The sequence below is a fragment of the Scyliorhinus torazame genome, chromosome 4 (genome assembly GCF_047496885.1).
Source record: "Scyliorhinus torazame isolate Kashiwa2021f chromosome 4, sScyTor2.1, whole genome shotgun sequence".
NCBI lineage: Eukaryota > Metazoa > Chordata > Chondrichthyes > Carcharhiniformes > Scyliorhinidae > Scyliorhinus > Scyliorhinus torazame.
The window spans coordinates 332,973,520-333,095,447 of record NC_092710.1 but is presented as its reverse complement, the minus strand read 5'-3'; the positions used below and the strand labels follow the sequence as shown (position 1 = coordinate 333,095,447).

Below are 121,928 nucleotides of genomic sequence, written 5' to 3'. Positions count from 1 at the left end.
CCACCTGTGTTGGCACTTTCAGTGACCTGTGGACCTGTATACCTAGATCTCTCTGCCTGTCAATACTCTTGAGGGTTCTACCATTCACTGTATATTCCCTATCTGCATTAGACCTTCCAAAAGCATTACCTCACATTTGTCCGGATTAAACTCCATCTGCCATCTCTCCGCCCAAGTCTCCAAACAATCTAAATCCTGCGACAGTATCCTCTGACAGTCCTCATCGCTATCCGCAATTCCACCAACCTTTGTGTCGTCTGCAAACTTACTAATCAGACCAGTTACATTTTCCTCCAAATCATTTATATATACTACGAACAGCAAAGGTCCCAGCACTGATCCCTGCGGAACACCACAAGTCACAGCCCTCCAATCAGAAAAGCACCCTTCCATTGCTACTCTCTGCCTTCTGTGACCTAGCCAGTTCTGTATCCACCTTGCCATCTTGTACTCATTGGAGTTTAGAAGGATGAGGGGAGATCTTATTAAAACTTACAGGATACTGTGAGGACTGGATAGAGTGGACGTGGAGAGGATATTTCCAGTAGTAGGAAAAAACAGAACCAGAGGGCACAACGTCAGACTGAAGGAACGATCCTTTAAAACAGAGATGAGGAGGAATTTCTTCAGCCAGAGGGTGATGAATCTGTGGAACTCTTTGCCGCAGAAGGCTGTGGAGGCCAAATCACTGAGTGTCTTTCAGACAGAGATAGATAGGTTCTTGATTAATAAGGCGATCAGGGGCTATGGGGAGAATGCAGGAGAATGGGGATGAGAAAAATATCAGCCATGATTGAATGGCGGAGCAGGCTCGATGGGCCGAATGGCCTAATTCTGCTCCTATGTTTTATAGTTTTCTGGGTTGATTGAGCCGAATAACCCGTTTCTGTGTTACAGCTGCTATGTATGTTTGTGTTTTCTTTCTCTTATCAAAGTCTCAGATAATATCCCCTGTAACAAAGGTGAACTAACCGTCCTCGTCCTTTTCTGCCGTCTATGACGTGTTTTTAAAAAATTCTTTCACAGGATCTGGGCATCAGCCTTTCCTAATTGCCCTTGGTCTGAGTGGTTTGCTAGGTCATTTTCAGAGTGTCAAACACATAGCTGTGCGTATGGAGTCACATGGAGGCCAGAGCAGGAAAGGATGGCAGATTTCCTTCCCTAAAGGGCATCAAGTGACTCAGATGGGTTTTTAATTCCAGATTTATTAATTGAATTCAAATTCCACCAGCTGCCAGGGTGGGATTTGGATTTGAACCCGTTGCCCAGAGCATTAGCCTGGGCCTCTGGATTACTAGTCCAGTGAGATTATCACCACACTACCGTCTCCAACAACACCATCCATCCAACACCTCTCCACCATCATCCAAACAGGTTGCACTGCTCTCCTGCTTCCGTTCTAATCCATCTAATCATAGACTATCACTTGCAATTGGTTCTCTTCCTTCTCCTGTAGCATTAGTTCCGGTGTCCCCTATGGGTCTATACTTCATCCCGCTCCCATTTCCCACGTGCTGCCCCTCAGCAACATCACCCAAAAACATAGTTTTCACGCCTACACTGATGACACCCAGCTCTACATGACCATTGCCTCACTTGACTCTCACTTTGTTGCTAAATTATCAGACCAAAACCATTGTCCTGCTACAAATTCCAGGCCCTAGCAACTGACCATAAGACATAGGAGCAGAATTAGGCCATTCGGCCCATCAAGACTGCTCCACCATTCAATCATGACTGATATGTGTCTCATCTCCATTCTCCTGCCTTCTCTCCATAACCCATGATCCCCTACATCCAGCAGAGGGCAGTAGAGCGGAGCTGCTGATTGGTGTTGCAAGGGTAATTTGCATACCTCCGTCCTGGTCACCCTAATTTGAAGGTAGTTTGTGGAGGAGCTGTTGGCAAGTGACACTTAAACCCGAAACACTTCTTCAGTGTTTCCCTCCCTACACCCTCCTCTAACCAAAAAAAACAACCGCTGTAAAGATCAAGAGGAAGGCCCGAGGTCAGGAAAAGGTTGAACCGTGACGTCACAGCCTGCAGGTAAGGCTGGTGACTGGTAAGTAGTTTTTCTTTTATATTCCCTCAGGTGTTATTTTGCGGGGCGCAGAGGTTGCTGAGTGAGTGCTTGCTGAGAATGGGAGTGAATAACAGGTAAGCTCTTTCTTTTTCTTTTTTTATCTAGGGGGATGGCAGGGAAGGTAGTGCAATGTTCCTCCTGCAGAATGTTTGAGGTGAGGGACGCCGTCAGTGTCCCTGCTGATTTCATCTGTGTGAAGTGCACCCATCTCCAGCTCCTCAGAAACCGCGTTAGGGAACTGGAGCTGGAGCTGGATGAACTTCGGATCATTCAGGAGGCAGAGGTGGTCATAGATAGAAGCTTCAGGGATGTAGTTACTCCGAAGAATAAAGATAGATGGGTGACGGTGAGAGGGGCTGGGAGGAAGCAGTCAGTACAGGGATTCCCTGTGGTCATTCCCCTTAGTAACAAGTATACCGCTTTGGATACTGATGGGTGGGGGGGTGCTAACCAGGGGTAAGCCATGGGGTGCAGGTCTCTGGCACAGAGTCTGTCCCTGTTGCTCAGAAGGGAAGGGGGGAGAGGAGTAGAGCATTAGTCATTGGAGACTCCATAGTTAGGGGGATAGATAGGAGATTCTGTGGGAACGAGAGAGACTCGCGGTTGGTGTGTTGCCTCCCAGGTGCCAGGGTGCGTGATGTCTCGGATCGTGTTTTCAGGATCCTTAAGGGGGAGGGGGAGCAGCCCCAAGTCGTGGTCCACATAGGTACCAATGACATAGGTAGGAAAAGGGATAGGGATGTAAGGCAGGAATTCAGGGAGCTAGGGTGGAAACTTAGATCTAGGACAAATAGAGTTATTATCTCTGGGTTGTTACCCATGCCACATGATAGCGAGATGAGGAATAGGGAAAGAGAGAAGTTGAACGCGTGGCTACAGGGATGGTGCAGGAGGGAGAGTTTCAGATTTCTGGATAACTGGGGCTCATTCTGGGGTCGGTGTGACCTCTACAAACAGGATGGTCTGCACCTGGACCAGAGGGGTACCAATATCCTGGGGGGGAAATTTGCTAATGTTCTTCGGGAGGGTTTAAACTAGTTCAGCAGGGGCTTGGGAACCTGAATTGTAGCTCCAGTATACAGGAGATTGAGAGTAGTGAGGTCATGAGTAAGGTTTTAAAGTTGCAGGAGTGTACCGGCAGGCAGGAAGGTGGTTTAAAGTGTGTCTTCTTCAATGCCAGGAGCATCCGGAATAAGGTGGGTGAACTTGCGGCATGGGTTGGTACCTGGGACTTCAATGTTGTGGCCATTTCGGAGACATGGATAGAGCAGGGACAGGAATGGTTGTTGCAGGTGCCGGGGTTTAGATATTTCAGTAAGCTCAGGGAAGGTGGTAAAAGAGGGGGAGGGGTGGCATTGTTAGTCAAGGACAGTATTACGGTGGCAGAAAGGACGTTTGATGAGGACTCGTCAATTGAGGTAGTATGGACTGAGGTTAGTAACAGGAAAGGAGAGGTCACCTTGTTAGGGGTTTTCTATAGGCCTCCGAAAAGTTTCCAGAGATGTAGAGGAAAGGATTGCAAAGATGATTCTGGATAGGAGCAAAAGCAACAGGGTAGTTGTTATGCGGGACTTTAACTTTCCAAATATTGACTGGAAACGCTATAGTTCGAGTACTTTAGATGGGTCCGTTTTTGTCCAATGTGTGCAGGAGGGTTTCCTGACACAGTATGTAGATAGGCCAACGAGAGGGGAGGCCATATTGGATTTGGTACTGGGTAATGAACCAGGACAGGTGTTAGATTTGGAGGTAGGTGAACACTTTGGTGATAGTGACCACAATTTGATTACGTTTACTTTAGTGATGGTAAGGGATAGATATATACCGCAAGGCAAGAGTTATATCTGGGGGAAAGGCAATTATGATGCGATAAGGCAAGGCTTAGGATGCATCGGATGGAGAGGAAAACTGCAGGGGATGGGCACAATGGAAATGTGGAGCTTGTTCAAGGAACAGCTACTGGGTGTCCTTGATAAGTATGTGCCTGTCAGGCAGGGAGGAAGTGTTCGAGCAAGAGAACCGTGGTTTACTAAGGCAGTCAAAACACTTGTCAAGAGGAAGAAGGAGGCTTATGTAAAGATGAGACATGAAGGTTCAGTAAGGGCGCTCGAGAGTTACAAGTTAGCTAGGAAGGACCTAAAGAGAGAGCTAAGAAGAGCCAGGAGGGGACATGAGAAGTCTTTGGCAGGTAGGATCAAGGATAACCCTAAAGCTTTCTATAGATATGTCAGGAATAAAAGAATGACTAGGGTAAGAGTAGGGCCAGTCAAGGACAGAAGTGGGAAGTTGTGCTTGGAGTCCGAGGAGATAGGAGAGGTGCTAAATGAATATTTTTCGTCAGTATTCACACAGGAAAAAGACAATGTTGTCGAGGAGAATACTGAGATTCAGGCTACTAGACTAGAAGGGCTTGAGGTTCATAAGGAGGAGGTGTTAACAATTCTGGAAAGGGTGAAAATAGATAAGTCCCCTGGGCCGGATGGGATTTATCCTAGGATTCTTTGGGAAGCTAGGGAGGAGATTGCTGAGCCTTTGGCCTTGATCTTTAAGTCATCTTTGTCAACAGGAATAGTGCCAGAAGACTGGAGGATAGCAAATGTTGTCCCCTTGTTCACGAAGGGGAGTAGAGACAACCCCGGTAACTATAGACCAGTGAGCCTTACTTCTGTTGTGGGCAAAATCTTGGAAAGGTTTATAAGAGATAGGGTGTATAATCATCTGGAAAGGAATAATTTGATTAGACATGGTCAACACGGTTTCGTGAAGGGTAGGTCGCGCCTCACAAACCTTATTGAGTTATTTGAGAAGGTGACCAAACAGGTCGATGAGGGTAAAGTAGTTGATGTGGTGTATATGGATTTCAGTAAAGCGTTTGATAAGGTTCCCCATGGTAGGCTACTGCAGAAAATACGGAAGCATGGGATTCAGGGAGATTTAGCAGTTTGGATCAGAAATTGGCTAGCTGGAAGAAGACAAAGGGTGGTGGTTGATGGGAAGTGTTCAGACTGGAGTCCAGTTACTAGTGGTGTACCACAAGGATCTGTTTTGGGGCCACTGCTGTTTGTCATTTTTATAAATGACCTGGAGGAGGGCGTAGAAGGATGGGTGAGTAAATTTGCAGATTACACTAAAGTCGGTGGAGTTGTGGACAGTGCGGAAGGATGTTACAAGTTACAGAGGGACATAGATAAGCTGCAGCGCTGGCTGAGAGGTGGCAAATGGAGTTTAATGCAGAAAAGTGTGAGGTGATTCATTTTGGAAGGAATAACAGGAAGACAGAGTACTGGGCTAATGGTAAGATTCTTGGCAGTGTGGATGAGCAGAGAGATCTCGGTGTCCATGTACATAGATCCCTGAAAGTTGCCACTCAGGTTGAGAGGGTTGTTAAGAAGGCGTACGGTGTGTTAGCTTTTATTGGTAGAGGGATTGAGTTTCGGAGCCATGAGGTCATGTTGCAGCTGTACAAAACTCTGGTACGGCCGCATTTAGAGTATTGCGTGCAATTCTGGTCACCGCATTATTGGAAGGATGTGGAAGCATTGGAAAGGGTGCAGAGGAGATTTACCAGAATGTTCCCTGGTATGGAGGGAAGATCTTATGAGGAAAGGCTGAGGGACTTGAGGCTGTTTTCGTTAGAGAGAAGAAGGTTAAGAGGTGACTTAATTAAGGCATACAAGATGATCAGAGGATTGGATAGGGTGGACAGTGAGAGCCTTTTTCCTCGGATGGTGATGTCTAGCACGAGAGGACATAGCTTTAAATTGAGGGGAGATAGATATAAGACAGACTTCAGAGGTAGGTTCTTTACTCAGCGAGTAGTAAGGGTGTGGAATGCACTGCCTGCAACAGTAGTGGACTCACCAACACTAAGGGTATTCAAATGGTCATTGGATAGACATATGGACGATAAGGGAATAGTGTAAATGGGCTTTAGATTGGTTTCACAGGTCGGCGCAACATCGAGGGCTGAAGGGCCTGCACTGCGCTGTAATGTTCTATATTCCTCAACCTGGAAGTTGACTGTTTGCACTCTTGTTGCTGTATTGACCCCGTGATGAGCTTCCAAACACTTATCTTTTTTCAAATAAATTTACAGTACCCAATTCTTTTTTTTTCAATTAAGGGGCAATTTAGTGTGGTCAATTCACCTATCCTACACATCTTTTTGGGTTGTGGGGGTTGTAGTGATATCATGGGTGTGTTGTAATTCGCCAACTGACCACCAGGAGTCTCATTGGTATGTAAGAGAATGTTAGAGTCAGGTGATCTCAGACTGACTATGAAGCTGGGAGAGAGGTTGCTTGTGCATGGTCATATCGTTATTCATCTGTTGTTTTGTATATATTTGATCCACAGTTAATGGTAATAAATCATTTATAACTTTAGCTACAAGTGTTCTTGCAATATAAATCAGGTCATCCGACAAGAACATTACTGGGGTGAAACCCAAGCAGACACAGGAAGAATGTGCAAACTCCACACAGACAGTGACCCAGGGCCGGTATCGAACCTGGGTCCTCGGTGCCGTGTGGCAGCAGTGCTAACCACTGCGCCACCCTCCAAACACATATCTGTCTAAGAGAGCCTATTTCCACCTCTGCAACATTGTTCATTGCAAACCCTGCCTCAGTTTATCTGTTGCTGCATCCTCATTGTGCTTTTTGTTACCTCTAGACTTGACTCTTCCAATGCACTCCTGGCCTGCTCTCCTATCCTCTGTAATTTTGCAGTTATCCAAAACTCTGCTGCTTGCACGCTACCATTCAAGGGCAATGAATCTTTTGTCCATGTTTGAACCAAGGCTGCAATGAGGTCAGGAGCTGAGTGACCCTGGCGGAACCCAAACCAAGCGTTAATGAGCAGGTTATTGCCGAGTAAGTGCCACTTGATAGAGCTGTTTCTTGATATCATGTGGAGTGAATCGTATTGGCTCAAGACTGACATCTGTGATGCTGGGGACCTTTGGAGGAGACCGAGATCGATCATCCACTTGGCACCTCTGGCTGAAGATTGTTGCGAATGCCTCAGCCTTGCCTATTGCACAGATGTGCTGGGCTCCTCCATCATTGAGGCTGGGGATATTTGTGGAATCTCCTCCTCCAGTGAGTTGTTTAATTGTCCACCACCATTCATGTCTGGATGTGGAAAGACTACAGACCTTTGATCTGATCCCTTGATTGTGGAATCGCTTAGCTTTGCTGCTTATTCTGTTTTGCACACAAGTAATCGTGTGTTGTAGCTTCACCAGTCGACACCTCATTTTTCGGTGTGCCCGATGATGCTCCTGGCATGCTCTCCTGCACTCTCCATTGAATCAGCTTTTTTTTTAAATTTAGAGTACCCAATTCCTTTTTTTCCAATTAAGGGGCAATTTAGCGTGGCCAATCCACCTACCCTGCACATCTGTTGGATTGTGGGGGCGAAACCCACGCAAACACAGGGAGAATGTGCAAACTCCACACGGACAGTGACCCAGAGCCGGGATCGAACCTGGGACCTCGGTGCCGTGAGGTAACCGCGTTAACCACTTGCACCACCGTGCTGCCCTTGAACCAGGGTTGACCCCTTGGCTTGGTGGTAATGGTAGTGAGGGATTTGCCGGGCCATGATGTTGCAGATTGGGGTTGAATATAAATTCTGCTGCTGCTGATGGCTCACAGCGCCTCATGGATCCCAGTCTGGAGTTGCTCGATCTGTTCACAGTCTACCCCATTTAGCACAGTGATAGTGCCACACAACATGATGGAGGGTATCCTCAACGTGAAGATGGGACTTTGTCTCCACAAGGACTGAGCAGTGGTCACTCTTACCAATACTGTCATGGACAGATGCATCTGTGGCAGATTGATGAGGAACATAGGAACAGGAGTAGGCCATTCGGCCCCTCGAGCCCCTCCTACCATTCAATGAGATAATGGCTGATCTGTGGCCTAGCTCCATACCCCTGCCTTTGACCCATATCCCTTAGTATCTTTGCTTAACACAAACTATCTATCGCAGATTTAAAATGAACAACTGATCTCGTTTAAACTTCAGTTTGTCGGAGAGAGTTCCCACCTTGAATGAAGAAATGCTTTCTAACATCCCTCCTGCACAGTCCAGCCCTATTTTTTCACCAATGAGGATGAGATCTAGAATATTTTTCCATCTTGTTGGTTCCCTCACCACCTGTCGCAGACCCTGTCTAGTAACTATGTCCTTTAGGACTCGCCCAGCTCGGGCAGTAGTGGAGTCACTCTTAGTGATGGACCCTTTGAAGTCGCCCACCCTGATTCATCAGCTGATGGTACATGGTAATCAGCAGGAGGTTTCTGATGTGTTATATCTGTTGGATTAACACGGACAGCAACTCGATGCAATATCACTTGAAAACAGGCTTCCAACGCTGTAGATGGTTCAACACTGCTTTATTGAACTTGCCGAGTAATGTACACAGTTCGCTGTGGGTCGACACTCTATTAATCTAAGCTTGCTAACCTTGGTCTGGCTTGCCCAGATTTGCTCTATGCCATGTGTAGTAGGTGCTGACTGTACATTGCACCCCGACTGTTGCTACAGCTATCACCAGTACGAAGAGGCCGAGCCTTCCTGCCTCGTGTGTTTTATACTGGTAATGTACCCTGTAGTGTCCTGCCTGGTGATTGGTAGTTCTGAATTCTGTGTGGTGATTGGTTCCTGTGTGTGTCCATCACTGCCTCTCTGTATCTCATTATGAACATGAGTGCATATTATGACTTCTCCCCTTTTTAAATACATTTCGGATGCTTGTGGCTATGTGCTTGTATTTACATGTGTGACGATGTGCAAAATGGTGAGTGAGTGAACATGTACATGGAGTCGATTTCAGCGGGAGCGGAGCAGGTTAGTCAATTTCAGCGGGAGCAGTGCGCAAGTGATTTCTGGGAGGTAAGTCTCTCCTTTAAAAACACTTGTCTTTGCAGGAGCAGGCCAGTCGATTTCAGCAGGAGCGGAGCAGGTTAGTCAATTTCAGCGGGAGCAGTGCGCAAGTGATTTCTGGGAGGTAAGTTTCTCCTTTAAAAACACTTGTCTTTGCAGGAGCAGGCCAGTCGATTTCAGCAGGAGCGGAGCAGGTTAGTCAATTTCAGCGGGAGCAGTGCGCAAGTGATTGCTGGGAGACCTTCACAGGAGCAGGCTAGTCAATTTCAGCGGTAAACACTTACCTGGTCCCGTTTTCGGTCCCTCTTTGCTGTTTTGTTAAAAATTTTAGTGTTTAAGGCGGGAACAGGAAGTTCGACCCGCGGACGTCTGGGAAGACCCTCACCAATAAATTCTGGTGGAGAGGAAACCCGAGACACTACACATGTAGTGTCTCCCACCCGCCCTCCTCCTCTAACCTAATAATAAAACCCATTGGTGTGAGGTAAGTACCATATTTTATTTTATTTTATTTTTTTTTTTAATTTAATTTAATTTAGTTGTTAGCCAGATCTTGGTAGAAAGTTAGAGGGATGGCAGGGAAGGGAGTGCAATGTTCCTCCTGCAGGATGTTTGAGGTGAGGGATGCCGTTAGTGTCCCTGCTGATTTTACCTGCAGGAAGTGCTGCCATCTCCAGCTCCTCCAAGACTGAGTTAGGGAACTGGAGCTGGAGTTGGAAGAACTTTGGATAATTCGGGAGGCAGAGGGGGTCATAGATAGCAGCTTCTGGGAATTAGTTACACCAAAGATTGGAGATAGATGGGTAACTGTAAGAGGGACTGGGAAGAAGCAGTCAGTGCAGGGATCCCCTGCGGTCGTTCCCCTGAGAAACAAGTATACCGCTTTGGATACTTGTGGGGGGGGGGGGACTTACCAGGGGTAAGCCATGGGGTACGGGCCTCTGGCACGGAGTCTGTCCCTGTTGCTCAGAAGGGAAGGGGGGAGAGGAGCAGAGCATTAGTAATTGGGGACTCGATAGTCAAGGGCACAGATAGGAGATTTTGTGGGAGCGTGAGAGACTCACGTTTGGTATGTTGCCTCCCAGGTGCAAGGGTACGTGATGTCTTGGATCGTGTTTTCCGGGTCCTTAGGGGGGAGGGGGAGCAGCCCCAAGTCGTGGTCCACATTGGCACTAACGACATAGGTAGGAAAGGGGACAAGGATGTCAGGCAGGCTTTCAGGGAGCTAGGATGGAAGCTCAGAACTAGAACAAACAGAGTTGTAATCTCTGGGTTGTTGCCCGTGCCACGTGATAGTGAGATGAGGAATAGGGAGAGAGAGCAATTAAACATGTGGCTACAGGGATGGTGCAGGCGGGAGGGATTCAGATTTCTGGATAACTGGGGCTCTTTCTGGGGAAGGTGGGACCTCTACAGACAGGATGGTCTACATCTGAACCTGAGGGGCACAAATATCCTGAGGGGGAGATTTGTTAGTGCTCTTTGGGGGGGGTTTGAAACTAATGCAGCAGGGGCATGGGAACCTGGATTGTAGTTTTAGGGTAAGGGAGAATGAGAGTATAGAGGTCAGGAGCACAGATTTGACGTCGCAGGAGGGGGCCAGTGTTCAGGTAGGTGGTTTGAAGTGTGTCTACTTCAATGCCAGGAGTATATGAAATAAGGTAGGGGAACTGGCAGCATGGGTTGGTACCTGGGACTTCGATGTTGTGGCCATTTCGGAGACATGGATAGAGCAGGGACGGGAATGGATGTTGCAGGTTCCGGGGTTTAGGTGTTTTAGTAAGCTCAGAGAAGGAGGCAAAAGAGGGGGAGGTGTGGCGCTGCTAGTCAAGAGCAGTATTACGGTGGCGGAGAGGATGCTAGATGGGGACTCATCTTCCGAGGTAGTATGGGCTGAGGTTAGAAACATGAAAGGAGAGGTCACCCTGTTGGGAGTCTTCTATAGGCCTCCAAATAGTTCTAGGGATGTAGAGGAAAGGATGGCGAGGATGATCCTGGATAAGAGCGAAAGTAACAGGGTAGTTATTATGGGAGACTTTAACTTTCCAAATATTGACTGGAAAAGATATAGTTCGAGTACATTAGATGGGTCGTTTTTTGTACAGTGTGTGCAGGAGGGTTTCCTGACACAATATGTTGACAGGCCAACAAGAGGCGAGGCCACGTTGGATTTGGTTTTGGGTAATGAACCAGGCCAGGTGTTGGATTTGGAGGTAGGAGAGCACTTTGGGGACAGTGACCACAATTCGGTGACGTTTACGTTAATGATGGAAAGGGATAAGTATACACTGCAGGGCAAGAGTTATAGCTGGGGGAAGGGCAATTATGATGCCATTAGACGTGACTTGGGGGGATAAGGTGGAGAAGTAGGCTACAAGTGTTGGGCACACTGGATAAGTGGAGCTTGTTCAAGGATCAGCTACTGCGTGTTCTTGATAAGTATGTACCGGTCAGGCAGGGAGGAAGGCGTCGAGCGAGGGAACCATGGTTTACCAAAGAAGTGGAATCTCTTGTTAAGAGGAAGAAGGAGGCCTATGTGAAGATGAGGTGTGAAGTTTCAGTTGGGGAGATGGATAGTTACAAGGTAGCGAGGAAGGATCTAAAGAGAGAGCTAAGACGAGCAAGGAGGGGACATGAGAAGTATTTGGCAGGTAGGATCAAGGAAAACCCAAAAGCTTTCTATAGGTATGTCAGGAATAAGCGAATGACTAGGGAAAGAGTAGGACCAGTCAAGGACAGGGATGGGAAGTTGTGTGTGGAGTCTAAAGAGATAGGCGAGATACTAAATGAATATTTTCCGTCAGTATTCACTCAGGAAAAAGATAATGTTGTGGAGGAGAATGATGAGCCGCAGGCTAATAGAATAGATGGCATTGAGGTGCGTAGGGAAGAGGTGTTGGCAATTCTGGACAGGCTGAAAATAGATAAGTCCCCGGATCCTGATGGGATTTATCCTAGGATTCTCTGGGAGGCCAGGGAAGAGATTGCTGGACCTTTGGCTTTGATTTTTATGTCATCATTGGCTACAGGAATAGTGCCAGAGGACTGGAGGATAGCAAATGTGGTCCCTTTGTTCAAAAAGGGGAGCAGAGACAACCCCGGCAACTATAGACCAGTGAGCCTCACGTCTGTAGTGGGTAAAGTCTTGGAGGGGATTATAGAACATAGAAAATACAGCGCAGTACAGGCCCTTCGGCCCACGATATTGCACCGAAACAAAAAGAGACAAGATTTATAATCATCTAGATAGGAATAATATAATCAGGGATAGTCAGCATGGCTTTGTGAAGGGTAGGTCATGCCTCACAAACCTTATCGAGTTCTTTGAGAAGGTGACTGAACAGGTAGACGAGGGTAGAGCAGTTGATGTGGTGTATATGGATTTCAGCAAAGCGTTTGATAAGGTTCCCCACGATAGGCTATTGCAGAAAATACGGAGGCTGGGGATTGAGGGTGATTTAGAGATGTGGATCAGAAATTGGCTAGCTGAAAGAAGACAGAGGGTGGTGGTTGATGGGAAATGTTCCGAATGGAGTTCAGTTACAAGTGGAGTACCACAAGGATCTGTTCTGGGGCCGTTGCTGTTTGTCATTTTTATCAATGACCTAGAGGAAGGCGCAGAAGGGTGGGTGAGTAAATTTGCAGACGATACTAAAGTCGGTGGTGTTGTCGATAGTGTGGAAGGATGTAGCAGGTTACAGAGGGATATAGATAAGCTGCAGAGCTGGGCTGAGAGGTGGCAAATGGAGTTTAATGTAGAGAAGCGTGAGGTGATTCACTTTGGAAGGAATAACAGGAATGCGGAATATTTGGCTCATGGTAAAGTTCTTGGAAGTGTGGATGAGCAGAGGGATCTAGGTGTCCATGTACATAGATCCCTGAAAGTTGCCACCCAGGTTGATAGGGTTGTGAAGAAGACCTATGGAGTGTTGGCCTTTATTGGTAGAGGGATTGAGTTCCTGAGTCAGGAGGTCATGTTGCAGCTGTACAGAACTCTGGTACGGCCGCATTTGGAGTATTGCGTACAGTTCTGGTCACCGCATTATAGGAAGGACGTGGAGGCTTTGGAGCGGGTGCAGAGGAGATTTACCAGGATGTTGCCTGGTATGGAGGGAAAATCTTATGAGGAAAGGCTGTTGGACTTGAGGTTGTTTTCGTTGGAGAGAAGAAGGTTAAGAGGAGACTTAATAGAGGCATACAAAATGATCAGTGGGTTAGATAGGGTGGACAGTGAGAGCCTTCTCCCGCGGATGGAAATGGCTGGCACGAGGGGACATAGCTTTAAACTGAGGGGTAATAGATATAGGACAGAGGTCAGAGGTAGGTTCTTTACGCAAAGAGTAGTGAGGCCGTGGAATGCCCTACCTGCTACAGTAGTGAACTCGCCAACACTGAGGGCATTTAAAAGTTTATTGGATAAACATATGGATGATAATGGCATAGTGTAGGTTAGATGGTGTTTGTTTCGGTGCAACATCGTGGGCCGAAGGGCCTGTACTGAGCTGTATCGTTCTATGTTCTATGGGAAGGTGTCTATCGCGCATATACAGGACAAGGTGAACAAAATTTACACCGTTTTTGTTGTTGTTTTTTTTTGAATTTTTTAAATTTAAAACAGATGTGTAACATTTACAGAGAAAAAAGGCCATATACAAAAGCCTTAACACATTGAAAACGAACAGTGGGAAAGAATAAACATATTAATAAGGCACTTCTTCGATCAGCTTTGTTTGCCCATGCCCCACGTGTTCAACTAAACTAATGTGGCTCTAACCCCCCCCCCCTCCCTCTCCCCCACCTCGGGTGCTGCTGCTGTCGGTTTCCTACGCTGTTCCCTGCAAGCGACTTTCTCCCCTGGGGGATCCCTGATCCCCCCCCCCCCCCCCCCCCCCGCCCACTTAAATCTTCTCTGCTCTCCTTCCCGGCTGCCCCCCCCCTCCTCCCCCCCCCCCCCCCCCCCCCCCCCCCCCCCCGAGACTTGACCTGCCAGGTCCGCCCTGCGTTTGGCCCTAGCCCGCCCCTTCTCCTACTCTCCCTGGTGCCCCCTGACCTACGCTAGCTACGCTGACCCCTGCCCTTGGCGCCTGACTGTCTCCCGCCCAAGTGCTCGGGCCCTCCCCCCCACACTCCAAGGGCCCATTAACCTGATTGTATCTCCCCGTGCCCTTTCAAGTCCCTTAACCAGCCCCGAGCCCATCCCCCCATCAGAGGCCCAGATCTCCCGCCAAAAGATACCAAGTGCAGGGCCCCCTCCCCTCCCCTCCCCCCCTCCCCACTCGTTGCAATCTCCCAAAATCACCCTACACAATGCGCCCTCCAGCCCCCGCTCTCTGTCCAGGCTGAAAACAATCTTAGATGAAACATTACAGTACAGGATAATTTAACAGACCGCCGCCACACAAAAGCTCTGAGAGCCCAGAGTCCTTTAGTTAAAGTCCAGCTTCTTCTTTTAATAAAAGTCCATTCCTAGTCAAAGCAAGTTAGGTTAACAGACCGCCGCCACTGTAGAGCACTGAAAAAACTAAGTGCCCGTTAGTTCAAGTCCAGCTTCTTCTCTTTAATGAAGGCCCAAACCTGTTCTGGTGTCTCGAAGTAGTGATGGAGCTCCTCAAACATAACCCAAAGCTTCGCAGGATACAGCATTCCAAACCTCACCTGCTTTTTGTAGAGGGCTGCCTTTACCTTGATGAATCCTGCACGCCTCTTGGCCAGCTCCACTCCCAAGTCCTGGTAAATGCGCACCTCGCAGTTCTCCCATCAGCTGCTCCTCTCCGCCTTGGCCCATCGCAGCACACGTTCCCTGTCAGCAAGCCGGTGAAAGCGGACCACCAAGGCCCTCGGTCGGTCGCCGTCCTGGGCTTCCTTGCGGGGGCTCTATGTGCCCCATCCAACTCCAGGGATCGAGGGAAGGCCTCCGGTCCCATCAGCGCCTCGAGCATACCCTTTACGTATGCACCCACATCCGATCCCTCACAGCCCTTGGGGAGGACCACGATCCTCAGGTTCTGCCTCCTGGCTCTATTCCCCAGCTCTTCAAGCTGCTCCTGCATCCTCCTCTGGCGGGCGTTCAGCTCTTCCACCTCATGCTTCAGCTCCGTTACCGTGTCCGCCTGGGTGGAGAGCTTCACCTCAACCTCCCTTAGTGCCTTCTCTTGGACCGCCTGCGCCTCGACCATTCGGTCCATCACCGCCCTCATCGGGTCCAACGTGCCCCTCCTCAGTTCGGTGAAGCAATTCCTGAAGAACTCCATCTGCTGCTCTCTTGGCCTCCGCTCCCTGGTCCCTGCCGTCCGCCATGCTTCACCGCCCGGTCTGGGGTCCCCGCTGCTCCTGCTTCGATCTTTGCCGCTCCACTCGACCACTTCTGGTCCAACTGTCCATACCCCGGGGGGGAAAACCTCTTCCTTTCGTCTCCTCCACCGATTCAGGTCGTCAGGTCCCGAAAAAAATCCTGTGAAACAGGTTTGTTTGCCCATCGCGGGCGGGAGCGATCCGACCTGCGACCTGCTTCCTCGAGGGCGCCACCGGAAGTCCCAAAATTTACACAGTTAAAGTCTATAAGTCCAGTCTTTGTGGTGTGCGACGGATTCTTGTCGACCGCCTCAGAGGTGGCGGGGGAGACGCCGGCATCTCGACAGGCGGAATTGCTGCCAGATTGGCAGGCTCGTGGTATGAAATGTCCGGAGGAGGCGTCTCGACATACGGAGGGGTGCGGTCAGGTGGTGGTGGGCAGACAACTTTGCGCAGTGCCCTTCTGTTGCGCCTGAGAATGGAGCCATCAGCCATGCGAACAACGAAAGACCTGGGTGCCGCCTGTCGTACAACAACAGCTGGGGCTGACCAACCTCCCTCAGGCAGCTTGATGCGAACAACATCTTCTGGAGCCAGCGCAGGCAAATCAGTGGCATGAGCATCATACGTGATCTTCTGCTGGTCCCTGAGTCGCTGCACCTTTCTTAGCACCGTGAGGTGATCAAGGTCTGGAACGTGGATGGCTGGAACAGTTGTCCGCTGGTTGCGATTCAAGAGTAGTTGAGCCGGAGACAGACCAGTCGACAGAGGGGTTGCCCTGTATGCCAACAGTGCAAGGTTAAAATCAGAGGCAGAGTCTGCAGCCTTGCAAAGCAGCTGCTTGACAATGTGGACCCCTTTTTCCACCTTCCCGTTTGACTGCGGGTAATGGGGACTGGATGTGACATGTTTGAAGTGGTCTGATTGTGCAAAGTTGGACCACTCTTGGCTGTGGAAACATGGACCGGTGTAGCTCATCACTGTGATTGATATACCGTGCCTGGCAAACGTCTCCTTGCAGGCCTTGATGACTGATTTTTTTCAATTTTTAAAAATAAATTTAGAGTACCCAATTCATTTTTTCCAATTCAGGGGCAAGTTAGCGTGACCAATCCACCTACCCTGCACATCTTTGGCTTCTGGGGGCGAAACCCACGCAAACACGGGGAGAATGTGCAAACTCCACACGGACAGTGACCCAGAGCCGGGATCGAACCTGGGACCTCGGCACCGTGAGGCAACAGGGCTAACCCACTGCGCCACCGTGCTGCCTTGGTGACTGATTTTGACGTGAGGTCCGACAGCTTCACAACTTCTGGGTAGTTCAAAAAGTAATCGATCAGAAGTACATAGTCACACCCGTTTGCGTGAAAGAGGTCTATTCCCACCTTGGACCACAGAGAGGTCACAAGCTCATGTTGTTGGAGCGTCTCCTTGGGCTGAGATGGTTGGAATCTCTGGCATGTGGTGCAATTGAGGACCATGTTGGAGATGTCCTGGCTGATCCCAGGCCATAAACTGCCCGGCGAGCTCTGCGTCTGCATTTCTCGACTCCAAGGTGACCCTCATGGATCGGCTTGAGCACCATGGCCTGCATGCTGTGGGGGATAACAATTCGATCCAGTTTCAGAATGATCCCTTCAACAACCGTCAAATCATCCTTGACATTAAAAAACTGGGGGCATTGCCCCTTGCGCCACCCATTTGCGAGGTGGTGCATTACCCTTTGCAGCAGAGGGCCTTTGGCAGTTTCTGCTCATATCTGGACGACACGTTCATCAGTGGCCGGGAGGTTGTTGCCGCACATCTGCACCTGTGCCTCGATTTGGCGAATTAAGTCTACATGTTCGCAGGGCGTGGTGATGGATCTGGATAGGGCATCTGCGATTATCAGCTCCTTGCCCGGTGTGTAGACGAGGTCGGAACAACGGCGGAGTCGCAGAAGAATGCGCTGTAGCCGGGGCGACATGTCATTTAAATCCTTCTGGATGATGTGGACTAAGGGCCTGTGGTCTGTTTCCACCGTGAACTTTGGCAGACCGTATACGTAATCGTGGAATGTAACGATTCCTGTTAGGAGACCCAGGCACTCCTTTCCAATCTGTGCGTACCTTTGCTCGGTCGGAGTCATGGACCTGGATGCGTATGCCACTGGAGCCCAGGACGAGGAGTCATCTTTCTGGAGGAGCACCGCACCAATGCCGTCCTGGCTTGCGTCTGTGGATATTTTTGTTTCCTTGGTCGAGTCAAAGAAAGCCAGAACTGGGGCCGTGGTGAGCTTTGCCTTGAGCTCCATCCACTCCACTTGATGTGTTGGTCCACATCGGGAGGGTCATAGGTTTGATTTTAAGTAGCTGCTCCCGCAGGGAGTCCTAATGGACCCCGAAAACGATCTGATCCCGGATCATGGAATCAGCAGTCGAGTCATAGTTACATGACTGCGCTAAGATGCGGAGATGGATCAAAAAGGAGTGAAAAGGTTCGTCCTTACCCTGAAGCCTCTGTTGGAAGATGTACTGGGAGCTTTGAAGCTCCCAGTCACCTCGACTTCACAGTGGCTGTCGAACTTTTGCAGAATGGTCTGGAACTTTGCTTTATCTTCTCCTTGGGCAAACGTGAGCGAGTTAAAGATGTGGATGGCGTGATCCCCCGCCGTCGACAGGAGCAGCGCGATTTTCCTGGCATCTGGAGCTTCCTCAAGGTCGGATGCCGTGAGGTGTAGGAGGAACTTCTGTCTGAAGACCCTCCAGTTGGAGCCGAGGTTGCCGGAGACCCGGAGCTGCGGAATCTTTTCCATTCCGCTGGCTGTTTGCTACTTGCTTTCCGGTCGTTTCAGATATACTTGAGGTAGGTCCGTTAGAGTTAATAGTTTCCTGGTACCATGATGTGTTATATATGCTGGATTAACACGGACTGCAACTCGATGCAGTATCACTTGAAAACAGGCTTCCAACGCTGTAGATGGTTCAACACTGCTTTATTGAACTTGCCGAGTAATGTACACAGTTCGCTGTGGGTCGACACTCTATTAATCTAAGCTTGCTGACCTTGGTCTGGCTTGCCCAGACTTGCTCTGTGCCATGTGTAGTAGGTGCTGACTGTACATTGCACCCTGACTGCTGCTACAGCTATCACCAGTACGAAGAGGCCGAGCCTTCCTGCCTCGTGTGTTTTATACTGGTAATGTACCCTGTAGTGTCCTGCCTGGTGATTTGGTGTTCTGTATTCTTTGTGGTGATTGGTTCCTGTGTGTGTCCATCACTGCCTGTCTGTATCTCGTTATGAACATGAGTGCATATTATGACAGTTTCCTTACACATGTTTGAACCTGGTGCCATGACACTCATGGAGTCCAGAGTTGATGTTGAGAACTCCTGACTGAATACCATCGTGCAGATGGGACAGGACACACCCAGGGATGGTGGTAGTGTTGTCTGGGATGTAACCTGTAAAGTATGATTCTGTGAGTTGCTTGACCAGTCTGTGAGGCAGCTCTCCCAATTTTGGCACATGCCCTCAGATGTTAGCCAGGGGGACTTTGCAGGGTCGGCAGGGATGGGTTTGCCATTGTTGTTTCCAGTGCCTGGGTGATGTTGGGTGGTACGTTTAATTACTTTTTATTGACTTTATAGCCATTTGATACAACTGAATGGCTTCCTCGGCCATTTCAGAGGGCATTTAATAATAATACTCTTTTATTTATTTTATTTGTTTAAATTTAGAGTACCCAATTATATTTTTCCAAATAAGGGGCAATTTAGCGTGGCCAATCCACCTAACCTGCACATCTTTGGATTGTGGGGGGCAAAACCCACGCCGACACGGGGAGAATGTGCAAACTCCACACGGACAGTGACCCAGGGCCGGGATACGAACCCATAATACTCTTTTATTGTCACAAGTATGAAGTTACTGTGAAAAGCCCCTCGTCGCCACATTCCGGCGCCTCTTCGGGGAGGCCGGCACGGGAATTGAATCCGCGCTGCTGGCCTTGTTCTGCATTACAAGCCAGCTATCTAGCCCACTGAGCTAAACCATTGCTGTAGATCTGGAGTCACATGTAGGCCAGTGATCACTGCAGATTTCCTTCTCTACAGGGCAAAACCAGCTGTTTTTTTTACACTAATTGCCAATGGTTTTGAGGTTATCGTTAGACTTTTAATTTCAGATATTTATTGGATCCAATTTCCACCATCTGCCTTAGCTGGATTCAAACCCGGTCCCCAGAGTATTACCCTGGTCTCCAGATCACCAGTCCAGTTACAATACCACTACGCCACTGCGTTCCACACGTGCCAGACAATGATCATCTCTAACAAGACAGAACCTGACCATCTGCCCTGGACATTCAATGGCATTACCATCGCTGAATCCCCCACTATCAACATCATTAACCGGAAATTAAACTGGACCAGTCAAACAAATACCATGGTTACAAGAACATGTCAGGAGACTGGGAATTCTACAGTGAGCAACTCACCTCTTGGCTCAGAAGCGGAGAATGTTACAGCACCGAAGAAGACCATTCAGCCCATCATGTCGACACCGGCTCTCCAAATGAGCATTAGGACTTAGTGCCTTTTCCTTGTCCCCAAAGTCTGTCCTCCATCTACAATGCACAAGTCGGGAGTGTGAAGGAACACTCTCTACTTTCCTAGATCAGTGCAATGCCCACAATACTCAAGAAGCTTGACATCATCCAGGACAAAGCAGCCCGTTTGATTGGCACCACAACGTTCAGCATTCACTCCCTCCACCGCCACCGGCCTACAGTGTTAGCGGTACCATCAAGATGCACTGCAGCCGCTTGCCAGGCTCTTTTGATAGCACCTTCCAAAGCCAATGCCTCCACCACCTAGTAGGACAAGGGCAGCAGATACATGAAAACAACACCACCAGCAAGTTCCCCTCCAGGCCACACACCATATTGAGGTGGAAATATATCGTCGACCCCTCATTTTCGCAGGACGAAAACCCTGGAACCTCCTCCCTAACAGCATTGTGCGTGTTGTGCGTAGCGGTGGAAGAGTTAAGAGATCTGTCCAAAGGTTTTGATTTTAAAGGTTGGGAGAGAGGTAGCAAGGGGGAAACAACAAAAGGATAGAGTGAAATCGCCAGTGGATAAAGGGCACACATTGGGTCAACAGAATGGCAGGATTGGAATGGACTTTAGAATCATAGAATCATAGAAGTTTACAGCATGGAAACAGGCCCTTCGGCCCAACCAGTCCATGCCGCCCAGTTTTTACCAGTTGCCCGCACTTGGCCCATAACCCTCTATACCCATCTTACCCATGTAACTATCTAAATGCTTTTTGAAAGACACAATTGTACCCGCCTCTACTACTACCTCTGGCAGCCCATTCCAGACACTCACTACCCTCTGAGTGAAGAAATTGCCCCTCTGGGCCCTTCTGAATCTCTCCCCTCTCACCTTAAACCCTCTAGTTTTAGACTCCCCTACCTTTGGGAAAAGATGTTGACTATCTACCTTATCTATGCCCCTCATTATTTTATAGACCTCTATAAGATCACCCCTAAGCCTCCTACGCTCCAGGGAAAAAAGTCCCAGTCTAACCAGCCTCTCCTTATAACTCAAACCATCAAGTCCCGGCAACATCCTAGTAAATCTTTTCTGCACTCTTTCTAGTTTAATAATATCCTTTCTATAATAGGGTGACCAGAACTGCACACAGTATTCCAAGTGTGGCCGTACCAATGTCTTGTACAACTTCAACAAGACGTCCCAACTCCTGTATTCAATGTTCTGACCAATGAAACCAAGCATGCCGAATGCCTTCTTCACCACCCTGTCCACCTGCGACTCCACCTTCAAGGAGCTATGAACCTGTACTCCTAGATCTCTTTGTTCTATAACTCTCCCCAACGCCATACCATTAACTGAGTAGGTCCTGGCCTGATTCGATCTGCCAAAATGCATCACCTCACATTTATCTAAATTAAACTCCATCTGCCATTCGTCGGCCCACTGGCCTAATTGATCAAGATCCCGTTGCAATCCTAGATAACCTTCTTCACTATCCACTGTGCCACCAATCTTGGTGTCATCTGCAAACTTACTAACCATGCCTCCTAAATTCTCATCCAAATCATTAATATAAATCACAAATAACAGTGGACCCAGCACCGATCCCTGAGGCACACCACTGGTCACAGGCCTCCAGTTTGAAAAACAACCCTCTACAACCACCCTCTGCCTTCTGTCGTCCAGCCAATTTTGAATCCAATTGGCAACCTCACCCTGAATCCCGTGAGCTTTAACCTTCTGCAACAACCTACCATGCGGTACCTTGTCAAAGGCTTTGCTAAAGTCCATGTAGACAACATCTACTGCACTGCCCTCATCTACCTTCTTGGTCACTCCCTCAAAAAACTCAATCAAATTTGTGAGACATGATTTTCCACGCACAAAGCCATGCTGACTGCCCCGAATTAGTCTTTGCCTCTCTAAATGCTTGTAGATCCTGTCTCTCAGAATACCTTCTAGCAACTTACCTACTACAGACGTTAGGCTCACCGGTCTGTAGTTCCCAGGCTTTTCCCTGCTGCCCTTCTTAAACAAGGGCACAACATTCGCCACTCTCCAATCTTCAGGCACCTCACCTGTGGCTGCCGATGATTCAAATATCTCGGTTAGGGGACCCGCAATTTCCTCCCTAGCCTCCCACAACATCCTGGGAAACATTTCATCAGGTCCCGGGGATTTATCTACCTTGATGCGCTTTAAGACTTCCAGCACCTCCTCCTCTGTAATATGCACACTTCTCAAGACATCACTATTTATTTCCCTTAGTTTCCTAACATCCATGCCTTTCTCCACCGTGAATACCGATGAGAAATATTCATTCAGGATCTCACCCAACTCTTGTGGCTCTGCACATAGATGTCCTTGTTGATCCTTAAGAGGCCCGACTCTGTCCCGAGTTACTCTTTTCCCCTTTATGTATCTGTAGAATCTCTTTGGATTCTCCCTTGCATTATTTGCCAAAGCAATTTCATGTCCCCTTTTTGCCCTCCTGATTTCCCTCTTAACTCTATTTCGACAATCTCTATACTCTTCAAGGGATCTACTTGATCCCAGTTGCTTTGAAAAATAATGCACTTTGAAAAAATTATTTCGTGTGGATGTCGCTGGCAAGGCCAGCATTTGTTGCCCATCCCTAATTGTCCTTGAACTGAGTGGCTTATTAGGCTAGTTAAGTGTCGACCACACTGCAATGGGTCTGGAGTCACATGTAGACCAGACCAGGCAAGGACAGCAGAGGTCATAGAATTCCTGCAGCGCAGAAGGAAGCCATTCGGCCCATCGAGTCTGCACTGACCCTCTGAAAGAGCACCCTCCCTAGGTCCACTGCCCCGCCTTATCCCCGTAACCTCACCTAACTTTTGGAAACGAAGGGGCAATCTAGCGTTGTCAATCCACCTCACCTGCACATCTTCGGTCACGAGACTTTTAATTCTAGAATTTAAAAAATATTGAATTTGAATTTCACCATCTGCCGTGATGGGATTCGAACCCGGAGTCCCAGACTATTACCCTGGGTCTTTGGATTACTAGTCCAGTGACAATACCACAATGCCATCAACTTTCCATGGATAAGGTGGGATAACACCATGAGACTTTTGACAAAAAGTGAAAGATTTTGAACTCCATGCACTGGGAGAAAAGTATCAGATAATTAATGGGTGGTGGTTAGAAAGATATTTTATGTGTAAAATGCCTTCTCAAATGATGTCTCATTTGTGCCATAGGGGGTCAGTGGTCACATTGGCTTTTTCAATCTCTGTAATGGTGGATGTACCCTGCACTAAGTCCCCGAAAATCAGCTGTGCTGATTACATGGCACTGCTAACACAAGCATGAACCTTAGAGGAAGCAAGTAAGATCTCACCAGAGACCTGGACCCATTGCAATGCTACTTTTGGACCTGGTCACAGTGCCTCAATCCTGAGAAGACAGTTGTGCCAGGGTTCCATCTGAACAACAAAACTACCAGGAAATAACTCAATTTTTCTCCCAGTAGATGACTTAACCATGACCTCCATCCGAAATAGTTGGGTGTCACCCTTGTTCGAACGCACATCGCTTCACCTCACATTGAAACATAGAACATAAGTGCAGGAGTACGCCATTCGGCCCTTCAATATTATCATGGCTGATCATGCGGCACGGTGACACAGTAGTTAGCACTATTGTCTGACAGTGTCCGGGATCCGAGTTCGATTCCCGACTTGGGTCACTGTCTGTGCGGAGTCTACACATTCTCCCCGTGTCTGTGTGGGTTTCCTCCGGGTGCTCCGGTTTCCTCCCACAAGTCCTGAAAGACGTACTGTTAGGTAAACTGGACATTCTGAATTCTCCCGCAGTGTACCCGAACAGGCGCCGGAATGTGGCGGCTAGGGGATTTTCACAGTAACTTCATTGCAGTGTTAATGTTAGCCTACTTGTGACAATAATAAAGATTATTAGAAATTCAGTATCCCACTCCCTCTCCATACTCATTGATCCCTTTAGCCGCACGGGCCACGTCCAGCTCTCTCTTGAATATATCCAAAAACTGGCCCCAACAGCTTTCTGTGGTCGAGAATTCCACAAGTCCAGAACTCTCTGAGAGAAGAGGTTCTTCCTCATCTCAGTCCTGAATGGCTTGTCCCATATTCTTATGCTGTGTCCCCTAGTCCTGGATGTTCCCAAGATCGGGAACATTCTTCCCGTATCTAGCCTGTCCAGTCCCATCAGGATTTTATGTTTCTATGAGATCCCCTCTCATTCCTCTAAACTCCAGTGAGTACAAGCCCAGTCGATCCAGTCTTTCTTCATATGTCAGTCCTGCCATCCCGGGAATTAGTCTGGTGAACCTTCGCTGGACACCCTCAATAGCAAGAATGTCTTTCCTCAAACTAGGAGACCAAAACTGCACACAATTCTCAAGGTGTGGCCTCACCAAGGCCCGGTGTAACTGCAGCAAGACATCCCTACTCCTATACTCAAATCCGCTCGCTATGAAGGCCAGCAGGCCATTCGCTTTCCTCATTGCCTGCTGTGCCTGCATGCCAACCTTCAGCGACTGTTCCACCATGACACCCAGGTCTCGTTGCACTTCCCCTTTTCTTAAACTGACACCATTCAGATAATAATCTGCCTTCCTGTTTTTGCTACCAAAGTGGATAACCTCACACTTACCCACATTATACTGCATTTGCCAAGTATTTTCCCACTCAGCCAGCCTGTCCAAGTCACCCTGCAGCCTCTTTGCATCCTCCTCGCAGCACACCTTCGTCAAATCATTAATGTATATTGTGAATAGCTGGGTCCCAGCACTGAACCCTGCGGTACCCCACTAGTCACTGCCTGCCACTCTGAAAAGGACCCGTTTATTCCCACCGGGGTTTGATCCCGGCCTAGGGTCACTGTCTGTGTGGAGTTTGCACATTCTCCCCACGTCTGCGTGGGTCTCACCCCACAATTCAAAATAAATATGTACAGGATAGGGGGTTTGGAGATGCTAAATTGCCCCTTCATTGGAAATAAATAAATAAATAATTGGGTACTGTAACATTTATTTTTAAAAACCTGTCCACCAGGATTTGTTGCCTGAGACAACTCAATTCTCCACGCGGCTCCTCAAGAAGCCAAATATGACTGCCCACGATACAATTAAAAAACATTTTTTTAAAAAAAATATTTTTTATTAAGGTTTTTTAACAACACAATATTTTTCCCCTTACAAACAATCACCCCCGTCCCCCCCCACCCCGTAACAAAATAACGCAAATTCTCCCTGAGCAAGATATATATACATGGCAAGATGGTATATTTACATAGCTTTATACACTGGCTCTTGGCCGCGCGTACCGTTTCCCCCCACCCTCCATGCTGTCTCCCGCTCGTCCATCCCCTCAAACAGTCTCTCGTTCCCCCCCCCAGGGTTGCTGCTGCTGCTGAACGACCTTCTTCTAACGCTCCGCGAGATATTCTAGGAACGGTTGCCACTGCCTGTAGAACCCCTGTGCAGACCCTCTCAAAGCGAACTTAATTCTCTCCAATTCCCTCCTTCCACAATAGCAAGACCCTTCGCCGGGCTACTAGGGACGCAAAGGCCACGATATAATTTGTTGATGATCAGATGGTCTGTTATCTTGATGGCAGTTGAGGGATATTGGTCACAACTTTCCAGATTTTATTAGCTGTTGACTAACCACCAATGTAAATAAAGCTCAACAGAAGCTTGATCAAAACGCCTCGTCCTTCAATCAGGCACTTTGCAGCTTCCCAGACTCAATATTGAGTTCAATATGAAAGAAAAATACCACACAGGGTGCAGATCATAAGTTAAAATAGAGAACCTCTGGAAATATTCTGGAAGTTAGGAGAGAAATTGAACTAATGTTTCACCTTGGAAATGACAATGCAATGCTGTTAACTTTGTTTTCAATGTCCCCAGATGCTGTCTTCCTTCCTTGCTGAGGTTTTTCAAAAGCAAGCCACGAATTTGGTCATAATCTTGTGAGATGTTTCAAGAACAAGAACAAAGAAAAGTACAGCACAGAAACAATTGGCCCTCCAAGCCTGTGCCAATCATGATGTCCTAACCCGGTGTTTCCCTCTATTTCCCCCCTATTCATGTGCCCATCCAGATGCCTCTTAAATGTTGCTAATGTGCCAGCTTCCACCACATCCTCTCAGTGTTCCAGGCACCCACCACTCTATGTGGAAAAATTTACTCCGCACATCTCCCTTAAACATTCCCCCTCTCACCTATGCCCCCTTGTAATTGACACTTCCTGCCTTGGAACAAACCCTGACTATCCATCCTGACTATGCCCCTCATAATTTCTCTATCAGGCCTCCCCTCAGCCTCCGCCTTTCCAGTGAAAACAATCCTAGTTTATTCAACCCCTCCTCATAGCCAACACCCCCCGAGACCAGGCAACATTCTGGTGAATCTTCTTTGCACTCTCTCCAAAGCTTCCATGTCCTTCTGATAATGTGGTGACCAGAACATAGAACATTACAGCGCAGTACAGGCCCTTCGGCCCTCGATGTTGCGCCGACCTTTGAAACTACTCTAAAGCCCATCTACACTATTCCCTTATCATCCATATGTTTATCTAATGACCATTTAGATGCCCTTAATGTTGGCGAGAACCTCACACAATACTCCAAATGCAGCCTAACCAAGGTTTTATATAGCTGCAACATAATTTCCCAACTCCTGTACTCAGTGCCCCGGCTGATGAAGGCAAGCATGCAATATGCCTTCTTAATCACCTTGGCCACCTGTGCTGTCACTTTTAGGGGACTTTGGACCTGCACGCCCAGATCCCTCTGTATGTTAATGTTCCTAAGGGTTCTGCTATTTACAGTATAATTCACACCTAGATTTGATCCTCCAAAATGCATCACCTCGCATTTGTCCGGATTAAACTGTAAATTCTATGATAATCTATGATAAACTCCATCTGCCATTTCTGTGCCCAAGGCTCCAATATATCCATATCCTGTTGTATCCTCCGACAATCCTCGGCACTATTAGCAACTCCACGAATCTTAATAATAATCTTTATTATGTCACAAGTAGGCTTACATTAACACTACAATGAAGTTATTGTGAAAATCCCCTAGTAGTCACACTCCGGCGCCTGTTCGGGCGCTGAAGGAGAATTTAGAATATCCAATTCACCTAACAAGCACGTCTTTCGGGGCTTGTGGGAGGAAACCGGGGCGCCCGGAAGAAACACACGGGGAGAACGTGCAGACTCTGCACAGACAGTGACCCAAGTGGGAATTGAACCTGGGACCCTGGCCTGTGAAGCAACAGTGCTAACCACTGTGCTACATCATTGTGTCATCCGCAAACTTACTAATCAGACCACCCACATTGCCTCCAGATCATTAATATATACTACAAACTACAGAGGTCCCTGTACTGAACCCTATGGAACAATTTCCATTCTGAAAAACACCCTTCCACCGCTACTCTTCCTTCTGTAACGAAGCCGGTCTGTATCCATCTAGCCAGCCCACTCCGAATCCCATGTAATTTTAGTTTTTGCACCAGTCTGCCATGTGGGACCTTGTCAAACGTCTTACTAAAGTCCATAGAAACTCCATACAAAGCCCTGCCCTCATCAGCTTTTCAAAAAACTCAATCAAGCTGGTGAGACATGACCTTCCCCATACAAAACCCTGCTGCCTGTCATTTACTAGTCTGTTTTCAAAGCCCCTCCCATCCTCTGCAGCATTATTTACATGTGCACAAGTGTAACATACTGCCAAGGCTGGAAAGCTTAAGTTATAAGAGCGAATGCTGCAAAATCTCAGCACCTGCCAGTTTTTTTTTTTACTATAAGACCATAAGACATAGGAGCAGAATTAGGCCATTCGGCCCATTGTGTCTGCTTTGCCATTCGATCATGGCTGATATATTCCTCATCCCCATTCTCCTGCCTTCTCCCCAGATTCAAGAACCTATCTATCTCTGTCTTAAAGAAACACTCAGTGACTTGGCTGAGAGAAACCAGATGAATCAGCCTCAGAATAAGGGGCACGCCATTGAAGACTGAGATGAGAAGGAATTTCTTCCCTCTATGGGCTGAGGGAGCTTAATCTTTGAGCATGTTGAAGACAGGAATTGCTGGACGGCATCAGTGGCTGCGGGGATAGTGTGGGAAAAATGGGGTGGAGGTAGTTGATCGGCCGCAGTCTGTTTGCATGGCGGAGCAGGCTCGATGGCCCGAATGGCCTACTCCTTTATCCCTAAATATTGTTGCAGTGATTGGTTGACGAGGGGACAGAGAGCAGAAAACATTGCTCATAATGATGATCAAATTCCTGGGTGTGTCCCACTAAAATAGCTAAGCGATGGAAGGAGGGAGGGTTTATAAATGCCACAAGTGCAGCCAGGTTGTTGCTCCCGCCCAGCAGCGCGGAATCGGCTCTCTTCCCGCGCCACTGACCTCACTCAGACCCCTCCCCCCACGTGACCGGAAGCGCTGGCGCTCCGAATGGACCCGTCACATGACCGGACATTCGGACGCTCCGAACGGCTCCGTCACGTGACCGGAAACAGGGCGCTCCGAGCAGCTTTGTCACGTGGCGGCGCGGCCCATGCGTCAGCGCGCCGGATGTGCTTTGAGACGTCAGCACGTAGTTGACTGGGCGCTGCGTGCCTCCTGCGCAGGCGTACTCCCTCTCCCCTCGCCTCCATGGAGATCTGGCTCCGCAGCTGCCTCCCCGCCTCCCGGCTTTCGCCCCTGACGCTGCCGCCCGGCTCCACCGGCCTGCAGCTGAAGCAGTGCCTCTGCCAGCAGGAGGTGAGCAAGCTCCCCGACTGCCACTCTGGGGTGGGGGGGCACCGACTGCCATTCTGGGGAGGGTGGGGGGGCACCGACTGCCATTCTGGGGAGGGTGGGGGGGCAACGACTGCCACTCTGGGGAGGGTGGGGGGCAACGACTGCCACTCTGGGGAGGGTGGGGGGCACCGACTGTCACTCTGGGGAGGGTGGGGGGGCACCGACTGCCATTCTGGGGAGGGTGGGGGGGCAACGACTGCCATTCTGGGGAGGGTGGGGGGGCAACGACTGCCACTCTGGGGAGGGTGGGGGGGCACCGACTGCCACTCGGGTGGGTGGAGGGCACTGACTGCCACTCTCGGGAGGGTGGGGGGGCACCGACTGTCACTCTGGGGTGGGTGGGGGGCACCGACTGTCACTCTGGGGTGGGTGGGGGGCACCGACTGCCATTCTGGGGAGGGTGGGGGGGCACCGACTGCCATTCTGGGGAGGGTGGGGAGGCACCGACTGCCACTCTGGGGTGGTGGGGGGGCACCGACTGCCACTCTGGGGTGATGGGGGAGCACCGACTGCCACTCTGGGGAGGGTGGGGGGGCACCGACTGCCACTCTGGGGTGGTGGGGGGGCACCGACTGCCACTCTGGGGTGGGTGGGTGGGGGGCACCGACTGCCACTCTGGGGTGGGTGGGTGGGGGGCACCGACTGCCACTCTGGGGTAGGTGGGTGGGGGGCACCGACTGCCACTCTGGGGTGGGTGGGTGGGGGGCACCGACTGCCACTCTGGGGTGGGTGGGTGGTGGCACCCACTGCCACTCTGGGGTGGGTGGGGGCACCGACTGCCACTCTGGGGTGGGTGGGTGGGGTGCACTGACTGCCACTCTGGAGTGGGGGGGCACTGACTGCCACTCTGGGGTGGGTGGGTGGGGAGCACCGACTGCCACTCGGGTGGGTGGGGGGCACCGACTGCCACTCTGGAGTGGGGGGGCACTGACTGCCACTCTGGGGTGGGTGGGTGGGGAGCACCGACTGCCACTCGGGTGGGTGGGGAGCACCGACTGCCACTCGGGTGGGTGGGGGGCACCGACTGCCACTCGGGTGGGTGGGGGGCACCGACTGCCACTCTGGGGAGGGTGGGGAGCACCGACTGCCACTCGGGTGGGTGGGCACCGACTGCCACTCTGGGGTGGGTGGGTGGGGGGCACCGACTGCCACTCTGGAGTGGGGGGGCACTGACTGCCACTCTGGGGTGGGTGGGTGGGGAGCACCGACTGCCACTCTTGGGTGGGTGGGGGGCACCGACTGCCATTCTGGGGTGGGTGGGGGGCACCGACTGCCATTCTGAGGAGGGTGGGGGGGCACCGACTGCTGCTCTGGGGAGGGTGGGGGGGCACCGACTGCCACTCTGGGGTGGTGGGGGGGCACCGACTGCCACTCTGGGGTGGTGGGGGGGCACCGACTGCCACTCTGGGGTGGTGGGGGGGCACCGACTGCCACTCTGGGGTGGTGGGGGGGCACCGACTGCCACTCTGGGGTGGTGGGGGGGCACCGACTGCCACTCTGGGGTGGTGGGGGGGCACCGACTGCCATTCTGGGATGGGTGCGGGGCACCGACTGCCACTCTGGGGTGGGTGGGGGGCACCGACTGCCACTCTGGAGTGGGTGGGGGGCACCGACTGCCACTCTGGGGTGGGTGGGTGGGGGGCACCGACTGCCACTCTGGGGTGGGTGGGGCACCGACTGCCACTCTGGGGTGGGTGGGGGGCACCGACTGCCACTCTGGGGTGGGTGGGCACCGACTGCCACTCTGGGGTGGGTGGGGGGGCACCGACTGCCACTCTGGGGTGGGTGGGTGGCACCGACTGCCACTCGTGGGTGGGTGGGTGGGGGCACCGACTGCCACTCTGGGGTGGGTGGGTGGGGGGCACCGACTGCCACTCGTGGGTGGGTGGGTGGGGGCACCGACTGCCACTCTGGGGTGTGTGGGTGAGGGGCACTGACTGCCACTCTGGGGTGGGTAGGTGGGGGGCACTGACTCCCACTCTGGGGAGGTTGGGGGCACCGACTCCCACTCTGGGGTGGGGGGGGCACTGACTGCCACTCTGGGGTAGGTGGGTGGGGAGCACCGACTGACACTCTTGGGTGGGTGGGGGGCACCGACTGCCACTCTTGGGTGGGTGGGTGGGGGGCACTGACTGCCACTCTGGGGAGGTTGGGGGCACCGACTCCCACTCTGGGTTGGGGGGGGCACTTACTGCCACTCTGGGGTGGGTGGGTGGGGAGCACCGACTGACACTCTTGGGTGGGTGGGGGGCACCGACTGCCACTCTTGGGTGGGTGGGGGGCACCGACTGCCACTCTGGGGAGGGTGGGTGGGGGGGCACCGACTGCCACTCTGGGGTGGGTGGGTGGGGGGCACCGACTGCCACTCTGGGGTGGGTGGGTGGGGGCACCGACTGCCACTCTGGGGTGGGTGGGTGGGAGCACCGACTGCCACTCTGGGGTGGGTGGGTGGGGGGCACTGACTGCCACTCTGAGGAGGTTGGGGGCACCGACTCCCACTCTGGGGTGGGGGGGGCACCGACTGCCACTCTGGGGTGGGTGGGTGAGGAGCACCGACTGCCACTCTTGGGTGGGTGGGGGGCACCGACTGCCACTCGGGTGGGTGGGGGGCGCCGACTGCCACTCTGGGGTGGGTGGGGGGCACCGACTGCCACTCTGAGGTGGGTGGGGAGCACCGACTGCCACTTGGGTGGGTGGAGGGCACCGACTGCCACTCGGGTGCGTGGAGGGCACCGACTGCCACTCGGGTGCGTGGAGGGCACCGACTGCCACTCGGGTGCGTGGAGGGCACCGACTGCCACTCGGGTGCGTGGAGGGCACCGACTGCCACTCGGGTGCGTGGAGGGCACCGACTGCCACTCGGGTGGGTGGGGGGCACCGACTGCCACTCGGGTGCGTGGAGGGCACCGACTGCCACTCGGGTGTGTGGAGGGCACCGACTGCCACTCGGGTGGGTGGAGGGCACTGACTGCCACTCTGGGAGGGTGGAGGGGCACCGACTGCCACTCGGGTGGGTGGAGGGCACTGACTGCCACTCGGGTGGGTGGAGGGCACTGACTGCCACTCTGGGAGGGTGGAGGGGCACCGACTGCCACTCTAGGGAGGGTGGGGGGGCATCGACTGTCACTCTGGGGAGGGTCGGGGGCACCAACTGCCATTCTGGGGTGGGTGGGGGGCACCGACTGCCATTCTGGGGTGGGTGGGGGGCACCGACTGCCATTCTGGGGAGGGTGGGGAGGCACCGACTGCCACTCTGGGGAGGGTGGGGGGGCACCGACTGCCACTCTGGGGTGGTGGGGGGGCACCGACTGCCACTCTGGGGTGGTGGGGGAGCACCGACTGCCACTCTGGGGAGGGTGGGGGGGCACCGACTGCCACTCTGGGGTGGTGGGGGGGCACCGACTGCCATTCTGGGATGGGTGGGTGGCACCGACCGCCACTCTGGGGTGGGTGGGTGGGGGGCACCGACTGCCACTCTGGGGTGGGTGGGTGGGGGGCACCGACTGCCACTCTGGGGTAGGTGGGTGGGGGGCACCGACTGCCACTCTGGGGTGGGTGGGTGGGGTGCACCGACTGCCACTCTGGGGTGGGTGGGTGGGGGCACCGACTGCCACTCTGGGGTGGGTGGGGGCACCGACTGCCACTCTGGGGTGGGTGGGTGGGGGGCACTGACTGCCACTCTGGGGAGGTTGGGGGCACCGACTGCCACTCTGGAGTGGGGGGGCACTGACTGCCACTCTGGGGTGGGTGGGTGGGGAGCACCGACTGCCACTCTTGGGTGGGTGGGGGGCACCGACTGCCACTCTTGGGTGGGTGCGGGGCACCAACTGCCACTCTGGGGAGGGTGGGGGGCTCCGACTGCCACTCGGGTGGGTGGGGGGCACCGACTGCCACTCGGGTGGGTGGGGGGCACCGACTGCCACTCTGGGGTGGGTGGGGAGCACCGACTGCCACTCGGGTGGGTGGGCACCGACTGCCACTCGGGTGGTTGGAGGGCACTGACTGCCACTCGGGTGGGTGGAGGGCACTGACTGCCACTCTGGGAGGGTGGAGGGGCACCGACTGCCACTCTAGGGAGGGTGGGGGGGGCACCGACTGTCACTCTGGGGAGGGTCGGGGGCACCGACTGCCACTCTGGGGAGGGTGGGGGGGGGCACCGACTGCCACTCTGGGGAGGGTACCGACTGCCACTCTGGGGAGGGTACCGACTGCCACTCTGGGGAGGGTACCGACTGCCACTCTGGGGAGGGCACCGACTGCCACTCTGGGGAGGGTACTGACTGCCACTCTGGGGAGGGTACCGACTGCCACTCTGGGGAGGGTGGGGGGGCACTGACTGTCACTCTAGGGTGGGTGGGGGGGCACCGACTGCCGCTCTGGGGGTGGGATGGGGATGCGGGGAATTGGGGAATAAAAATTGGGTCCTCCTAAAGTTATTAGTAAAAAATCCCATCTGGTCTAAATTTAAAAGAAAAAAAAATTTCATCTGCAATATTGTGTACAGTATTGGTCTCCTTATTTAAGGAAAGATGTAAATCCTTTGGAAGCAGTTCAGAGAAGGTTTACTAGACTTGTTTTTTTAAATTTAAGCTACCACATCTTTTTTTTCCAATTAAGGAGCAATTTAGTGTGGGGTCACTATCTGTGGAGTTTGCACATTCTCCCTGTGTCTGCGTGTGTCTCAGCCCCACAACCCAAAGATGTGCAGGTTAGGTGGCTTGGCCACGCTAAATTTCCCCGTAATTGGTGAAAACTCTTGTAATCAGTGCCCCTATTAATAAAGGCTAAGATACTAGAGGCTTTATTGACTTCTTTCTCAACACACACTGCCATCTTCAATGACTTACGTACCCATGTCCTTCTGATCCTGCAGCTCCTTTAGAGTTTCTCCCTTTATTTTATGTTGTCTCTCCATATTCATCCTGCTGAAATTGAATCACCTCCGCATTGAACTTCATCTGCCACTTGTCTGCCCAATCTACCAACATGTCTATGTCCATTTGAAGTTCAAGGCTATCCTCATCACAGCTGACAAACTTTCCAATCTTCACATCATCTGCAAATTTTGAAACCATGCCATGCACACCACACTCTTGGTCATGAATATGTATTAGGAAGAACAAGTGTCCCCGTGTCTGTGTGGTCTCACCCCCACAATTCAAAGATATTTAGGGTAGGTGGATTGGCCATGCTAAATTGGCCCTTTATTCGGGGAAAAATGAATTGGGTACTTTAAATTTATTTAAATAAAAGGAAGCACAAGGGTCCCAACATTGACTCCTGGGGAACTCCTCTGAAAACTGACCATTTAGTTTGGGCAGCACAGTGGATAGCATTGTGGCTTCACAGCGCCAGGGTCCCAGGTTCGATTCCCTGCTGGGTCTGTGCGGAGTCTGCATGTTCTCCCCATGGAGCCTCCGAGTGCTCCGGTTTCCTCCCACAGTCGAAAGACGTGCAGGTTGGGTGGTTTGGCCACGCTAAATTGCCCTTCGTATCCAAAACATTTAGGAAGGGTTATTGGGTTATGGGGATAGGATGGAAGTGAGGGTTTAAGTGGGTCGGTGCAGACTCGATGGGACGAATGGCCTCCTTCTGCACTCTTATGTTCTATGTAATTTATCACTACTTTCTGTTTTCTGTCACTCGGCCAATTTCTTATCCAAGAGCTTATTTTCTTTTTTATTCCAAGAACTGGAATTTTATTCACAAGTCTGTTGTGTGGCACTCTATCAATCGCCTTTTGAAAATCCACATACACCATATCAACAGCACTGCCCTTATCAATCTTCACTGTTAACTCCAGCAAGTCAGTCTATAAACACAATTTTCCTTTAATGTAACCCACTCCATGCTTACTTTCCTTATGAAAAAACAACTGATTGGTTACTCTAAATTTATTATAGAAATAGTAAAACTTCTTTACTCTTTCACTCTAATCACTTTGTAGAAAATGCTAGCACACTTTGTTTGTCTTCCTAATTGCTTGCTATATCTGCATGTCACCCCACTGTGACTCATGTACAAGGATACCCAAGTCCGCCTGAATGCACACATTTCCCAGTTTTTTTAAAATTTAGACCACCCAATTATTTTTTTTCCCAATTAAGGGGCAATTTAGCATGGCCAATCCACCTAACCTGCACATTTTTGGGTTGTTGGGGGGTGGGGGGGGGGGGGGGGGGGGGGGGTGGCAGGGTAACACACATAGACACTGGGAGAATATGCAAACTCAATACGGACAGTGACCTGGGGCCGCGATCGAACCCGGGTTCTCAGCTCTGTAGGCAGCATTGTTAAGCACTGCGCCACCGTGCCGCCCATTTCCCAGTTTCTTACTACTCAAAAATACTCTGCTTGTTTTCCTTATCAAAGTAAATAACTTCACCCCTCCCTTTATTTTATATTGTCTCTCCATATTCATCCTGCTGAAATTGAATCACCTCTGCATTGAACTTCATCTGCCACTTGTCTGCCCAATCTACCAACATGTCTATGTCCATTTGAAGTCCCATCTGCCATGTTCTTACTCACTTGTCCAACCCAGCTATATCCTTCTGAAGGCTCTTTGCATCCTCCTCACCACCTAACTTTGTATCATCAGCAAACTTGGATATGTTAAATACAGTCCCCCCATCTAAGTTATTAATATAGTTTGTAAATATTGGGGTCGGCACGTGGCACAGTGGTTAGCACTGCTGCCTCACGGTGCTGAGGACCCGGGTTCGATCCCGGCCTGGGTCACTGTCCGTGTGGAGTTTGCACATTCTCCCCGAGTCTGCGTGGGACTCACCCCCAAAACCCAAAGATGTGCAGGGTAGGTGGATTGGTCTCACTACTTTGCCCCTTAATTGGGGGAAAAAGATTTGGGTACTCTAAATTTATTTTTAAAAAGTAAATATTTGGGGCCCAAAAATTGGTCAATTACATCCTGCCAACCTGAAAATGTCCCATTTATTCCACTATGTATTACATCTGTCCTTGAACCAATCCTCAATCAATTATTAATATATTAAGTGCCCCCAATCTCATGAGTCCTAATTTGTGTAATAACCTTTGCCGTTCTATCTCTCTCCTCATTTAAGATAAACCTTCGACCTCGCTAGAGAAGGGGGGTCACAGACTCCGTGTTTAGGATTGAGATTAGGCAAAATTTATTTAAAAAAAAAAAAATCTTTTTATTGGCATTTCTATTGTATATATACACATCACATTTTTCTCACCCGCGCTAATTTCCTTTTTTATACAGAGAGGTTTATTTTGTCCTTCGTTTAACTGACCCTATGTGCATTTCATTGGCCTCTGGATCGGTCTATGGTTTCCCCCCCCCCCTTTCCCCGTTGTGTGTGTGTGCCTAAATGGAGCTCACCCTGTTCAGTGCTTCGCTCCAGAGTCCCCATCCACCTCTGTCCCCAGTTTGTCCTCCCATTTTTGTCTGGTCTCGTCCAGTGGAGTCCGGGCTCTGTCCAGTAGCTGTCCGTATATTTTCCCACATAGCTCCCTTCTCGTTCCTCCCTCCTAGGTTGCTGCTGCTGCTGACCGACCTTCCTCTAACGCTCCGCGAGATAGTCTAGGAACGGTTGCCACCACCTGTAGAACCCCTGCGCAGACCCTCTCAAGGCAAACTTAACCCTCTCCAGCTTTATGAACCCAGCCATGTCATTTATCCAGGCCACCACGCTGGGGGGGCTTCGCCTCCTTCCACATTAGAACATTGAACATAGAACAATACAGCGCAGTACAGGCCCTTTGGCCCACGATGTTGCACCGAAACAAAAGCCATCTAACCTACACTATACCATTATCATCCATATGTTTATCCAATAAACTTTTAAATGCCCTCAATGTTGGCGAGTTCACTACTGTAGCAGGTAGGGCATTCCACGGCCTCACTACTCTTTGCATAGAACATAGAACAATACAATTAGCAAGATCCTTCGCCGGGCTACTAGGGACGCAAAGGCCAGAATTCTGGCCTCTTTCGCCTCCTGCACTCCTGGCTCGTCCACTGCTCCAAATATTGCTAGCCCCCAGCTTGGCTTGACCCGGACTTTCACCACCTGAGATATTGCTCCCGCCACTCCTCTCCAGAACCCCTCCAGTGCCGGGCATGATCAAAACATATGGACATGGTTCGCCGGGTTCCCTGAGCACCTTCCACATCTGTCCTCCACCCCAAAAAACCTACTCAACCTCGCCCCCGTCAAGTGCGCTCTGTGAACTGTATCAGGCTGAGCCTGGCACACGAGGAGGAGGAATTAACCCTACCTAGGGCATCAGCCCACAGACCTTCCTCAATCTCCTCCCCAGCTCCTCCTCCCATTTACCCTTCAGCTCCTCTACCAGCGCTTCCCCCTCTACTTTCATCTCCTGGTGTATTGCCGACACCTTGCCCTCCCCGACCCATACACCCGAGATCACCCTGTCTTGAATTTCTTGTGCCGGGCGCAACGGGAATTCCCTCACCTGTCGCCTCACAAACGCCCTCACCTGCATATATCTAAAGGCATTTCCCGGGGGTATCTCGAACTTCTCCTCCAGTGCCCCTAGGCTCGCAAACGTCCCGTCAATGAACAGGTTCCCCCATTCTTCTAATCCCCGCCCGATGCCAGCTCTGGAACCCCCCGTCCATCTTCCCCGGGACAAACCGGTGGTTACTCCTGATCGGGGACCACACCGAGGCTCCCATCGCACCCCTGTGCCGTCTCCACTGGCCCCAGATCCTTAGCGTTGCCGCCACCACCGGGCTCGTGGTGTACCTTGTCGGGGAGAGCGGCAGCGGTGCGGTCACCAACGCCCCCAGGCTCGTTCCTTTACAGGACGCCATCTCCATCCTCTTCCATGCCGCCCCCTCTCCCTCCATCACCCACTTGCGGATCATCGCCACATTTGCTGCCCAGTAGTAGCTCCCTAGGTTTGGCAGCGCCAACCCTCCTCGGTCCCTACTGCGTTCCAGGAACCCTCTCCTTACCCTCGGGGTCCTATTCGCCCACACAAACCCCATTATACTCCTACCTACTCTCTTGAAAAAGGCCTTGGTGATCACGATGGGAAGGCACTGAAACACAAACAGAAACCTCGGAAGAACCACCATTTTGACCGACTGCACTCTACCCGCTAGCGAGAGAGGTAACATGTCCCATCTTTTGAAGTCCTCCTCCATTTGCTCCACCAACCTCGTCAGATTCAGTTAATGTAGGGCCCCCCAACCTCTGGCTATCTGGATCCAAAGGCTCCCCGCCGCCCTCCTCAACGGTAGGTCCCCTATCCCTCTTTCTTGGTCCCCTGCCTGTAATACAAAGAGCTCACTCTTCCCTACATTGAGCTTATAGCCCGAAAACTCCCCAAACTCCCTTAGAGTCTGCATGACCGCCACCATCCCCTCCATTGGGTCCGCCACGTACAGCAACAGGTCATCCGCATAAAGCGACACCCGATGCTCTTCTCCCCCTCGGAGCACACCCCTCCATTTATTAGACTCCCTCAATGACGTGGCCAAGGGTTCGATCGCCAATGCAAACAACAGGGGGGACAGGGGGCACCCCTGCCTCGTCCCTCAGTACAGCCGAAAGTACTCCGACCTCCGCCGGTTCGTCACTACACTCGCCACCGGGGCTCTGTAAAGGAGCTTAACCCAACTGATAAACCCTCCCCTGAACCCAAACCTACGCAGCACCTCCCAGAGGTACTCCCACTCTACTCGGTCAAAGGCCTTCTCCGCGTCCATAGCTGCCACTATCTCCGCCTCTCCCTCCTCCGATGGCATCATTATCACGTTTAAGAGCCGCCGCACATTAGTGTTTAATTGCCTGCCCTTTACGAATCCCGTCTGGTCCTCGTGGATCACCCCCGGGACACAGTCCTCGATCCTCGTGGCCAGCACTTTTGCCAGCAACTTAGCATCCACATTGAGGAGCGAGATCGGCCTGTACGATCCACATTGCAGTGGGACCTTGTCCCGCTTTAGGATCAAAGAAATTGTCACTTCAAACATTGTCGGGGGCAGGGTCCCCTCCTCTCTTGCCTCATTAAAGGTCCTCACTAGTAGCGGGGCCAACAGGTCTACGTACCTCCTGTAGAACTCCACTGGGAACCCGTCCGGTCCCGGGGCCTTCCCCACCTGCATACTCCCCAAACCCTTGCTCAGCTCCTCCAACCCAATTGGTGCCCCCAAACCAGCCACCTCTTGCTCCTCCACCCTCGGGAATCTCAGTTGGTCGAGGAATCGTCTCATCCCCTCTTCCCCTGCTGGGGGATGGGATCTGTACAGCACTTCATAGAAGGCCTTAAATACCTTGTTTATTTTCGTCGCACTCCGAACCGTGGCTCCCCTTCCATCTTTGACTCCCCCTATTTCCCTCGCTGCCATCCTTTTACGGAGCTGGTGTGCCAGCATCCGACTAGCCTTTTCCCCATGCTCGTATGTCGCCCCCTGCGCCTTCCTCCACTGTGCCTCCGCCTTCACTGTGGTCAACAGGTCAAACTCCATCTGGAGCCGTCGTCTTTCCCCAAGTAATCTCTCCTCCGGGGCCTCTGCGTATCTCCTGTCCACTCTCAATCTCCCCCACTAACCTCTCCCTTTCCATGCCCTCTGTCTTCTCCCTATGAGCCCTAATGGAGATTAACTCTCCCCTGATCACCGCCTTCAACGCCTCCCATACCACCCCCACCCGCACCTCCCCGTTGTCGTTGGCCTCCAAGTACCTTTCGATGCACCCCCTCACCTTCCCACACACCACCTCATCTGCCAGCAGCCCCACATCCAGCCGCCACAGCGGGCGTTGGTCCCTCTCTTCTCCCAGCTCCAGTTCCACCCAGTGCGGGGCGTGATCCAAAACGGCTATGGCCGAAAACTCTGTCCCCTCCACCCTCGGGATGAGCGCCCTGCCCAGAACAAAAAAAATTATCCGGGAGTAGGCTTTGTGCACATGGGAGAAAAAAGAAAATTCCCTGGCCTGAGGCCTTGCAAACCGCCATGGGTCCACTCTCCCCATCTGATCCATAAACCCCCTAGGCACCTTGGCCGCTGCCGGCCTCTTTCCAGTCCTTGATTTGGAGTGGTCTAGTGCTGGATCCGACACTGTATTGAAGTCGCCTCCCATTATCAGGCCTCCTATCTCCAGGTCTGGAATGCGCCCCAACATGCACTTCATGAATCCAGCATCATCCCAGTTCGGGGCCTATACATTTACCAACACCACCCACGTCCCTTGCAACCTACCGCTCACCATCACATATCGCCCTCCATTATCCACTACGATAGTCTTGGCCTCAAATGACACCCGCTTCCCCACCAATATTGCCACCTCTCTATTCTTCGCGTCCAGTCCCGAGTGGACCCCCCCCCCCCCCCCCCGGCCGACTAGCCATCTCCCTTTCTAGGCCAGTCCCGTGTCCGCGCCTCTCTCACCCTCAGGGACCCCTGCCTCGACCACCTCTTCTGTGTCCCATTCCCTTTCGGCCAGTGCAGCAGCAACCTTTCTCTCTCTCCCCCCCCCCCCCCCCCCCCCCCCCCGACCCCGGCTTCCCCCGCCGTCCCATTGACCTACCTCCCCGTGTGGGAGTGTCCCTATCAGTTTGCGTTCCTTCGTTCCCCTTCCCGCCCTTTCCAAAGCCTGCCCCGCCCCCTCTGGCGCAGCTCCTGTCGCGGCCTTGTCTCTCTCCCAGCCCATGTAACATTTTCTGCGCGTAATTGTCCCCCTATATACAAAAACCATCAGACATCAAACCTCAAACATCCCCCCCACCCTCACAAACCCTCAGTTAGAGTCCAACCTTTTGGTTTGTATGAAGGTCCACGCCTCTTCAGGCATTTCAAAATAATAGTGTTGGTCCTTGTATGTGACCCACAGTCGCGCTGGCTGCAGCATTCCGAATTTCACTCCTTTCCGGTGCAACACCGCTTTGGCCCGGTTGAAACCCGCTCTCCGCTTTGCAACCTCCGTACTCCAGTCCGGGTAAATTCGGATCTCTACATTGTCCCACTTGTTGCTCCGCTCCTTCTTGGCCCATATCAGGACCCTCTGTCCGTGAACCGGTGAAATCTCACCACCATCGCTCTTGTCGGCTCATTTGCCTTGGGCCTCCTCGCCAGCACCCGGTGTGCCCCGTCCAACTCCAGCGGCCTCGAAGGGGCCTCCGCCCATCAGCGCCCCGATCATCGTGCTCACGTATGCCCCGGCATCGGCCCCCTCCACTCCTTCAGGGAGACCCAGGATCCGCAGATTCTTTCTCCTCGACCTGTTCTCCAGGTCTTCGAGTCTTCCCGCCCACCTCTTGTGTAGCGCCTCGTGCTGCTCCACTCTCACCGCCAGGCCCAAGAGCTCGTCCTCATTCTCGCTGACTCTTTTCTGCACCTCCTGGATCTTTACCTCGAGGGCCTTCTGGGTCATCCCTAGTCCTTCAATTGCCGACAGCATAGGCGCCAGCATCTCCTTGCGCAGCTCCTCGAAGCAGCGCTTGATGAACTCCTGCAGCTCCGGCCCGCACTCCGCTTTGTCCCCGGCCGCCGCCATTTTGTTTTTTTTCCCTCGCTTCTCCCGCTGCTCCAATGCCGCTTTTCTGGCCGTTTCACTTCTGGTCCGGTCCATAAAAGTTGGAGGGGGACCTCTCTCTTCCCTTCCCCACGGGTTGTCTTTGAAAAAAATTCCGTTGGGGCTCCTCTAACGAGCCCGAACGTCTGTAATAGCGGGAGCTGCCGAATCGTGCGGCTTAGCTCCGCATAGCCGCAACCGGAAGTCCAGGAAGTGTTTTATTTGGAGGTGTCACATTTCCTATCCTTTTGCTAGTCTCCCATTCCTCGTCAGTTCGTCTAGTGTCGCCAGTCTGTGCCCTACGTAGAAGTCCCCGACCGTCAATGTGCCCCCGTCCCGCCTCCATCTTTTGAAGGTGGTATCCAGCATGGCTGGGGGGAAGAAGACCATAAGACATAGGAGTGGAAGTAAGGCCATTCGGCCCATCGAGTCCACTCCGCCATTCAATCATGGCTGATTTCAACTCCATTTACCCGCTCTCTCTCCATAGCCCTTAATTCCTCGAGAAATCAAGAATTTATCAACTTCTGTCTTAAAGACACTCAACGTCCCGGCCTCCACCGCCCTCTGTGGCAATGAATTCCACAGACCCACCACTCTCTGGCTGAAGAAATTTCTCCTCATCTCTGTTCTAAAGTGACTCCCTTTTATTCTAAGGCTGTGCCCCCGGGTCCTAGTCTCCCCTGCTAATGGAAACAACTTCCCTACATCCACCCTATCTAAGCCATTCATTATCTTGTAAGTTTCTATTAGATCTCCCCTCAACCTCCTAAACTCCAAAGAATATAATCCCAGGATCCTCAGACGTTCATCGTATGTTAGGCCTACCATTACTGGGATCATCCGTGTGAATCTTCGCTTGACCCGCTCCAGTGCCAGTATGTCCTTCCTGAGGTGTGGGGCCCAAAATTGCTCACAGTATTCTAAATGGGGCCTAACTAACGTTTTTGAAGCTTCAGAAGTATATCCCTGCTTTTATATTCCAAGCCTCTTGAGATAAATGACAACATTGCATTTGCTTTCTTAATTACGGACTCAACCTGCAAGTTTACCTTTAGAGAATCCTGGACTAGGACTCCCAAGTCCCTTTGCACTTCAGCATTATGAATTTTGTCACCGTTTAGAAAATAGTCCATGCCTCTATTCTTTTTTCCAAAGTGCAAGACCTCGCACTTGCCCACGTTGAATTTCATCAGCCATTTCTTGGACCACTCTCCTAAACTGTCTAACTCTTTCTGCAGCCTCCCCACCTCCTCAATACTACCTGCCCCTCCACCTATCTTTGTATCATCGGCAAACTTAGCCAGAATGCCCCCAGTCCCGTCATCTAGATCGTTAATATATAAAGAGAACAGCTGTGGCCCCAACACTGAACCCTGCGGGACACCACTCGTCACCGGTTGCCATTCCGAAAAAGAACCTTTTATCCCAACTCTCTGCCTTCTGCCTGACAGCCAATCGTCAATCCATGTTAGTACCTTGCCTCGAATACCATGGGCCCTTATTTTACTCAGCAGTCTCCCGTGAGGCACCTTATCAAAGGCCTTTTGGAAGTCAAGATAGATAACATCCATTGGCTCTCCTTGGTCTAACCTATTTGTTATCTCTTCAAAGAACTCTAACAGGTTTGTCAGGCACGACCTGCCCTTACTAAATCCATGCTGACTTGTCCTAATCTGACCCTGCACTTCCAAGAATTTAGAACTCTCATCCTTAACAATGGATTCTAGAATCTTGCCAACAACCGAGGTTAGGCTAATTGGCCTATAATTTTCCATCTTTTTCCTTGTTCCCTTCTTGAACAGGGGGGTTACAACAGCGATTTTCCAATCCTCTGGGTCTTTCCCGGACTCCAGTGACTTTTGAAAGATCATAACTAACGCCTCCACTATTTCTTCAGCTATCTCCTTTAGAACTCTAGGATGTAGTCCATCTGGGCCCGGAGATTTATCAAATTTTAGACCTCTTAGTTTCTCTAGCACTTTCTCCTTTGTGATGGCTACCATATTCAACTCTGCCCCCTGACTCTCCGGAATTGGTGGGATATTACTCATGTCTTCTACCGTGAAGACTGACGCAAAGTACTTATTTAGTTCCTCAGCTATTTCCTTGTCTCCCATCACAAAATTACCAGCGTCATTTTGGAGCGGCACAATGTCAACTTTTGCCTCCCGTTTGTTTTTAATGTATTTAAAGAAACTTTTCTTACCATTCCTAATGTTACTGGCTAGCCTACCTTCATATTTGATCCTCTCTTTCCTTATTTCTCTCTTTGTTATCCTCTGTTTGTTTTTGTAGCCTTCCCAATCTTCTGACTTCCCACTACTCTTTGCCACATTATAGGCTTTCTCTTTTGCTTTGATGCATTCCCTAACTTCCTTTGTCAGCCATGGCTGCCTAATCCCCCCTCTGATAACCTTTCTTTTCTTTGGGATGAACCTCTGCACTGTGTCCTCAATTACTCCCAGAAACTCCTGCCATTGCTGTTCTACTGTCTTTCCCACTAGGCTCTGCTCCCAGTCGATTTTCGTCAGTTCCTCCCTCATGCCCCTGTAGTTACCTTTATTTAACTGTAACACCTTTACATCTGATTCTACCTTCTTTCTTTCAAATTGGAGATTGAATTCTACCATATTATGATCACTGCCTCCTAAGTGCTCCCTTACTTTAAGATCTTTAATCAAGTCTGGCTCATTACATAACACTAAGTCCAGAATGGCCTGTTCCCTCGTGGGCTCCATCACAAGCTGTTCCAAAAAGCCCTCCTGTAAACATTCAATGAATTCCCTTTCCTTGGGTCCACTGGCAGCATTATTTACCCAGTCCACCTGCATATTGAAGTCTCCCATGATCACTGTGACCTTGCCTTTCTGACATGCACTTTCTATTTCGTGGTGCATTTTGTGCCCCCGGTCCTGACCACTGTTAGGAGGCCTGTGCATAACTCCTATTATGGTTTTTTTGCCTTTGTGGTTCCTCAACTCTACCCACACAGACTCCACATCATCTGACCCTATGTCATTTAGTGCTATTGATTTAATTTCATTCCTAATTAACAAGGCAACCCCGCCCCCTCTGCCCACCTCCCTGTCTTTTCGATAGGTTGTGAATCCCTGGATGTTTAAATGCCAGTCCTGAACCCCCTGCAACCATGTCTCTGTGATGCCTACCACATCATACCTGCCAGTCACAATCTGGGCCACAAGCTCATCTACCTTGTTCCGTACACTGCGCGCATTTAAATATAGCACCTTTAATTCTCTATTGACCGTCCCTTTTTGTTTTCTTAGTGTGGTGGACCTTGGTTTACTGAGCCTTTCCATACACTGTGTCATATTTTGTGGGATGGGGACTATCGTAACCTCTCCTGAGTTTTGTCTTTTCGTGCTTTTTTGTATTCCTAAGCAGCTACGCTTCCCGCTGATTACTTCACCTCTTGGTTCCCTGACTTTCCCTTCCCCCCCCAATCTTTAGTTTAAAGTCCTATTGACCACCCTATTTATTCTTTTCGCCAGAACACTGGTCCCAGCTCGGTTCAGGTGGAGACCATCCCAACGGTATAGGTCCCCCCTGTCCCAAAACTGATGCCAGTGTACCATGAAAAGGAACCCCTCTTTCCCACACCACTCTTTCAGCCACGTGTTAACTTCCCTTATTCTTGCCTCCCTATGCCAATTTGCACGTGGCTCGGGCAATAATCCGGAGATTATGACCCTTGAGGACCTGTTTTTTAAATTTGAATCCTCGCTCTTTATAATCTCTAAACAGGTCCTCTTTTCTAGACTTGCCTATGTTGTTGGTACCGACATGGACCACAACAACTGGATCCTCCCCCTCCCTCTCCAGTATCCTTTCAAGCCGGTCAGAGATGTCCCGCACCCTAGCACCGGGCAGGCAACATACCATGCGGGACTCTTTATCCTGCTCACAAAGGATACTATCTATCTCCCTGATAATAGAATCCCCTACAACTACAACTTGCCTATTTACTCCCTCCCCTTGAATGGCCTGCTGAACCATGGTGCCTTGGTCAGCAATCTGTGATTGCCGCATATGGGAGCCATGGGGGACATTTTTGCTATCCCGAAGTGCTGTCTCAACTGGGTCCACGTTCTCAGCGTGACCGCTACCACTGGGCTCGTTGTGTACCTTGTTGAGGAGGATGGGAGTGCTGCTGTGGCCAGGGTCCAGAGGGTCCTCCATTTGTACCCAATCTGTGTCGGGTTCTTGTCCCCACCCCCTCGCTCTTTCTGCCTTTGCTGCCCAGTGGTAATATTGTAGGTTTGGTAAGGCCAAGCCTCCTTTGATTTTCCTTCTTTGCAGTGTCTGTTTGGGAATTCTCGGGTTCTTACCCCCACCCCACACAAACACCATGATTAGACTGACTACGTTTTGGAAAAAGGCTTTGGGGATGAAGATCAGATTGGATCTAAACAGGAAGAGGAACCTTGGCAGTACGTTCATCTTGATCATCTGCACTCTACCCCCCCCCCCCCCCCCAGGGAGAGTGGGAGTGAGCCCCACCTTCGAAGGTCTCTTCTTACTTCCTCCACCAGGCTGGTCAGGTTCCACTTATGGATCTGTATCCAGTCTCTGGCTATCTGAATCCCCAGGTAGCAGAATCTCTTCTGGGCTGTTTTGCCTGCGCTATTTCCCTTGTGGCTGCCTGCTTTCTCAGCTGGTGAGCCAATAGGCAGCCAGCCTTGTCTCCGTGTTCGTAGAAGGTCCCCCATGTCTGGTGGAGTTGGTACACTGCTTTCCTAGTGGATAGCAGGTTAAAGTCCATTTGCAGCTTTTGTCTTTCCGCCAGCAGCTCTACGGTCGGGGCCTTGGAGTATTTTCTGTTGACTTCCAGGATGGAGTCCACCAGTTGTTGCCTGGCCACCCTCTCTTCCCTATCTCTGCTTGCCTTGTAGGCTATGATCTCTCCTCTAATCATGGCCTTCAGTGCCTCCCGGAACGTGGTGGGTGAGACCTCCCCGTTGTGATTGTTACTAACGTAGTCACCTATGGCCCGCAATGTTTTTTGACAGAAGGCCTTGTCGGCCAGGAGGTTCATGTTCAGCCTCCACATGGGGCTCTGGGCCAGGCCTGTCTCCAACCTCACATCCATACAGTGTGGAACGTGGTCAAGAGATAATGATCGCGGACTATTCCGTTCCTGTGATCCCTGGAAGCACCGATTTCCCCACTGCAAAGAAGTCGATACGGGTGTATACCTTGTGTACTTGTGAGAAGTATGAAAATTCCTTCTCTCCCGGGTGCAGGAACCTCCATGGGTCCACCGCCCCCATCTGCTCCATAAATGCTCCTAGTTCCCTGGCCATGCCAGTCTTTTCCCCTGCTCTGGGGTTTGATCGGTCAGTCAGTGGGTCCTGTACACAGTTGAAGTCGTCCCCCATGATGAGTCGGTGTGTGTCAAGGTCGGGGATTTCCACCTTGGTCTTCTTTATAAATTCTGTGTCGTCCCAGTTGGGAGCGTACACATTTACCAGTACGACAGGTGCCCCTTCCAGGACACCGCTGACCATGACGTACCGTCCCCCTGGGTCGGTAATTGTCTTGGTTCCTGTAAACCTCGCCCTTTTGCTAATTAATATTGCTACCCCCCTAGCCTTCGTCCCGTAGCATGAGTAGTATGTCTATCCCACCCGGCCGCTTCTTACCAACAGTCGGTTCTTCTCCCTCAGGTGTATCTCTTGTAGATAGATTATGTCTGCTTTTAGGCTTCTTAGTTGGGTGAACACTCTGGATCTTTTCACCAGGCCGTTGAGTCCCCTTACGTTCCAGGTAACAATCCTGGTGGGGGGGTTTCTGACCCCCCCGGTCCTGCAGGATCACCCATTCTGACTGGTGGATGCGCCCCTGCACTCCGGGGTTTCCCTTCGTTAGGGGGCCGTCCAAAATGGCCACGGTCGCTGCTCTCGCCATGAGGTCGGGCTCCGGGGTTTCCTTTTGTTCAGGGGGCACCCAACATGGCCGCCAGCTATGTGTACGCCAAGTGGCTGCGCCCCTGCACTCCAAGTTCTCCCTTCTCCCTGATGCCCACCCGAGTGGCTGTTTGTGGCGCCATCTTGGTTCCTCGCCTTGCTCCATGCCTGCCGAGGCCTGTGTTCGTGCTGCTTATCTACCTCACCCTTCTCTTTGCTTCTCTTTTGTTCTGCGCACTCCCCCTGACCCCTTCTCTCTCCCCCCCCCTCCCCCCCCGCCCAATAGTCCCTGTCCCTCTGTCCCCCCTGTGTTCTTCTGCCCTAATCTCCCCTCCCCCCCCTCTTGGTGCCAGGCGCTCCCTCTCTCCTGAGAGGCGTGCCGTGACCCTCCTTTTTTCCTGCCCTCCCGTGTTGGCCCTCCTCGCTAGCATGGTGACCCCCCTCCCAGTACTTGCCCTGCTCTGGGAGGCAAAATTTCTTAACTGTTTGTGAACGTTTGGATTTCAGGCCCTCAGAGAGCTAGGGACGCGCAGGTCATTGAGTGTAGTCAAGACAGGGGCTGATAGGGTTTTGGGTTCTAAGGGAATGAAGGATTATGTAGATAATGCAACAAGATGGTGTTGAGATAGAACCTCAGCTGTGGTCTTGTTGAATGGCCAAGCAGGTCCAAATGCCCTGCTGCACTTCCTCTCTCATGTTCTTGTGTATACGTTTATGTGGGGAATTCCAGTGATTAAGGAGGTTCTTTACTTCCCCATCGCCTGACCTGTGGCTGTGTAGATATACAATAAAGTTATATTGGATGAAATAGATACATGAAATCAGCATACCTGGCTTTTATATTTTATTTATTTCAACTTTATTCTCTTCATATAGGCCCTCCCCATTGCCGACGTGTACCTGAAATATAATGGAAAGCTGCTTGATGAAGATGGGGAGCTGCAACATGGAGGAATTTACAGTCTGGAGCAAAGGCTTGTTGGAGGGAAAGGAGGTAAAGTTTAAACATGGCCATGGCTTCATTCACTTGATCATTTATTAGGAATTGGGGCCTGCCTTAGATACCTTCTGGGTTACCGCGGTGTCTCTGTTCCCATGAGCAGGCTGACTGTACACAGCGCTGTATCTGTCAGTACCTGAACATGGTGGACAATAGTGCCCTGATCTGGTTAGACATGTTTTTGCGCATGTACGCTTTTCATCTACCTATAAATCGACTGACAATGGTGCTCAGCTGCGTTCTTGAACCGCTGCAGTCCCTGATGTGTAGGTACACCCAATGTGCTGTTAGGGAGGGAGTTCCAGGATGTTGCCCCAGCGTCAGTGAAGGAACAGCGATATATTTCCAAGTCAGGGTGGTGCGGGACTTGGAGGGAAACCTCCAGGTGGTGGGGTTCCCAGGTATCTGCAGCTCTTGTCCTTCTAGATGGTAGTGGTCATGGGTTTGGAATGTGCTGCCTAAGGAACCTTGGTGAGTTCCTGCAGTGCATCTTGTAGATCAGTGTTGCCCAACCTGTGGTATGTGAGAGTACTGTGGATGGCCACAGGAAAAAATTACAATTACATGTACTTCATATGTATCATATTTGATTTTACATTGTTATTTGTAAAGTAATTTGCTTCACAAACATCCATGTGTAATATAATGTGCAGTGTAGTTGTGAGTGTGCATCAGAAACTATTAGAAATAGCTGTGTTTTTAATCCCATTGATATATAAGTTTGACTCCTGTCAAACATAGGCTATGTAAAAAATAATGCTTAAAATGGCTTATGTTGTGGTCTGCAAAATCTTTAGAAGACAATCTATGGTCCACATAAGAGAAAAGGTTGGGAACTGCTGTTGTAGATGGTACATACAGCTGCTACTCTGTTGGTGGCGGAGGGAGCAAATGTTGTAGGTGGTGAATGGAGTGCCAGTCAAGCGGGCTGCTTTGTCCTGGATGGTGTCGAGCGTCTTGAGTGTTGCTGGAGCTGCACTCATCCAGGCAAGTGGAGAGTATTCCATTACACTCCTGACTTGTGCCTTGTAGATGTTTGGGAGTCAAGAGGTGAATTACTCGCTGCAGGATTCCCAGCCTCTGGCCTGCTCTTGTAGTCACAGTGTTTATATGACTAGTCCAGTTCAGTTTCTGGTCAATGGTAACCCTCCAGGATGTTGATAGTGGGGGTTTCAGCGATGATGCTTTCTCTCTAACAATCCTGTTACCATGCAGTCTTCCTGGTCTTGGGAGAAATAGAGATGAAGAATTATTGTCAATTTAGATGATGCGGGCAAAGATGTATTTGTAAACTTTCGGGTTTATGTCATTGCACAGGGTTTGGGTCGATGCTTCGAGCTCTCGGAGCGCAAATCGAGAAAACGACAAACAGAGAGGCCTGTCGGGATTTGAGCGGAAGAAGGCTACGAGATGTAAACCACGAGAAGGCGTAAGATATTTATTTCATCCCAGAAGAATTGTTTTAAAGATATGCCAGTATTTCACTGCTTTGATTTCCTATAAATATTTCAAGCAGGTACTAATGACGTGTAATATTAGACTGGGGTTAGGGAACACAACAGAATAGGTTTTAACTGTTCCTGTTCGCAGAAGGTCCGGAACCAGAGCACAGGCGAATGACCACCCGTGTTTTGCGTACCGTGGACATTGCCTTAGCGAAACCCTGCCAAAACCCTCTAAGCTTCGGGCATGCCCAAAACATGTGGACATGATTTGCTGGGCTTCCAGCGTACCTCGCACACCTCTCCTCTACCCTAAAAAACTTGCTCATCCGGGCCACCGTCATGTGTACCCGGTAGGATACAATTAGCCTGAATTGTATCAGGCTAAGCCTGGCACATGATGAGGATGTGCACATGCACACATCTTTTTTTTTTTATAAATGTTTTATTGAAATTTTTTTCCCAAACAACAATTTTTCCCCTCTTACAAAGCAAACGCAACAATAACAATACAGAAATTTTAAACAATACACAAGTAACAAAACCCCTTTATCTTTGACCTAAACTAAACCCCCCCTCCCCCCCCCTCCCCCTGGGTTGCTGCTGCTGGTCATCTGTCTTCCCTCTAACGTTCCCCTAGGTAGTCGAGAAATGGCTGCCACCGCCTGGTGAACCCTTGAGCCGATCCTCTCAGGGCAAACTTTATCTGCTCCAGTTTAATGAACCCCGCCATATCATTTACCCAGGCCTCCAGTCCGGGGGGTTTCGCCTCCTTCCACATGAGTAGGATCCTGCGCCGGGCTACTAGGGACGCAAAGGCCACAACGTCAGCCTCTTTCGCCTCCTGCACTCCCGGCTCTTCCGCAACTCCAAATAGAGCTAACCCCCAGCCTGGTTTGACCCGGGCCTTCACCACCCGCGAAATCACTCCCGTCACTCCCTTCCAATACCCTTCCAGTGCCGGGCATGCCCAAAACATATGTGCGTGGTTTGCCGGGCTCCCGCCACACCTCCCACATTTGTCCTCCACTCCAAAGAACCTGCTCAATCTTGCTCCCGTTATGTGTGCTCTATGTAGCACCTTAAATTGAATCAGGCTAAGCCTGGCGCATGAGGAAGAGGAATTTACCCTGCTTAGGGCATCAGCCCACATACCCTCCTCTATCTCCTCCCCTAGTTCTTCTTCCCACTTTCCTTTTAGTTCGCCCACCGACTCCTCCCCCTCTTCCCTCATCTCTCGGTAAATCTCTGACACCTTGCCCTCTCCGACCCACACCCCTGAAAGCACCCTGTCCTGTATCCCCTGTGTCGGGAGCAATGGAAATTCCCTCACCTGTTGTCTAGTAAATGCCCTCACCTGCATATATCTCAAGAAATTTCCCCGGGGCAACTTATACTTTTCCTCCAATGCTCCCAAGCTCGCAAAAGTCCCATCTATAAATAAATCTCCCACCCTCCTAATTCCCAACTGGAACCAGCTCTGAAATCCTCCATCCATTCTTCCTGGGGCGAACCTATGGTTGTTCCTGATTGGGGACCCCACCAGGGCTCCCCGCACCCCTCTCTGTCGCCTCCACTGTCCCCAGATATTTAATGTTGCCGCCACCACCGGGTTCGTGGTAAACTTTTTAGGTGAGATCGGTAGCGGCGCCGTCACCAGCGCCTCTAAACTCGTCCCTTTACAGGACTTTCTCTCCAGTCTTTCCCACGCCGCTCCCTCACCCTCCATCATCCATTTACGTATCATTGCCACATTGGCGGCCCAATAGTAATCGCCCAAGTTCGGTAGTGCCAATCCTCCTCTGTCCCTACTACGCTGAAGGAACCCCCTCCTTACTCTCGGAACTTTCCCTGCCCACACGAAGCTCGTGATGCTCCTGTCTATTTTATTAAAAAAGGTCTTAGTGATTAGGATAGGGAGACATTGAAATACAAATAAGAACCTCGGGAGGACCATCATCTTAATTGCTTGCACCCTGCCGGCCAGCGATAGAGGCTGCATGTCCCACCTCTTGAAGTCCTCCTCCATTTGTTCTACCAACCGTGTCAGATTAAGTCTGTGCAAGGTTCCCCAGCTCCTAGCGATCTGAATCCCCAGGTATCGGAAGTTTCTTTCCACTTTCCTTAGAGGCAAGCCTTCTATCTCTCTACTCTGGTCCCCTGGATGTATCACAAATAATTCACTCTTCCCCATGTTTAGCCTATACCCCGAGAAATCCCCGAACCCCCTCAAAATTCGCATAACCTCTATCATTCCCCCCGCTGGGTCCGACACGTATAACAATAGGTCATCCGCATATAACGAGACTCGGTGTTCTTCTCCCCCTCTAATCACCCCTCTCCATTTCCTGGAGTCTCTCAACGCCATGGCCAGAGGTTCAATTGCCAACGCGAACAACAATGGAGACAGCGGGCATCCCTGTCTTGTTCCCCTATATAGTCGGAAATACTCCGATCTATGTCGACCTGTAACTACGCTTGCCGTTGGAGCCCCATAAAGAAGTCTAACCCAGCTAATAAACCCGTTCCCAAACCCAAACCTCCTTAACACTTCCCATGAATACTCCCACTCCACCCTATCAAATGCCTTCTCTGCGTCCATTGCCGCCACTATCTCTGCCTCCCCCTCCACTGGGGGCATCATTATCACCCCTAATAGTCGTCGCACGTTAACATTCAGTTGTCTCCCTTTTACGAACCCTGTCTGGTCTTCGTGCACCACCCCCGGGACACAGTCCTCTATCCTCGATGCCAGTACCTTTGCCAACAATTTGGCGTCCACGTTCAACAATGAAATGGGTCTATAGGACCCGCACTGCAACGGATCTTTATCCCTCTTCAAAATTAACGATATCGTCGCCTCCGACATCGTCGGGGGTAGAGTCCCCCCTTTCCTGGCCTCATTGAACGTCCTCACCATCAACGGGGCCAACAAGTCCACATATTTTCTGTAATACTCCACCGGGAACCCGTCTGGTCCTGGGGCCTTCCCTGCTTGCATGCTTCCCAGTCCCTTAATAACCTCGTCCACCCCAATCGGTGCCCCCAGGCCTACCACCCCCCGCTCCTCCACTTTCGGGAACCTCAATTGGTCCAGGAACTGCCGCATCCCCTCCTCTCCCTCTGGGGGTTGAGACCTATACAGTTCCTCATAGAAGGTCTTGAACACCTCATTTATCTTTCCTGCCCTTCGCACCGTGTCTCCCCTTTCGTCTCTAATTCCTCCTATTTCCCTCGCTGCTGCCCTCTTTCGCAATTGATGAGCCAACAGGCGACTCGCCTTTTCCCCATATTCATACCTCCTCCCCTGTGCCTTCCTCCACAGTACCTCCGCCTTTCTGGTGGTCAGAAGGTCAAATTCCGTCTGGAGTCGTCTCCTCTCCCTGTACAATTCCTCCTCCGGGGTCTCTGCAAATTCCCTATCCACCCTTAAAATCTCCCCCAGTAATCTTTCCCTTTCCTTGGCCTCTGTTTTCCTTTTGTGGGCCCCAATGGAGATCAGCTCTCCTCTGACCACCGCTTTTAGTGCTTCCCATACCACTCCCACCGGGACCTCGCCGTCGTCATTGACCTCCAGGTATCTCTCAATACACCCCCGCACTCTTGCACACACTCCCTCATCCGCCATCAGTCCCACATCTAATCGCCAGAGTGTTCTCTGCTCCCTTTCCTCTCCTAATTCCAGGTCCACCCAATGTGGGGCATGATCCGAAACCGCTATGGCTGAGTACTCAGCTTCTTCCACCCTAGAGATCAACGACCTTCCCAAAACAAAAAAATCTATCCGGGAGTACACTTTATGGACATGGGAGAAGAAGGAATACTCCCTAGCCCTAGGTCTAAGAAATCGCCATGGATCCACTCCCCCCATTTGGTCCATAAACCCCTTAAGTACCTTGGCCGCTGCCGGCCTTCTTCCGGTCCTTGAGCTGGATCTATCTAGCCCCGGGTCCAGCACCGTATTAAAGTCCCCTCCTAAAATCAAGTTTCCTACCTCCAGGTCCGGTATACGCCCCAGCATCCGTCTCATAAATCCCGCATCGTCCCAGTTTGGGGCATACACGTTAACCAACACGACCTCCATTCCCTCCAGCCTGCCACTCACCATTACATATCTACCTCCGCTATCTGCTACGATGTTCTTTGCTTCAAATGCGACCTGTTTCCCCACCAAAATGGCCACCCCTCTATTCTTTGCGTCCAGTCCTGAGTGGAACACCTGTCCCACCCATCCTTTCCTTAGCCTAACTTGGTCCGCCACCTTTAGGTGCGTCTCTTGGAGCATAACTACGTCTGCCCTTAGTCCTTTCAAATGCGCGAGCACTCGGGCCCTTTTTATCGGTCCGTTCAGGCCTCTCACGTTCCACGTGATCAGCCTCACTAGGGGGCTACCTGCCCCCCTCCCGTGTCGACTAGCCATTACCTTCTCTAGGCCAGTCCCATATCCCGCCTCCGCGCTCCCGCTCGCTCCCCCAGCGTCGCACACCATCCCCGCCCACCCACTCTTTAGCCATTTCCTTTTGGATTTCCGCAGCAGCAACCCAGTTGTCCCCCCCCCCCTTCTCCCTCCCTCCTCCCCTCCCCGCTAGATCTCTTTCTAGCTTGATTGCTCCCCCCATATTACTTCCGTAAGTCAGCTAACTTCAACTGACCCCGGCTACTCCTGCTCACTCCTCGACCCCCCCCATGTGGGGAACTCCCATCCGCCTTGCGCCTGTCTTCCCGCCTTATTCTTTCTGGTGCGGGAACATCCCTTTACCTGACCCGCCTCTTATGGCGCAGCTCCCTTTCCCCTCCCCCTCCCCTTCCCCATTCTCCAACTATGTCCCGTCTTTCCCCCCTCACCGGCGCCCACATTTCCCCAATGTCTCCCCCCTTCCCTGTTTACGTCTCAATTAACTTCCACCGTAACATTAACAATAACATTTCCTGCAGCATCAGTCCCTCAGTTCCGATCCAATTTCTCTTCTTTGATGAAGGTCCATGCTTCCTCCGCCGTCTCGAAATAATGGTGTCTCTCCTGATACGTGACCCATAGTCTTGCCGGCTGCAGCATCCCGAACTTCACCTTCCTTTTATGCAACACCTCTTTGGCTCGGTTGAAGCTCGCCCTCCTTCTCGCCACCTCCGCACTCCAATCCTGGTATACCCGTACCACTGCATTCTCCCATCTGCTACTCCGCACCTTTTTAGCCCATCTCAGGACCTCTTCTCTATCCTTAAGGCGGTAAAATCGCACGATTATCGCCCTGGGTGGTTCTCCCGCTTTTGGTCTTCTCGCCGGAATCCGATTTGCCCACTCCACCTCCAAGGGGCCCGTAGGGGCCTCAGCACCCATCAGTGAGTTCAGCATCGTACTTGCGTACGCTCCACAGTCCACTCCTTCCACACCCTCAGGGAGACCCAGTATCCGAAGGTTCTTCCTTCGCGCTCCATTTTCTAGGGCTTCGATCCTTTCAGTACACTTTTTATGAAGTGCCTCGTGCGTCTGTGTCTTAACCGCCAGGCCCAGGATCTCGTCCTCAATATCTGTCACCTTCTGCTCCACCACACGGAGCTCTGTCTCCTGGGTCTTTAATGTCTCCTTGAGCCCCTCAATTGCCTGTAGCAACGGGGTCAGCACCTCCCTCTTCAGCAGCTCCACGCACCGTCTCACAATTTCATGCTCAGGCCCCCATGTCGCCTGCGCTTTCTCCGCCGCCATCTTGTACTTCTCTCTTTCTGACCCTTTGGTCGACGATTCCTCGCGCTGCAGCCGCCGCCGCCGGTTTTTTCCTCCTTCGTTTGGGGGGGACTCCCTTCTCACACGCCCCACACCGGGTTGCGTCGTCGAAAAATTCCCCGTTGGGGCTCTTAAAAGAGCCCGAAGGTCCGTCGGAGCTGGAGCCGCCGAAGCGTGCGGCTAGCTAGGCATCACCGCAACCGGAAGTCCCTTCAGTGGCCTTGATGAGGTCTTTTCACAGTTGTTCCCTCTGCTGCTAGAATTCACCTTTGATACAGGCCCTCAGGTCAGCTTGCAGCTTTAAGCTTGCCCTTCCCCCGCCTGCATGCTGGAAGAGGCCCTGTTTATCCTGTAGTTGCAGCCAAATCTTTCACTGTTTCTGCGTGTGTCTGGCAACCAAGAGACATACCCTTCCTGGGGGACACTGTCGGGGGAATATTGCCGCCTTCTTCCCACACCGGGAAATGTCAAACAAATGCCGTGGGGGCCCTGTAAAAGAGCCCAAAAGTCCGTTCCAAGCAGGAGCTGCCGAATGTGCGACCTAGCTCTGCATAGCCGCACCCGGAAGTCCCCACATGCACACATCTTAACAGGGCCGCTTCTTATGTGTGACTTGTTTGAACTCTGTGGGTAGGTTGTGGACTGCTGCATAGTCACGTACCTGAGCAGCTCAGAAGGAACATTGAGTGTTTCTTGTGGCTGCAATGCTCCTGTCTAATGAGGGAATCAGCTAGAATTCTTGCCCCTGCTGCTACCAGCCTGGGCTAACAGGTGAGGATAGAGTTGGGGTGAAGCATTTGCTGACTGATGCAGTCTGTTAGCAGTGGCTCGGTTGGTAGCCTTCCTGCCTCTTGAGTCAGAAAGGTGTCAGTTCAAGCTCCACTCCAGAGCCTTGAACCCAGAATATAGTCCAGTCCAGTGCAGTATTGAGGGGGAGCTGCACTGCTCTGTTTCCTCTATCATAACAATGACTCCAGTTCAAAAAGTATGTAATCGGATGGAAAGCATTTTGTAATGTTCTCAGTTCAGGAAAGGTGCTGTAGAAAGTCTAGACTTTGTGTTCGGATGCTCAAACATGGAGGTTTATTGATGTGTCAGAGAGCTGCATTACTCGTGTACAGTCAAGAATCAACAGGAGAGGAGAAAGGGAAGCCTAACTTGTGTCTGTCACTGTGTCATTGGAGAAACCTGCAATAATTGTTTTCTTTGTACAGCATGGCTGAATGGATAAAGAAGCAGGCCGATCGGGAAGCCGAGAAAGAGCAGAGGCGATTAGAACGATTACAACGCAAGCTCGCTGAGCCCAAGCATTATTTCTCTGACCCACAGTACGAGCAGCAGCTGGATGAGATGTCTGAACGCCTTGAAGATTCGGTGCTTAAAGGTACAGCTGCATTCAGAAACTGTGCTTTACTGGTGCCCCACCGCTCCTGTATTATCAAAAGAACTGTCGTATGGAATGATTGGTCCATGGGACTGGTCCTTTTCCAATTCCAATTCTTTTTTTTTTTAAATCTTTTTATTGGCTTTTCTCATATTTATAAACAGTTGTGTATATACATTACATTTTTCTTGCCTGCGCTAATTTACTTTATTTTACGGGGAGGTTTGTTTTGTCCTTCACCATGTGTAACTCTGGCTGCTCCGATACCCCGAAAATTGCCACTATAGGGCATGGCTTCACCCTCACCCCCACAACCTTGGACATTGCCTCGGAGAAGGCTGTCCAGAACCCAGCAAGCTTGGGACAAGCCCAAAACATGTGGATGTGGTTGGCTGGGCCCCTCTGGCACCGTTCACATTTGTCCTCCACCTCCGGGAAGAACCTGCTCATTCGGGTTCTGGTCAGGCGCGCTCTGTGCACCACTTTGAGCTGCATTAGGCAGCCTTGCGCAGGAGGAGGTGGAGTTCACCCTGCTCAGTGCTTCGCTCCAGAGTCCCCATCCTACCTCTGTCCCCAGTTCGTCCTCCCATTTTTGTCTGGTCTTGTCCAGTGGTGTTCGAGCTCTGCCCAGTTGCTGTCCGTATATTTTCAAACATAGCCCCCCCTTCTCGTTGCTTGTGCCTATCTGGTCCTCTGGTGTTATAGACCAGGGTTTCGAGAACCCCAAAGTGTATCATGGAGTTCACCTGACCTACAACTTTTAATAGATTGTGGTATGGGGAGCACACGGCCCACTCTACAGGTGTGGTACAGCAGAAATGGAAAAGTACTTTTTAAAGTAAAACAATGTTTATTCTATGAACTCCAAGTTAACCTTTTTGAAACATACAGTGAACATCTTAGCAACCATCAATTCAAATACAACCCCCAAAGAATACAACACTAAGTAATCTTTTTTTTAAAAATAAATATTTTATTGAAAATTTTTGGTCAACCAACACAGTGCATTGTGCATCCTTTACACAATATTATAACAACACAAATAACAATGACCTATTTTATAAACAAAAAATGAATAAATAATAAATAACAAAAATGAAAACTAACCCTAATTGGCAACTGCCTTATCACAAGTAACACTCTCCAAAAATATAATTTAACAGTCCAATATATAATTATCTGTTGCAACGACCTATACATATTATACAGTATATATTAACAACCCTGAGAGTCCTTCTGGTTCCTCCCCCCCCGCCCTCCCCCCGATCCTGGGCTGCTGCTGCTGCCTTCTTTTTTCCATTCCATCTATCTTTCTGCGAGGTATTCGACGAACGGTTGCCACCGCCTGGTGAACCCTTGAGCCGACCCCCTTAGAACGAACTTAATCCGCTCTAGCTTTATAAACCCTGCCATGTCATTTATCCAGGTCTCCACCCCCGGGGGCTTGGCGTCTTTCCACATTAACAATATCCTGCGCCGGGCTACTAGGGACGCAAAGGCCAAAACATCGGCCTCTCTTGCCTCCTGCACTCCCAGCTCTTGTGCAACCCCAAATATAGCCAACCCCCAGCTTGGTTCGACCCGGACCCCCACTACTTTTGAAAGCACCTTTGTCACCCCCATCCAAAATCCCTGTAGTGCCGGGCATGAACAAAACATATGGGTATGATTCGCTGGGCTTCTCGAGCACCTCGCGCACCTATCCTCCACCCCAAAAAATTTACTGAGCCGTGCTCCAGTCATATGCGCCCTGTGTAATACCTTAAACTGAATCAGGCTTAGCCTGGCACTCGAGGACGACGAGTTTACCCTGCTTAGGGCATCTGCCCACAGCCCCTCCTCGATCTCCTCCCCCAGCTCTTCTACCCATTTCCCTTTTAGTTCATCTACCATAGTCTCCCCTTCGTCCCTCATTTCCCTATATATATCTGACACCTTACCATCCCCCACCCATGTCTTTGAGATCACTCTGTCCTGCACCTCTTGTGTCGGGAGCTGCGGGAATTCCCTCACCTGTTGCCTCGCAAAAGCCCTCAGTTGCATATACCTGAATGCATTCCCTTGGGGCAACCCATATTTCTCGGTCAGCGCTCCCAGACTCGCGAACTTCCCATCCACAAACAGATCTTTCAGTTGCGTTATTCCTGCTCTTTGCCACATTCCATATCCCCCATCCATTCCCCCCGGGGCAAACCTATGGTTGTTCCTTATCGGGGACCCCCCCAAGGCTCCAGTCTTTCCCCTATGCCGTCTCCACTGTCTCCAAATCTTCAGTGTAGCCACCACCACCGGGCTTGTGGTGTAGTTCCTCGGTGAGAATGGCAATGGGGCTGTCACCATAGCCTGTAGGCTAGTCCCCCTTTGGACGCCCTCTCTCATCTCTTCCACGCCGCTCCCTCCTCCTCTCCCATCCACTTACTCACCATTGAAATATTAGCGGCCCAATAATACTCACTTAGGCTCGGTAGTGCCAGCCCCCCCCTATCCCTGCTACGCTGTAAGAATCCCTTCCTCACTCTCGGGGTCTTCCCGGCCCACACAAAACCCATGATGCTCTTTTCAATCCTTTTAAAAAAAGCCTTCGTGATCACCACCGGGAGGCACTGAAACACAAAGAGGAATCTCGGGAGGACCACCATCTTAACCGCCTGCACCCTCCCTGCCAGTGACAGGGATACCATATCCCATCTCTTAAAATCCTCCTCCATTTGTTCCACCAACCGCGTTAAATTTAACCTATGCAATGTGCCCCAATTCTTGGCTATCTGGATCCCCAGGTAACGAAAGTCCCCTGTTACCTTCCTCAACGGTAGGTCCTCTATTTCTCTACTCTGCTCCCCTGGATGCACCACAAACAACTCACTTTTCCCCATGTTCAATTTATACCCTGAAAAATCCCCAAACTCCCCAAGTATCCGCATTATTTCTGGCATCCCCTCTGCCGGGTCTGCCACGTATAGTAGCAAATCGTCTGCATACAAAGATACCCGGTGTTCTTCTCCTCCTCTAAGTACTCCCCTCCACTTCTTGAAACCCCTCAACGCTATCGCCAGGGGCTCAATCGCCAGTGCAAACAATAATGGGGACAGAGGGCATCCCTGCTTTGTCCCTCTATGGAGCCGAAAATATGCAGATCCCCGTCCATTCGTGACCACGCTCTCCATCGGGGCCCTATACAACAGCTGCACCCATCTAACATACCCCTCTCCAAAACCAAATCTCCTCAACACCTCCCACAAATAATCCCACTCCACTCTATCAAATGCTTTCTCGGCATCCATCGCCACTACTATCTCCGTTTCCCCCTCTGGTGGGGCCATCATCATTACCCCTAACAGCCTCCGTATATTCGTGTTCAGCTGTCTCCCCTTCACAAACCCAGTTTGGTCCTCGTGGACCACCCCCGGGACACATTCCTCTATTCTCATTGCCATTACCTTGGCCAGGATCTTGGCATCTACATTTAGGAGGGAAATAGGTCTATCGGACCCGCATTGTAGCGGGTCCTTTTCCTTCTTTAAGAGAAGCGATATCGTTGCTTCAGGCATAGTCGGGGGCAGTTGTCCCCTTTCCTTTGCCTCATTAAAGGTCCTCGTCAATACCGGGGCGAGCAAGTCCACATATTTTCTATAGAATTCGACTGGGAATCCATCCGGTCCCAGGGCCTTTCCCGCCTGCATGCTCCTAATTCCTTTCACCACTTCTTCTACCTCGATCTGTGCTCCCAGTCCCACCCTTTCCTGCTCTTCCACCTTGGGAAATTCCAGCCGATCCAAGAAGCCCATCATTCTCTCCCTCCCATCCGGGGGTTGAGCTTCATATAATTTTTTATAAAATGTCTTGAACACTCCATTCACTCTCTCCGCTCCCCGCTCCATCTCTCCTTCCTCATCCCTCACTCCCCCTATTTCCCTCGCTGCTCCCCTTTTCCTCAATTGGTGTGCCAGCAACCTGCTCGCCTTCTCCCCATATTCGTACTGTACACCCTGTGCCTTCCTCCACTGTGCCTCTGCAGTGCCCGTAGTCAGCAAGTCAAATTCTACATGTAGCCTTTGCCTTTCCCTGTACAGTCCCTCCTCCGGTGCTTCCGCATATTGTCTGTCCACCCTCAAAAGTTCTTGCAGCAACCGCTCCCGTTCCTTACTCTCCTGCTTCCCTTTATGTGCCCTTATTGATATCAGCTCCCCTCTAACCACCGCCTTCAACGCCTCCCAGACCACTCCCACCTGGACCTCCCCATTATCATTGAGTTCCAAGTACTTTTCAATGCACCCCCTCACCCTTAGACACCCCCCCTCATCTGCCATTAGTCCCATGTCCATTCTCCAGGGTGGGCGCCCTCCTGTTTCCTCCCCTATCTCCAAGTCTACCCAGTGTGGAGCGTGATCCGAAATGGCTATAGCCGTATACTCCGTTCCCCTCACCTTCGGGATCAACGCCCTACCCAGCACAAAAAAGTCTATTCGCGAGTAGACTTTATGGACATAGGAGAAAAACGAGAACTCCTTACACCTAGGTCTGCTAAATCTCCACGGGTCTACACCTCCCATCTGCTCCATAAAATCTTTAAGTACCTTGGCTGCTGCCGGCCTCCTTCCAGTCCTGGACTTCGACCTATCCAGCCCTGGTTCCAACACCGTATTAAAATCTCCCCCCATTATCAGCTTTCCCATCTCTAGGTCCGGAATGCGTCCTAGCATCCGCCTCATAAAATTGGCATCATCCCAGTTCGGGGCATATACGTTTACCAAAACCACCGTCTCCCCCTGTAGTTTGCCACTCACCATCACGTATCTGCCCCCGTTATCCGCCACTATAGTCTTTGCCTCGAACATTACCCGCTTCCCCACTAATATAGCCACCCCCCTGTTTTTCGCATCTAGCCCCGAATGGAACACCTGCCCCACCCATCCTTTGCGTAGCCTAACCTGGTCTATCAGTTTCAGGTGCGTTTCCTGTAACATAACCACATCTGCCTTAAGTTTCTTAAGGTGTGCGAGTACCCGTGCCCTCTTTATCGGCCCGTTCAGCCCTCTCACGTTCCACGTGATCAGCCGGGTTGGGGGGCTTCCTACCCCCCCCCCTTGTCGATTAGCCATCACCTTTTTCCAGCTCCTCACCCGGTTCCCACGCAGCTGTATCTCCCCCAGGCGGTGCCCCCCCCGCCCATCCCCTCCCATACCAGCTCCCCCCTCTCCCCAGCAGCAGCAACCCAGTAATTCCCCCCTCCCACCCCCCCCCCCGCTAGATCCCCCGCTAGCGTAATTACTCCCCCATGTTGCTCCCAGAAGTCAGCAAACTCTGGCCGACCTCAGCTTCCCCCCCGTGACCTCGGTTCGCACCGTGCGACGCCCCCTCCTTCCTGCTTCTCTATTCCCGCCATGATTATCATAGCGCGGGAACCCTTGGCCCCGCCCCCAATGGCCAACGCCCCATCTCCTCCACCTCCCCATCTCCCCCCATCACCACCTGTGGAAGAGAGAAAAGTTACCACATCGCAGGATTAGTACATAAAACTCCTCTTTTCCCCCCTTTTTAACCCCCCTCTTTGCCCCCCACATTCGCCCCACCACTTTGTTCAAACGTTCTTTTTAATAACCCGCTCATTCCAGTTTTTCTTCCACAATAAAAGTCCACGCTTCATCTGCCGTCTCAAAGTAGTGGTGCCTCCCTCGATATGTGACCCACAGTCTTGCCGGTTGCAGCATTCCAAATTTTATCTTCTTTTTATGAAGCACCGCCTTGGCCCGATTAAAGCTCGCCCTCCTTCTCGCCACCTCCGCACTCCAGTCTTGATAAACGCGGATCACCGTTTTCTCCCATTTACTGCTCCGAGTTTTCTTTGCCCATCGAAGGACCATTTCTCTATCCTTAAAACGGAGGAATCTCACCACTATGGCTCTGGGAATTTCTCCTGCTCTCGGCCCTCGCGCCATCACTCGGTATGCTCCCTCCACCTCCAACGGACCCGTCGGGGCCTCCGCTCCCATTAACGAGTGCAGCATCGTGCTCACATATGCCCCGACGTCCGCTCCCTCCACACCTTCAGGAAGACCAAGAATCCTCAGGTTGTTCCTCCTTGCGTTGTTCTCCAGTGCCTCCAACCTTTCCACACATCGTTTCTGATGTGCCTCATGCGTCTCCGTCTTCACCACCAGGCCCTGTATGTCGTCCTCATTCTCGGCTGCCTTTGCCTTCACGACCCGAAGCTCCCGCTCCTGGGTCTTTTGTTCCTCCTTTAGCCCTTCGATCGCCTGTAGTATCGGGGCCAACAGCTCTTTCTTCATTTCCTTTTTGATCTCTTCCACACAGCATTTCAAGAACTCTTGTTGTTCAGGGCCCCATGTTAAACTGCCACCTTCCGACGCCATCTTGGTTTTTGCTTGCCTTCCTTGCCGCTGTTCTAAAGGATCCACTGCAATCCGGCCACTTTCTCCTTTTTCCATCCGTATCCAGGGGGGATTCCCTTCTGGTTTACCGCACAGTGTTTTTAGCCGTCAAATTTGCCGTTGGGGCTCCTATCAAGAGCCCAAAAGTCCGTTTCACCGGGAGCTGCCGAAACGTGCGACTCAGCTGGTCATCGCCGCACCCGGAAGCAACACTAAGTAATCTTTAATAACTTCCCAAACAACATCCAGAAGACAAAAGAAACACCTTTTAACAGAAGCACATTAGGTTACATTCACTACTGAGAACATTTATAATTCTGAATTCACCAAATGATCAAGAGATAGTCTTTTCATGGCAGAGAGAACAGCAGTACACCTGCTTTTTATGTCTTCAGCTCCAACACTGAAAACAAAGCCAAAAAGACACAAGCTTTTCTCAAAGTGAAACTAAAAAAACAGAGCCAGAGCCCAGCTCCACCCACACTGACATCACTGCAGTAACATGAGCAGCCAAACATTTCTTAAAGTGACATACTCATGACACTAGTATTCCAAGTCCAATTCTGAACATTAGCCTTGCTTTGAGAAAGTAGCCAACATGGTGCAGTGCTTAACAGTGGAGGCAAGGCAATTCCTCACAAGAACATAAGAACGTAAGAACTAGGAGCAGGAGTAGGCCATCTGGCCCCTCGAGCCTGCTCCACCATTCAATGAGATTGTGGCTGATCTTTTGTGGACTCAGCTCCACCTTCCGGCCGAACACCATAACCCTTAATCCCGTTATTCTTCAAAAAACTATCTATCTTTATCTTTAAAACATTTAATGAAGGAGCCTCTACTGCTTCACTGGGCAAGGAATTCCATAGAGTCACGACCCTTTGGGTGAAGAAGTTCCTCCTAAACTCAGTCCTAAATCTACTTCCCCTTATTTTGAGGCTATGCCCCTTAGTTCTGCTTTCACCCGCCAGTGAAAACAACCTGCCCGCATCTATCCTATCTATTCCCTTCATAATCTTATATGTTTCTATAAGATCCCCCCCTCATCCTTCTAAATTCCAAAGAGTACAGTCCCAGTCTACTCAACCTCTCCTCGTAATCCAACCCCTTCAGCTCTGGGATTAACCTAGTGAATCTCCTCTGCACACCCTCCAGTGCCAGTACGTCCTTTCTCAAGTAAGGAGACCAAAACTGAACACAATACTCCAGGTGTGGCCTCACTAACACCTTATACAATTGCAGCAGAACCTCCCTAGTCTTAAACTCCATCCCTCTAGCAATGAAGGACAAAATTCCATTTGCCTTCTTAATCACCTGTTGCACCTGAAAACCAACTTTTTGCGACTCATGCACTAGCACACCCAGGTCTCTCTGCACAGCAGCATGTTTTAATATTTTATCATTTAAATAATAATCCCTTTTGCTGTTATTCCTACCAAAATGGATAACCTCACATTTGTCAACATTGTATTCCATCTGCCAGACCCTAGCCCATTCACTTAGCCTATCCAAATCCCTCTGCAGACTTCCAGTATCCTCTGCACTTTTTGCTTTACCACTTATCTTAGTGTGGTCTGCAAACTTGGACACATTGCCCTTGGTCGCCAACTCCAAATCATCTATGTAAATTGTGAACAGTTGTGGGCCCAACACTGATCCCTGAGGGACACCACTAGCTACTGATTGCCAACCAGAGAAACACCCATTAATCCCCACTCTTTGCTTTCTATTAATTAACCAATCCTCTATCCATGCTACTACTTTCCCCTTAATACCATGCATCTTTATCTTATGCAGCAACCTTTTGTGTGGCACCTTGTCAAAGGCTTTCTGGAAATCCAGATATACCACATCCATTGGCTCCCCGTTATCTACCGCACTGTTAATGTCCTCAAACAATTCCACTAAATTAGTTAGGCACGACCTGCCCTTTATGAACCCATGCTGCGTCTGTCCAATGGGACAATTTCCATCCAGATGCCTCGCTATTTCTTCCTTGATGATAGATTCCAGCATCTTCCCTACTACTGAAGTTAAGGTAACTGGCCTATAATTACCCGCTTTCAGCCTACCTCCTTTTTTAAACAATGGTGTCACGTTTACTAATTTCCAATCCGCCGGGACCACCCCAGAGTCTAGTGATCAGAATCGGCCGGTTTTGGAGTGCTCAAAGTGACTGGCCTTGACAGGTTGATGTCTGGGATCACTGAGATCTAGGGATGGATAATCGAGCCTCTCTCTCCTGACTAGGTGCTGCTATGAAATATGAGGAGGACACTGAGTTGAAATGGAGTAAAGGAAGGAGTGGCATTGGTTTCTTTACTTTCAATGGCAATGCTTTGGAAACTGAATTCAATGTGTCCTTGCACAATGGGAGAAGCCGTCCGCTGGTTATTTGAGAGTGCTTAATTAAGATTGAAGTGATCCGAGAGCAGCACGGTTAGCACTGCTGCCTCACGGCGCCGAGGACCCGGATTCGACCTGGGCCCCGGGTCACTGTCCGTGGGGAGTTTGCACATTCACCCCGTGTTTGTATGGGTCTCACCCCCACAACCCAAAGGATGTGCAGAGTAGGTGGATTGGCCACGATAAATTGCCCCTTCATTGGGGAAAAAAAAAAGAATTGGGTACTCTAAATGTATAAAAGAATGGAATGTGTACTCGTGGGCAGGGGGTGATTGCAGATCTGGACCGTTTACACAATCGTACCACAAATTTTAAGAAGTAACATCCTTCCAAGAATCTTTCTCAATGTGGTATCGTTGTCTGTGAACATTTTATAACCCCGTATTTCTGTCCAGGCTTGCAGGCATCGTCGAGTGCTGTGGTGTCAGCAGAAGGTAGCGCCGTTCGAAAACGTGCACACCCTGCCACAAATACAGAAGCAAAGGAGGGAAAGAAAAAATGTCTTTGGTAAATGCGCATAAACTTTCTTTTACCCTTCGTTGTCTGCTGCACCTCCCTGCTGATTGCTGCTGTAACTATGCATTTTCCCTCTGCTATCCACTTGCTGGACTGCTGCTCAAAGTGTTCACGGCCTTTGGGTTTTCGGGCCGTGTGGGGAAGATGAGTAGTATTAGGTTGAGCCAGATTCTGCCCTTGTTTTGTGTTAACCCGTGCCAAAACTTTTGGAACATAGACCAAGAATTGGGGCGGCACGGTGGCACAATGGTTAGCCCTGCTGCCTCACAGCGCCAGGGACACGGGTTCAATTCTTGCCTTGTGTCACTGTGCATTCTCCCCGTGTCTGCGTGGGTTACCTCCGAGTGCTCCGGTTTCCTCCCACAGTCCAGGGATGTGCAGGTTAGATCATGGGGTTACAGGGGCAAGCTGGGGTGGGGGTGAGTGGACATGAGCTCTGTCGAAGGTTCAGTGCAGACTCGATGGACCGAATGGCCTCCTGCACTGTAGGGATTATATGATAATTGAACAGCAATCTTCCTGCATGGCACACAGAGCCAATGAGTGCATTGCTGTGATATTTTTATTTTGGGGGAAGAGTACAGAAGGAGGCCATTTGGCCCATAATGCCTGCATTAGCACCTTGGAACAGTCAATTTAGCCCCATTCCAGCATCTTGCCCAGAACCCTACAAATTAGTCTTCAACAAGTGCAAGTCCAGTTGCTTTTTGAAAGTTAGAAAGGAATCGGATTCCATCATGATTTGCAGGTAGAGTGTTCTAGATTTTAACACTTGTGTGGAGAAAGTTATCTTCATCTATCTCTAGTTCACCATCAATTATTTTAAATCTATCACCTTTGCGAACGAAAACGTTTGTCATAGGACCGCGATCAAAATTGATTTTTAAAACCTCTTACTGCTCTCATAACCTTCTCAGTTCCAAGATCTCTTTATATAACTGGAACTCCCTCGTTCCTGGTCAACCTCTTTCATATCCTCTGAAGCGCCTTGATATCCTTCCAGAAGTGCGATGCCGAGAATTGTTCGCAATTAAGTGGTGAATTGGACCAGAGAGCACATTTGAGAGATTAATTTCTTTGGGAGCTGCGTTCAAATGGGCACCCAAGGCACCGGGACCCAACAAGAGTTTAATCAGGGAGGGAATTTGGAAGTGTCAGGAGGTTTGAGGATGAGCAAAGTTTATGTTGGAAACGTACAAGCTGCTTGACAGCCTTCTTAGGATAATGACCTGTGGAACATGCTGCACTTCTCCTGCACTGTATTTTCCATTTCTCACACCAGCTATCGTTTAAGTCAGTAACATGGACAGGTTACGGTGAGCGTACTCCACATCTGATGGCTGGTGAAAGTGAATGCCTTGTAAGAGTGGGACTGGGAGTCACCCATGGATTCCCACCAAACACACACACACACACACACACACACACACAGTGAATTAATCTGTTGATGTTCACTATTGTGTTGATTATCAATATGTGTGAAGTGTAAGCTTCAGCACGGAGCAGTTGAGTTGTCTTGTTTCAGTGCAGGGAATACTGTGTGTTGACAAAATAATGGGAGGTACCCAGCACTTGTGGGCCTGTATTCCAGATTCCGGAATAAACTGCCTGGGGAAGGAGAAACGTGGTTAGCACTGTGGCTTCACATCGCCAGGGACCCGGTTTAGATTCCCGGCTCGGGTCACTGGCTGTGCGGAGTCTGCACGTTTTCCCCGTGTCTGCATGGGTTTCCTCCAGGTGCTCTAGTTTCCGCCCAAAAGATGTGCTGTTAGGTGAATTGGACGTTCTTTTTTTTAAATTTAGAGTACCAATTTATTTTTTCCAATGAAGGGGCAATTTAGAGTGACCAATCCACCTAACCTGCACATCTTTGGGTTGTGAGGGTGAAACCCACGCAAACACGGGGAGAATGTGCAAACTCCACACGGACAGTGACCCAGAGCCGGGATCGAACCTGGGATCTCGGCGTCATGAGGCAGCAATGCAAACCACTGAGCCATCGGGCTGCCCATGAATTGGACATTCTGAATTCACCCTCAGTGCACCCGAACATGCGCTGGAATGTGGCAACGAGGGGATTTTCACAGTAATTTCATTGCAGTGTTAATTTAAACCTACTTAAAACAAGCAGGTTCTTTACTCTAGCACTTCCCTGTCAAGATGTTTTAACATGGCTTTCAGCCCCTCCTTACCCTGCCAGTAATATTAAAGAGTTGCCCTAAATTTAATCCCATCTTTCTGCTGTATTCATAATTTCATCCATTTTTTTTGCTCCATCAATACAATTCATTCATTAGTATTGACTGTCCTCATTGACAGCATTTTTTGATTAACTGTTGTTGACAAGGGGTTGGTGGTCATTTTTCCCCATACTGCTACATCAGTAATAATGCCACAATCAACACTTTAAAAAAAAAAAAAAAAAAAAATTTAGAATATCCAATTTATTTTTTCCAATTAAGGGGCAATTTAGCGTGGCCAATCGACCTACCCTGCACATCATTTTGGGTTGTGGGGGCAAAACCCACGCAAACACGGGGAGAATGTGCAAACTCCACACGGGCAGTGACCCAGAGCCGGGATCGAACCTGGGACCTTGGCGCCGTGAGGCAACAGTGCTAACCACTTGCACCACCATGCTGCCCGACAATCAACACATTTTGATGAATTGTGTAGAAATTACAGCGCAGAATCAGGGCATTCAGTTCAACCAGCCCATGCTGGCTTTTATGTTCCTATGAACCTCCTTTCAGTTTATTTCATCAGGCCTTCATCGAGCCCCGTCAGTTATACCCTTCATCGAGCCCCGTCAATATACCCTTCATCGAGCCCCGTCAGTATACCCTTCATCGAGCCCCGTCAGTATACCCTTCATCAAGCCCCGTCAGTATACCCTTCATCGAGCCCCGTCAGTATACCCTTCATCGAGCCCCGTCAGTATACCCTTCATCGAGCCCCGTCAGTATATCCTTCATCGAGCCCCGTCAGTATACCCTTCATCGAGCCCCGTCAGTATACCCTTCATCAAGCCCTATCAGTATATCCTTCATCGAGCCCCGTCAGTATACCCTTCATCAAGCCCTGTCATAGAAGTTTAGAATCATAGAAGTTTACAGCATGGAAACAGGCCCTTCGGCCCAACCAGTCCATGCCGCCCAGTTTTTACCATTAAGCTAGTCCCAGTTGCCTGCACTTGGCCCATAACCCTCTATACCCATCTTACCCATGTAACTATCTAAATGCTTTTTGAAAGACACAATTGTACCCGCCTCTACTACTACCTCTGGCAGCCCATTCCAGACACTCACTACCCTCTGAGTGAAGAAATTGCCCCTCTGGGCCCTTCTGAATCTCTCCCCTCTCACCTTAAACCTATGCCCTCTAGTTTTAGACTCCCCTACCTTTGGGAAAAGATGTTGACTATCTACCTTATCTATGCCCCTCATTATTTTATAGACCTCTATAAGATCACCCCTAAGCCTCCTACGCTCCGGGGAAAAAAGTCCCAGTCTATCCAGCCTCTCCTTATAACTCAAACCATCAAGTCCCGGCAACATCCTAGTAAATCTTTTCTGCACTCTTTCTAGTTTAATAATATCCTTTCTATAATAGGGTGACCAGAACTGCACACAGTATTCCAAGTGTGGCCGTACCAATGTCTTGTACAACTTCAACAAGACGTCCCAACTCCTGTATTCAATGTTCTGACCAATGAAACCAAGCATGCCGAATGCCTTCTTCACCACCCTGTCCACGTGCGACTCCACCTTCAAGGAGCTATGAACCTGTACTCCTAGATCTCTTTGTTCTATAACTCTCCCCAACGCCATACCATTAACTGAGTAGGTCCTGGCCTGATTCGATCTGCCAAAATGCATCACCTCACATTTATCTAAATTAAACTCCATCTGCCATTCGTCGGCCCACTGGCCTAATTGATCAAGATCCCGTTGCAATCCTAGATAACCTTACAGTGGACCCAGCACCGATCCCTGAGGCACACCACTGGTCACAGGCCTCCAGTTTGAAAAACAACCCTCTACAACCACCCTCTGCCTTCTGTCGTCCAGCCAATTTTGAATCCAATTGGCAACCTCACCCTGGATCCCGTGAGCTTTAACCTTCTGCAACAACCTACCATGCGGTACCTTGTCAAAGGCTTTGCTAAAGTCCATGTAGACAACGTCTACTGCACTGCCCTCATCTACCTTCTTGGTCACTCCCTCAAAAAAACTCAATCAAATTTGTGAGACATGATTTTCCACGCACAAAGCCATGCTGACTGCCCCGAATCAGTCCTTGCCTCTCTAAATGCTTGTAGATCCTGTCTCTCAGAATACCTTCTAGCAACTTACCTACTACAGACGTTAGGCTCACCGGTCTGTAGTTCCCAGGCTTTTCCCTGCTGCCCTTCTTAAACAAGGGCACAACATTCGCCACTCTCCAATCTTCAGGCACCTCACCTGTGGCTGCCGATGATTCAAATATCTCGGTTAGGGGACCCGCAATTTCCTCCCTAGCCTCCCACAACATCCTGGGATACATTTCATCAGGTCCCGGGGATTTATCTACCTTGATGCGCTTTAAGACTTCCAGCACCTCCTCCTCTGTAATATGCACACTTCTCAAGACATCACTATTTATTTCCCTTAGTTTCCTAACATCCATGCCTTTCTCCACCGTGAATACCGATGAGAAATATTCATTCAGGATCTCACCCAACTCTTGTGGCTCTGCACATAGATGTCCTTGTTGATCCTTAAGAGGCCCGACTCTGTCCCGAGTTACTCTTTTCCCCTTTATGTATCTGTAGAATCTCTTTGGATTCTCCCTTGCATTATTTGCCAAAGCAATTTCATGTCCCCTTTTTGCCCTCCTGATTTCCCTCTTAACTCTATTTCGACAATCTCTATACTCTTCAAGGGATCTACTTGATCCCAGTTGCTTATGTACGTCATATGCCTCCTTCTTTTTGACCAGAGTCTCAATATCTCGAGTCATCCAGGGTTCCCTACTTCTACCAGCCTTGCCCTTCACTCTAAAGGGAATGTGCTTACCCTGCACCCTGGTTAACACATTTTTAAAAGCCTCCCATTTACCAGCCATCCCTTTGCTTGCCAATAGTCTCCCCCAATCTACCTCTGCAAGTTCCTGTTTGATACCATCAAAATTGGCCTTGCCCCAATTAAGAATTTTAACTCTTGGGCCAGACCTATCATTCTCCATAGCTATCTTAAAACTAATGGAATTATGGTCACTTGTCCCAAAGTGATCCCTCACTAGCACTTCTGTCACTTGCCCTTCCTTATTTCCCAAGACGAGGTCAAGTTTTGCCCCCTCTCTAGTCGGTCCATCCACATACTGAATGAGAAATTCCTCCTGAATACACTCAACAAATTTCCCTCCATCCAAGCCCCTAATGCTATGGCTGTCCCAGTCAATGTTGGGAAAGTTAAAGTCCCCTACTACTACCACCCTATTATTCTTGCAGCTATCTGTAATCTCCTTACATATTTGCTCCTCAATTTCCCGCTGACTATTTGGGGGCCTGTAGTACAGTCCTACCAAGGTGATCTCTCCCTTCTTATTTTTCAGTTCCACCCATATAGACTCAGTGGGCGAACCCTCGGATATATCCCCTCTAAGTACTGCCGTGATGTTCTCCCTAATCAAAAACGCCACTCCCCCTCCTCTCTTACCTCCTGTTCTATCCTTTCTATAGCATCTGTACCCCGGAACATTGAGCTGCCAGTCCTGCCCCTCCCTTAGCCATGTTTCAGTCATAGCTATAATATCCCAGTCCCATGTGCCCGTCCATGCCCTGAGTTCATCCGCTTTGCCCGTCAGGCCCCTTGCATTGAAATAAATGCAGTTTAATGTAGACCTTCCTTGCTCTCTGCCCTGCTTTCTCTGGTCATGCTTTACACACTCTCCCTTCCTGCCTTTTGTTTCTGTCCCCACTGACTTCCTACATCGGTTCCCATCCCCCTGGCACATTAGTTTAAACCCTCCCCAACTGCACTAGCAAACACCCCCCCCGAGAACATTGGTTCCAAGGGTATACTGTCAGTATACCCTTCATCAAGCCCTGTCAGTATACCCTTCATCGAACCCCGTCAGTATACCCTTCATCGAACCCCGTCAGTATACCCTTCATCGAGCCCCGTCAGTATATCCTTCATCGAGCCGTGTCAGTATATCCTTCATCGAGCCCCATTCAGTATACCCTTCATCGAGCATCGTCAGTATACCCTTCATCGAGCCACGTCAGTATACACTTCATCGAGCCCTGTCAGTATACCCTTCATCGAGCCCCGTCAGTATACCCTTCATCGGTCCCCGCCAGTATACCCTTCATCGAGCCCTGTCAGTATACCCTTCATCGAGGCCTGTCAGTATACCCTTCATCGAGGCCTGTCAGTATACCCTTCATCGGGCCCTGTCAGTATACCCTTCATCGAGGCCTGTCAGTATACCCTTCATCGAGCCCTGTCAGTATACCCTTCATCGAGCCCCGTCAGTATACCCTTCATCGAGCCCCATTCAGTATACCCTTCATCGAGGCCTGTCAGTATACCCTTCATCGAGCCCCGTCAGTATACCCTTCATCGAGCCCCGTCAGTATGCCCTTCATCGTGGCCTGTCAGTATACCCTTCATCGAGGCCTGTCAGTATACCCTTCATCGAGGCCTGTCAGTATACCCTTCATCGGGCCCCGTCAGTATACCCTTCATCGAGCATCGTCGGTATATCCTTCATCGAGCCCCGTCAGTATACCCTTCATCGAGGCCTGTCAGTATACCCTTCATCGAGGCCTGTCAGTATACCCTTCATCGAGCCCCGTCAGTATATCCTTCATCGAGGCCTGTCAGTATACCCTTCATCGAGGCCTGTCAGTATACCCTTCATCGAGGCCTGTCAGTATACCCTTCATCGGTCCCCGTCAGTATATCCTTCATCGGTCCCCGTCAGTATACCCTTTCATCGAGCATCGTCGGTATATCCTTCCATTTCCTTTTCCCTCATGGACCCCTGTAGCTTACCTTTAAGTAAGTTCATCTTTTGTGTGCTCAGGACATTTTCTGGGTTTTGTTTCTTACAGGATGGGGACGGAGGATTTAGAAGAATCTGGGAGCTCGGATGCGGAGAGCACAGCAGACAGCCATTCCTCTGATGAGGCTCCGCCTCATTCCGAGAGCTCCTGGGAGGGTGCAAGTGTGGAGAACGGCAGCGTTGACGCGGAGAGGGAATCGCTTTCCGGGCCCCGTGTTGATAGCTGTGTGCCGGAGTCCGCTTCATTAAACCAAGTCGAACCGGGACCCAGCAATGAAGCAGAAGCAAAAGTTTCAAGTTCACAGGATAGCCACAGGCTTTTAACAGAAAAGGATGTCGGAGAAAGCTCTGCAGATAAGATAGCAGATACAAAAGATGCTGATGCACCAACTGCTAATGTAAGTACTGATAACTTTTACCATTTCCTAATATTTGTATTGGTGATTATTTCAAGATAATTATTCTGGGTAATATGATGGTGGATAGAAGAAGCTGTTGTAATGTTTTAAAAACCTCTAGAATCCACTCTTTGTATTTGCACAGCAATTTGAAAAAGACTTTTATTTATATGGCAGTTTCTGACATTTCACCATCTCTTAAGTGCTTGGCGATTGCTTTGAGATAGAGTGACAGAGCACATGGACCAGCTAGTTTTCATCTTGCACAGCACGGTCCCACAAAAGGCAGCAAGATGAGTGACCAGTTCATTTTCAGTTTTGCGGTTTGATGGGAGAATGAACTCCCTGCTCCTCCTCGAATAGTGCCCTCTAATCTTTAAATGTCCACATGAGGAAGGAGCCATTGGGGCCCTGCAGTAAGCCCCCCGCCCCCAGGTGAAGCCAGGCCCCTATCAAAGCACTAGCACCTTCTCAATGCCCTACGCTCCAGTGTCGGCCTGAATCAATTCCTGGCATGTGGTTTGAATTTTAGATGATGCAGTGACTATTGATCATTTACGCAGATGGTGTATTTACAATGAGACCCAAACAGAAAAAGCTCAGCAGATCAGCTGTGGAAAGAGAGGAGCGGGAAGAAGGTAATGTTTTGGGTCGCTGACCTTCCATCAGACAGGAAAGAGCGGTAATTGTACTCCCAAGTCTGCCTGTCTTAGCAAACTCAGTAGATTTAGCACAGAGTTGGCATAGGTTGTGTGAAGCTCAGGATGCCAGGGAATTAGCTAAATATACAAGCGGTTCTCTGGTAAACAGAAATTGTGGTGACTGGGTTAGCTGTCGCGCTGCTCTGCTGGGATGGCTTTGCAGACTCTGCATGTGCAAACCCACTGCTGTTTGCCGTGTGAGTCCAGTTTTCTGCTTTCTACACATGTAGAAAACTGCCACATATCACAGGGATGCCATGACTAAATGGCAGACAGGGTTTACAGGATAATTTATTCCTTTTGTTAGTAAAAATGTAGGGGCTACTTCTTGCATGTCCGAAGAATGGGTATAATAGTGTTGTGGTTATGATATTGGGTGAGTAACCCAAAGCTTAATAAAGTTCAAATCTAGCATTGGTAAATTGTTAAATTGAATTCAGTGAATCTGCTGATGTGACCCAGCTCCAATAATATAAATGACCCAAAAAAACAATCTGCTGGGTTACAGAGATAGGGTGGAGGCATGGGCTTGGGTAGGGTGCTCCTTCCAAGGGCCGGTGCAGACTCAATGGGCCGAATATCCTCCTTCTGCACTGTAAATTCTATGATTGTAAAATGCCAGCATATTCAGTAATTGAACTTGAGGGAAGACAATCCACTATCCCTCTGTGGTCTGGCCTCAATGTGACCACAATCCCACATTATAGTTAGTTGTGTTTAGTCAATCATTTTGCAGACTTTGCCTGCCTTCTGCTGGGTTGATGTGTGATATGCACGTGGTTTGAACCATTCGTTTGAACCACAACGTGATTGTGCCATTCTGTGCTGTTTGTTTTTAAAATTTAAAGTACCCAATTCTTTATTTCTCCAGTTAAGGGGCAATTTATCGTGGCCAATCCACCTACCCTGCACATCTTTGGGTTGTGGGGGTGAGACTTGCGCAGACACCTAAAGAATGTGCAAACTCTACACGGGCAGTGACCCAGGGCCGGGATCAAACCCGGATCCTCAGCGCCGTGAGGTAGCAGTGCTAACCACCGCCACCATGCCGGCCTACTTTTTTTTTAGCACATAGTGCACATTGTTATGCCGCCGTTTCCCCTTTGATTTTGTAACGTCAACCGTTGTGACCAAGGCCAGAGCATGTTTTTGAGGCCTCCCTCCCACCCTGTACGTGAGATCGCTTCAAGAATGAGCCCAGGACAGGACCAAGAGGGGAGTTTACTGCTGTAATATAAATCCTGCCTGCCCCTTCGTAACCCTGCAGGAATTAAAAGGCAAACTTCTAACTGAATTTAATGTGATTGACATCACTGCCCTCTGTGAAAACGAAGAAACAGAAAGGGCAAAAATAGACATTTTCAAGTTCGTATTTACATAAAGTGCTTTGGTTGTGCATCTCTGTCTGCATTAGAATTTTAAGCAAAGCGCATTCTCTGAGGAAATATTGATCCACGGAGGTCGCTGTTACATCACTGTGACATTGTCCATGGTGCAGCCACACTTCTCGGTGATCATGTTGGGGAACGCTGCCACCTCGATCTCGGTGTAGTCTCCCCTCTTCACCAGATACATCACGGGCAGGGAGGCGCTCTCCACCACCGCACAGCTCCTCTCACCATAGTCGAAGGGCCACTGTGGCTGCTTGCAGCCCCCCATGCAGTGGAAGGCCTGGTAGCCGGGGGGCTCGATGATCCAGTACTGGGTCCAGGTCAGCTCCCTGAAGTTGATGAAGTATTCCTGCCTGCAGCAGCTCCCACTTTGCTTTCCACCACAATCCCCAGTACTCCTAGACATTGAAAAGAGATTGAGTTAAAAAACTACCTGCAAGGCAAGGCAGGAATAAATCGCATAGAAGGTACTTGTTTTGATAGCTTGATGTTAAATATGAAATAAAGAGTACAATAGTTAGTGACTACAATTGAAATTTGCCGTTCTTTGATTTAAGAGGTGGCCTTTTAATACCAAGAAACTCCCAATACACATAATAAATATACAATAATGGCTGGTTTAAATGACCCAAAAGGCTGTCATTCAATAAGATGCAAGTGACATCCCAAACTGCAGGAGGGAAGATTTGGTAGCTCAGACCTCTTAATTGGATTGTGACTTTGAAATTGCTGCTAGCTAGCTGCCTGCTGCTAAGATTTAATGTATTGTGGAGGAAGGTTGAGATTCAGTTTCTCAGTCGGTAGCTGCTGATTGGAGCTGGTCACTAAAGCTTGCAGAGTTGTGTTGCTGTACCATTTTACTGTAGTTAAACTGAGGTGAAGCGCATTAATCAATATGAAACCCTGCTGCTCTACAGTGGTTCGCTGCTAATCCAGTCCCACTGTGAAAGGTTATTCCATAGAACACAACAGACACACTTTTAAAAAAACCACTTCAGAAGTGAAAGAACCACTTATAAGTTTGTCTAAGTTTTTCTGCTTATACACACTAATAGAATGAAAGAGTTAACGTACGAGGAGAGATTAAACAGTTCTGGCTTGTACTCGCTGGAGTTTCGAAGGATGGGAGGGGATCTGATCGAGGTATATAAAATACTAAAAGGGATTAATAAAGTAAACGTGGACCAAATGTTTCCCTCTTTTGGTGCAATCTAGAATAAGAGATCACAGATATAGGTTGAGAGGCGGTAGATTTAGAACTTCTCGCAGAGGATGGTGAATTTGTGGAACTTGCTGCCCCATAGTGCAGTGGAATCCGAGTCATTAAACGGTTTCAAAAAGGAGATGGATATATTTCTGATTTTCAAAAACAGGTTAAAGGGATATGGGGATCCTGCAGGTAGGTGGATTTCAGACCAGAAAGAGAAAAGCCAGGGCAGCACGGTGGCACAGTGGTTAGCACTGCTGACTCTTGGCGCCGAGGTCTGGGTCACTGTCCATGTGGGGTTTGCACATTCTCCCCGTGTCTACGTGGGTCTCACCCCCACAACTCAAAAAAATGTGCAGGTTAGGTGGATTGGCCTCGCTAAATTGCCCCTTAATTGGGGAAAAAAGAATTGGACACTCAAAATTTATTTCAAAGAAAGAGATCAGCCGTGATCTGGTTGAATGGCGGAGCAGACCTGAAGGACTGAATTGCCTCCTTCTCCTAATTCCTACGTTCCTATGCTCATTGCAGTCTGTCCGCCATTTGGCCCATCGAGTCTGCACCAACCCTCTGGAAGAGCACCCCCCCTAGGCCCACTCCCCTGCCATATCCCCATACCCCACCTAACCTTTGACTCTAAGGGGCCCCTAATCCACCTAACCTGCACATCTTTGCACTGTGGGAGGAAACCGGAGCACCTGGAGGAAACCCACGCACACACGCGGAGAACGTGCAAACTCCACACAGTCGCCCAAGCCGGAATTGAACCCGGGTCTCTGGCGCTGTGAGGCAGCAGTGCTAACTACTGTGCCGCACTGCCGCCCCACTACAGTAGCTGTTAGATTTTAATTGAATAAAATCTGGAATAGAAAGCAAGTTTCAGTAATAGTGACCAAAAGCAACTACAATGGTTTGACGTCTTAGTTACCATTACGGATTGTAACTGCTTCACTAACCTGGTCTGGCCTACATGTGACTCCAGATCCCCAGGCATGTGGTTGACTCCTAACTGCCCTCTGACATGGCCTGACAAGCCACTCGGCTCGAGGGCACTAGGGGATGGACAGCAAATGCAGGCTGGTGATTCCAGTTGTGTGGCCGGCAGGATTGGTTGTTACTCCAGACAAATGGCTTTAAATTAAGGCATACTCACCCATACTGCTCGAGGTTGAGAGTGTAGAGGACTAATTCTGGTTTTCCCAGAACTTGGCCAACGGGGCTCTGTGTGCTGAAGTGCACCAGTTTGGCCAGTTCAGCGGCGTAGCTGCCCATTCGCTCTGCCTCGATCCTGATCTCCAGGTACATGGGCATATCTGCAGTCTTCATCCAGTAGTGCACGGCCTGAGTGACATCAAGGCTTTTCCACCCAGAGTCGAGGATCGGAACCAACCTGCAAATTGCAGCAAAAGCTGTTTAGTCAATTCTTTCCCTCTCGCCTTTCCGGTGTGGAAAACAACTCAACCGATTAACAACCAAATCCCACTCCGAATTACTGAACCAGAGAGAATATCCGATTCATCAAAAAGGATGTAAGCAACAATTCAGTGTTTCATGTCATTCCTTAAAGTTGTGTAGCCGGATTAAGAACATGGGTAAAATAAGGGTGGGAAAAGATTACGTGGCTCACTGAACTTTGTCTGCGTCTCGTTCTGATTTCTGTTGCTTAGAATCTTAAAGCACAGGAGGACATTTAACCTATTGTATCTATGCCCGCACTTTGAAAGCACTATCTAATTAGCCCTACACCCCTGGCCTTTCTCCAGAACCTGCAGATTTCCTTCCCTCCCAAGTATTTATCCAGTTCTTTTAGTTTTTTAAAAAATAAATTTAGAGTAGCCAATTCTTTTTTTTTCCAATTAAGGGGCAATTTAGCGTGTTCAATCCACCCAGCCTGCACATCTTTTGGGTTGTGGGGGCGAAACCCACGCAGGCACGGGGAGAATGTACAAACTCCACACGGACAGTGACCCAGAGCTGGGATTCGAACCTGGGATCTCAGCGCTGTGAGGCAGCAATCCTAGTCACTGTGCTGCCCCAGTTCCCTTTTGTGACCTACGAATAAATCTGTTTCCAAGATCCTCTTAACTCACAACACGATTCTCCTCATCTCACCTCTAGTTATTCTGTTTTTAAAAAAAAGTTTATTTTCACAAGTTTATACTTGCAGCCTATTCCCCTTCCTCATTTTAAAGTGATTCTCGGGATTTACCTCATGTAAACCATACACTGTGTATTTTTAAAATACCAGGCCCAGTTTATCATCTTATTTACCTTTGTGTTCTCGCTGTAAATGAAAAGCTGTCTACAGATCTTTCCCAGTAGCTCAGGCACAAGTGGTATCATCAAATGACCCTGCCTGTAGATGAGCAAAAACTAATGCAAAACTTCTAAATACAAGTTGTGTGCAGGTAGAGGGGAAAACAGATTGAGGAGTGTTCCTGTACTGGATTGTGCTCTGTGGATCTTACTGAAGTATGTGAGGAGAAGTGGGACCGAGGATCTTCTGGGGGTATGATTGGACTCAGCTGGTCAGACCCCTGCTAATCTGGCGAGGAGAAAATCGAATTTTACAGTTTGAACGGGGTCTTTTGGCCCAGGGACTTATTTTAAAAATTTTTAATTTAGAGTATCCAATTAATTTTTTTCCAATTAAGAGGCAATTTAGCATGGCCAATCCACCTATCCTGCACATCTTTTGGGTTGTGGGGGCGAAACCCACGCAAACACGGGGAGAATGTGCAAACTCCACAAGGGATCGAACCTGGGATCTCGGCGCCGTGAGACATCCGTGCTAACCACTTGCGCCACCGTGCGGCCCTTCCACGGACTTATTGAAAGGGTATCTTTACTAGGCTCCATTCTCATGTCCTGTTTTGAGTAGTTCTCCAATGCCATTTCAAATGTACATGTTCCTACTTTTTAGTTGCTTTCTTAATTCTTCGATGAGGAAAGTGAATCTAACCTATCCAGGTTGAAGTTAGAAAGCGAGTTGGGGCAATGAGGTGCGAAAAGAAAAGGGACAGGAGATGGAGGCTGGTTAGGTGATTGGACAGGAGGTAGCAGAGGGAGTATAACATGGAAAAGGATGAAATCATATCCAGCTTTGGGAGGAAGAGTGGAAAAATGCAGACTTTTAATGTTGGTATTCAGAGGGATTTGTGTGTCTTGGTACATGAATCACAAAGTAAATGTGCAGGTGCAGCAAACTGTTAGGAAGGCACATTTAATTTAACGTTTTATTGCAAAGGGTTGGAGTACAAAAGTAATAATCTTTATTGTCACAAGTAGGCTTAACACTGCAATGAGGTTACTGCAAAAAGCCCCTAGTCACCACATCACGGCACCTGTTCGGGTACACTGAGGGAGAATTCAGAATGTCCAAATTACCTAACAGCACGTCTATCGGGACTTATGGGAGGAAACCGGAGCACCAGGAGGAAACCCACACAGACACGGGGAGAACGTGCAGACACCGCACAGACCGTGACTCAAGCCGGGAATCGAACCTGGGACCCTGGTACTGTGAAGTCGCAGTGCTAGCCACTATGCTACCATACTGAGTACTGTGAGCGGTTTTTGCTTACCTAAGGAAGGATAAACTTGCCTTTGAAGGCAAACTTGTAACAACGGTTCACTAAGTTGATTCCTGGGAGGAGAGTGTTGTCCTATAACAGAAGATTGAGTCGAATGGGCCTATATTTAAAAGAATGAGAGGTAGTCTCATGAAAAAATATAGAATTTATAAAGGGCTTGTAGGGTAGATGCTGAGAGATTGTTTACCTGGCTAAGGAGTCTAGGATTAGGGGTCACTGCCTCAGACTAAGGGTCATTTAGGACTGAGATAAGAAAGGTATTTCAGGGGCAGCATGGTGGCACAGTGGTTAGTGCCGCTTTTCACAGCGTTCAGGTTCGATCCCGGCTCTGGGTCACTGTCCGTGTGGAGTTTGCACATTCTCCCTGTGTTTGCGTGGGTTTTGCCCCCACAACCCTAAAGATGTGCAGGATAGGTGGATTGATCACGCTAAATTGCCCCTTAATTGGAAAAATAAATTTTTTTTTTTTTTAAAGAAATGTATTTCCTAATATCAGATGTTAGGTTAACTGATTTAGAATTCCTTGGTTTTTCTGTCATTTTTCTGAATAGCAAAATGACAATTTTACAATCTGAAGATCGAAAATCAAAAGAACTTTGGAAGATTATGATGAGGGCATCTACAATGTTCTCACCTATTTCCTTTTAAGCATAAAGAGAAACCATCTGGTCTTTAGGATTGGTCACTCTAGTGCCATCGTTTTCTTCATTACTGCTATTTAGCTTTATTGAATCCCTCACCCTGATTTAACATTAGTTTCCTTGTGATATCTAGCATACTCTCCTTTTTCTAGAATAGAATTCCACCAGTGCAGAAGGAGGCCATTCGGCCCATCAAGTCTGCACCGAACTTCTGAACGAGTGCCCTACCCAGGCCCACTCACCCGTCCTATCCTCTGTAACTCCGTAACCCCATCCCTGGACACTGAAGGCCAATTTAGCATGGCCAGTCCACCTGCACATCTTTGGACTGTGGGAGGAGACTTCGGAGCACCCGGAGGAAACCCACGCAGACTCGGGGAGAATGTGCAAATGAACAGCTGCCTCACGGCACCGAGGTCCCAGGTTCGATCCCAGCTCTGAGTCACTGTCCGTGTGGAATTTGCACATTCTCCCCATGTTTGCGTGGGTTCCCCCTCACAACCAAAAGATGTGCAGGGTAGATGGATTGGCCTAGCTTCATTGGAAAAAATGAATTCGGTACTCCAAATTTAAAAAAAAAAGAAAGTCTCCCAAGGTGGGAATTGAACCCATGTCTCTGATGCTGTGAGGCAGCAGTGTTAACCACTGTGCCACCGTGCTGCCCGCGGTTCTCTGCTGTAAATACCAATATTAAACCATTGTTTACCATGTCCGCCATTTTCTTTTTTCATTGGTGATGTATGTTAACTGTTTTCAAATTGCACCTGACTTTTGTTCTAATATAATTGTAAAGATTATTTGGTGTGATTTTTGATTCTCTGGCAAGTATTGTATCGTACAATCTATTATCATCCTTCCTCATCACTTGGGCATCAAGGATGGGCAATAATTGCCAGTGATGCGCACTATCCGATAACTAATATTTTTTTTTAAAAAGGACTTTTAAACATTGCCAAGCACGAAATGAGTCGTAAGTGATTGATTGAAACCACCTGTGACAAATGAGAGGCACCGGCCAGCTTTCATGACAAGTATTTTTCTTTTAAAAGAACAAAATTGACTTTTTTGGGAAAGGGCTGCCGAAACCAGATTATATTCCCACATTAATCCTGTTCTTACCTGGAGTCTATGAGTGAGGTCCTGTTACTGCCGTCAGTCAAAATCTTGACCCAGTACACACTGACCCTGGCGTTGTTCACTGGCCGGCTGTGTCTCCTGGGAGGGAGCGCTCCCTTGTGGACGCCTTTCTTGAAGAGCTTGAGCTCGGCCATGGTCACCTCACTGTTTTCAGGGATCAGCCCCTTCATATCAAAAACCAGCCTCTGCCTGCTGGGGTCCGAATAAAGCACCTCTCCTGTTGTATCTGCAGGAAGGGGGCAGAGCACAGATAAGGCGGGTTGTAATCTCGTTTCCACTCGATTGCCTGAGAATATTAGTCCTCAAAAGATTTCTGAGAATCCACTGTGTATTCCAGACAGTGTGAAATTGGCTGTAGCCTTTGTAATACACACAGCTGTGAATCTCTCATGAATTTGCAGCTCTAATTGTAAAGCTCTTCCACAACTCTTGCTCCTAGACAAGGCTATGGAGCTCTTGAATAGGTGATTTGTTATCAAAAAATTGTAATCCTGGCAGTATAGAAAAAGAAACTTAACGTACACTCTTATTTTTAAATGCTGGGTAACTTCATTGTTGATGGCTAATTTATGCTGGCACATTTCAGTCAGAGATCGCATCCCTGACCATTTTGCTGTGGACTTCAGTGAGAATACAAGAAGATAAGAGCTAGGAGCAGGAGTAGGCAGTTCAGCCCCTCGAGATCATGGCTGATCTCCTCTCGGCACTTTCTATAACCCTTCAACCCATTACTAATTAAAAATCTATCGATCTCCTCCTCAAATGTGATCAATGTTCAGGCATCCACTGCACTCTGGCGTAGTGAATTCCACAGATTCCTGACCCTTTGAGACAAGTCATTTCTTCTCATCCCTGTTTTCAATCTGCTATCCCCTATCCTAAAACTGTGACCTCTCGTTCTAGATTGCCCCGCAAGAGGAAACACCCGCTCTACGTCTACCTTTTATCATATATACTTCAATTAGATCTCCCCTGGGGGCAACACGGTGGCGCAGTGGTTAGCATTGCTGCCTCACAGTGCTCGCTTCGGCAGCACAGATACTAAAATTGGAACTATACAGAGAAGATTAGCATGGCCCCTGCGCAAGGATGACACGCAAATTCGTGAAGCGTTCCATATTTAAAAAAAAAATTTTTTTTTAAAGCATTGCTGCCTCACGACGCCAAGGTCCCAGGTTCGATCCCGGCTCTGGGTCACTGTCCGTGTGGAGTCTGCACATTCTCCCTGTGTTTGTGTGAGTCTCGCCCCCGCAACCCAAAGATGTGCAGGGTAGGTGAATTGGCCATGCTAAATTCCCCCTTAATTGGAAAAATGAATTGGGTGCTCTAAATTTAATTTTAAAAATTAGATCTTCCCTTATTCTTCTAAACTCGCAAGAGTGTAGGCTTAAACTACTCGAACTCTCTTCATAAGCAAACTCCCCCAACTCTGGAATCAACCCAGTGAACCTCCTCTTAAATGCCTTTAATTCAACTACCGAAGCATTCTGAAATCTTTCTCCCCGTTTAGATAATAAGTTGCCTTTCCATTTTCCGGCCAAAATGGATAACCTCACACTTATCAACGTTAAGCTCCATCTGCCAAAATTTGGCCTCATCACCTAACGTAATGGGGCCAGTTGTGATGCCTTGCAGTTCAGCAGACCTAGAAACGTATTTTTAAAAATGTCTTCACACCGTTTCTGTCCAGGGATCCCTTTCCTACATTTCTTTCTGCTTCTTAGGGAAGTGATGGGCATCACTGTGGGCTGTGCAGTGAAGGAACCAGGGTGCTGGCTTTCCACATCTATTCAAACTGACTGTCTAACACCCACTATATGTATGGTGAGGTTATGTTGGACTCTTTCCTTGTGTTTATGCCGTGGTGTGCAGTTGACAGTGGGGAGACGGCCACTGCGTAACCCAAGGAATGATCTCCCAGAATACACCCAGTATATTCCTCTCCCTCAACTGGCTGCATTGCTATAATATAAGCCATTTCCCAGTGTAAGGTAGTGCCCGTGGGAAAAGTGTGTGTCAGTGACGGGAGATGTAGTTAATGTCCTCCGATCCAGAAATAAACTGGTGAATTAAAAGCAGTTTACCTGCATTGCCTGGAACCCCTCGTAGGATGCCGGCCAGGCTGGGCAGAGCTCTCCGCTTCCTCTCCTTGTCCTTGTGGAGCTGCACCATGGCGATGTACTTGTTTCTCACATGAGCCGGGACCACCATGTTCTCCAGGTCTCTCTTTTCGATCTGCGGCACTTCCCTGAGCCCCAGTTTGTGAAGCATGGCGTACTTAATATTGTCGTGCAGGATTCCACTTACCTGGCTTGCCTGAAGCATGAACAGGATAAAGCCGAGCAATTCAACAGTCGAGCTGCTGTTGGTTCTGGCCATGTTCTTGGAGGGTCTGATATGACTGAGTGTTTCACCACCCCGCCCCCGCCCCCCCTCAACTTAAAATGCTGGTTGCCTTCTCTTTCAAACTGATGGTCGCCCTTGAGTTTTTAAAGGAGCTGTTGTACTCCAGACAAAACAAATTGAATAACAAGACCAGACATCAAAGACCATACAGTCAAAGTCACACCCGTTAAATTTGATTGACACCTTCTAACCCCTGGAAATTGCAAACCAAACGGGAATGGGCTAATTAAAAAACACACAAAATGTTTACAAAAGGCTGAGCTAACCCGTGTGAAATTTATAACAAACAGTGACACAGGACCTGCCAATCCTCCAGTACCACCTTCGCTGTATCACCCCCGTCTGTGCTGTATCTACCCCTCCCAAGCACCCGTGATCCATGTGTGATCCTGGTCGGTGAGTGTTCACCAGTTACAAAGAGAGCATTTGCATTAGATCTGCCCTATCTGCAACTGATGACATTTGAGTCAGATTTCTCCCATCTGTACCCAGTATTAACATGCACACAGTTTTCAGCAAAGTTCCAGGATTGTGACCAGAAGCCGGAACTTGGACTGTTTCATTTCCCTCCTTAATTAACTGAGGCCAATTGTATTGTCATTGTCTAATTCAGACAAATATGGGAAATTGAGTCGACAGAACAGCTTCACACTAAGCAGCAGGCACAAAGAACAGAAAGAAGATTTAACATCAGAGTTCTGAAGAAGTCAGAATCAGAGAATCTACAGTGCAGAAGGAGGCCATTCGGCCCATCGAGGCTGCACCGGCCCTTGGAAAGGGCACCCCAATTAAGCCCACACCTCCACCCTATCCCCATAACCTAGTAACCCCACCTAACCTTTTTTTAGACACTAACGGCAATTTAGCATGGCCAATCCACCTAACCTGCACACCTTTGGACTTGTGGGAGGAAACCGGAGCACCCGGAGGAAACCCACGCAGCCATGGGGCGAACGTGCAGACTCCACACAGACAGCAACCCAAGCTGGGAATCGAACCTGGGACCCTGGAGCTGTGAAGCAACTGTGCTAACCACTGTGCTACCGTGCTGCCCATACCGACTCAAAACATTAACTCTGCTTTTATTCGCCCATCCTATTCACCCATACTGTGGTGGCCAGTTAGTGACCTCGGCATTAATGTAGCTTACACTACATTCTGCATGCGATTAAATTAAAGGCTTAATTTTGTTGTGTGCACAATTGCATCTTCTGCTTAGGTAACTGTGATCTGATGGGAACTGGGGAGAAATAGTTGACGATGAGAGCTGCTCAATATTTTTATATCATTGCTATGCTGATGTGTAAATATCTTTGCAATCAATAGTGGTGAAAATTCACTTTGAGTGCTGCCTTGTCAGTGAGGGGCTGAGAATTGCAGGGAATTATACTGCAGCTACAGTGTTAAAACTGACCATCAGTTCAACTATCAGGGCTGGGGTTTATACTCCACACAAGGCTCTCACTACCCTACTTCATATAATTCTATCATCATAACCTTCTATTCCTTTCTCCCTTGTGTGCTTATCCAGATTCCCCTCAAATGCTAGTCACCATAATTACTCGTGGTCGAGAATGTGGGGAAGCTAACTGCAGCTTGCATGATATGTCTGACCCAGGAAAGGAGTGGAATATACAGTGTCATATTCAGCCAATTTATCAGTTGAACGTGGTGCTAATGTTGTCAGACTCTTAATGCTTCATTAAAATAATTAAAAATAGAGCAGTAGATGACTAGCAATGAATTAGGAAGTAGCAAATCAATGCACCACAATTAGAATTACTGCTTTAGACTGGCTACCCACTGTTTAAATATACATTGTCATAAAGGGAATGGCTTTTGTCAGTCAGGCAGAAATGATCGACAGTGCTGTTAATGAAAGGGTAATAAAGATAAATTTAACACTGCCAGGCTCTGAGTTTATCCAACAAAGAGCTGCATAACACAAGACCAAGAAGATCCTTGATTGACCTCCAAGCCAGTGTGTGATGGGTTAACTGATCTCATCTGGGACAGCATTCCAAGTACTGTGATTGTCCTCGGAACCACTGGCCTAGCCAACCGTGTGCGAGAAAAAAACCCAGTGAGGATGGCTCAAGGATGCCGTCTGACTAGGCTTCCAGCCTGGGGTCACTTGCATTTTGAAACTCCCGCCTTTATTTTCAAATCCCTCCATGCCCTCACACCTCCCTATCTCTGTAACTTCCCCCAGCCCCACAACCCTTTGAGATTTCTGCGTTCCTCGAATTCTGATATTATCTCTGATATTAATAGTCGTCTGCGCTGCTAGCTCTGGAATTCCCAATTTCTTTTCAAACACACCTCGGAACCTCTTTGATCAAGCCTTTGATCATCTGCCATGTACTTCCTGAGGTGGCTTTGTGTCAAATTTAATTTGGTAGTCACTTCTGTGAAGCGCCCCGGGGCATTTTACTATGATACAGGTGATATAAATGCAAGTTGTCCTTGACACTTGGCTATGGTAAAATTTATCTTTATCCCTCCATGGGATGCAGGTGTCAATGGCAAGGGCAACACGGGTTGCCCATCCCTAATTACCCTGCGCTGAGTGGCCTGCTAGACCATTTCAGAGGGCAGCTAAGAGTCATAGGAGCAGGAGTGGGCCATTCAGGCCATTGAGCCTGCTCCACTATTCAATATGATCATGGCATTTGCACATTCTCCCCGTGTCTGCGTGGATCTCACCCCCACAAACCAAAGATGTGCAGGTTAGGTGGATTGGCCACACTAAATTGCCCCTTAATTAGGAAAAAAATAATTGGGTACTCTTAAATTTAGAGAAAATACATGGCTGATTCAATGGTGACATTCAAAGTGAAAAGGCCTTTAACACCCACTATCCCCATAATCCTTTACATTATTGTTAATCAGAAATCTATCAATCCTTACTTTAAATATATCAATGTTTTAGCTTCCACAGCCCTCTGTAGTACAGAATTCCAAAGATTCACAACCCTTTGGGAAACAAAATTTCTCCTCATCTTGGTCCTCAGTGGCTTCCCTTATTTTGTGACCTCTTCTCCCCCCCCCCCCCCCGTTCGACACTCCCCAACCGAGGGAAAGCTCTCACTGCATCTCTCTTGTCTATTCCTTTAAGTATTTTATAATACTGGAGTCACGGGTAAGGACGTCAAATTTCCTTCCCTAAAGGACATTAGTGAGCCAGACGGGTTTTTACAACAATCCACAATGGTTTCATGGTCATCATTAGACTTTTAATTCCAGATTGTTATTGAATTCAAATTTCACCATCTGCTGTAGTGGGATTCCAACCCGGGTCCCCAAAACATTACCTTGGGTCTCTGGATTACTAGTCCAGTGACAATGGCACCATGCTACTGCTTTCCCTTGTATATTGCAGCCAAAGGTCTGGAGATAGGTGAAATACATGAGATTAGGATCATTAAAAACAATGGCTCATCACAATGGCCAAAGTGAGACTTTGAGCAGGATGAAGAGAAGGTTTAATGGTGGCACTTGAAACATCTTCAATGTAGTGCTGAGGGAGTTCTGCAGTGCAGTGATGGAGGTGCTATCCTTGGATAACATGTTAACCAGGGCCCTTTCTTTTTTTATATATATTTAGAGTACCCAATCATTTTTTTTCCAATTAAGGGGCAATTTAGCATGTCCATAGAACATAGAACATTACAGCGCAGTACAGGCCCTTCGGCCCTCGATGTTGCGCCGACCTGTGAAACCACTCTAAAGGCCCATCTACACTATTCCCTTATCGTCCATGTGTCTATCCAATGACCATTTGAATGCCCTGAGTGTTGGTGAGTCCACTACTGTTGCAGGCAGGGCATTCCACGCCCTTACTACTCTGAGTAAAGAACCTACCTCTGACATTTGTCTTATATCTATCTCCTCTCAATTTAAAGGTATGTCCCCTCGTGCTAGACATCACCATCCGAGGAAGAAGGCTCTCACTGTCCACCCTATCCAATCCTCTGATCATCTTGTATGCCTCAATTAAGTCACCTCTTAACCTTCTTTTCTCTAACGAAAACAGCCTCGAGTCCCTCAGCCTTTCTTCATAAGATCTTCCCTCCATACCAGGCAACATTCTGGTAAATCTCCTCTGCACCCTTTCCAATGCTTCCACATCCTTCCTATAATGCGGCGACCAGAATTGCACGCAATACTCCAAATGCGGCCGCACCAGAGTTTTGTACAGCTGTAACATGACCTCATGATTCCGAAACTCAATCCCTCTACCAATAATCCACCTAACCTGCACATCTTTGGGTTGTGGGGATGAAACTGATGCAGATGCGGGGAGAATGTTACCAGGGCCCTTTCTAAGTGTCCTGGCCAATATTTAATGGGGGCACAGTAGCACAGTGGTTAGCACTGTTGCTTCACAGTGCCGGGGTACCTGGTTCGATTCTCGGCTGGGTCACTGTCTGTGCAGAGTCTGCACATTCTCGCCGTGTCTATGTGGGTTTCCTCCGGGTGCTCCGGTTTCCTCCCACAAGTCCCGAAAGACGTGCTGTTAGGTGAATTGGACATTCTGAATTCTCCCTCAGTGTACCCGAACAGGCGTCTGAATGTGGCGACTGGGGGATTTTCACAGTAACTTCATTGCAGTGTTAATGTAAGCCTACATTAGTTTGACACTAATAACGATTATTATTATCTGTCAACCACCATCATTTGAAAACAGATGATCTGGCTATCACCTCATTACTGTGTGTGGGAGATCCTGTCTGTGTGTAGTCATTTTCTAGGGTTTGTTAATCGTGGCTTATGACATAATATCACTGAGGCAAGGTGACGAGGCAGGCCTAAAAACTACCTCAGCCGATATGAACAAAGAACAGTACAGCACAGGAATAGGCCCTTTGGCCCTCCAAGCCCACGCCGACCATGCTGCCCGTCTAAACTAAAACCTTCTGCACTTCCGGGGTCCGTATCCCTCTATTCCCATCTTATTCATGTATTCGTCAATATGCCTCTTAAACATCACTATCGTATCTGCTTCCACCACCTCCACCGGCAGCGAGTTCCAGGCACTCATCACCCTCTGTGGTTAAAAAAAACTTGCCTCACCCATTTCCTCTAAACTTGCCCCTCGCACTTAAACCTATGTCCCTATGTAAATTACTTTTCCACCCTGGGAAAAAACATCTGACGATCCACTCTGTCCGTGCTACTCATAATTTTGTATGATGTGGAGATGCCGGCGTTGGACTGGGGTGAGCACAGTAAGAAGTCTTAAAACACCAGGTTAAAGTCCAACAGGTTTGTTTCAAACACGAGCTTTTGGAGCACAGCTCCTTCCTCAGGTGAATGAACATGCCTCTTCATTCACCTGAGGAAGGAGCAGCGCTCCGAAAGCTAGTGTTTGAAACAAACCTGTTGGACTTTAACCTGGTGTTGTAAGACTTCTTACCATAATTTTGTAGACCTCTATCAGGTTGCCCCTCAACCTCCATCGTTCCAGTGAAAGCAATCCGAGTTTATCCAACCTCTCCTCATAGCTAATGTCCTCCAGACCAGCCTACATCCTGGTAAACCTCCTCTGCACCCTCGCCAACGCATCCACATCCTTCTGACAGTGTGGTGACTAGAATTATACGCAATATTCCAAATATGTCCTAACTAAGGTTCTGTATAGCTGCAGCATGACTTGCCAATTTTTATACTCAAGTGACCTGACCGATGAGGATGCCGTATGCCTTCTTGACTACTTTATCCGCGTGCGTTGGCGCTTTAAGTGATCTGTCGACCTGTACATCCAGATCTCTCCACCTGTCAAGACTCCTAAGGGTTCTGCCATTTACTCTATAATTGCCTCCTGTATTAGACCTTCCAAAATATATTACCTCACATTTGTCCGGATTAAACTCCATCTACCATTTCTATGCCCAAGTCTCCAACCTATCTATATCCTGCTGTATCCTCTGCCAATCCTCTTCACTATCTGCAACTCCACCAATCTTTGTGTCGTCCGCAAACTTACTAATCAGACCAGCTACATTTTCCTCCAAATCAAAGGTCCCAGCACTGATCTTTACAGGACACCACTAGGCACAGCCTTCAATTCAGAAAAGCAACCTTCCACTGCTACCCTCTGTCTTCTATGATCGAGCCAGATCTGTATTAATCTTGCTAGCTCACATCTGATCCTGTGTGACTTCACCTTTTGTACCAGTCTGCCATGAGGGACCTTGTCAAAGGCCTTACTGAAGCCCATGTAGACAACATCCATTGCCCTTGCCTGAACTTTGTCACTTCCTCAAAAAACTCGATCACGTTAGTGAGACAGGACCTCCCCTTCACAAAACCATGCTGCCTATCGCTAATACGTCCATTTGTTTCCAAATGTGAGTAAATCTTGTCCCTAAGAATCTTTTCCAATAATTTCCCTATCACTGATGTAAGGCTCACTGGCCTTTGATTTCCTGGATTATTTCTGCTATCCTTCTTAAACAAAGGAACAACATTGGCTATTCTCCTGTCCTCTGGGACCTCACTTGTGGCCAATGATTTCTGTCCCAGCAATCTCCTCCTTGCCTCCCTCAGTATTCTGGGCAGAACCCATCAGACAGCACGGTAGCATTGTGGATAGCACGATTGCTTCACAGCTCCAGGGTCCCAGGTTCGATTCCGGCTTGGGTCACTGTCTGTGCGGAGTCTGCACATCCTCCCCGTGTGTGCGTGGATTTCCTCCGGATGCTCCGGTTTCCTCCCACAGTTCAAAGATGTGCAGGTTAGGTGGATTTGCCATGATAAATTGCCCTTAGTGTTTGGTGGGGTTACTGGGTTATGGGGATAGGGTGGAGATGTTGACCTTGGGTAGGGTGCTCTTTCCAAGAGCCGGTGCAGACTCGATGGGCTGAATTGCCTCCTTCTGTACTGTAAATTCTATGAAATTCTATGACACTGAGGACCTATCTACCCTCTGAAGGAGCACCCCACTCTCCCACCGTACCCCTATAACCTCACCTAACCTGCACATCTGTGGACACTAAGGGACAATTTAGCAAGGCCTATCCATCTAACCTGCAAATCTATGGTCACTAAGGGACAATTTAGCAAGGCCTATCCATCTAACCTGCAAATCTATGGTCACTAAGGGACAATTTAGCAAGGCCTATCCATCTAATCTGCAAATCTATGGTCACTAAGGGATAATTTAGCAAGGCCTGTCCACCTAACCTGCACATCTATGGTCACTAAGGGATAATTTAGCAAGGCCTATCCACCTAACCTGCACATCTTTGGACACTAAGGTACAATTTAGCAAGGCCTATCCACCTAACCTGCACATCTTTGGACACTAAGGTACAATTTAGCAAGGCCTATCCACCTAACCTGCCCATCTTTGGACACTAAGGTACAATTTAGCAAGGCCTATCCACCTAACCTGCACATCTTTGGACACTAAGGTACAATTTAGCAAGGCCTACCCACCTAACCTGCACATCTTTGGACTGTGGGAGGAAACCCGCGCAGACATGGGGCGAATATGCACACAGTCACCCGAGACTGGAATTGAACCAGGGTCCCTGGAGCTGTGAGGCAGTAGTGCTAACCACCTTTTGCAGTATCTAAAATATATGTGTACAGAAGCTTTTGCCAGAAACAAGTGTTTCTCTAACTTGTCTAACAAATGGGATCAGAATACAAGCAGCATTACTTGGCTGCACACACACACACACACAGTAAGTAGTAGCGACATGATTATAAATTCTTGACCTTTGCATTTACATTACAAAGAACTACTCACAAATCCTGCAATCAAAAAGGATAATCACCATCCTGTGAAAGCCTGCAATCCACATTCCTGCTCCTGGGAATTATCCCTGTCTAACTTGGGAGCTCCTGGAATACACATCCGCTGGGTTTACTTGTGTTTGATGAGAGGCTGAGAGACATCAGCAATCGGTCTGGCGTTTTGATGCTAACTTCTCCGACTTGACTTTGGGATGCAGAGTGAAAACTAACGTGTGCAAACAAGTGTCCTGAAAAAGAACCAGCTTGTGCACCATGGTAGGGATTTTCACAGTAACTTCATTGCCGTGTTAAGGTAAACCTACTTGTGAACTAATAAAGATCATTATTATTATTATTAAACCCCTTCCAACAAATGAGTAGGATAGGGTAGATAGATAGAGAATTTATTTCCTGTTGTGGAGGCGAGGGAAATCCAGAACAAGGGGTCATAATCTTAAATTAGGGTTGGACCATTCAGTAGTGAAAATAGGAAGCATTTCTTCATGTAATTCAGTAGTGGAAATCTGGCAATCTCCCCCCAAAAAAGCTGCCGATCATTTGAAAATTTCCAATACGAAAATGGTGGATGGCACAGTGGTTAGCACTGCTGCCTCACCGCACCAGGGACCCGGGTTTGATTCTGAACTTAGGTGGCGTTTGTGTGGAGTTTGCACATTCTCCCCGTGTCTGTGTGGGCTTCCTCCGGTTTCTTCCCACAGTCCAAAGATGTGCAGGTTAGGTGGATTGGTCATGCTAAATTGCCACCAAGGTGTACAAAGGTTAGGTGGGGTTACGGGGAAAGGATGCGAGGTTGGGCCTAGGTAGGGTCCTCTTTCGGAAGGTTCATAGAATTTACAGTGCAGAAGGAGGCCATTCAGCCCATCAAGTTTGCACCGGCCCTTGGAAAAGCACCCTACCCAAGCCCACACCTCCGCCCTATCCCTGTAACCCAGTAACCCCACCTAATCTTTTTGGACACTAAGGGTAATTTATCATGGCCAATCCACCTAACCTGCACATCTTTGGACTGTGTGAGGAAACCGGAGCACCCGGAGGAAACCCACGCAGACACGGGGAGAACGTGCAGACTCCACACAGACCATGACCCAAGCCGGGAATCGAACCTGGGACCCTGGATCTGTGAAGCAGCTGTGCTACCATGCTGCCCACACAGTTGGTGCCGACTTGATGCGCTGAATGGCCTCCTTCTGCACTGGAGGGATTCTATGAAACTGAAAATAGAAACAGGAGGAGGCCACCTGGCCCCGCGAGACTGCTCTACCTTTCATTATGATCATGGCTGATCAGCCAGCCTGTTCCTGTTTCCCCGCATATCCTTTGATTCCTTTCGCCCAAGTGCTGTATCTAAGCCCTACTTTAAAACATACAATGTTTTGGCCTCAGTTGCTTTCTGTGGTACCGAATTCCACATTCATTTTCATTTTCACATGTTCATCACTCACTGGGTCGAGAAATTTCTTCTCCTCTCTGTCCTAAATGGTTTATCCTCGGACTGTGACCCCTGGCTCTGGACACACCCACACCATTGGGAACATCCTTCCTGCATCTAACCTATCTAGTCTTGTTAGAATTTTATAGGTTTCAGGGCAGCACGGTGGCACAGTGGGTTAGCACTGCTGCCTCACGGTGCCGAGGTCCCAGGTTCGATCCCAGCTCTGGGTCACTATCTATGTGGAGTTTGCACATTCTCCCCGTGTTTGCATACGTTTCGCCCCCACAACTTTATAGGTTTCTCTGAGATTTCCCCCCTCATTCTTCTAAAGTACAGCGAATACATTCCTTTAAAAAAAATTTTTTTTTACATTTAGAGCACCCAATTCATTTTTTCCAATGAAGGGGCAATTTAGAGTGGCCAATTCACCTAACCTGCACATCTTTTTGGGTTGTGGGGGCGAAACCCACACAAACATGGGGGAAATGTGCAAACTCCACACGGACAGTGACCCAGAGCCGGGATCGAACCTGGGACCTCGGCGCTGTGAGGCAGCAGGGCTAACCCACCGCGCCACCGTGCTACCCAGCGAATACAACCCTAATCGACTCAATATCTCCTTGTACGTCAGTCCCGCTATTCCAGGAATCCGTCTGGTAAACTTTCACTGCACTCCCTCTATAGCAAGAACTTCCTTCCTCAGGTAAGGAGACCAAAACTGCACACAATATTCCAGGTGTGGCCTCACCAAGGCTCTGTATAATTTTTTTAATTATGAATTATTTTTTTCCAATTAAGGGACATTTTAGCATAGCCAATTCACCTACCCTACATATCTTTTTGAGTTGTGGGGGTGAGACCCAACCAAGGCCCTGTATAATTGCAGCAAGACATCCCTACCCTGTACTCAACCCCTCACTATGAAGGCCAACATACCATTTGGCTTCTTTACCTCCTACCACATGTACCTGCATGTTTACCTTCAGGTTTACCTTCAGTGACTGGTGTACAAGGACACCCATGTCTCGTTGCACATTCTCCTCCTAATTTATGGCCACTCCGATCATCTGCCTTCCTGCTTTTGCTACCAAAGTGGATAACATCGCATTTATCCATTTGATGTTGCATCCTGCATGCCCACTCACTCAACTTGTCCAAATCTGAAGCAGCTCTACATCCTCCTCACAGCTCACCCTCACGCAAACATTGATGGATTTTTTTAATAGACGAGGGTCTCGAGGGATATCGGTTCAAGGTGGTTAACTGGGATTAAGATCCCGATGAGCAATAATCTCAATCGAGGCAGAAGAAGCTCGAGGGTCTGAATGGTTTCCTGTGTCATTGATGGCAGAGCTTCAAGAGAATTGCACTCTACTGAAACTCCCTCACAGCGCCGAGGACCCGGGTTCGATCCTGGCCCCGGGTCATTGTCCACGTGAGGTTTGCACATTCTCCCCGTGTCTGCGTGGGTCTCACCCCCACAGCCCAAAAGATGTGTAGTGTATTTGGATTGGCCACACTAAATGGCCCCTTAATTGGAAAAAAGAATTGGGTGTATCAAAACATCTTTTTTTATTCTATCCCCTTAACAGTAGAATTCTGAGTGCCATTGACAACACTGCGATATCTCTCAGTTTAAAAAGCTGGAATCAGGACTTTAATAGTGCCCACCCACATCTGCCTTTGAAGCACAGCATCGGCATGTGGGCATCATGGTAAGGCTGCCAATCATTGACAATCTCTAGGTGCTGCAACGGTTAGGTTTCCCCCAAGGTGCTGTTCGGAAGAACATTTTCAGATTTTGTCTCCATGACAATAATGGGATGGTAAAGGGAGTGGGAAGGTACTGGAGGTTTTTGCAGGCTTAAAAGTGGACAAATTTCAAGGTCCGGATGTGTTGTATCCCAGGCTGCTGTGGGAGACGAGGGAGGAAATTACAGGGGCTCTAACACAAATTTTTAATTCCTCTCTGGCCACAGGAGAGGTACCAGAGAACCGGAGAACAGCTAATGTGGTCCCACTTTTCAAGAAGGGCAGTAGAGATAAACCAGGGAATTACAGACCAGTGAGTTTCACATCGGTGGTAGGGAAACTATTGGAGAAAATTCTGAAGGAGAGAATCAATCTCCACTTGGAGAGGCAACATTTGATCAGGGATAGTCAGCTTGGCTTTGTCAAACTTGATTGGATTTTTTTGAGTTGACCAGGTGTGTAGATGAGGGTTATGAGGTTGATGTCGTTTATATGGATTTCAGCAAAGCCTTTGACAAGGCCCCACATGGGAGACGGATAAAGACGGGACCAATGGTAACGTGGCAAGTTGGATCCAAAATTGGCTCAGTGTTAGAAGACAGAAGGTGGTGGTAGAAGGCCGCTTGTGTGACTGGAGACCGGTGTCCGGTGGTGTACCACAGGGATCAGCTGAGTCCCTTATTGTTTATGTGGTTGACAGTGAAGAAGATGGTCTTGGTTACAGAGAGATCTCGATGGGTTGGCAGATGGAATTGAATCCTGAAAAGTGTGAAGTGATGCACTTTGGAAGGAGTAATGCAATAAGGGAGCACTCAATCAATGGCAGGACACGAGGAAGCTCAGAGGAACAGATGGATCTTGGGGCACTTGTTCACAGATCCCTGAAGACGCCAGGACAGGTTAATGGGGTAGTTAAGGCATTCGGGACACTTCAGTCATGCCATAGATTATAAGAGCAGGGAGGTTATGTTGGAGCTGTACAGGGCTTTGGTTAGCCCTCAGCTGGAGCACTGTGTTCAGTTCTGGGCACCACGCGATAGGAAGGATGTGATTGCACAAGAGAGGGTGCAGAGGATATTCATCAGGATGTTGCCTGGGATGGAACATTATGGCTATGAAGAGAGACTAGATAAGCATGGGTTGATAGGGGCGACATGGTGGCATAAATTGCCCCTAGGTGGGGTTACGGGGATAAGGTGGTGGGTTGGACCTAGGTAGGATGTTCTTTCAGAGGATTGGTGAAGACTTGATGGGCTGAATGGCGGCCTCCTGCACTAATAATAATAGTAATCGCTTATTGTCACAAATAGGCTTCAATGAAGTTACTGTGAAAAGCCCCTTGTCGCCACATTCCGGCACCTGTTTGGGGAGGCCAGTACTGGAATTGATCCCGCACTGCTGGCCTTGTTCTGCATTACAAGCGAGCTGTTTAGCCCACTGTGCTAAACCAGCCCCTATAGGGACTATAGGGATTCTATGATTTCTCTGGAGCAGAGAAGGCTGAGAAGAGGCCTGATCAATGTGGATAAGATTGAGGGGCGTGGACAGGGTGGATAGAAATCAGCTGTTCCCCTTAGTCGAAAGGTTAATGATAAGCGGGCATAATTTTGAGGTGAAATGCAGGAGGTTTAGAGGACGTTTGAGGAGAAGATTTTTCAGTCAGATGGTGGTGGGAATCTGGAATGTGCTGCCTGGGATGGTGGTTGGGGCAGGAAACCTCACAATCTTTAAAAAATACTTGGATGAGCACTTGAAATGTCATAACATTCAAGGCCATGGGTCAAAGGCTGGGAAGTGGGATTAGTGCAGGTGAGAGTCGGTCTTCTTATCGCAGCTGGCTTGATGGGCCGAAGGGCCTCTTCTGTACTGTGTGATTCTATGCCTATTCTATATTTACAAGCCAGCTTAGTTTCCCCTTGTGCCTGCTGCCCTTGTTCTTCAAGGCGGGAGAGATTGCAGCAAGTGCCTGGCTTGGTAGACTTTGTCTTCTCCAGCACAGCAATGGATTGTCCTCACTGTTCACATGTGCTGAATCCGGAGCGTTGGTCTGATCGAGTATTTGGCACAGTAACAGTGATGAGAATACCACATGGAGAGACAGATAACTGGCCCTCGCGCTCAGAATACGGTGCCCAACTTCCAAAAGGCTACATCAGTTCACCAAATAAGTAAAACTGCATCATTGCAGAAAGCCAATGTAAATACTGTAATGAACACAGAAATCTGACTCCCTGGAGTTCAGGGTGTCAGGATTGAAATCCTGTGCTCCTGTTACATTCCCACAAGATACAGAATGTACAACAGTGAGCCCCATCTATATTAATGTATTTAGTGTTAGTGCAAGATGAATGTTAGACCTCTGTGCTAATGTATTACTGACCCACATGGCCATGAGGCACAGCCTCAGACAGTGTCCAAATACAATTCCACAAAAGGTGCAAAAACTCATCTGCTTACTATTATAATAGGGACCATAGGACTAGAATAATAATTGCTTATTGTCACAAGTAGGCTTCAATGAAGTTACTGTGAAATAAGACAAGAAGCAGAATTAGGCCACTCGGCCCATTGAGTCTGCTCCGCCATTCAATCATGGCTGATATTTTCTCATCCCCATTCCCCTGCCTTCTCCCCATAACCCCTGATCCCCTTATTAATCAAGGGGAGGCGGTGGGGTAGTAATCCACTGACCCAGGGTAGTGCTCTGGAGACCCGAGTTCGAATCCCGCCAGGGCAGATCGTGAAATTTGAATTCGATTAAAAATCTGGAATTAAAAGTCTAACGATGACCATGAAACCATTGTCGATTGTCGTGAAAATCCATCTAGTTCACTAATGTCCTTTAGGGAAGGAAATCTGCCCAGCCTTACCCAGCCTGGCCTATATGTGAATCCAGATCCACAGCAACATAAGACCATAAGACATAGGAGTGGAAGTAAGGCCATTCGGCCCATCGAGTCCACTCCGCCATTCAATCATGGCTGATTTCAACTCCATTTACCCGCTCTCTCTCCATAGCCCTTAATTCCTCGAGAAATCAAGAATTTATCAACTTCTGTCTTAAAGACACTCAACGTCCCGGCCTCCACCGCCCTCTGCCGCAATGAATTCCACAGACCCACCACTCTCTGGCTGAAGAAATTTCTCCTCATCTCTGTTCTAAAGTGACTCCCTTTTATTCTAAGGCTGTGCCCCCGGGTCCTAGTCTCCCCTGCTAATGGAAACAACTTCCCTACGTCCACCCTATCTAAGCCATTCATTATCTTGTAAGTTTCTATTAGATCTCCCCTCAACCTCCTAAACTCCAATGAATATAATCCCAGGATCCTCAGACGTTCATCATATGTTAGGCCTACCATTCCTGGGATCATCCATGTGAATCTCCGCTGGACCCGCTCCAGTGCCAGTATGTCCTTCCTGAGGTGTGGGGCCCAAAATTGCTCACGGTATTCTAAATGGGGCCTAACTAATGCTTTATAAAGCTTCAGAAGTACATTCCTGCTTTTATATTCAAAGCCTCTTGAGATAAATGACAACATTGCATTTGCTTTTTTAATTACGGACTCAACCTGCAAGTTTACCTTTAGAGAATCCTGGACTAGGACTCCCAAGTCCCTTTGCACTTCAGCATTATGAATTTTGTCACCGTTTAGAAAATAGTCCATGCCTCTATTCTTTTTTCCAAAGTGCAAGACCTCACACTTGCCCACGTTGAATTTCATCAGCCATTTCTTGGACCACTCTCCTAAACTGTCTAAATCTTTCTGCAGCCTCCCCACCTCCTCCATACTACCTGCCCCTCCACCTATCTTTGTATCATCGTCAAACTTAGCCAGAATGCCCTCAGTCCCGTCATCTAGATCGTTAATATATAAAGAGAACAGCTGTGGCCCCAACACTGAACCCTTCGGGACACCACTCGTCACCGGTTGCCATTCCGAAAAAGAACCTTTTATCCCAACTCTCTGCCTGACAGCCAATCGTCAATCCATGTTAGTACCTTGCCTCGAATACCATGGGCCCTTATTTTACTCAGTCTCCTGTGAGGCACCTTATCAAAGGCCTTTTGGAAGTCAAGATAGATAACATCCATTGGCACTCCTTGGTCTAACCTATTTGTTATCTCTTCAAAGAACTCTTAACAGGTTTGTCAGGCATGACCTCCCCTTACTAAATCCATGCTGACTCTTGGCTTTCCCCCAGTGAAATGGCCGAGCAAGCCACTTAGCTCAAGGGCAGTTAGGGATGGGCAACAAATGCTGGCCCGGCCAGCGATCCCCAAATCCCAAGAAAGAATAATGGAAAAAAAAAATAAGGACTTGAGGTTTATAGAATTTTATCATAGAATTTACAGTGCAGAAGGAGGCCATTCGGCCCATCGAGTCTGCACTGGCTCTTGGAAAGAGCACCCTACCCAAGGTCAACACTTCCACCCTATCCCCATAACCATGTAACCCCACCAAACACTAAGGGCAATTTTGGACACTAAGGGCAATTTATCATGGTCAATCCACCTAACCTGCACATCTTTGGACTGTGGGAGGAAACCGGAGCACCCGGAGGAAACCCACGCACACACGGGGAGGATGTGCAGACTCCGCACAGACAGTGACCCAAGCAGGAATCGAACCTGGGACCCTGGTGCTGTGAAGCAATTGTGCTATCCACAATGCTACCGTGCTGCCCAAACTCGACTGGATTATAGTTTCCTATTCTGAGCACAGCACTTTAAGAAGGCTTTAGAGAGAGTGCAGGAAAGATTCAGGAGAATGGTTACGGTGACGAGGGACTTCAGTAACATCGATAGATTTGTGAAATTGGGCTTGCTTTCCTTATGAGCAGGGAGGATTAAGAGATTTGATAAGAGGTGTTCAAAATCATTGAGTAAACTCATCAAAAGCAAACACATGGAGCATTTCCAGGAATCAAAACATTAATAAAGCAAATAGCCAATAAGACGGCACTGCAATTTCCAGTGCCTTTTTAATGCCTTTATCAACCCTGCCCTTCCACCTTCATTGATTTTTTTTTTACTAAGATTGAGAGACATTGATCCTAAAGGTGGAAGGGTCAGGACGTCAAGAAGACAGATTTACGGTGAAGTCCATAGTCTCAGACTGTGTCTTATTAGCTTATGCCTCAAAGGTGGAAACATGCACAATATATGCTAGTGTATTCATCAGGCAGATGTCTGAAATCTTTCTGTTTCGTGGGGAAGGTGCTTTTTAAAAAAAATAAAAAATAAAATTATTTTTAAATTTCAAAAGTTACAAGGAAACATTCTGCCCAACACCACTCCAACCTGCTGCTGCCCGTAGGTAAGGTAAAGGGAAAGTTGCCATAGTCCCAGATGGCCATAGGCTGCTTTCCCCTTTGAGGGGGCGAGCTGACTCACTGTAGTGGAAGGTGTTTTTAAAAAAGAAATTCCAATTAAGGGGCAATTTAGCGTGGCCAGTCCATCTACCCTGCACATCTTTGGGTTGTTGGGGTGAGACCCTCGCAGACACGGCGAGAATGTGCGAACTCCACACGGACAGACCTGGGAGTGGGATCGAACCTGGGACCTCGGCGCTGTGAGGCAGCAGTGCTAACCACCGTGCCACCTGTGAAAGGTTGTTTAACCAGAGAATCACTGTGCCTCAGGTGAGGCGCAAGTTTGAGAAGGCACTTTCATGAATAACCTCAGCCCGTACGGGAATTGAACCCACGCTGCCGGCCTTGTTCTGCATCACAAATCGGCGATGTAGCCCACTGAGCTAAACCAGTGCTCATACAAGATGAGTGACTCTCTGAAATCTCTGTTGTTTAGCGCACGAGGCATTGAGCTGGTTCCCTCCATGGACCGGTTGTAATGCAGGACCGAGCAGGCCAGAAAGCTCCTTTGACAATAATACATTAGATTGTCTTGGCTGTACTGCATCAGCAAGGAGAAGTGTTCCTCATTTCTATTGTCTAGTTCTTTGACCTGGTTTAGCACAGGGCTGAAGTGCTGGCTTTCAAAGCAGACCAAGGCAGGCCAGCAGCACGGTTCCATTCCCATACCAGCCTCCCCGAACAGGCGCCGGAATGTGGCGACCAGGGGCTTTTCACAGTAACTTCATTTGAAGCCTACTTGTGACTAAGCGATTTTCATTTCATTTCATTTCATTTCACTACTATTGTAGTAGCCAGTAATCTGTTTGAGTGGCAAAGGCGGATCAATTTTCTAAGTCTCTGCCTTTCTGTATTTCCTCACTGCAGACGGAATTCCGCTGAATCTTCATTATACTGAAGCCTCAATATCCTTCCTAAGGTGTAGAGCCCTATATTCCACACATTAATTGTTAAAAACACGGGGAGAATGTGCAAGCTCCACACGGACAGTGACCCAGGGCCAGGATCAATCCACACTGATCTAACTGAAGTCTCATAAATATACATTTATATAGTATCATCATTGCCTTTTTTATATTCTTCAGCTCCATTAGGGACATGAAGGCCATTCAGCCCCTTTAGTCTGTTTCCTTGTTCAGTTAGATCATGGCTGACCCTTTATCTCAGCTCCAGCTGTCTACCTTGTTTCTGGTAACCTTCAATACCTTTGGGCGGCCCGGTGGCGCAGTGGTTAGCACGGCTGCCTCACAGCACCAAGGACCCGGGTTCGATCCTGGTCACTGTCCATGTGGAGTTTGCCCATTCTTCCTGTGTCTGCGTGGGTCTCACCCCCCACAACCCAAAAATGTGCAGGGTAGGTGGATTGGCCACGCTAAATTGCCCCTTAATTGGGAAAAATAATAATCGGGCACTCTAAATTTATTTTAAAAAATCTCTCAGAGGGAGAATTCAGAATGTCCAATTCATCTAACAAGCACGTCTTTCGGGACTTGTGGGAGGAAACCGGAGCGCCCGGAGGAAACCCACGCAGACACGGGGAGAACGTGCAGACTCCGCACACAGTGACCTAAGCCGGGAATCGAACCTGGGACCCTGGCGCTGTGAAGCAAAAGTGCTAACCACTGTGCTACCGTGCCGCCCAGTTATGCTTCTGACAAAATGTTCACTTAGAACATAGAACATTACAGCGCAGTACAGGCCCTTCGGTATCAGGGTAGACTGGCTCCCCAAGGGGCTGAGCATTCTCAGAGAAAGAGGACTTTGCCAATAGGGCAAAGCTATGGAGCCATTTACGGGTACTTGGGAAATGTTCTGAATTCCTGTGTGGATAGTTCAAGATATGCAGAGGCTTTCACTATAGGCAGATAGTCAGGAGGCATTTAGCAGGCTTCTGTGGCCCAGTTGTAATGCAGAAACCAAGGAGACCAGAAAGCTCCCTGGACAGCATTAGACTGTCTTGGATGAGTTGAACAGGCACAGTGATTGTGTTCCTGCATCAACAAGGGGCTGAAGTGTTAACACTGCAGGCTCACACAAGATGTTTTCTTTTTCAAAAAGGTCTTCATTTAGAAAACTGAGCAAATAATCAGAGTAATATCCCTTGTGTTGGAATGTCACAGAAACTAGCTTTTCCCAAAAGTTCCCCAAATGTGCCAGGAGGTATTTCTGAGCCCCTCACACGTGGAAGGATAACAGTAGGCACCCGGTACCGGGCGCAGCTTTGGGGAGATTGATTGGTGGGGGAAACTCTCGAGAGTTTATTCTCAGACTCTCCACTAGGTGGTGGTGTACACTTTAAGGTAAGTGGAAAGCTCGGGCCCTGGCTTTTGATGTGTATAATTCAGCAAAGCTATGACAACTGGAGAAACTGGGAGCAGCACTCACCAACGTGGTTTTTTTAAAAACCTCCGACCCCGTGGCACATACTAATTTCCACTTGTTTCTGCCCCCAGTCCCATCCTTCCTCGATCCCAGACCAAACTTAACCAACTCCCCACGGAGAATTGAATTCAGAGCCCGTCTGTGGTCTATTCCCTGAATAGATTACTCCAGGGAAACTTGTGCATTATTCTGCAAATTCTTCCACCTGTATGCATGGCAACTCATGATTACACTAGGGAGGGTTCAGAGGAGATTCACTAGGTTGTTGCCTGGGCTGGAGCAGTTCAGCTATGAGGAGGGGCTGGTTCGGTTGGGGTTGTTTTCCTCGGAGCAGAATTAGGCCATTCGGCCCATCGGGTCTGCTCCGCCATTCGATCGTGGCTGAGAAGGACCTGATTGAGGTGTACCGATTTAAGGTAGCCGGCAGGAGATTTCAAGGAAAGTCTTTTTCACCCAGAGGTTATTTGGAATCTGGGGCTCACTAGCTGAAAGAGCGTTAGAGGCAGGAACTCTCACAACTTTTAAAGAGCATTTAGATGCGGTCTTGAAAGGCCATCGTTCTACAAGGGTGGCTATCTCGTGAGTCACGAAGATGTAGGTCTGTGTCCCACTCCAGCCCTGAACTTAAAAAGTCCGGGCTGGCACTCCGATGCAGGGCTGAGCGAGCACTGCAGTGTCAGAGGTGCTGTCTTTCAGGTGAGATTTTCAATTGAGACCGTCTGCCGTCACAGGATGATGTAAGATATCCCACGGCACTATTTTGGGGTGGAACCGAGAATACCTCCAGTCTCTCGGGGCCAATATTTAACCCTCGGTCACTTATGATTGAAGCAGATGATCTGACCATTGAGGTCACCTAATCACTCCACACAAACACAGGATTAAACTTGGTGCATTCCTGGTCCCTTGTCCTAAATAAATCCCTGAATAAATTCGCTGTGTCGTCAGCGAGCTGTTGTATTACTCCACAATTCCTTTTTTTTAAATTTAGAGCACCCAATTCATTTTTTTTTCCAATTAAGGGGCAATTTAGCGTGGACAATCCACCTAACCTGCACGTCTTTGGGTTGTGGGGGTGAGACCTATGCAGACACGGGGAGAATGTGCAAACTCCACACATACGGTGACCCGGAGCCAGGATCGGACCTGGGTTCTCGGCACCATGAGGCAGCAGTGCTAACCCACTGCACCACCGTGCCACCTACTCTACAATTCCTAATGGTCCTGGCTCAAAGCAGATGAGTCTGCTCTGGTGACAGTATTAATCCTTGTGCAAAATCGAGAGTTCCCAGTGTTTTCCATTTCTGGTATTATACATGGAATTTTGAATTTGTTCAGGTAGCACCAGTGATGTACCTCCCCGTGATCCTCATCGTGGGTTTTATTAACTGACTGACCAGTGCTTTATTTTTCCCCCCCCACCCCCACCCCACTCCTCAGGAGCCTGAAGTGGAGCATTGGACGGCGCTTAACTCTGTGGAGGAGCTTGAAAGTTTAGGACTGGACAGACTCAAGACTGAGCTGATGATGCTGGGGTTAAAATGCGGGGGCACCTTACAGGAGCGTGCAGCGAGGCTCTTCTCCGTGAAAGGACTGCCCAAGGAACAAATTGACCCAACGCTGTTCACTAAGTCAGCCAAAGGAAAGAAGAAATGACAGCGACAAATTATTATTATTATTTTTTTAAGGCTTTCACATCTTCCCGCTGAGGTGACCTGAATAAATGACAAGTTGAAGAAGAATCAAATTTATTTCCAAACCAGAATCCTTGTGGATAAGTGTTTTTGTTCAGGAATTCAGACTCTCCCGAGCTGCCGTGCAGGATGAGAACTGTGTTTTCACAATGAGCTTGTTGACAAAATTCTGTATCTCGATGTCTCTGTCTCTTTGCTGTGGGCTGCGTTTGGAGCTGGGGTCAGGTGGAAGCTCTGGGTTAAGACTAGTTATGGGGCCATGTTTTTTCATTTTGTTTTATAAAAGTGCTGTAAAGAAGCAAAAAGTTTATTTTTCTGTCTTCTGCCTTTCCCATCTCTCCAACTTCAATGATTCCGTGGTTGTGAGCAGGTTCCACAGGTGCCAGCTCCTTGATGGGTACTTTTCATATCTGACAAATTGCAGCCCTGCTGGGGTGAGCTCACTGGTTTGGTTTTGAAGACTTGTGTGGTGATAGGTCAAAGATCTAGCTGACCTCTCCTTCCCTCTTCACGTGGACATAATGGAGGAAATGGAGATGTAACTTGGGAAGAAATACAACACGTCCTTTTGTATGTTAAATAAATTCAACAGTGGTTGGCCAATTTCCCCCTTTACCTGTGTCGTTATACCAAAAAGCTGCATCTACAAGCGAGCTGTATTGATGCAGAAGAACAGCTCCAGGGTCCCAGGTTCAATTCCGGCCTCGGGTGACTGTCTGTGTGGAGTCTGCCCGTTCTCCCCGTGTCTGCGTGGGTTTCCTCCGGGTGCTCCGGTTTCCTTAACAATCCAAAGATGTGCAGGTTAGGTGGATTGGCCATGATAAATTGCGCCTTAGTGCCCAAAAATGTACAGGTTATAATCATAATCTTTATTAGTGTCACAAGCCGGCTTACATTAACACTGCAATGAAGTTACTGTGAAAAGTCCCTAGTCGCCACACTCTGGCACCTGCTCGGGTACACAGAAGAAGAATTCAGAATGTCCAATTCACCTAACAAGTATTTCGGGACTTGTGGGAGGAAACTGGAGCACCCGGAGGATACCCACAGGGAGAACGTGCAGACTCCGCACAGACAGTGACCCAAGCCAGGAATCAAACCCGGGCCCCTGGTGCTGTGAAGCAACTGTGCTACCCTGCCGCCCGAGGTGGGGTTACAGGGCTATAGCTGCGGATTGTGCCTAGGTAGGGTGCTCTTTTAAAGGGTCGGTGCGGACTTGATGGGTCAAAGGGGGCTGGTTTAGCACAGTGGGCTAAACAGCTGGCTTGTAATGCAGAACAATGCCAGCAGCGCGGGTTCAATTCCCGTACTGGCCGAATGTGGCGACTAGGGGCTTTTTCACAGTAACTTCATTGAAGCCTACTTGTGACAATAACGGATTATTATATTATTCTGCACTGTAGGGATTCTACGGTACAGCAGTGGGGAAGGATCCAAATAAAGCTGCCTTGTAGAAAGTTAACCTCCTTACAGAGTGATTATTGTGCTAAATGAATCATAGAATTGCAAAGTTTGTTAACTCTGTACTTAATTTTTGTTTGAGATTTGAGGGATGTTTGAGAGCTGTGTTGCAGAGAGGCTGAGATGTGATTAAGTTGGTGTTGATTGGCACTTCACACCTCCTTAGGAAGCACTTTGATCATTGAGTTATCGAGATGCTTCAAGAGACCAGTCTCACTGCTGGTGTTCACAAGCTGCACCTTAGCAAACTGTCCTATGTTTACTGAGGCGGGCCCCTGGGCATGCAGGGAGTGTCTCTCCCAAAACTGGGTTTTATACCGGTGTGACAGGATTGCTGCTACTACCAGTTTCTGGGAAACTGGAGTCTCGTATGACTGCCAATACACCCATCGTCCACTTTGCCTATTTCCCCGCTTTACTTGTGTGTTTATCCCAAAAAGCTGCTTCTGTGAGAGAACTATGATAATGCACAAGAGCAGCTGGAAACCAGCTGACTGATACGGCTCCCCTCCAAACCCACATTAAAATAACACTCAATATAGAAGCGGCCTTAAACTTAACACTTCGCATTTTGTTTCCGGTTTTGACAAGGTCCCACACGAGATTAGTGAGCAAAATTACAGCTCATGGTATTGAGGGTAATGTATTGATGTGGATAGAGAGAGGGCTGGCAGACAGGAAGCAGAGAGTGGGAATAAACGGGCCCTTCTCAGGGTGGCAGGCAGTGAGTAGTGGGGTACCGCGGTGCTGGGACCCCAGCTGTTCACAATATGCATTAATGATTTGGATGAAGGAATTGCAATATCACCAAATTTGCAGATGACACTAAGCTGGGTGGCAGTGTGTGCTGTGCGCAAGATGCAAAGAGGCTCCAGGGTGACTTGGACAGGCTGGCTGAAAGGGCAAATACTTGGCAAATGCAATATAATGTGGGTAAGTGTGAGGTTATCCACAGGAAGGCAGATTATTATCTGAATGGTGACAGTTTAGGAAAAGGGGAAGTGCAACAAGACCTGGGCATCATGGTGGAACAGTCGCTGAAGGTTGGCGTGCAGGTACAGCAGGCAGTGAGGAAAGCTAATGGCATTCTGGCCTTCATAGCGAGAGGATTTGAATATAGGAGTAGGGATGTCTTGCTGGATTGGATTTGTTTATTGTCACGTGTACCGAGGTACAGTGAAAAGTATTTTTCTGCGAGCAGCTCAACAGATCATTAAGTACATCAGAAGAAAAGGGAATAAAAGAAAATACATAATAGGGCAACACAAGGTATACAATGTAACTAGATAACACCGGCATCGGGTGAAGCATACAAGGGTGTAGTGTTAAAGTCTGTTCATAAGAGAGTCGTTTAGGAGTCTGGTAACAGCGGGGAAGAAATTGTTTATGAGTCTCTTCATGCGTGTTCTCAGACTTTTGTATCTCCTGCCCGATGGAAGAAGTTGGAAGAGTGAGTAAGCCGGGTGGGAGGGGTCTTTGATTATGCTGCTCGCTTTCCCCAGGCAGCGGGAGGTGTAGATGGAGTCAATGGATGGGAGGCAGGTTTGTGTGATCGTCTGGGCTGTGTTCACGATTTTCTGAAGTTTCTTGTGGTCTTGGGCCGAGCAGTTGCCATACCAGGTTGTGATGCAGCCAGATAGGATGCTTTCTATGGTGCATCTGTAATAGTTAGTAAGAGTTAATGTGGACATGCCAAATTTCCTTAGTTTCCTGAGGCAGTATAGTCGCTGTTGTGCTTTCTTGGTGGTAGCGTCTACGTGGGTGGACCAGGACAGAATTTAGGAGATGTGTGCCCCTAGGAATTTGAAACTGCTAACCATCTCCACCTCAGCCCCGTTGATACTGACAGGGGTGTGTACAGTACTTTGCTTCCTAAAGTCAATGACCAGCTCTTTAGTTTTTCTGGCATTGAGGGATAGATTATTGTCGCTACACCACTCCACTAGGTTCTCAATCTCCCTTCTGTATTCTGACTTGTCGTTATTCGAGATCCGGCCTACTATGGTCGTATCGTCACAAACTTGTAGATGGAGTTGGAACCAAATTTTGCCACGCAGCCTTGTGGGGCCCCGGTATTGAGTACTTTTGTGGAGGAGGTGTTGTTGTTTATTCTTACTGATTGTGGTCTATGGGTTAGAAAGTCGAGGATCCAGTTGCAGAGTGAGGAGCCAAGTCCTAGGTTTTGGAGCTTTGATATGAGCTTGGCTGGGATTATGGTGCTGAAGACGGAACTGTAGTCAACTGTCTGTGCGGAGTCTGCACATCCTCCCCGTGTGTGCGTGGGTTTCCTCCGGGTGCTCCCGTTTCCTCCCACAGTCCAAAGATGTGCAGGTTAAGTGGATTGGCCATGATAAATTGCCCTTAGTGTCCAAAATTGCCCTTAGTGTTGGGTGGGGTTACTGGGTTATGAGGATAGGGTGAAGGTGTTGACCTTGGGTAGGGTGCTCTTTCCAAGAGCCGGTGCAGACTCGCTGGGCCGAATGGCCTCCTTCTGCACTGTAAATTCTATGAATTCAAATAGATAGGAATCTGATGTAGGAGTCTTTGTTGTTGAGATGCTCTAGGGATGAGTGTAGGGTCAGGGAGATGGCGTCTGCTGTGGACCGGTTGCGACGGTATGCAAATTGCAGTGGATCAAGGCGTTCTGGGAGTGTGGAGTTGATGCGCTTCATGACCAACCTCACAAAGCACTTCATTACGACTGAAGTCAGGGCCACTGGACGCTAATCATTGAGGCACATTGCCTGGTTTTTCTTTGGCACCAGTATGAAGGTGGTCTTGAAGCAGGTGGGGTCCTCGGAGCGGAGTAGGGACAGATTAAAGATGTCCGCGAACACATCTGCCAGCTGGTCCGCGCAGGCTCTTAGTGCACGACCAGGGATCTCGTCCGGACCTGTCGCCTTCCAAGGGTTCACCTTCAGGAAAGCCCATCTGACTTCAGAAGCTGTGACGGTGGGTATGTGTGTGTTATGGGCTGCTGGGGCACTCGACAGTGGATCGTTGGTTTCCTGCTCGAACCAAGCATAGAATGCATTGAGTTCATCGTAGAGGGGTGCGCTGCTGCTGGAGATACAGCTTGGCTTCGCTTTGTAGCCCATTATGTTGTTTAGTCCTTGCCACGACCGCCGAGAGTCGGTAACACTAGTCTGTGACTCTAGCTTGGTCTGCTATTCTGCAGTTACACCGGGCCTTGGTGAGGCCACACCTTGAGAATTGTGTGCAGTTTTGGTCTCCGAGTTTGAGGAAGGACATTCTTGCTATTGAGGGTGTCCAGCGAAGGTTCACCAGACTAATTCCCGGGATGGCAGGACTGACATATGAAGAAAGACTGGATGGACTGGACTTGTACTTACTGGAGTTTAGAGGAATGAGAGGGGATATCATGGAAACATATAAAATCCTGATGGGACTGGACAGGCTAGATACGGGAAGAATGTTCCCGATGTTGGGGACGTCCAGAACTAGGGGTCACAGCCGAAGAATAAGGTGTAAGTCATTCCAGATGAGATGAGGAAGAACTTCTCTCAGAGAGTTGTCCAACTTATGGAATTCTCTACCACAGAAAGCTGTTGGGGCCAGTTTGTTGGATATATTCAAGAAGGAGCTGGACATGGCCCTTGTGGTTAATGGGATCAAAGGGTATGGAGAAAAATCAGGAGTGGGATACTGAATTTGCATGATCAGCCATGATCATATTGAATGGTGGTGCAGGCTCGAAGGGCCGAATGGCCTCTTTCTGTGCTGTAAAACTCTGACACTATAGCCATCTCTGCAGCACATTCTTCCATTTGAAGTTTCTTCTTGGGTGCCAGAATTGTCTGTGAATGGGAGACACAATTGTAGAGGAGCGCAGGATCTGAAGTTGATGGGGTACTTACTGCTTAACTGTTATTGTGACTTGCGGTTTGCTGCCTATTTCCAGGTTTCAGCAATAGTGACTTTGTAGGGCAATCATGAGATCAGAAATGAAACCTTTTGGTGGAAACAAACAGTCCCAGAATTAACCACAACTTTTCACAATATACATTCATGATCTGGAAGAAGGAACTGAAGGCACTGTTGCTAAGTTTGCAGATGATACAAAGATCTGTAGGGGGACAGGTAGTATTGAGGAAGCGCGGGGGCTGCAGAAGGATTTGGACAGGCTAGGAGAGTGGGCAATGAAGTGGCAAATGAAATACAATGTGGAAAAGTGTGAGGTTATACACTTTGGAAGGAGGAAGTTAGGCATAGACTGTTTTCTGAATGGGGAAATGCTTAGGAAATCAGAAGCACAAAGGGACTGCAGAGTCCTTGTTCACGATTCTCTTAAGGTTAATGTGCAGGTTCAGTTGGCAGTTAAGAAGGCAAATGCAATGTTAGCATTCATGTCGATAGAGCTAGAATACAAGACCAGGGATGTACCTCTGAGGCTGTATAAGGCTCTGGTCAGACCCCATTTGGAGTATTGTGAACAGTTTTGGGCCCTGTATCTAAGGAAGGATGTGCTGGCCTTGGAAAGGGTCCAGAGGAGGTTCATAAGAATGATCCCTGACATGAAGAGCTTGTCGTATGAGCAACGTTTGAGGACTCTGGGTCTGTACTCGTTGGAGTTTAGAAGGATGAGGGGGGATCTTATTGAACCTTACAGGATACTGCGAGGCCTGGATAGAGTGGACGTGGAGAGGATGTTTCCACTTATCGGAAAAACTAGAATCAGAGGACACAATTGTTGAGTTTTCCCTTCTCCACCCAAAAAAAGAATAATAAAATATTAAAGTTCTAAAGGTTTTGGTACAGTATGAAGATATTCAGCTCATCAGACCAATGTTTACTCCACACTAGTATTCACCACTTACCAAGGGGCTTGTTTAACACAGTGAGCTAAATAGCTGGCTTGTAATGCAGAACAAGGCAGCAGCGAGGGTTCAATTCTTGTTCCAGCCTCTCCGAACAGGCACCGGAATGTGGCTTTTCACAGTAACTTCATTGAAGCCAACTTGTGACAAGCAATTATTATTTATTCCCAGTTCTAGCTCCATACTGGAGCTCTTTCAAAAGTTGATTGGGGGTGCCTATTTGCAGGCAAGGGGACAGCTGGTAAGTGGGAGTCTTTCAAAAGGTGTTAACTAGGGTTTAGGTTGAGCACATTCCTCTTGGAGTGAAGGGTTAGGCTGGTAGAAGGAGGGGAACCCTGGATGACTCGGGATATTGAGGCCATGGTCAAAGGGAAGAAGGAGGCATATGACATACACAGGCAGCTGGGATCAAGTGGGTCCCTTGAAGAGTATAGGGATTGTCGGAGTAGAGTTGAGAGAGAAATCATGAGATTGTCTTGGCAGATAAGGCAAAGGAAAATCCAAAGGGCTTTTACAGATACATAAAGGGTAAAATGGTGACTAGGGAGAGGGTAGGGCCCTCGAGGATAACCAAGGTCATCTATGTGCAGACAAGGGATGGGAGAGGTCCTAAATGAATATTTCTCAGCAGTATTTATTGTTGAGAAAGGCCACAAATATTGGGGAAATAAAAAGTGATATCTTGAGGAGTGTACACATTACAGAGAAGGAGATGCCGGAGGTATTAAAGCGCATCAAGCTAGATAAATCCGAGGGCAGTACGGTGGGCAGTGAGTAGAACTGCAGTCTCACGGCACCGAGGTCCCGGGTTCGATCCCGGCTCTGGGTCACTGTCTGTGTGGAGATTGCACATTCTCCCTGTGTTTGCATGGGTTTCGCCCCCACAACCCAAAGATGTGCAGAGTAGGTGGATTGAACATGCTAAATTGCCCCTTAATTGGAAAAAAAATGAATTGGGTACTCTAAATTTAAAAAAAAACAAGATAGATAAATCTCTGGGACCTGATGAAATGTATCCCGGGACGTTGTGGGAGGCGAGGGAGGAAATTGCCGGCCCCCTAGCTGAGATATTTGAATCATCGACAGCCAGAGGAGAGGTGCCTGAAGATTGGAGGGTAGCAAATGTTGTGCCCTTGTTTCAGAAGGGCTGTATGGATAAGCCTGGGAACTATAGACCAGTTAGCCGTACTTCTGTAGTGGGTAAGTTGCTAGAAGGTATTCTGAAGGACAGGGTCTACAGGCATTTAGACAGGCAAGGGCTAATTAGGGAAAGTCAGCATAGCTTTGTAAGGGGTAACCTGATTGAGTTTTTTGAAGGGGTAACCATGAAGGTAAATGGGGAAAGTGTAGTCGACTTTAGCAAGGCCTTTGACAAGGTACCACATGGTAGGTTGTTGCGAAAGGTTAAATCTCACGGAATCGAGGGTGAGGTAGCCAATTGGATACAAAATTGGCTTGATGACAGAAGCCAAAGGGTGGTTGTGGAGGGTTGTTTTTCAAACTGGAGGCCCGTGACCAGCGATGTGCCTCCGGATTCGGTGCTGGCTCCACTGTTATTTGTTTTATATATATATATATATTTTAAAATAAATTAGAGTACCCAATTATTTTTTTTCCAATCGAGGGACAATTTCGCGTGGCCAATCCACCTATCCTGCACATCTTTGGGTTGTGGGGGTGAAACCCACGCAGACATGGGGAGAATGTGGAAACTCCACACGGACAGTGACCCAGGACCGGGATTTGAACCCGGGCCTCAGCGCTGCAGTCCCAGTGCTAACCACTGCGCCACATACCGCCATTTCTTATATATTTTAATGATTTGGATGAGAATGTAGGAGGCATGGTTAGTAAGTTTGCAAATGACACCAAGATTGGTGGCATAGTGCACAGTGAAGAAGGTTATATAAGATTGCAACAGGATCTTGACCAATTGGACCAGTAGGCTGATGAATGGCAGATGGCGTTTAATTTGGATAAATGTGACGTGATGCATTTTGGTAGATCAAATCAGGGCAGGACCTATTCAGTTAATGGTCGGGAGTTGCAGGTTCATAGCTCCTTGAAGGTGGAGTCGCTGGTGGGCAGGGTGGTGAAGAAGGCATTCAGGTTTTATTGGTCAGAATATTGAATTCAGGAGTTGGGACATCTTGTTGAAGTCGTACAAGACATTGGTAAGACCACACGTGGAATACTGTGTTCAGTTCTGGTCACCCTATTATAGGAAGGATATTGTTAAACTAGAAAGAGTGTGGAAGAGATTTACGAGGATGCTACCAGGACTTGATGGTCTGAGTTATAAGGAGAGGCTGGATAGACTGGGACTTTTTTCCCTGGAGCGTAGGAGGCTTAGGGATGATCTTATAGAGGTCTGTAAAATAATGAGGGGCATAGATAAGGTAGATAGTCAACATCTTTTCCCAAAGGTAGAGGAGTCTAGAACTAGAGGGCATAGGTTTAAGGTGAGAAGGGGGAGATACAAAAGAGACCAGAGGGGAAATTCTTTCACACACAGAGTGGTGAGCATCTGGAACGAGCTGCCAGAGGCCGGTACAATTTTTTCCTTTAAAAAAACAGTTAGCACTGGGACTACAGCGCTGACGACTCGGGTTCGAATCCCGGTCCTGGGTCACTGTCAGTGTGGAGTTTGCACATTCTCCCCGTGTGTGCAAGGGTTTCACCCCCACAACCCAAAGATGTGCAGGTTAGGTGCATTGGCCACGCTAAATTGCCCCTTAATTGGAAACAAAATAATTGGGTACTCTAAAATTTAAAAAAAAAGTAGTTAGACAGTTACATGGGCAGAGTGGGTATAGAGGGATATGGGCCAAATGCAGGCAAGTGGGACTAGCTTAGTGATAGAAACTGGGCAGCATGGACAAGCTGGGCCAAAAGACCTGTTTCCATGATGTAAACATCTATGACTCTGACTGTCCTACTCCTTTCTGTTCTAACTCCACACTGGAGCTCTCTACACTAGTTCTAGCTCCCTCCTGGATCTATTTACACCTGTCCCAGTTCTAGCTCCACACTGGAGTTATCTACTCCAGGCCCAGTTCTAGCTCCCTTCGGAGCTATCTCCTGTCCCAGTTCTAGCTCCACACTGGATCTATTTACACCTGTCCCAGTTCTAGCTCCATACTGGAGCTATCTACTCCTGTCCCAGTTCTAGCTCCATACTGGAGCTATCTACTCCAGTCCCAGTTCTAGCTTCCTCCTGGAGCTATCTATTCCTGTCCCAGTTCTAGCTCCATACTGGAGCTATCTACTCCAGTCCCAGTTCTATCTTCCTCCTGGAGCTATCTATTCCTGTCCCAGTTCTAGCTCCACACTGGAGCTATCTAATCTAGTCCCAGTTCTAGCTCCATACTGGAGCTATCTACTCCTGTCCCAGTTCTAGCTCCATACTGGAGCTATCTACTCCAGTCCCAGTTCTATCTTCCTCCTGGAGCTATCTATTCCTGTCCCAGTTCTAGCTCCACACTGGAGCTATCTAATCTAGTCCCAGTTCTAGCTCCACACTGGAGCTATCTACTCCAGTCCCAGTTCTAGCTTCCTCCTGAATCTATTTACACCTGCCCCAGTTCTAGCGCCGCACTGGATCTATCTACTCCAGACCCAGTTCCAGCTCCCTCCTAGACCTATTTACTCCTGTCCCTGTTCGAGCACTCTATTGGATTATTCTCCTCTAATTGCAGAACAGAATTTGTAAGCATTCACAACGGGGGGATGACAAATCTCAGTTATGTAGATAGAATGGAGGTGTTGGACTGTTCCTCGGAGAAGAGAAGATTGAGAGATTTTATGGAGGTACTCAAAATCAGATGGGGCCTGGGCAAAGTAGAGGGGCATAATAACATTCTCATTAGAATGATCGACAACACAAGGGCATCAATTTTTAAGTCTTTGGCAAAAGGAGCAGTGAAGACATGAAAACCTTTTCCCGCAGCGATGGTTAGGATCTGGAATGCACTGCCTGAGAGTTTGGTGGAGGGACCCCAGAGGAAAATGGGTTATCATTGGAAAAGGAATGTGAGGGGTGAGGGTAACATCTTGTGACACTATTTTGAGACCACGGGAGTTCACACCAATGCCCTGGTAAGAGTTCACTCAATCAGCAAACACACTGTGTGTTTGCGTGGGTCCTTGTTGGCTCTGGAGTCTCCCTGCATTAAAACAGCAATTCACATTTCAAAACACTTCCTTGGTTGTGAAGTGTGTTGAGACACTGAAGTTATGAAAGACGGCAGCACGGCGGCGCAGTGGTTAGCACAGCTGCCTCACAGCGCTGAGGTCCCAGGTTCGATCCCAGCTCTGGGTCACTGGGAGTTTGCACATTCTCCCCGTGTTTGTTTTGGTTTTGCCCCCACAACCCAAAGATGTGCAGGCTAGGTGGATTGGCCACGCTAAATTGCCCCTTCATTGGAAAAAAATGAATTGGGTACTTTCAATTTACTTTTTAAAAAGTTATGAAAGACATTACATAAATGAAAGCTTCTTCAACAGGTGCGATGTCCAGAATCTGGCGCCCTTGAGCCTGGGATGGTGCCCAGTTTGGGATTTTCCTGGTTTTTGGATGCCCAACCTGTAGAATGCCTGAAACCAGTACAAACTCCGAAACGAGTGCGTCATTTCAAAAATGACCAGTCTGGAAATTTGGGTTTTCGGACAACCAGAATAACTATTCCTATGTGTATTCTCCCTTGCTTCTGATACATGGACCAGTGCAAATAAGGCACTATTCACGCCCCCCCCCCCCCCCATGCAATTTGCACTGGGCAGCTCGAGAACCGGCGAGCAGCGATTCTCCGGCCGGATGGGCCGAGCGGCCGCTACGATACGACAGGTTCCTGCCGGTGCCGTCCACCCCTGGTCGCTGCCAGCGGGAACTCTGCGGGAATGTTGGGGGGGCAGCCTGTGGGGGAGGGAGGGGAACTCCTTCACTGGGGTAGCCTCCAATGGGGTATGGCCCGCGATCGGGGGCCGGTTTCTTCCCCCCCCCCCCCGAGCCTACCTCCTTCCGCGCGCGGCCCCAGAACACCGATCCCCATGTTGGTGAGGGGCCGGCGTGCGTAAGACGTTCCCCGCGCATGCGCGGGTTGGCGCGGCGCCCATTAGGCACCGTGTAAGGACGCTGGAGCGGCGTGCCGGCCCCCTGTGTGGGCCAGAATAGGTTGTGCCCGGACCCTGTTCGCGCCATCGTGAAACGCGACGGTGCGAACACTTGGCTCCATATCGGAGAATCGCCCCCATCATCTTTCACTTTTACTCTCTAAAAAAATACTTTTAGAATTTAGAATGCTTTTCAATCTGCCATCCGAATTCCTTTTTGTCATTGTCCACCTGGTCAGATGCAGTTATCTCCTTTCATTCCTATCTGTTCGTGGCCAGAGAATCATCTGGTAACATGGGACCGAGGAACAGTCTCCGAGCTTGCTCTGCTGTTCAATAGGATCATGGGTGATCGGATTGTGGTAAGAAGATAAGAACTAGGAGCAGAAGTCGGCCATCCGGCCCCTCGAGCCTGCTCCGCCATTCAGTGAGATCTTTCTGTGGACTCAGCTCCACTTGCCCTCCCGCGCGCCATAACCCTTAATTGCTTTCCTGTTCAAAAATCTATCCTTGCCTTAAAAACATTCAACGAGGTAGCGACAACTGCGTCACTGGGCAATTCGCACCGGGCAGCTCGACCCTTTGGAAGGGGAAGTTCCTCCTCAACTCAGTCCTAAATCTGCTGCCCCTTATTTTGAGGCTATGTCCCCAGGTCTAGTTTCTTTTTAATAAATTGAGTACCCAATTCATTTTTTCCAATTGAGGGGCAATTCTTTTTATATAAATGTTTTTTGTTGGGTATTTGAACAAAGCATATTTACCGTTATGTACACAGAATAAGATATATATATATATATAGAAGAGAAGGGCACACACAAACATACCAAAAAAAAAGTAATAATAAAAAGGACTGGGGAGGTAAATATACATTTGGGTGCCGGAGAAACAATTACAGCGGGCAATACTCGAATGTGTGGGTCTGGTGTTGGTGTTGTCGCTTGCTTCTCCCGGATGGGTTTCGTTGTCGTCTCGCGCTCACCTCCACTTCAGCCGTTCGTCCCGTCTTTTGCCTGGATTCACCTTGCTCTCTGTTCCTGTAGATGCCAAGCTTGTTATCGTTTCCCGTGCCCTCCTTCCGACTATCATTCCTCTGCACCCCCAACCTCCCTGGTTCTCTATTGTTCCCTGTCTCTTCACTCCCCCCCCCCCCCCCCCCCGTGGCTCGCCTTTCGTTCCTCTTAGGTTTAGCTGTCCGTTTCCTCTCCCGATCTATCTCTCCCTCTCATGCCTTGGCTACTCTCCCCTGTTTCTTGGCTACCTGACTACTCTTCCGCTTGTTCGTTGGCCACAAACAGGTCCCGGAACAATTGGGTGAATGGCTCCCACGTTCTGTGGAAGCCGCCGTCTGACCCTCGAATGGCGAATTTGATTTTCTCCATTTGAACATAGAACATAGAAAATACAGCACAGAACAGGCCCTTCGGCCCACGATGTTGTGCCGAACCTTTGTCCTAGATTAATCATAGATTATCATTGAATTTACAGTGCAGAAGGAGGCCATTCGGCCCTTTGAGTCTGCACCGGCTCTTGGAAAGAGCACCATACCCAAACTCAACACCTCCACCCAACACCAAGGGCAATTTGGACATTAAGGGCAATTTATCATTGGCCAATTCACCTAACCCGCACATCTTTGGACTGTGGGAGGAAACCGGAGCACCCGGAGGAAACCCACGCAGACACGGGGAGGACGTGCAGACTCCGCACAGACAATGACCCAAGCCGGAATCGAACCTGGGATCATGGAGCTGTGAAGCAATTGCGCTATCCACAATGCTACCGTGCTGCCCTTAAGAACAAATAAATCTACACTATATCATTTTACCGTCATCCATGTACCTATCCAATAGCTGCTTGAAGGTCCCTAATGTTTCCGACTCAACTACTTCCACAGGCAGTGCATTCCATGCCCCCACTACTCTCTGGGTAAAGAACCTACCTCTGATATCCCTCCTATATCTTCCACCTTTCACCTTAAATTTATGTCCCCTTGTAATGGTGTGTTCCACCCGGGGAAAAAGTCTCTGACTGTCTACTCTATCTATTCCCCTGATCATCTTATAAACCTCTATCAAGTCGCCCCTCATCCTTCTCCGCTCTAATGAGAAAAGGCCTAGCACCCTCAACCTTTCCTCGTAAGACCTACTCTCCATTTCAGGCAACATCCTGGTAAATCTTCTTTGCACCTTTTCCAGAGCTTCCACATCCTTCCTAAAATGAGGCAACCAGAACTGTACACAGTACTCCAAATGTGGCCTTACCAAAGTTTTGTACAGCTGCATCATCACCTCACGGCTCTTAAATTCAATCCCTCTGTAAATGAACGCGAGCACACCATAGGCCTTCTTCACAGCTCTATCCACTTGAGTGGCAACTTTCAAAGATGTATGAACATAGACCCCAAGATCTCTCTGCTCCTCCACATTGCCAAGAACTCTACCGTTAACCCTATATTCCGCATTCATATTTGTGCTTCCAAAATGGACAACCTCACACTTTTCAGGGTTAAACTCCATCTGCCACTTCTCAGCCCAGCTCTGCATCCTATCTATGTCTCTTTGCAGCCGACAACAGCCCTCCTTACTAGCCACAACTCCACCAATCTTCGTATCGTCTGCAAATTTACTGACCCACCCTTCAACTCCCTCATCCAAGTCATTAATGAAAATCACAAACAGCAGAGGACCCAGAACTGATCCCTGCGGTACGCCACTGGTAACTGGGATCCAGGCTGAATATTTGCCATCCACCACCACTCTCTGACTTCTATCGGTTAGCCAGTTCGTTATCCAACTGGCCAAATTTCCCACTATCTCATGCCTCCTTACTTTCTGCATAAGCCTACCATGGGGAACTTTATCAAATGCCTTACTAAAATCCATGTACACTACATCCACTGCTTTACCTTCATCCACATGCTTGGTCACCTCCTCAAAGAATTCAATAAGATTTGTAAGGCAAGACCTACCCCTCACAAATCCGTGCTGACTATCCCTAATCAAGCAGTGTCTTTCCAGATGCTCAGAAATCCTATCCTTCAGTACCCTTTCCATTACTTTGCCTACCACCGAAGTAAGACTAACTGGCCTGTAATTCCCAGGGTTATCCCTAGTTCCTTTTTTGAACAGGGGCACGACATTCGCCACTCTCCAATCCCCTGGTACCACCCCTGTTGACAGTGAGGACGAAAAGATCATTGCCAACGGCTCTGCAATTTCATCTCTTGCTTCCCATAGAATCCTTGGATATATCCCGTCAGGCCCGGGGGACTTGTCTATCCTCAAGTTTTTCAAAATGCCCAACACATCTTCCTTCCTGACAAGTATTTCCTCGAGCTTACCAATCTGTTTCACACTGTCCTCTCCAACAATATCGCCCCTCTCATTTGTAAATACAGAAGAAAAATACTCATTCAAGACCTCTCCTATCTCTTCAGACTCAATACACAATCTCCCGCTACTGTCCTTGATCGGACCTACCCTCGCTCTAGTCATTCTCATATTTCTCACATATCTGTAAAAGGCCTTGGGGTTTTCCTTGATCCTACCCGCCAAAGATTGTTCATGCCCTCTCTTAGCTCTCCTAATCCCTTTCTTCAGTTCCCTCCTGGCTATCTTGTATCCCTCCAGTGCCCTGTCTGAACCTTGTTTCCTCAGCCTTACATAAGTCACCTTTTTCCTCTTAACAAGACATCCAACCTCTCTTGTCAACCATGGTTCCCTCACACGACCATCTCTTCCCTGCCTGACAGGGACATACATATCAAGGACACGTAGCACCTGTTCCTTGAACAAGTTCCACATTTCACTTGTGTCCTTCCCTGCCAGCCTATGTTCCCAACTTATGCACTTCAATTCTTGTCTCACAACATCGTATTTACCCTTCCCCCAATTGTAAACCTTGCCCTGTTGCAAGTACCTATCCCTCTCCATTACTAAAGTGAAAGTCACAGAATTGTGGTCACTATCTCCGAAATGCTCCCCCACTAACAAATCTATCACTTGCCCTGGTTCATTACCCAGTACTAAATCCAATATTGCCCCACCTCTGGTCGGACAATCTACATACTGTGTTAGAAAAGCATCCTGGACACACTGCACAAACACCACCCCATCCAAACTATTTGATCTAAGGAGTTTCCACTCAATATTTGGGAAGTTAAAGTCGCCCATGACTACTACCCTATGACTTCTGCACCTTTCCAAAATCTGTTTCCCAATCTGTTCCTCCACATCTCTGTTACTATTGGGGGGCCTATAGAAAACTCCTAACAAGGTGACTGCTCCTTTCCTATTTCTGACTTCAACCCATACTACCTCAATAGGGTGATACTCCTCGAACTGCCTTTCTGCAGCTGTTATACTATCTCTAATTAATAATGCCACCCCCCCCACCTCTTTTACCACCCTCCCTAATCTTATTGAAACATCTATAACCAGGGACCTCCAACAACCATTTCTGCCCCTCTTCTATCCAAGTTTCCGTGATGGCCACCACATCGTAGTCCCAAGTACCGATCCATGCCTTAAGTTCACCCACCTTATTCCTGATGCTTCTTGACTTGAAGTATACACACTTCAACCCATCTCCGTGCCTGCAAATAATCTCCTTTGTCAGTGTTCCCTTCCCCACTGCCTCATTACATGCTTTGGCGTCCTGAATATCGGCTACCTTAGTTGCTGGACTACAAATCCGGTTCCCATTCCCCTGCCAAATTAGTTTAAACCCTCCCGAAGAGTACTAGCAAACCTCCCTCCCAGGATATTGGTGCCCCTCTGGTTCAGATGCAACCCGTCCTGCTTGTACAGGTCCCACCTTCCCCAGAATGCGCTCCAATTATCCAAATACCTGAAGCCCTCCCTCCTACACCATTCCTGCAGCCACGTGTTCAACTGCACTCTCTCCCTATTCCTAGCCTCGCTATCACGTGGCACCGGCAACAAACCAGAGATGACAACTCTGTCTGTCCTGGCTTTCAACTTCCAGCCTAACTCCCTAAACTTGTTTATTACCTCCACACCCCTTTTCCTACCTATGTCGTTGGTACCAATGTGCACCACGACTTCTGGCTGTTCACCCTCCCCCTTAAGGATCCTGAAGACACGATCCGAGACATCCCTGGCCCTGGCACCCGGGAGGCAACATACCTTCCGGGAGTCTCGCTCGCGACCACAGAATCTCCTATCTATTCCCCTAACCATTGAATCTCCTACAACTATTGCTTTTCTATTCTCCCCCCTTCCCTTCTGAGCCCAGAGCCAGACTCCGTGCCAGAGACCTGACCGCTAGGGCCTTCCCCCGGTAGGTCATCCCCCCCAACAGCATCCAAAACGGTATACTTGTTTTGAAGGGGAACGGCCACGAGGGATCCCTGCACTGTCTGCCTGTTTGTTTTTTTCCCCCTGACTGTAACCCAGCTATTCTTGTCCTGTACCTTGGGTGTGGTTACCTCCCTGTAACTCTTCTCAATCACCCCCTCTGCCTCCCGGATGATCCGAAGTTCATCCAGCTTCAGCTCCAGTTCCCTAACACAGTCTTTGAGGAGCTGAAGTTGGGTGCACTTCCCGCAGGTATAGTCAGTGGGGACACCGGTGGTATCCCTCACCACCCACATCCTACAGGAGGA

The 121,928-nt window shown here is 49.0% G+C and overlaps 2 protein-coding genes and 1 non-coding gene across 3 annotated transcripts; 2 read left to right on the top strand and 1 right to left on the bottom strand.

Moving 5' to 3' along the window:
• The first annotated feature begins 28,450 nt into the window (after positions 1-28,450).
• On the top strand, positions 28,451-105,496 carry sde2 (SDE2 telomere maintenance homolog (S. pombe)). Its single transcript, XM_072500217.1, has 7 exons — positions 28,451-28,609; positions 47,985-48,102; positions 49,426-49,537; positions 56,487-56,656; positions 65,844-65,955; positions 73,067-73,415; positions 104,638-105,496. The coding sequence occupies exons 1-7, from the start codon at positions 28,502-28,504 to the stop codon at positions 104,851-104,853; spliced, it is 1,185 nt and encodes a 394-aa protein (XP_072356318.1). The 5' UTR covers positions 28,451-28,501; the 3' UTR covers positions 104,854-105,496.
• lft1 (lefty1) lies at positions 73,593-84,450 on the bottom strand. The gene is made up of 4 exons (XM_072500218.1): positions 84,170-84,450; positions 82,068-82,311; positions 77,868-78,104; positions 73,593-75,905 (listed from the first exon to the last, which is right to left on the bottom strand). The coding sequence occupies exons 1-4, from the start codon at positions 84,408-84,410 to the stop codon at positions 75,584-75,586; spliced, it is 1,044 nt and encodes a 347-aa protein (XP_072356319.1). The 5' UTR covers positions 84,411-84,450; the 3' UTR covers positions 73,593-75,583.
• On the top strand, positions 83,103-83,209 carry LOC140415719 (U6 spliceosomal RNA). The gene has a single exon (XR_011944631.1). It is a non-coding gene; the product is annotated as a U6 spliceosomal RNA (small nuclear RNA).
• Positions 105,497-121,928: the final 16,432 nt, after the last annotated feature.

Bases quoted from the DNA above. Each gene is read 5' to 3' on its own strand.
- sde2 (XM_072500217.1), top strand. From the start codon at position 28,502: ATGGAGATCTGGCTCCGCAGCTGCCTCCCCGCCTCCCGGCTTTCGCCC. The intron at 56,657-65,843 runs GTACAGCTGCAT...ATTTCTGTCCAG, and splicing joins TGAAGATTCGGTGCTTAAAG to GCTTGCAGGCATCGTCGAGT. The intron at 73,416-104,637 runs GTAAGTACTGAT...CCCACTCCTCAG, and splicing joins CTGATGCACCAACTGCTAAT to GAGCCTGAAGTGGAGCATTG.
- lft1 (XM_072500218.1), bottom strand. From the start codon at position 84,410: ATGCTTCAGGCAAGCCAGGTAAGTGGAATCCTGCACGACAATATTAAG. The intron at 78,105-82,067 runs GTAAGAACAGGA...TGCAATTTGCAG, and splicing joins ACCTCACTCATAGACTCCAG to GTTGGTTCCGATCCTCGACT. The intron at 75,906-77,867 runs GTGAGTATGCCT...TTCAATGTCTAG, and splicing joins CTCAACCTCGAGCAGTATGG to GAGTACTGGGGATTGTGGTG.